The 108,597-nt window shown below is 40.0% G+C and overlaps 4 protein-coding genes and 1 long non-coding RNA gene across 9 annotated transcripts in view; 4 read left to right on the top strand and 1 right to left on the bottom strand.

The window, feature by feature from the left end:
- Positions 1-4,368, top strand: part of LOC146519610 (uncharacterized) — a 13,214-nt gene extending 8,846 nt beyond the window's left edge. The window contains exons 3-5 of the mRNA XM_085157559.1: positions 844-1,468; positions 1,561-1,680; positions 2,675-4,368. Coding sequence (XP_085013685.1) covers positions 844-1,468; positions 1,561-1,680; positions 2,675-3,668 — 1,739 coding nt within the window. The 3' untranslated portion in view covers positions 3,669-4,368. The remainder of the gene's footprint in view (positions 1-843; positions 1,469-1,560; positions 1,681-2,674) is intronic.
- A 14,589-nt stretch (positions 4,369-18,957) lies between these two features.
- On the bottom strand, positions 18,958-44,300 carry LOC146519609 (uncharacterized). Its single transcript, XR_014873771.1, has 3 exons — positions 42,690-44,300; positions 27,951-28,152; positions 18,958-27,820 (listed from the first exon to the last, which is right to left on the bottom strand). It is a non-coding gene; the product is annotated as an uncharacterized LOC146519609 (long non-coding RNA).
- Positions 44,301-48,868: 4,568 nt separating this feature from the next.
- ccdc47 (coiled-coil domain containing 47) lies at positions 48,869-58,407 on the top strand. The gene is made up of 13 exons (XM_085157261.1): positions 48,869-49,002; positions 51,670-51,968; positions 52,077-52,178; positions 55,071-55,245; positions 55,351-55,472; positions 55,557-55,622; positions 55,737-55,838; positions 56,009-56,119; positions 56,241-56,326; positions 56,400-56,458; positions 56,558-56,667; positions 56,743-56,910; positions 57,784-58,407. Exons 1-13 carry the CDS (start codon positions 48,951-48,953, stop codon positions 57,862-57,864), a joined length of 1,533 nt encoding a protein of 510 aa, XP_085013387.1. The 5' UTR covers positions 48,869-48,950; the 3' UTR covers positions 57,865-58,407.
- Positions 58,408-60,677: 2,270 nt separating this feature from the next.
- On the top strand, positions 60,678-82,311 carry setd1a (SET domain containing 1A, histone lysine methyltransferase). 4 transcript variants are annotated; one of them, XM_085157259.1, is made up of 21 exons: positions 60,678-60,782; positions 61,811-61,955; positions 62,028-62,126; positions 62,218-62,488; positions 62,802-62,932; positions 63,042-63,292; positions 64,350-66,027; positions 66,346-67,338; positions 67,668-67,835; positions 68,606-68,690; positions 68,782-68,924; positions 70,405-70,441; positions 70,527-70,719; positions 70,808-70,848; positions 70,943-72,234; positions 73,554-73,908; positions 74,103-74,284; positions 78,391-78,501; positions 79,492-79,611; positions 79,872-80,009; positions 80,125-82,311. In XM_085157259.1, exons 2-21 carry the CDS (start codon positions 61,818-61,820, stop codon positions 80,296-80,298), a joined length of 6,600 nt encoding a protein of 2,199 aa, XP_085013385.1. In that variant the 5' UTR covers positions 60,678-60,782; positions 61,811-61,817; the 3' UTR covers positions 80,299-82,311. The 4 variants fall into 4 exon arrangements, with proteins under 4 accessions (XP_085013385.1, XP_085013386.1, XP_085013384.1 ...); XM_085157260.1 differs by lacking the exon at positions 60,678-60,782 and adding an exon at positions 60,789-60,940; XM_085157258.1 differs by lacking the exon at positions 60,678-60,782 and adding an exon at positions 60,789-61,092.
- An 8,288-nt stretch (positions 82,312-90,599) lies between these two features.
- hsd3b7 (hydroxy-delta-5-steroid dehydrogenase, 3 beta- and steroid delta-isomerase) lies at positions 90,600-100,679 on the top strand. 2 transcript variants are annotated; one of them, XR_014873790.1, is made up of 7 exons: positions 90,600-90,808; positions 91,986-92,141; positions 95,049-95,157; positions 97,171-97,270; positions 97,764-97,926; positions 98,435-99,582; positions 99,638-100,679. XR_014873790.1 is itself a non-coding variant. In XM_085157593.1 (6 exons), exons 1-6 carry the CDS (start codon positions 90,649-90,651, stop codon positions 98,845-98,847), a joined length of 1,101 nt encoding a protein of 366 aa, XP_085013719.1. In that variant the 5' UTR covers positions 90,600-90,648; the 3' UTR covers positions 98,848-100,679. The 2 variants fall into 2 exon arrangements, 1 of the variants encoding a protein (XP_085013719.1); XM_085157593.1 differs by having other exon boundaries at positions 98,435-100,679.
- Positions 100,680-108,597: the final 7,918 nt, after the last annotated feature.

The raw sequence follows: 108,597 nt of genomic DNA, 5'->3' as shown, positions 1-108,597 counted from the left end.
AGGGTACATTAATACCAAATCTACATTTTTACCATCAGTCTTAAGAAGGAGTAGGACTGTCCTTTGGTGCCAAAGAGTGCTGACACTTGTTGTCATCTTTTGCTTTCCCCTGGGCACTCTTGTCACTTAAAAAAAAAAACCCCAAAAAAAACAACCCCGTTATCATTACTTCAAACTGACTATGAAGAAAATCTATATGATTATTTTGGATCCTGCATCAAATCCACAGTGAGACATCGGTGTAGGCTCTCAGTCATCCAGGTCATGGTAGTGGAAGGATTTTTTTTTTTGCCTGTCCCATTTGGTTCTTTAGCCGTCAGAATTGTTGTCTGAAGACCAACAAGGATACCCAATGGATTTACTTTGCCAAATGGTCATCACGGCCTTGCCGTATTGGTCCATTTGATCAACCTTTGTTGTTATTATTTACTTTATTTTATTTTCAGTTGTTACAGACGAGACAGACATGACTGAGGGATAGGAAAGGGAGACAGAAAGATGAAGGAAAAGAAAAACAGAAGGGAAGAGGGATAGTGCGAAAGGGAACTTAAAAAGAGAAAGACAATCCTGTGAGATGTTAGCCCAAGATTAAACAAAGATTCTTCCACAAATTGAATTTTTGGTACAAAATCTCTAATATTAGCTATTGTGGACCAAGTGCCTACCCACTTAGCACTACTAGCAAAATAAAATCTGAAGTATTTTTTGGTTTGTGTTGGACTCTGTGCTGTGCTGTACATTTTAAATAAAAGTGTTTAAACTATTAAAGTTGTTCTGTAGTGCACTTTTTACTGAGCTCTGCGACCGAGCTGTCATGTACAAGTTTTGTTTGAATTCCCCTAGAAACCTCACAAACAGATGATGCTTTGTGTTACAGAAAGGAGCTACAGGAGGCCTTATACCGCTACACCACAGACACCCTCACCTACATCCACACAGTCAGAGCATTCTGTGAGATCTTCTCTAAATGGATGCTCTGGAGAGACACCGAGGTAGAAATGATGAGCGATATCAAAGATAGACTTGACGCACTTGACCTAAACATCAACCATGTTACTAAATCAGAGGAAAAAGGTAAAGCCTTTGTGGAGTATATGAAGAGCAAGGTGACTGTGAATGTAGACAGCAAGTGTGCAGAGCTGGAGAATGAGCTGGTCGAAGTGTTGAAGGACACTGCAAGTGGCCTGGAGAGTCTCAGCAGCTTCCTGGATGCAGTGGAGAAGCTGGCAGTGACCTCGCTGCATGTGTTCACGGAGAACCAGGTGTTACACCTTCCAGAAGGGATCAGTCCTGAGTATGTTCAGGCTGTCATCTTGGCTGCACGAGGAATCTGTCCTCTGCTGCTGGAGTTTAAAAGAGACGACAACGCCTTCTTCCTTCCCAAACTCCAGAATATGGAAGTCCCATCATATCAGCTAGACAGATACATACAGACCTCCAAGACAATCTGTGAGAAGTTGGACAAAAGGTAAACAAATAAATAATATACAAAATATTAAGGAATTTTTCACATTAAGTATCATCTATTGTATAAAATAAGTTGACATGCGTTCTTCACAGCTGCTTCAGTGACTTTGGTCTGAAGATGGCTGTAGAAACTGTGGTTGATCTTGATGTGGATTTGTCTGAGGATGACATACAGAGAATGCTTGATCACGTAAATCAGCTTGATGAGATCAGGTAAGTTTTTCTGTTCCAAAATATGTGTCAGCACAGAGCTTGTTTTGTTTGTTTGTTTTTCATCTCAGGGGTCAGATACTGCTGGTGTCCTACAGGCCTGCATAAGATGTCCTTTGATGTTGGTGCTGTGACGTAGACATTGCCGCTGCAGTGAGACCAGTTTCACTCCTAGTGCATCAGGGGTCTTGGACTCCAGGCCTCGAGGGCCGGTGTCCTGCAGGTTTTAGATCTCACTTTGGGCCAACACACCTGAATCAAATGATTAGTTCATTAGCAGGCCTCCGGAGAACTTCAAGACAAGTTGAGGAGATAATTTTGCCATTTAAATCAGCTGTGTTGGATCAAGGACACATCTAAAACCTGCAAGACACTGCCCCTCGAGGCCTGGAGTTCGAGACCCCTGATAAACATGCTTGCCTGGACACTACACTATACAAAAAAAAATGATGTAGCTTCTGGATCTGAAAAGTGAAGCCAGTGTAGATGTTTCTTAACCTCCTAGGACCTGGCGTCCACATATGTGGAGATCACATTTTGGGTTGTCTAGACCAAAATACAAAATTTTGCTCTACAAAGTCCTAATATCCACTTACGAGGACATTATACTGCCACTGTTCTATCAAAATTTAAAACAAATGTCCTCATATGTGGATCTCATTTCTCTCAGAAACAAAAATCAGGTAAAAAAAAAAATCAGGTAATTCTTTGTTTTTACATTCATCAGGTCCCAATCAGCCCAAATAGCAAAGAGAAATTAAAAATGCATGACTTGAAAGAGTTTGGGTCGTAGGAGGTTAAACCTTTAGTCTTGTTCATGGGCTGCAGGGAGGACTTTTATCCCTGCAACCAAAAAAATGTTTTGCAGGACACATGACATGTTTTTGTTGGTCATGTAGCCTTAAAAGCTAAACCCAAATATTGTTAATATTGCAATAACATGCTGACATTTTAAAATGTGTCACCCCACTAATTCTTTTTAAATTTCTTCTCTCAGGATGAACGAGCAGTTCCGAATGGTGTTCTTGTTCCAGGAGGAACCGTGCCATGGGTTCATTAGCGAGTTTGACAAGCGACAGCCCACCATGCTGCAGTTTCTGGAGCTGGAGGAGACAGCTGTTCAGTTAGACAAAATGAATAAGGGGGCAAAGATTTCCAGTGTGGCAGGCAGCTCCGTGGGGGCAGTTGGAGGTGTGCTGTCCATTGTTGGTTTGGCATTAATTCCTTTCACAGCAAGAGTTTCTCTAGCTTTGACAATGACTGGAGTCGGGCTGGGAATCACCAGTGGAGTCAACAGCGTTGTGACCACTGCAACAGAGGTTGGAGTAAATGCTACACAACGAAAGAAAGCCTCTGAAGTCTTCAAGAACTTTATGGAGGATGTACAGAGTCTCCAGAGTTGTCTGGAGGAGGTTACCAGTCAAACCATCGCCAAACTGGACGCACTTGACATAAATATGGTTGTGGGAGTTGGCAAGATTGCAGCTAACGCTGGTACTATTGGAAAGGATATTGATGCACTTGTTGATGCCGCTTCTGCTGTTAAGGTGTTACAAACTGAAGAGCTGCTCACGAGTGCTGGGAAAGTTGTGGCTCAAGAAGGACAAGCGTTACGTAATGCACCCAGGGTGGCTTCAGATATCCCAGATATTGGTCAGGCAGCAGCCAAAGGGACCCTTGCATTCTCCAAGTCAGCAAGAGCAGGTCTCATTGCAGTTAATGCTCTCTTCCTCGGCATGGATATTTTCTTCATCTGTAAAGACAGCATCAGTCTGGCTAAAGGCAGCGAGACTGAAGTCTCACAATTCATCAGAGCCAGAGCTGCACTTTGGCGTTCAGAGATCGACTCATGGCAGAAGATGCATGACTCTCTGAATGAAGGTTTGCCAACATCAGAAAAAAAGAAGGCTGTCCTGGAGACTCCAATTTATCTGGAGATGGAGGTGAAGAAACAGAGTGAAGCAGAAAGGGTAGAACCATCTGCTGAATGATTAAAAAAACTGCAATGAAACAGTTGTAAATTACTGATCACTGAAGTGCTCGACTCATGCTAACTGAAAAATGATCAGATCATAGAGCCGTTTTATGTGGAAAATGTTTGAAAGCAATCATCAGACTGTAGGTCTTTTCAGTAACAGCACGCAGCGAGGCATCCTCATGCTGTAATTACATTAATTGCCAATAAGTCAACTGAAAAAAATGTATATTCTAGAGTTGTGATTACTGCAATATAAAGTATCAGAGAAAATATCTGTCAATGCAAAATTTGAATAATATATGTGATTTGTACATAATTCTGCTGAACATTTTATTTGTACAGTCAAATATAAAACCTTATTAATAACATTATTTAAGAATTACTTCCAGATATAGACATTTTTTCTGTAATATAGTTCTGTTATTACACAGTAATTACATGAAGTTCTGGTGCATAGATTTTAGAACAGATGAAATATTCTTGTACCAGTCTGACCAGTCTGCTGTGTGTGTACTGCACTGGTAATTTAACAGCAGCACTAATCACATGTAATGATCATAATGTAAATGTAGTCTGTTTCTTTTTGTATAAATACGTGTATCCTTAAATTTTCCCTCTGTTGATATATAAAGTTTTAACTTATCCAGTGAAATGTGTTAATATCCAGAATTGTTTTAGTGAATATAATTAAAAAGCTATGCCTGTGGTTGATGTGGTTGATTTAATACTAGATGAAAACTAAAACAAAAAAATAGATGTTGTAGTTTTTCTTGTTTAAGAATCAATATTTTACATAAAAATAGAATTTAAATTTTTTCAGAACATTTAGTCAGACTCTCTGATAATGTGATAAACATGGATACCTTTTCCAGTGGCCTCTTACACATTTGCAAGCTTCACTTATAAAACATGTGACAGCTGTAATTACAGTTTCAAAGGCAAATATATGATGATGATGATGATATCTTCCAGATGAAGCAAAACAGAATTCCCACAACTGTGATGCTCTTAATTTTATTGCTACAGTATTTAAAAAGGTCATTGTTGGTATATGTGCATATTGTCCTTAGAGTAAAACCTGTACGTTTATTTGTCACAGCTGCCCTGGGCTGTATGTATGTATATATATATATATATATATATATATATATATATATATATATATATATATATATATATATATATATATATATATATATATCAGCTTGTTAGTGTCGGTAATTGTGGCTGTAGGTATCGTCCGTAGTGCATTAGCATCATCTAGCAGACCTTCTGAGGGTACACGTAATCTTGGTAACCGGCTACGGGGGGGTCCAGGTTTCAAGCTTGGCCATGATCTTTCAGGTCAGTTTCTCTCGCACTCAACGATCCTTCCCGTATCGCACTTGGGGCTTGGTACCCAATCTTGGGGGGGGTGATGATATCTCCCCCCTGACCTGGCGTCCTGGCTCCCCCTTGCCGTAGCATTTATGTTGTACCTCATCAATCTCTAGCTGTGAGAGCAGTCCCTTCTTTCGAATGTTGTAACACTGAGCTACTAGTTGTTTTGCCGTCATTGTGGATGTTGGGTATCGAAGAATCCATAGGTCCCTCATCCTATTCATGTAACCCCTTCTGCCAGGGTTACTTGCGTAGTAGCATTCCAACAACGCCCTGTTTTCGTCTCTTGCCCACCGATGCCTTCTTGTTCCAGTAGCCCACTTCTCGTCAGGGTGCCCTGGTTCCTCAACACCTGACGTGGACCTTGTTGATCCGGGCAATATATATATATTTTAAGTAATAAAATATGTAAATTTTTTATTGTTATTCAGTTCTTTGTATTGCTCTTTGAAAGCTAAAACCATGTTTAAATGTACATACTTGACTAAAGTAATGTGTGGCTTACAAAACCTCTTTACTTTTTTACAAAAATTAAGGCAGTTTTGAAGGCAAGAGGGGTCCAACGTAGTAACAACAAGGTGTACCTGTGAGGTTATATCAGTAATAGTCATGTTAAACACTATGTGATAAAATAAAATTACTTTCACCATTGTTTGAATTTACTTTATCTTCAGCAGGATGTGCCTATATCAGATCTCTGCCTCTCGGGCTGTAACCACAGCTGTGGGAAGATTTTAATCTGAAGCTTGCAAACCAAACAAAAGTGTAACAGGTTGCTTTAGGTTTGAGAACAGATTTAAAAAGGTGTCTACTTCTATGATGTCAGCCAACTGTAAATCATCTAATCCCTGTTTGATCTGATTGTTTGATCTCCACTTGGTGTGTGTGTGCGTGCTTACCTTGAGAGTACTGTGTGCTTGCGTCTGTTAGAGCTTGCTTCGGCATCCTCCGTGGGCGATGTCTCTCTCCCTTCTAGGTGGCCCCGGTATTCCCCTGGTAGCCCCGGTATTCCCCTGGTAGCCCCGGTATTCCCCTGGTATCCCTTAGCTTGGTTCCCCCTAGCTGGCCGTTGCTTCCCCTTGGTTGGTCCCCCTTCCCCGGCATATCGCTTCGAAAAAAAAAAAAAAGAGGTTATGCGCCGGTCGGACCATGCTGTGCAGCTGCCGGCTAGCGAATAGCTCGGCTACAGTGAGGAAACACGGCAGGGACACGGCTTCAGCGTTCAAGCATACGCTGTCGCCTTGGCACTGTGCAGCTCGGCTGTGGGGAATTACAGTGGGGGAATTATGCTACGGTTCGTGCCAGCTAATTGGTGCTTCTTCCCAGGTTAAACCAAAACGAAACTAAAAGCTAAAACTAGTTGTGAAAAATAATGTTGTTTACTAAAATAAATATAAAAAAAATAGACTTTTGAGAAATAATTAAAACTGAAACGATTTTGTGAACGTGGAAAACAAACTAAAACACTAATCAAGTTGTCCAAGTTGAACCAGTGTTTGAAAATGCTGAAATACAACAAATATTTTCTCATTTTTCTTCCCAAAAATTTCCCGACAAACATACAATCCATCATCTCATCACAAATGCAATTTCATTTTTACATGCGGAAAAAGTCCGAGAATGTTAGTTACTTTGCCTTTCTGGGGACAGCAACAGTACGTCAATGAGTCTAAATCACCTATGAGTACATTGTCTTTAGTAATATCATATTCATACAGCTTACATCTATCAAATAATGTATGACATTTGCAACGATTGCTTTCTTCTCACTCGTGTGCTTTTGTTGTATAATGGCATAATAAGGACTACACTACGTGTTTCATAATGCTTAATCAGCATTCACACTGATTTGTTAATGTGTGATGTACTGCAGTGTTTTTTCTGCAGTTACTCTAAATATATGTTAAAATAGTATAAATGATTTACAGTTAATATATTTATTTAATGATTTTAACCAATGACTGTATAAAAGATGGACGACGCGACAGCGCCTCCTCCCATTGTGCAAAAATAAAGCAAAGTATTTAAAAATAAATTTCATTTCATTATGTATGATCTGAGCATGCGCAGAATGATCCACAGCGCTCTTTGATCCTTTTTTTAAAAATTATTATTAAACTTTATTGAGAAACAGTATACAGAACGTGTATACAACCAGGGCAAAATTAATATATCACAGGGGGTGTAGTCTTTCCAAAATGTTCTAGCGTATGAACAGATCCAGAAGAGGTGCTGCACAGTCTCAGGATGGCTTCCACAAAATCCACAGTTCACATTTATGTCCCTTTTGAACTTTGTCATATAATGATTAGCAGGATAAAATTTATGCAGTATTTTAAATTAGACTTAAATGAGACTTCCTTCACTTTATTTGTTACCAGATACTTGTTAGGAATTGTCCACTGTCACTGACAAAAGAATTCCAATAAGAGACCACATGTGGAATAGTTAGAGATTCTGTCTGGAACAAAGCATGAATATTCTTATTACTTTTACTATGGTTTGTTAGACAGATTCTTCCTATGTGTGAATCCAAAGGGTTGGGGGGAGAAACAGAAGATATGCAAGGTTGAATACCTTTAAAAAGCATTATAATACCCGTAGGTATTGCATCAAATAATATGGCATATTCTTTGGGTGTGGCTGGAAATTTATAGGTGTTTAAGAATTCTGAATAGGACATAAGCTGCCCATTAGGATTAAACAGCTGATTCACTAAAACAATCCGTTTCTCAACCCACATAGAAAAATAATAATGATTTATTTTTATGCACTATGTTCCTATTATTCCAAATTAAATACGTATGGGGTGTAAAGTTGAGTATATATATATATATGGGACCAAGCTAATAGAACTTGTTTGTGAAACATCGACAAGTTTTCTGGAAGCTTATCTATATTATAATCACAACCAAAGATAAAATTTAGACCACCAACTTAGAGAAAATGTGGTGAGGAATAAAATTCCAAATGGATATTGGATTTTTAGAAAATGTTTAGCCCAATTAATCTTAAATGTATTGTTTAGAGTAGTAAAATCCAAAACATTGAGACCACCGTGTTCATAGTCATTCATCACTACACTTTTTCTGATGTAATGTGTCCCGTTTTTCCAGAGGAAGTTGAAGAGCATTCGGTCAATATCCTTACAAGTTTTGCCGTCCACATGCAGAGAAATTGCTGCATAAGTCAGTCGAGACAGACCTTCTGCTTTTGAGAGCAATACCCTTCCTCTTAAACTTAAATCTCTCTGCAACCATTGATTTAAATTGGTTTGAGATTTTTTAATAATTGGGGGAAAATGTAGTGAAATTCTGTCTTTTGGATCTTTGCAGATAATCAGACCTAATATGTTGCTTCATTTTTAACTGTTATATTACAAATACTCTGAACATTACACTCTTTGACAGGTAATAATTGACATTTATTTAAGTTTAGCACCAATCCAGACCCTTTTGAGAAATCTTCTATTACATGTAAAGCAATTGGCACTTGGCTGGCATTTTTAAGAAAAATTGTGGTATCATCTGCCAATTGACTGATGACAATCTCTGTCTGCTATATTTATACCTTTCACAGTGCTATTCGAAATATGAGAGGCAAGAATTTGGGTGCAAAGTAAAAAAAGATAAGGGCTAATTGGGCAACCCTGGCGTACCCCTCGATTAAGACTAAAACGAGAAGTGGTGCCATTTTTCATTCTAATAGAACTATTAGCATTGGAATACAGAGTTTTGATATCTTAGCAGAAGATATCACCAAAACCAAATTTCTGTGTAAGAAAGTGTAAGAAATATAAATTCATGCTCAATTGAGTCAAAGGCTTTATAGAAGTCCAGGAGAAGGATAAATGAGTGATCAGATATTAATGCTGAGTAGTCCAGAATATCCAAGATGAGTCTAATATTATTGGAGATGTGTATGTTTGTCATAAATCCAGACTGTGTCTAATCTACAATATCATCCAAAATATATTTCATTCTTCTAGCTAGCAATAGAGCTAATATTTTATAATCATTATATAGGAGGCTTATTGGTCTCCAGTTGTCTATAAAAAGTAGGTCCTTCTTAGGTTTGGGAATTAAAGTAATAAGTCCTTGAGTAAGGCTGGGGGGAAGAGTGCCCCTTTCAATACTTTCATTATAAACCTGCAACAAAAAGGATGCAAGATGAGAAGAAAATGATTTATAGAATTCAGCCACCAGCCCATCTGTGCCTGGAGATTTGTTGTTTTTAAGAAATTCAATAGATGTCAATATCTCTTTTTCAGTAATTGGACTGTCACAAAAAAGCCTATCAGCACTTTTAATCATTTCAACATTATTTACAGAGTCAATAAATTGGGTAGCGACCTTTGCGTTATAATTGGATTCATACAACTTGAGTAGAAATTACAACAAAATCGAGAGATAATTTTTGCATCATCACTGACTGTACCATTTATATTCAATTTATGAATAGTATTGGCTTTAGATCTACTTTTTTCTATGCGGAAAAAATAAGCAAAATTCTGAAAATGGAGTGATTGTATTCTACTACCAGACAAATATAATGACCCAAAGAGTCACAATCTGAATGTAGAACAATACCTCCGAAGCTACCTTTGAGTGTTGTGACCCCAGCTGACCTCTCTGTGGCGTGCGAATACCAAACATCGTTACCCCACTGAGACTTCCAGAAGTTCACATCAGCAGATACAGAATGGCTTTCTTGGAAAAAACAAAAATCACTTTTATATTTCTTACCAAACAAAATAAGGCTTTACGTTTACAGATCTGTCTCAACCCCCTGGCATTAAGGGAAACAATAGAAAATGACAATTAAGAAAACACAAAATAAACCGCTAGAAATTTAAGGAACCAATATTGTGTGCTTAACAAAAAAATAAACCTCACTAAGGGACCGAGCATTGCAGGGATGAAAATAACTCGGCATAAATACAAGAAATATTTTTTAAGGTACAACTCAGGTGCTGAAACTTAAAGTGTCCTCGAAATATAAATGAAGCATAGACTTAATGATCCAAAACATCAGAAGGATCAATGAAAAACATTCAACCAAGTCCAAACAACTGTGCAACATTGTAGGGACTTTTCTATTCCTTAGCTCCCCCGTATTCACCTCTCATTCTGAAGACGGGAAAACCTCCGTCCCATTAACAAAACCCCGGCATCCGACGTAATAGGCCTTTTTATTTTCTCTGCGAGCCTTCTCAATAATAGGCCACATCTTGCTGCGGCGCTCCCTCTCTTCTCAGGAAAGGTCCTCAGCCAACTTCAGGTCCCGGTTCTCCTTTAAGAATGGAGATAGCCTGTGGAAAGCAGCCAAGACATCTCTGGTTCTGCGGGAGATGAACTGGATGATAATAGGTCTGGGACTGATGTTGTTTGGGCGTTTGGAGCCGACCCGATGTACAGTGTCAGAAAGTTGATTTTTACATTCAGGCAACAGGCCTGACAAATCTCAACAGCAACTCTCCATGTATCATCCTGTTGCTCTTCCTTGACACCAAACAGCCTGAGGTTTCACCGTCTGGAGTATCGCTCGTGATCTGTGATTCTTTGCTGGTCATACGCTCTTCCTCTTTGGAGATTTTCTGCTCCAAAGTGCCCACTCTGCATTTGACATCTTTTATCTCTTCACATGCAAAGTCCAGTTTTTCTGATCCAGGTCATCCATTCTTTCGTTAATTGACCCTGTGCACGAGAAAATGCTAACTTCCTGGTTTGAGACCGGATGTGGGGTTGTACATTTCCGGTAGCTTTACTTTGCGGTCAATCGCTACTGCAAAGATATACTCCAAAATTGATGTGAAAACTCGAAAACGGAACGATCGCGTTAAGTTACAAAGAGGAGAAGGTGGGAACACTCACCACTGTTGTGTCATAAAAATCTAATGATCAATTTTGACGTTTAAAAAGTTTAGATCGATCAGTTGTTTACATCACTAAACACAAGCAGAACTGCATCACTGCAGCAGAAGCACATCTCTGTATAGTGACTGGTCTCATGATTTAAACAGGCAAATGTTCAGCATTCAAACTACAGGTGAACAATAGTCAAACCAGATGTTTTCCGTTATGTCGATATCAGCTAGTCAAGTACACACCTACACAGCATGTTAACAAACCGTGAAAAAAAAGCCACACAAAAAATTAATGATTGCTGGTAACGGTTTCTATACATTAGTATTTACGAAGGGTATGTTGTGACTTACCTTCAAAATTACAGTGGTCCCTCGCTATAACGCGGTTCACCTTTCACCTCGCTGTTTCACAGATTTTTTAGTGCAAGTTTGCATGCTTTTTTACGTCCTGCGTCCTGATCGCTGTAGACGATCTCCTCCGTCTCTCCTGTACAATACAGAATCGCTGCATCTATCGCTAGCAGTGTGACTCTGAAGTGCAGTGCTGTATGTCCACGATGTACACGAAACGTTTTGCACCGTCAAAAAATAAAATTGGCTACTTGATTTCACCTATCACTGGTTATTTTTAGAACATAACACCTGCGATAAACGAGGGACAGCTGAGAAATATAACATTTGAATCCATTTTCTCTTTTCCCCTGAGGCGTGGGGGAAAAATATCGACAAGTCGATGAACATCATTTACAGATATATTGGGTAAATGCCCGAGACATCTATAGAAATGTAAATCGCCGCTTTATTTATTTATTTGCTTAACTTGTTTTGGACCGTAAACAGGGCGCGAATAGGACACCGGAAACAAAGCTCCCCACAGGAGTTTCCGCACCGGAAGTAGCATATGCTAACGTGCACATAGTCAATTAGCTTTGACAGAGTTTCAACAATATCCACGCTATCTACCTTTGAATGCAGGGCTTTCTTTGGCGCCGGAGACTGGCTGGGTGAGACGGGTAGAGGTGGAAACTCGTCCATTACGTCCACAGTTATTGGGAGAGGTAGTGAAAAAGCCGTGTAGTCATGACCGTAGTCAAGCAGTGGGTTTACCGACCCGGCTGTTTGGCTAGCATTAGCCTTTAGCAGTGCTTCGTTGTTGGAGCTAGCCGAGGGTCTTTTATTGTCACGCTGTGACAATAAAAGAGGAAAAAAAAAGAGGAAAACTATGGAAAATCATCAGCGCCTAGTGGAAGAAGCACAGTGTATAAAAAATAGCAATGAAAACGCAGAACTAAGGAAAACTATGAAAAATCATCAGCGCCTAGCGGAAGAAGCACGGCGTATAATAAATAGCAATGAAAAGGCAGAACTCAGGAAAACTGTGGAAAATCATCAGCGCCTAGCGGAAGAAGCACAGTGTACAATAAATAGCAATGCTCCTGAACCTGAGGAGGCTGAGACCCATGGTTCGTGGTGTCATGGTGCCAAACGCCTACTTAAAATAGGTTTAGGTCTTGCCACAGTGGCCATTGTTGTTCCTGCAGCTTGCTGGGCCATCGCAATGCTTTTCGGCTAAAGTGAATGTCCCGCTCTGTGGGGTCATGATAATAATCATGACCCCACAGAGCGGGGATTGCTACAATTGTGGCTTCTGGTCCACATCCACAATTACAGCCCTACTGTAATTGTGGATGTGGACCAGAAACCCCTTAAAAACAGTAATAATATTTTCCATCCACAGTCCACCTTCATCCTGGCGCTGTTCCCGCTGGTGCAGGGTCCGTTCTTCAGCAAAGGTTTCTCCATCTTCCTTGATTTTGTCCATCCACCGTTTCTTCGGTCTGCCTCAAGGCCGGCGCCCTTCTAAAATATGCTGTGCTCTCCTTTATGTTTGATTTTATTTTGCCCCTCACGCCCCCAACCAGTCATGGCAGAAGACTGCCCCTCCCTGAGCCTGGTTCTGCCAGAGGTTTCTTCCTGTTAAAAGGGAGTTTTTTCTCTCCACCGTTGCCAGAGTGCTTGCTCATAGGGGATCATTTGATTGTTGGGGTTGAATTTTTGGGTTTCATTTAATTGGCTTGAACTGAAAAGCCTAAAAATTCAGGTGAGGGTTTTACATAGTGGAGAGCACTGCTTTTGTTAACTGCACTTTTTTATTTGTAATTTTTGCAGTGCTTCCTACTACAAAAACTACAAATAAAATCCTTGCAGTTAGCAGCAAATCAAAATAAATAAACACATTTTTAAAATATCCACTACTGTTCTGTGTGTTTACTTCAATGAACAATTGTATGTTTTTGTGGTAGAAGATTATAGATTGTCCAAATATGTGAGAGTTTTAAAAGTAGCACTGCATGAGATTTACTGTGGCACAGATCGTTGAGCAGATCATGTGTTGATCTGAGTCCTGTGATTTCCAGTAGTGATTTATTCCCATAACAAAATCAAACTGTCCTCTGCTGCCGTGTTGTTGCACAATGAAAATGATGGAGGTTTCAGAAACAGTCCGGCCCTGGTTACTGTCTCAGATATGACACTAGTCTTATCCTGTCTGCTTCTGTGTGTATATATGTAATATGCATATCCACATAATTATGGATTATTATAATTATGACATTTAATAAACACACACCGTGTTTTAAAGAACATACATTAAGAAACTGATTGTATTAAATTTTTATTTCAAATATATTTCATTATATTTTTTGTCATCATTTTATTATAGATTAAGTGCAAGAGTTGTTAATTGTGGATAAATAAATAATAGTTTATTGCAATAGCAAATTGCACCTTGGAGTCCTTAGGTACTGTGCAGGGCAACTAGGAAGTGTGTTCCGGACTCACTGTTAGGATCCACTGATTTAGTCACTGATCAACCTTCAGTCACATAGAAGGTCAGAGCTTCATATTTATGGGATTAATGTGCAGTTTCATTGAATCTGTATTTATCTGTAAACAGGGTTCACATGGGTGCTTGAAATATGTGATGTTTGGTGCAGTTTTCCTGTTTTGTGGGAAAGAAAGGCTTTTTAAGTCAACCTAAGATGATTCGTTTTCATTTTCACATGGTCTTAGTGAGGTGATGCAAAGTGAAACATGCTTTCTGTGGGGTTTTTTTTGGCCATGTGCTGGGAAAGCTTGAACATGGACCTTGAAAGTGCTTAAAAAGTGCTTGAATTGGAGCCAGAAAAAGGCGTATGAACCCTTGATTGGGAGGTATATAATATTAAAATTTAAATATTATATAATATTAAAAACATTTTTTAAACATTCTTTTAATCAAATGTGTTATATAATGTTTGTCTTTGACTCCAAATATAAACAATTGAAGGGCAGCTCAACACTTTTGCACATTACTGTGTCCTGTTGAAGGAAATACTGACAGGTGTTTGCTTCATACATGGATTACAGAAGGAAAGAAAAGAGAGGAGACTTTTTAAAAATCTGTTTCAGGTTAGAGGGTAACCGCTGTGCTGTCTGGGCTCAAATTGTGCTCATCAATATTTTGTAGATCAGACTGCGTAGTTGTGAACTGAGTTTTGTAACTTTGTGTTTAGCATTAAGTGTTGTGGTGCTGATGAAAGTCCTGCTGGCAGAAATGACCTTCAGTCAGAAAGGTTGATGATCAGGATGAAGGATCACAAACACGTGATTGCAGCTCCTGCTGCAGAGGGTGGAACAACCAGTTATTAGGTTTAGGGGGCAGTTACTTTTGCAGATAGGGCAGGTTTGGAGAGTGTTTTTTCCCTTTATAAATGAAACCATAATTTAAACAATACTTTTTGTAATATCTTTATTATCTTTGTCTAAAATGCAAACAAGTTTTATAATCTAAAACATGTATCAAACAGACAAATATGCAACAATATCACACACAGACCTGTTTCAGGTGTAAATGTAGATAGATGATGTCAGCCCTGCAGTGTGATGTCAGCCCTGCAGTGTGTTCATACACTCACTGAAAATGTTTGTAGCAGAGGAGGACGGGGTAATACCTGGTGCTGCAGGTTACCCCAAACCAAGCTGATCCCTCCTCCCATGATTCACAGCTGGAAAGGGATCTTCTGGATCTTCCCGCCCACCTCATCTCGCTGAGCCCTCTGAGCCTGCATCTGCTTTTAATGAGTGGCGTGTGCGAGCCTACCCGCCCGCACGGAGGTGAGAACGGTGACACACACACACACACACACACACACACACACACACACAGAGGAAGTATTTTAGTGTTTTTGTTATTGCTTTTTCTTGCATATATTTCAGGATCACTGGCTCAGTGGCTTGAAATAAACTTTATTTTGGAGTTACATATTTTGATTTTGGGCAGTTTTCTGTACTGTTTGTTTGTATATGTGTCTTTTTGGCTGCTGTTACAACCAAATTTCCCCTTGTGGGACAATTAAAGGATTATTCTATTCTATTCTTATATTCTTATATTTAGGAAACAACTGTTTCTAGTCATTCACATTTATTTAATATGCTAAATTAAGTTTTGGGCATGTGTGGCATCATAGATGAATACATGAAAATTGCAGCCCCCCATTTTATTTATATGCTTCATGTCACTTCCTTTTGGGAAAAACTACTTCTAGTGTCTATTTTGCTGTAATATAAGTTCCGCCAGCAGAGGGCGCTCGGTGTCTTACACATCAGTAGCCGACACCTCGCTAGAAGAGTAGTGCAGAGCTGGCGCACCAGGTAGTTCCTGATACCTCCTGTTTCTCTGTTTTTACAGGTAAGCTGGGTTCCAAATAATACATATGCGATAGACAACAGTAGCAATCGATCATAAACGTAAAAGCTAGTGAGCCAATTCACGAGCTTGAGGGTTGATAACGGTGAATCGCCACCAGGTGTTGCAAAATTCACCTTTGTTAGAGGGAAGTCACCTTTGTTAAATAGCAAAGTATTTAAAAATGAATTTCATTTCATTATGTATGATCTGAGCATGCGCAGAATGATCCACAGCACTCTTTGATCCTTTTTTAAATTATTATTAAACTTTATTGAGAAACAGTATACAGAACGTGTATACAACCAGGGCAAAATTAATATATGCCAGGGGGTGTAATACAAAGAATTAAATACATTCAAATAATTTATAATTACTACAAATGGTAATAGTTTTCATAGCATTTTGTTAAGTAATCCACAAATCAATTATATGTAACATAAAACATCATTATAGTAATATTTAAAATTAGGTTTTTGGTTACTGTATTTGCATTTGTGAAAATAAAATTTAGCTAAGATAAAAAGTTTATTATAAAGTAAACATCTCTTTTTTTTTTGCCTTCAAAAGAAACAAAATACAACATTTTCCCATTTCACAGTAAAGTCTTTGTAGAGATGTCCAGCAATGAATCTACTGAAGTCTTTCCAAAATGTTCTAGTGTATGAACAGTAGGGCTGTTGATAGTCGACTAGTCACCGATTATTTTTGTGATTAGTCGACTAATCAGATCATGTATCCATTGGACATAAAACGTACAGCTTATTGCACCAGCATGCATCTGCTCTTATATAAGAGCACTTTATATACTTAAAGCTGCAAGCTAATGATAGTTATAACTATCATTAGTTATATGATAGCTTTGTTTCGGTGAAGTTGTTTCGGTGAAGTTTAATAAACTCCTTGCTATCTAAAATATAACAGGACACCGGAGTAAATTCTCGAGCATCTCACACTTCTGATAATCAGCTGTCTGCTTGATGTTTATTCAGCTGTGTAAAAACTATAACTTTAATCTCAGCCAAACCGATTTACTCAGGAACAAATAAATACTAAAAAAAGCCAAACAATAACATTTTTAAATTATCTAAGTGACTTATATATCATGTTTAACCTCAGTAGCGAAAGACAGCGGTGGGTTTGAAAACGATTTGCCGGGAATCTGGTGTTCTCACGGGCTCTAGTGAGCCTTGCTCCCGGCTAGCTATCGAGCTAGTGGGTAACAGAGGTCTCCGAAAACATAGGAGCGCTTTTGAAAATATGTGGTGTCTTGATAAACTGAGGAGATATTTGAGGTTTACACAGTTACATTCTCGCCTTAAAATATGTTAAATGTTTATTTTGTGACCCAGAAAGAATAATAAGAGTCATTTTAAAACTAACTAGCTGCCACCATTGTTGGAAACTGAGCTGGGATGCGCTATAAATTCCCCCCCCACACCACAACAGCATCTGGCTGCAGCAAGACCCTTCTCCTATTGGAACAGTACTTGGTCTCTGACTGATGACGTATCATGAGTACACGAGTTTTTTTTTTTTTTTTTATTTGCACAGAAATGTACAACAATTATGGCTACAAATTATTATCTCTACAAAGATTCTATTTTCCCAACATGAAATAGTATCAGAACAGGCTAAATTCCAGCATATAGAAGATAGATAATAAACAGGAAGTACAAACAACAACAAATAAATAAATAAAATCAAACCACAAACAGAATCAAAGCAAACAAACAAAACAAAACAACAACAACAAAAAAAAAAACAAAGAAAAAAAGACATTATACCTTAGGGGTTTTCTAGCAGATCTAGTTCAATAATCATATGATTCAGAACCAGAGCTTGTTTTTTGTCCATAAATTTAACAGGTGAGAGGAAGAGGCAGAGTTCTTTGTGAAAAGTAAAAAAGGACGGCTTTGTTTTCAGAAAACAACATTTGTGAATGAAGAATTTCCCCATAATAATTATTACATTTAAAACATTTTCAAGCTTCTTTTCTTTTCTTAGAGAACCAAAAATAATATCATTTTTAGAAAATTCAAGTAAGTTTGGAATCTTTGGAAAGAGCCAGTAGTGCACATCGTTCCACAGGGCTTTACAGAATATAAATGTTCTGTTGATTCAATATCCCCATCACAAAAAGAGCAAGAATTATTATCAATAGCAAAGCGACGTCTGAGAAATTCTTTGGAAGGGTAAATACCAGAAAGGATTTTGTAGTGGACCTCCTTAGCTTTGGGAGGAATGGGAAGTTTTAGGTAATTTTTTCTGATCTCTTTCTTTTGATCACCGGAGAACAGATGTGAGATTGTTGAATTCTCCCAGTTCTTTGAATCTTTGGGCTGAAGGAAGGACACTTACTCGGTGTATAAATGCTCAATCAACAATCCTTTATTTCCATACAATTTTCACACACTGAGCATAACAACCATCATGATGGGGAGAGATGCAGAGAGGGTCACAGCAAGTCTCAAAATGGCGATGTGTTACACAGCTTCTTATACTTTTCTACCGGCCCCCACCTGGTCGTAAACCTAAACATTCACACTCTCTTATCTGTCGTGGCGCCTAAGTTATGACCTCGGCTCCCTGTCTTTCTACCTCCTACAAGGGTGGGGGCACAGAATGTGGTCTGTTTCTGCTATCACTGGACCAAGGTCCTTCGCACGCAACCTTCTCAGAGAATGATTTAAGCAGTCTGACATGACAAGAAAACAGCGTAAAACATTCACAGCAGATAAATGGTGGCGCCCACTTGTCTAACAGAACCCAAAGGATGGTCACATTCTTTTAATCCCCAGAGATATACTTGAACTTTTGTCTATCCTACTAACAAAATATACTGAGACATTTGGTCTAATCATACTATAATAATATACTGCAAAAGGGGGTCATATTCTTTTAATCTAAAAGTATAAGGAAACTAAGTTACATATTTTGCACACATCCTAGACTAAGAAATACATTTATGTTCTACAGCTGTTTAACATAACTCATCTATCTTGACTATGGGTATAAGATAGCCTAATTTAAAATACTAATTTCACAATCCCCCTTTGATCTCTCTTTAGAGAGATCACTTACAACATACATTCTAGGGTTGCAATGTGGTGTCAACTATTTCCCAGTCTCCTAGTATTTGTGCTTCACACAGAAACACAATTCCATCGCTGGATTTCCTCTGCGCTGTCACTTTTAGAGCTTGGCACGCTCTCTCCATCCCTCGAGTTGTCACACGTCCAACGCTGCTGAAGATTTAAGGCAGAGCACGTCGTACACCTTAGTTGTCTTCCTCGTACACCTTAGTTGTCTTCCTCAATGTCAACGATGAATCTCTCATTTTATTTAAAATCCTGCTGTGGGAAGTCTCCTCTCAATCTCCTGGAAGCTCAGTAGCACAGCTCTCTGTGTGATGTCCGCTGTGCTGAAGATGATCTCTGATCCTCCTGAAGCCTCTCTCCTGGCCTCAGCTCCCATCCTGTGGACGATCCTCTCAGCCACTCCTTCTCGTCATGGCACCTCACAACATCTACAGATTAAAAATAACACTCCTTTCCCCACATGGCTTCCACCATGTGTCAACTCCCCAATGAGACATGTACAAGAATGTTGCACATTCTCTCTAAAACAATCTCCAGGGTTTCCCACTTGGAGCAGCCATACTCCAACCTGGAACCCTGTGTAAAAACATTAATCAGCAGTTACATGTTCAGCCTATTTAATTCCCAGCTCCACCTGGAGCCTGTATCCTGGAAGACAAATCTGTTAAATCAAACTTCACATTTGCAACCAACTGTAGATCATAAGAGTGATAAAGTATTCAGCATAAAAGACAAGTATCATGTGCAGGTTTTCTCCAATCATTAAATCACTATTATTACCATAATTTGTCCCAAATCATGAATCATCCAAATTTATTCCACAATTTAATCTGTGACTTCCCTTAAACAATGTCACTCCACCCATTTTATCACTATGAGCTCATATTCAACTATTCCATAAACACTGCATCTCTTATTTGTTTCCTCATGTCACTTGTCTGTTTTCTGCTAAATCCTCCACATCCACTCTTAGAAAAAACAAACATTAGAAGCACACATAGACAATCCTGGTGGTCAGGCGCAGGTCGATAGGTTCCAGAGGTGCCGTAAAAGGCCATAAAATGAAGCCTGCTGTAAAAGGAATGACACTGGTTTCAACACAGGAAATTTCTCACGTTATTCACATCGTCAAAGTAACCTTCAACGTTTTCCCAACAACACAGTGTAACAGCATCATCAATCCTGTAGTAGAGAAACAAACATCAACCAATTGTTCTGTTATAAATCACATCATCAAATCACATGAAGAACTGTAATGCTGTAGAAAAGAGAATGTAAATGTTAGCGCTGCGCAGATGTATACACACTTTCTCACAGTAATCTCTGTGAGCAACACAAGCCCATGAATAACACACCCCTGGTGGATTCACAAACACAGAAAGTGGCATTTAAAAAGTTAAATCATCAGGCAACCTCGAATGTTGCTGTCATCTTTCTGCTCCTGTAAAAAGAAACACAAATTCATCCACCCTTTTGGCCTTTCAAGGTGGAGGTTAACTTTGAGTCGTGGTCAAGTCTTGTCAGCTTTTACCAGTCAGTCAGTTTGTTTTTATTTCCATTCATTCATCCATTCTTTCTTTCTTTCTTTGCTGATAGTGGAAACCATCGCCGCATTTGATTTCCACCCTCAGCAGAATGACGTCATTTCAAAAAGAAAAAGAAGAACTTTAGGTCGGATTACCTCGCTGAATCCTTTTAGGCAGGGACTCTCATTTTCTAATTGTCCCCAATAAGTGGCTTTCTCCTGAGCCCATTTTAATGTGGAGAAACCCACTTTGCGACTGTTTTCAGTAAGAATGTTTTATAGCGCTTTAAAGTTCAATCTCTCAGGCCTGGATTAAAGAGCTGATTTGTTAAATCAGGAACTCACAAAATACCAAAATATCACCACCGGTGGATCACTCCTCTCAGATGTTCTTATTTCAGTGCACTGTAACAAAAGCAAAAACAAACGTAACCAATAAAATACTCATATAATAACAAATACTGGGGCCCGTTAGAAACCTGTCCAAGCATAAAACCACTTTTCTCTCTCTTAGAGAAAGAAAACAATCCAAACCTCACTGATAAAATCAACCTAGTGTTAAGCAAAACCCAAAATCAACCAAAACTTCACCAGAAAGTGATAGGTTACGAGGCAGGGTGCACCCCGAACCGGTCACCAGTCTATCACCTAGAAACAAACAACCATTTACACTTACATTCACAGATAATTTAGAATCATCAATTAACCTAGCTCTAACAGCTGCATGACTTTTCACTGTGGCAGGAAACCAGAATACCCAGAGAGAAACCACTGCAAACTAACCAGACAGTGTAGGAAATACAGGGAAGCTATGATTTCCTGTTGAATTTTGTACAGATCTTTAAAGCCTCAGGCAATTGTGTTAAATACACCTGGGATACTTACATAAATCCAAGGGCTGGCCCCCTTTTCTCTTTTTTAAATTTTTATTTTTTATTTTCAGTGTGTTCCTCCTTCAATTAAATCTCAATCACAAAAATGTGGTGCCCCGAAATAAGGTTCACACCGTTAATTCATCATTTTCACTCTGTACCACTGCTCTTTATCAGGCTGTGCGAAGCACAGTAAACAATTCAGTCGAGGCCTTGAGCCATAAACAGACATCACTCACAGACATTGTTTTCATAACCAAACTGCTTTAGACCCTGTCCCCTAAATCTGCACAAATGCCCTCTGGGTGACATGAAATGCATTTAACCAATTAACAATCAATGGCTTCTTGTTGTTGTAACAGATTCTGTATTTGGACGTTTGTGTGCAGCATTTTGCGTATCAGCATAGCATTTGTTAGTAAAGCATTCTTCATTGCATCAGCGTGTGTGTCACTCTTCCTTGCACAAACATGTGTATGTGTGTGTGTGTGTGTGTGTGTGTGTGTGTGGATCACTTCTCAGTGAATTGAATCAGCATTTCGATTTGTGTGCGTGTGTGTGTGTCATTTCTCAGTCAATCAACGAGTGCATATGTGTTCATATGTGTGTTTCTCTTGATTCTGAGTCAGTGTATGTAAATGTGTGTGTTTGTGTGTTTGTGTTCATCACTTTCCTGTTCTGGTGTTCTGGGTAAACCAGGGCCTGAAGCGCGCTCTGGGGTCCTGCCTCCCCCTTTCCAGTCCGTTTGCATCCCTTGATGCTGCTGCCCAAAGTTCTGTCCATACTGGTTCTGGCCCCAATTGAGGCAGTCCTTTTCTCCAGTGTCCTGCATCTTCTCCTTGTCCAGCTCCTCCTGAGCCCTGCTCAGTTTCTGCTCTGATGTCTCGAGTTCTCACTGAGGGCAGAAACCTCAGAGTCTTTTCTGTACACGTCAGATTGAAGTTTATTGATGTTTTCCTTGCTTTGCTCCACGGCCTTCTGCAGCTCTGCTGTTCGGCTCTTCTCAGAGGTCAGCTCCTGGCTGAGCCCCGACACCTGTGCCTTCAGTTTATGTTCTTCTGCTGCTTTTGTCCAATCTGAGGTGCCTTCTGACCTCAGTTACTCCTCGTGTCTCTGGCACGCCCTTTTTACTGCCCGATCATCCGTGTTGGTCCGTCACTGTCCTGCACAGTTTTAATGCAGAGTTGTTAAGGTCAGCATTCTTTTGCTCGGCCTCACCTTTCATCCGGGCTTAATAGGCGTCTCGTCACAGCTCTGTCAGCTGAAGCTGTCTGGAAATCTCCCCCGTGTAGTGAAACGGGCCTTGGATTTAACGTTCTCCGTCTCCGCTGCATGAGATCTTTTTCCTGCAGCACTGTTGACATTCTCAGGCTGTTGTTGTGGGTCCAGCTGCTGTAGCATTTGGTCAGGGTCACATCAAAGATGGTAGAAGGGAGAGCAAAGATGGTAGAGGGGAGAGCAGGAGTCCAGGTCAGCCTCGGCTTTCCGGGCCGACAAAGCAGCCTGTAATCAAGCATAAAGAGAAAAAACAAAAACAAAACAAAAACAGACGAACAGGAAAATGATGTTGTTTTGGCTGTGTTATTCAGAGAGGGGCCAGGCCCTGTGTCAGCCTTCTCCCCCCCTTTTTTTTGTTTTTTCTCACAATATAATCAACTCCTAACCCACCAAGTTGACAGGACAACACAGGTACACGTTAAAATTCTTTAATAATTCAAAAAAGTAATTTTATTTCATTCAATAATCACTTGTATTAATCAATCACAAGAAAACATGTCACAAGTCGACTCTTTTAACCACTAAATTTATTATTTCATCACTGGTTTGTGATTTACCAGTGTCTGTCTTTTTGAAGTCAAGTTGTTGTCCTGCAACCCAGAGAGTTTATTTGTTAGTAGTGGATAAACTTTATCATTTAACAACAGGTGTATGTTAAGTTTCGCTGCTTTAACCTTGCTGGAAAATCTTCAAATGTTCATGAATGTAAGCTGTTTCTTCATTGCGTGTGTGTGCGTTTGTGGGTGGGTTATTTTAACTTTTTTATTTATTTATTTTCTCCAACAAGGCATTTCTCTAATTGTGTGTGTTTTTAATTTTGTTTCCCAAATTTTGATTTCCCACCTTAAATAACAGCATTCCATGTCTTCAGCCAGGAATTAGAGCTTGCTTGTGAGATTCAGGGACACCTGGTGCCAAAAACAATTCAGTGAAAAACTTGCCTGAAAATTTCCAGTAATGGTAACCGATAACTGGAGGAGAAGATGTCCTTTAAGCTTCTTTTCAGGGTGAGGACAACGTGAGAGGTCAAGCTGTAAAATTTTGAGCCAGAGCTTGGCCTGTCTGTCGTCCCAATTTTGTTAGTCTATCCTTTTGCCGCTGTACTCAGGTTTCCAGGTTTAGAGAAATCCACCTGTATTAAGAGACTAAAACATTCATTTACTTATTTTTCTTAAAACATCCATTTGGTTCATCTGCCTAGATTTTACTCTCTCTCTCTCTTGGTGCATAGTTCACACAGTCAGGCAGTTGCCTTTTATGGGCATACAGATTTCCGGCCACCGACACTCACCCCCAGCAGCCGCCAAGCCATCTCTCCTATATCAAAACCCAGCCAAACATCAAACATTCACCGTAGTCATTCAAAACTGTATCTATAATATTATAATCAACAAAATCAGCGTTTTAATTACAGGCATGTATCATTGTTTGCAAATCATACTTATAAAACTCAATAACACGCTAAACAGGAAGTCCTCTGTGGGCTTCACAGCAGCCACCTCATTTGTATGTTCACACACCGTCTAAAATAGCTCGCAGCGCGCTATGGTCACACACAGCCTCGTTTCACACTCAACTCTCTATTATATTACAAAGACGTCTTATATTTACAATCACCCCTTCTTTATCACACAACTCCTTACTCTCCTTCGCCACAGCTGCAACCTCTAATTTTTTCTCTGGCGCACTCCCAGGTCGCATGACCTGCAGCGCCCTCAACAACTCTTCTCTCTGCTTCTCAAAATTTTCCACTCACCCTGCACACCCCCTTTTCTATGTTAGACTTAAAACCCAACATTTTTACCCCACTACACACCTTTAAATGTCACTATTAGTTTGATCAATTTATTTATCATTACTTTGACGCTAATCCACTTTTAATTCGCTTTATTTACTTTAGTTCATTTTCTCCTATTTGATCACTATGATTTCTTGACTATTATTATTATTTCACAGAAAATCAACTAATCTACTTTGTCTCCCTATTTGTCATCAAGGAATTCACACTAGTGATGATCGATTCGTGAACGAATCGTTCAATACTCGAGAATCACTTTACTGACTCGTGAATCATGATTCACAAGCCCAACTGACTCACTGACTCATCCCTGTTTCTGTTAGCAAACTAATTCGCTTAGTAGAAATATATCTAGCTTATAATTAAAATTGTGGGGGGGGGGGGGAACAACAGCCAGTTTCTTAACAAAAGCATTTCTGCTCTGAACTGGAAGAAAAAACCCTGAGTAGAAGCTCACATCAAGAAAATAGCTCCTCGGTTCACAGTAGCATCGCTCTGCTAACATGCTAACAGCACATTTGAGCTACTCACCCCCTCCCTTCCTGTGCTGAATCTTAAGCGTAAGCAAATCACTCAGGACTCGCTCACCCCCTCCCTCCTGTGCTGAATCGTAAGCATAAGCGAATCACTCAGGACTCGCTCACCCCCTCCCTCCTGTGCTGAATCATAGAGCGAGCGAACGAATCACTCACTCACCCCCTCCCTCCTGGCTCACAGCTTCTTCTTCTTCTTGGTTGGCAACCAATGTTAAGGTGCATTACCGCCCCCTGGCTCACAGCTCAGTGGACATTTAGATGAGAAAATATATATTTAACACATTTAAGGAAAATACTAATAAAATACAAATAAACAAAATAAATGTTTATTAAGCAATTTTGATAGGAAATTGCTTAATTTTAGAAATGTTTTTGCTCTTTTTTGCTCTATAAAATAGTTGTTGTTTTTTTAGAATCATTCATCTTAGCAGTGGGATTTACATGAAAAGAGAAACAAATTAAGTTTGAGTGAAAATGTAAATTTTTTGCACTCTCTGGTCAACTGACTCAGTGAATCAAATGACTCAAAAAACCCGATTCACTTTGGTGAGTGACTCATTAAAACTCGATTCAGTAAAAAGAATCAAATTTACCATCACTAATTCACACACACACTTGCAGGCCGGTCACTCGCCCCCACCTTTTCTTTCTCTCACACACACGCACATTTTACTCTTCGTTCGTTCCACCTGTGAACCCGCCCCTCGAGGCTGGCTCACACACACTTCATACTTCTCGCAGTCCCATACAAACTTTCTGCGAGACACTTCTTCTGATTCAGGACAACGCCCTAATCAAAACAAAGAGCGGGTGTCGTCTGCTCTTATACACCTCAACCTAACTAGGACAATTAGGCTCACGATCTTCAGATCGCGCCACATTTGCCTCACGATTTATTCAAACTGCGCCACGGACTGGATACCGCAGTTTCTCTTCCCCATAAAAATAAAACCAAATTAAACCCCCAATTGACTTCACAATTTGCAACAATTCCCGACACGGCCTTTTGCCGCAATTTCTGCACAACACAAACACTTTTAGGCACAAATTATTCTGTTACTTTAATTAACTCCCGTACTTCAGACGAGACGCCGACTCTAACGGCGCTTTCACACAAACTACACACCTCCAACTCTCTTTCTCTCTCTCTCTCTCTTTTTTTTAACACCACAGAGTAATACACCCAATTCAGCCCGTCTATCTCTATGTGGCTCCAAATACCCTCTTTATTTAATTTAACACTCGTCAGGGGACAGGCAAACAACAATTTCAACCACTGAAACGAGGAATACAACCTTTTTCAGCCTTTTAACCTTATTTAACCTTATATCTCTGACTATTCTTAGAACTCAACCTTTGTTCGCAAAATGTGTCTTGCTCTATGTTCTCATCCAGAATAAAACGTAAACCGTGATTACACAGACGTTTTCAATATTATTCTGTAGCTATGCGGGAGTCCTCAGTTCCCAAGTCACCACCTCAGACGCCGCTGGACCTGACTGCGCGTCCACAGGCAGGGGGGTTGCCACACCATGAACAAAACCAATTTCCACAGGTCCACTAGGCATCAACCTTTGATCCTAAAATGTGTCTTTGCTCTAATGTCCTCCCATTCACACATTAACCGTCACTGTTACCGTGTTTATATTTCACACAGAAACACAGCAAGCGCGTCTCATCAGCAGTAATACACAGAAACACAGCAAGCACGTCTCATCAACAGAAACACACACAGAAACCTCTGAGCTCACCTTTGAAAAATGCAAGCGCACCACAAGCCAGATTCTATTTCACCTCTATTTCAGATACTACACTTTGGCCGCTTTTTGAAAGTTTTTCCACATTTCTTGCAACAGAAGCCAGTCATAGACAAAATTAATTATGTAGGGTAAAAGTGGGCTGCACTCTAGTCTCAACGTAGAATATGATTAGTATCTTGCTAGAGCCAGTTCCTATAACACACTGGATTTCTAGTCTCAACGTAGAATATGATTAGTATCTTGCTAGAAAATTCCTATAACACTTGAATTCAGCCTCAACTTATGTTGTTAGTATCTTGCGCCGAAAACCAGACACCGACAATTTAATGTGAAAATGCGTGTAACCCAGCGAACAGATTAATTGGGAAAGCCCAATATGCACATTTGGTATTTATAATACAACAGGCTGTGCTTACCTTTTTATGTTTGGACCGTCCTCTGTTCGCCTCGCCCCACGATCTCACCACAGGCCAAATCTGCCCCTCCTCAGCACACCAAAAGATCCGGGTCACCGGCACCAAGTTGTTGAATTCTCCCAGTACTTTGAATCTTTGGGTTGAAGGAAGGACACTTACTCGGTGTATAAATGCTCAATCAACAATCCTTTATTTCCATACAATTTTCACATAATGAGCATAAACCATCATGATGGGGAGAGATGCAGAGAGGGTCACAGCAAGTCTCAAAATGGTGGTGTGTTACACAGCTTCTTATACTTTTCCACTGGCCCCCACCTGGTCGTAAACCTAAACATTCACACTCTCTTATCTGTCGTGGCGCCTAAGTTATGACCTCGGGCTCCCTGTCTTTCTACCTCCTACAAGGGTGGGGGCACAGAATGTTGTCTGTTTCTGCTATTATCGGCACAAGGTCTTTTGCACACAACATTCTCAGAAAATGATTTAAGCAGTCTGACATGACAAGAAAACAGTGTAAAACATTCACAGCAGATAAATGGTGGCACCCACTTGTCTAACAGAACCCAAAGGATGGGCACATTCTTTTAATCCCCAGAGATATACTTGAACTTTTGTCTATCCTACTAACAAAATATACTGAGACATTTTGTCTAACATACTATAAGAATATACTGCGAAGGGGGTCATGTTCTTTAACCTAATCTCACAGTTGCAGGGAGAGCTGATGTTGCAGATGCAGCCAAATCCTTCTCTGAGCTTTTAGCACCAAGTTGCTGCATTCACAATAAAAGAATCAACACGTAATGCATTTAGAAAAATGAATAACATTAAACGTTAAACAATAAAAAGTTAACTGTCTGGGTCAGCTCACCTTGTGTCGTTTACGTCTCGGGTTAATGGCAGCCTGCATCAAGGAGACAGTAACAACACCTTTATTTTTAAAAAGCCAGAGGAGTTTCATTATGCAGCTTAAAATATTTCACAAATGTTTTATTTCTAAATGATGCCAACAATTATCTATGATACACACAAACCTTCTTTTTCTGTGTGTTGTCAGTCGGTGTAAATATGGTGGGAACCGCATCTTCCCGAAGTGTCACACTTTTGCCCGTTTTGTCAATGTACTGCTCCTCAAAGTGATTGATGCACAGAACAGAAAAGCGAGTCGGCGTCCAGTCCTTCCACTTCATGTTCAGTACCCATTTTTTAAGTTTTCGGGGGTTGTACAGGGGAAACCTGCATGCACACACAGAAAACATTTTTTCCCCTGTGTGAAAAGTAACTCACTAAAAATCGTGTAGAGTTCAGTAAATTATACCTGTTGACTAACTCTGTTAAAACTGATTATGATATGCTATATGTAATATAACACTCAGTATTTCCAGCGTGATATACTGAATGTAAGCTAGATAATTCAACTTAAACAACAGAAAAACATAATAATAAGAGCATAATTTACTGTTAAAGGTCTTAATCTGGAGTATTTTTGTCTCATAGATGTAATTTAGAGGATCTTAAGTGGTCTTTTTTTCTTCTTCTTTTTTCCGTTGCTGCCTTTAGGGGTCGCCACAGCAGTTCATCTGCCTCAATCTCAACCTATGCTTAGCATCCTCCTCTGTCACAGCAACCCTCTGTATGTTCTCCTTTACCAAATCCACAGCTCCATGTTAAGCATCGTTTGTCCAATATATCCACTGTCCCTCCTCTGCATATGTCCAAACCATCTAAAAATGCAGCTCTCTAACTTTGTCTCCCAACACTCAACCTGAGCTGTCCCTCTGACATACTCATTTCTAATCCTGTCCATCCTGGTCATTCACAATAACAATCTTAACATCTCAAACTGCGCCTCCTGTCTTTTTGTTAGTGCCACCATTTTCAAACCATAAATGATAACAGGTCTCACTAGCATCTTGTAAACCTTCCCCTTTACCCTTCCTGCTATCCTGTCAAAACAAAATCACCCACACTCGTCTCCACCCACTCCACTCTGCCTGCACTCTCTTCTTCACCTCTCTTATGCACTGTCTATTGTTTTGAATGGTATGTAAACTCATCTATCTTCACTACCTCTACTTCTTGCAGTGTCACACCTGTATCCCTCTCATTTCTCTTCTCTCCGATGTCCACAGTTCACACCTGTTCCTTACTGTCAGTATAGGTCACAATGTTCCCTGCATCACAGTCCATGAAAACTATGGACTATTATGTTTGTTGGTGAAATAAGCACCTCAGAGCTGATCCCTGATACAATCCCACCAGCACCTTAAGTCACTCCTACAGCTCACAAGTGGTTCTCAAATGATTTGACTTAGAATTTAGTGTGAATAAAACCCCTCTATTGCAACTGCATAAAAAAATAATGCCGCAGCAAAATGTACAGTGATAAACTTTCTTTGTTTATGCACTTTTTGCTTAGTGAGCTTGTGTACACATCTCGGTAACTTTTCCAGGTGCACTCCGAACTGCACTCCCATGTATACAGAAAAAGATCTAATTATGTGGGCTTAAAATGTTGAGAAAAGGTGGAAAATTTGAGTCTTAACACTGATACAAGCCTACTTCTGTAAGCCACTGTTACTTTACAAACGTGCTTCTAGCTGTCTGTTGGTTTAGTTTAACCAAAAAGCAGCGCTATTATCGAAAACTTTACGTCTGGATCGCTCGAGGTGTCGCAGTTGTAGGCACACGTATATCTCCCCATTTATGGTCAAATTTCGGTCAAGTTGGGACCACAAAAACCGATTTTGTTGTTGCTAATGCTAAAGTTGTATGAGAAACGTCTCCAGCTAACAACAATTTGGACACTTCAACATCCGGAAGGACATTTCAAAATAAAGGTCGCATTTATGCTTCCTTCCTTCCCAAGATGAGAAGAAAATGATTTATAGAATTCAGCCACCAGCCCATCTGTGCCTGGAGATTTGTTGTTTTTAAGAAATTCAATAGATGTCAATATCTCTTTTTCAGTAATTGGACTGTCACAAAAAAGCCTATCAGCACTTTTAATCATTTCAACATTATTTTCAGAGTCAATAAATTGGGTAGCGACCTTTGCGTTATAATTGGATTCATACAACTTTGAGTAGAAATTACAACAAGATTGAGAGATCATTTTTGCATCATCACTGACCGTACCATTTATATTCAATTTATGAATAGTATTGGCTTTAGATCTACTTTTTTCTATGCGGAAAAAATAAGCAAAATTCTGCTCTCCCTCCTCTATCCATCTTTTTCTTGAACGAACAAAAGCTCCTTCAGCTTTCTGGCGGTAAAGCTCATCCAGTTTAGATTGAAAGGACCTAAGATGTAATCTATCCTCCTCCAAGACCTCGTCTGGTGGGAGTTGATATATTGCGGAAATTTGAACAATTAGATTTTCTTCTTCTGCTGCCCTTGACTTAGCTATTTTTGCCCCATACTGTCTTAACATTTTACTCGTCTCAAATTTCCCAGTTTATGCCATAGGAATTCTCAATATTAGCCTTGTGTATAAAATGTTTTAACAGTCGTGTGATTTCAGATTTCACAATTGTATGGCTCAAAAGCGAACTATTTAATTTCCAATATGAGGATCTATTAATTGCAATAGTTGGAAAGAGTTGCAGGTTAATATATATATATTGCTCTATGGCCCGTAAGTGGAGTTGCAAGGATATTGACCGTGACACTGTCCTTTGATAGACTACTTGATATTAACCAGAAATCAATACGCGATTTCCTTGAACCAGAATGGTTACTGCAGGTAAATGATATATCATCACTCACCATTTCTTGCGGTTGGCTGCACACAGTGGGGAGAAAAACTGCACTGCACAACGACAACTGTGAGCTCAGAGCAGCATCAGACAGCCACAGCTTTAACTCCACCATCCACCAGCTGAGGGCAGCGCGCACAGCGCCTTCACTCTGTGCATGCACAAACTACATTAAAATACAGCGTGTGTTTTTTAAAATATTATAATAATGCATAATTATGTGGACATGCATATTAGATCGTTTTTTAGTGAAATATAATCCCACCAGAAAGGCAGGAAAAGCCCGGAAACTTACTTTAAAACTAAATATGTTCCTTAAAACGGTGACAGAGCTACAGACCCATGACAGCCTTACACAGGTAGCCAGCAGCTATGACCAGCACTACTTGTGCAGTTAATAAAAGGACAGGTAATGTTTGTCGCGCTGTTGCACACACAGCACGCTCGTTTGTTTCAGTTCGTCAGTTGCCACAAGACAACTTACCAACGTGTACGTAATAAGCTAATACTCCTGTGTGCTATACACTACAGTGTACGCTGTACACCTACTTACTGGTTTTGTCGCATCAGTCTGTATGGAAGAAATATAGTAAGTCTGTGTCTCTGAGTTAACTTGTTTCTCCTACAGCTCCGGACCGCTAAAAATGCGCGTGCTCTTTGTGAGCTCGTTCCCGGCTCGTAACCAGCGCGTTCTGCCGTCAAGGGCGATCATTGGTTAAATGTGATCATGTGACTGATGCAAGCCAGATCCTTTTATTTAGCAAAACTGTGATTAATAGTTAAATATTATTGTTTAGGGGCACAGACAGGACTCCGCACGCACACACACATAAAAAAAATTATTATTATTTTTAAAACGTTGCCTCAACAAAAGGGCACTTTGGGCACCCATCAGGAAAGGGGCGGGTGCTCAAGCCCCTCTAGCCCCCCCCCTCTGCACGTGCCTGCTGGGGAGTAAGCGTGTACTTACTCGGCCATCTGGGAACGCCCCCTCGCTCTTTGATCCTTTGATCTTCACAAAGGACCATTCTGACGTCACGGTCGACGTCACGTTCTCTGCTAGTCCTTAAATAGGGAGCTCCTTTAACAGTTTACATTGGAGCATTTTCAGAAACAGATCGTTGTTTTAGACAAAGCTAATACGTATTTAACCCGTGACACCGTTCTTTAAACCTTTAAAAAATGCCACCGGCATCATTAAATATCTTACCTTCTGGAAGCGATAGTGGATCGGGATCACTCAAGCAGCGGCTTCAGGCTGCTAGTATGAGAGCGTCTCAGCTTAATAAAGTAGTACAGCTACATACTGAGTTCTGCTGTAGGATATCTGCTGAGCTGTCTGACGTTAGAAGGGAGAGAAATCAAATCAGAGAAGAGTATGAAGAAAGTGGGAGAGCTCACGGGGAAGAGATAAAAGAAATGTGGGAAGAAAACACAGAACTCACAACAAGGTACGAATATATAAAAAGAAAAACCGCAGAACTCGGGGAAGAAAACGCAGAACTCAGAAGAGGGTACGAAAATATTATAAAAGAAAACGCAGAACTCAGGAAATCTGTGGAAAATCATCAGCGCCTAGCGGAAGAAGCACGGCGTATAATAAATAGCAATGCTCCTGAACCTGAGGAGGCTGAGACCCATGGTTCGTGGTGTCATGGTGCCAAACGCCTACTTAAAATAGGTTTAGGTCTTGCCACAGTGGCCAGTGTTGTTCCTGCAGCTTGCTGGGCCATCGCAATGCTTTTCGGCTAAAGTGAATGTCCCGCTCTGTGGGGTCATGATAATAATCATGACCCCACAGAGCGGGGATTGCTACAATTGTGGCTTCTGGTCCACATCCACAATTACAGCCCTACTGTAATTGTGGATGTGGACCAGAAACCCCTTAAAAACAGTAATAATGTTTTCCATCCACAGTCCACCTTCATCCTGGCGCTGTTCCCGCTGGTGCAGGGTCCGTTCTTCGGCAAAGGTTTCTCCATCTTCCTTGATTTTGTCCATCCACCGTTTCTTCGGTCTGCCTCAAGGCCGGCGCCCTTCTAAAATATGCTGTGCTCTCCTTTATGTTTGATTTTATTTTGCCCCTCACACCCCCAACCAGTCACGGCAGAAGACTGCCCCTCCCTGAGCCTGGTTCTGCCAGAGGTTTCTTCCTGTTAAAAGGGAGTTTTTTCTCTCCACCGTTGCCAGAGTGCTTGCTCATAGGGGATCATTTGATTGTTGGGGTTGAATTTTTGGGTTTCATTTAATTGGCTTGAACTGAAAAACCTAAAAATTCAGGTGAGGGTTTTACATAGTGGAGAGCACTGCAGTTGTTAACTGCACTTTTTTATTTGTAGTTTTTGCAGTGCTTCCTACTACAAAAACTACAAATAAAATCCTTGCAGTTAGCAGCAAATCAAAATAAATAAACACATTTTAAAAATATCCACTACTGTTCTGTGTGTTTACTTCAATGAACAATTGTATGTTTTTGTGGTAGAAGATTATAGATTGTCCAAATATGTGAGAGTTTTAAAAGTAGCACTGCATGAGATTTACTGTGGCACAGATCGTTGAGCAGATCGTGTGTTGATCTGAGTCCTGTGATTTCCAGTAGTGATTTATTCCCATAACAAAATCAAATTGTCCTCTGCTGCCATGTTGTTGCACAATGAAAATGATGGAGGTTTCAGAAACAGTCCGGCCCTGGTTACTGTCTCAGATATGACACTAGTCTTATCCTGTCTGCTTCTGTGTGTATATATGTAATATGCATATCCACATAATTATGGATTATTATAATTATGACATTTAATAAACACACACCGTGTTTTAAAGAACATACATTAAGAAACTGATTGTATTAAATTTTTATTTCAAATATATTTCATTATATTTTTTGTCATCATTTTATTATAGATTAAGTGCAAGAGTTGTTAAGTGTGGATAAATAAATAATAGTTTATTGCAATAGTAAATTGCACCTTGGAGTCCTGAGGTACTGTGCAGGGCAACTAGGAAGTGTGTTCCGGACTCACTGTTAGGATCCACTGATTTAGTCACTGATCAACCTTCAGTCACGTAGAAGGTCAGAGCTTCATATTTATGGGATTAATGTGCAGTTTCATTGAATCTGTATTTATCTGTAAACAGGGTTCACACGGGTGCTTGAAATATGTGATGTTTGGTGCAGTTTTCCTGTTTTGTGGGAAAGAAAGGCTTTTTAAGTCAACCTAAGATGATTCGTTTTCATTTTCACATGGTCTTAGTGAGGTGATGCAAAGTGAAACATGCTTTCTGTGGGTTTTTTTGGCCATGTGCTGGGAAAGCTTGAACATGGACCTTGAAAGTGCTTAAAAAGTGCTTGAATTGGAGCCAGAAAAAGGCGTATGAACCCTTGATTGGGAGGTATATAATATTAAAATTTAAATATTATATAATATTAAAAACATTTTTTAAACATTCTTTTAATCAAATGTGTTATATAATGTTTGTCTTTGACTCCAAATATAAACAATTGAAGGGCAGCTCAACACTTTTGCACATTACTGTGTCCTGTTGAAGGAAATACTGACAGGTGTTTGCTTCATACATGGATTACAGAAGGAAAGAAAAGAGAAGAGACTTTTTAAAAATCTGTTTCAGGTTAGAGGGTAACCGCTGTGCTGTCTGGGCTCAAATTGTGCTCATCAATATTTTGTAGATCAGACTGCGTAGTTGTGAACTGAGTTTTGTAACTTTGTGTTTAGCATTAAGTGTTGTGGTGCTGATGAAAGTCCTGCTGGCAGAAATGACCTTCAGTCAGAAAGGTTGATGATCAGGATGAAGGATCACAAACACGTGATTGCAGCTCCTGCTGCAGAGGGTGGAACAACCAGTTATTAGGTTTAGGGGGCAGTTACTTTTGCAGATAGGGCAGGTTTGGAGAGTGTTTTTCCCTTTATAAATGAAACCATAATTTAAACAATACTTTTTGTAATATCTTTATTATCTTTGTCTAAAATGCAAACAAGTTTTATAATCTAAAACATGTATCAAACAGACAAATATGCAACAATATCACACACAGACCTGTTTCAGGTGTAAATGTAGATAGATGATGTCAGCCCTGCAGTGTGATGTCAGCCCTGCAGTGTGTTCATACACTCGCTGAAAATGTTTGTAGCAGAGGAGGACGGGGTAATACCTGGTGCTGCAGGTTACCCCAAACCAAGCTGATCCCTCCTCCCATGATTCACAGCTGGAAAGGGATCTTCTGGATCTTCCCGCCCACCTCATCTCGCTGAGCCCTCTGAGCCTGCATCTGCTTTTAATGAGTGGCGTGTGCGAGCCTACCCGCCCGCACGGAGGTGAGAACGGTGACACACACACACACACACACACACACACACACACACACACACACACACACACACACACACACACACACACACACACACACACACACACAGGAAGTATTTTAGTGTTTTTGTTATTGCGTTTTCTTGCATATATTTCAGGATCACTGGCTCAGTGGCTTGAAATAAACTTTATTTTGGAGTTACATATTTTGATTTTGGGCAGTTTTCTGTACTGTTTGTTTGTATATGTGTCTTTTTGGCTGCTGTTACAACCAAATTTCCCCTTGTGGGACAATTAAAGGATTATTCTATTCTATTCTTATATTCTTATATTTAGGAAACAACTGTTTCTAGTCATTCACATTTATTTAATATGCTAAATTAAGTTTTGGGCATGTGTGGCATCATAGATGAATACATGAAAATTGCAGCCCCTCATTTTATTTATATGCTTCATGTCACTTCCTTTTGGGAAAAACTACTGTTAGTGTCTATTTTGCTGTAATATAAGTTCCGCCAGCAGAGGGCGCTCGGTGTCTTACACATCAGTAGCCGACACCTCGCTAGAAGAGTAGTGCAGAGCTGGCGCACCAGGTAGTTCCTGATACCTCCTGTTTCTCTGTTTTTACAGGTAAGCTGGGTTCCAAATAATACATATGCGATAGACAACAGTAGCAATCGATCATAAACGTAAAAGCTAGTGAGCCAATTCACGAGCTTGAGGGTTGATAACGGTGAATCGCCACCAGGTGTTGCAAAATTCACCTTTGTTAGAGGGAAGTCACCTTTGTTAAATAGCAAAGTATTTAAAAATGAATTTCATTTCATTATGTATGATCTGAGCATGCGCAGAATGATCCACAGCACTCTTTGATCCTTTTTAAAATTATTATTAAACTTTATTGAGAAACAGTATACAGAACGTGTATACAACCAGGGCAAAATTAATATATGCCAGGGGGTGTAATACAAAGAATTAAATACATTCAAATAATTTATAATTACTACAAATGGTAATAGTTTTCATAGCATTTTGTTAAGTAATCCACAAATCAATTATATGTAACATAAAACATCATTATAGTAATATTTAAAATTAGGTTTTTGGTTACTGTATTTGCATTTGTGAAAATAAAATTTAGCTAAGATAAAAAGTTTATTATAAAGTAAACATCTCTTTTTTTTTTGCCTTCAAAAGAAACAAAATACAACATTTTCCCATTTCACAGTAAAGTCTTTGTAGAGATGTCCAGCAATGAATCTACTGAAGTCTTTCCAAAATGTTCTAGTGTATGAACAGTAGGGCTGTTGATAGTCGACTAGTCACCGATTATTTTTGTGATTAGTCGACTAATCAGATCATGTATCCATTGGACATAAAACGTACAGCTTATTGCACCAGCATGCATCTGCTCTTATATAAGAGCACTTTATACACTTAAAGCTGCAAGCTAATGATAGTTATAACTATCATTAGTTATATGATAGCTTTGTTTCGGTGAAGTTGTTTCGGTGAAGTTTAATAAACTCCTTGCTATCTAAAATATAACAGGACACCGGAGTAAATTCTCGAGCATCTCACACTTCTGATAATCAGCTGTCTGCTTGATGTTTATTCAGCTGTGTAAAAACTATAACTTTAATCTCAGCCAAACCGATTTACTCAGGAACAAATAAAATACTAAAAAAAGCCAAACAATAACATTTTTAAATTATCTAAGTGACTTATATATCATGTTTAACCTCAGTAGCGAAAGACAGCGGTGGGTTTGAAAACGATTTGCCGGGAGTCTGGTGTTCTCACGGGCTCTAGTGAGCCTTGCTCCCGGCTAGCTATCGAGCTAGTGGGTAACAGAGGTCTCCGAAAACATAGGAGCGCTTTTGAAAATATGTGGTGTCTTGATAAACTGAGGAGATATTTGAGGTTTACACAGTTACATTCTCGCCTTAAAATATGTTAAACGTTTATTTTGTGACCCAGAAAGAATAATAAGAGTCATTTTAAAACAAACTAGCTGCCACCATTGTTGGAAACTGAGCTGGGATGCGCTATAAATTCCCCCCCACACCACAACAGCATCTGGCTGCAGCAAGACCCTTCTCCTATTGGAACAGTACTTGGTCTCTGACTGATGACGTATCACGAGTACACGAGAACGCAAGTTTTTTTTTTTTTTTTTATTTGCACAGAAATGTACAACAATTATGGCTACAAATTATTATCTCTACAAAGATTCTATTTTCCCAACATGAAATAGTATCAGAACAGGCTAAATTCCAGCATATAGAAGATAGATAATGAACAGGAAGTACAAACAACAACAAATAAATAAATAAAATCAAACCCCAAACAGAATCAAAGCAAACAAACAAAACAAAACAACAACAAAAAAACAAACAAAGAAAAAAAAGACATTATACCTTAGGGGTTTTCTAGCAGATCTAGTTCAATAATCATATGATTCAGAACCAGAGCTTGTTTTTTGTCCATAAATTTAACAGGTGAGAGGAAGAGGCAGAGTTCTTTGTGAAAAGTAAAAAAGGACGGCTTTGTTTTCAGAAAACAACATTTGTGAATGAAGAATTTCCCCATAATAATTATTACATTTAAAACATTTTCAAGCTTCTTTTCTTTTCTTTTCTTTTCTTAGAGAACCAAAAATCATATCATTTTTAGAAAATTCAAGTAAGTTTGGAATCTTTGGAAAGAGCCAGTAGTGCACATCGTTCCACAGGGCTTTACAGAATATACAATCAGAAAATAAATGTTCTGTTGATTCAATATCCCCATCACAAAAAGAGCAAGAATTATTACCAATAGCAAAGCAACGTCTGAGAAATTCTTTGGAAGGGTAAATACCAGAAAGGATTTTGTAGTGGACCTCCTTAGCTTTGGGAGGAATGGGAAGTTTTAGGTAATTTTTTCTGATCTCTTTCTTTTGATCACCGGAGAACAGATGTGAGATGGAATTTGGATTGGATCTATAAGGGAAAAAAACATTAGTAAATAATTCCCTAATTTGGGAGTTTTTTAGACTGTTAGCTGTAATGTTATGCCCATTTACCAAGAGTTCAGGGAGGTCAGGGGATCTATAGTCAGGGTTTTGAAAAAGATTATATGCTGTACATAGAATGTTTTGAGGGATAGCCTTAGTAATTTTTTTGAAATTCTTTGTTATTTATTTGCAGATAATTGGTGGTGAAATCTTCTAATAAAATTTTACCTCTATCATTTAACAAATGCATCACTGACCAGATGCCCTTATCGTACCAAGTAGCACAAGTACACATATTGAGAAAGGCCCTTTGTTTTGATTCGTGGCCTGCCAATATGGTGCTGCGCTCCCACAATGCATTGCGGCGTTACGTCAACCCCAAAGCCCGTTGCGTGCAGGAGAGTATGCATGCGCATTGCCATGGTGATTTTAAAAATAAAGATAAAATGAAAAGTAATTAATAAAAAGTAAATATTTAAACATTCCCACAAATGTGCAATGAACGTGCAAAAATTCTGTTTAGTAGTTGTTGCTGTTTCTTTCTTTCTTTTGAAAAATAACGACGTCTCTGAGGCGCGAATTGAGAGGAACGGCCGGTGTCACTCTGTGCATGCACAAACTAATGCAACAGGAGAATATCTGTCTGAATGTCTTATTTATCTTCATAACTGCTTAAATTATCAGAGTTAATCGGAGCTCCCGTTTTATGAAGGATTGCGCCACGTTTTTCCCACATACTGAGACGTTTTGTTTTGCAAAAGTCAACACGTGAGCATTAATACTGAAACTCTGGGTTTAAATAAATGTGGAAAATTACAATTTAAAATAAAACAATGTTTTTGTTAATTCACAAAAAAGCAGAAATTTCCATAGTAAGCGGGGCGAAACAGGAACTTTCTGTCATTTAACGGTTTCTGTTACTTAATTACTTTGGTGTAGTATGAATGGGTGAGGCCCTTATCAGTATGAAAAGTTGTAAATCTTATAAAAGCACAGTGAAAAGCTTAAAATGAGAGCCCTGCTTGAATATTGTTCAAAGCTAACCTGTGGGCCGGGTTGGAGTCATTGCTGGCCAGATTTTGGTCCCTGGGCCTTGAGTTTGATACCCCTGCCATCAATGGTTAGCAGACAGATTAGCAGATGATTTTACCGCTGATAGTTTTAGCAGTGACTAGAGTTAAAAAGACTGTTTTTAGCAGGTGGGAATTGTGTTCAAATACAAAATTAATTTTATAAGTGCAAAGATTGTGTGTGTGTTTATCTATAATATAATATTTATAATTATTCTGGATATTTATAAATGAACTCATCTATTTTGTTGAGATCTGGGGTAGGTCAAGGAAATCTTAATTTTTTTTCAGATTTTTTCAGATCTCGCAAGAAGCTTCCTCCTTTTGGATTCAACACAAGTAAAGTTTTGTAACATCGACACCTTTTAAACTGTTTCATCACGCCTTCCTTCCCTCAGAGATGAGTGGGATGACTGACCTGACAACAGCTGAGGTTTGGTTTTCTGTCTTGACCCTCAGGAGTCAGCAGTGTCTAAAAATGTGTGACAGAAAAACACACACTTCTCTTTACTGTAAAATAAGAATAGCAGAAGTGAGTTGTAGGCTCGTCAATTGATTCTTGGAAGACTTGTAAATCAGCTGTTTGTGAGATTATTGTACAAAAAAAAAAAAAGTGTTTTTTAACTTTGTTTTTTTCCAGTCTGGGTCCTCTTACTCCAACAGTCTGAAGATAGGCATCGGGTAACTGGCGAGTCTAAATTGGCTGTAGGTGAGATTGTAAGTATGAATGGTTGTCCGTCTCTCTGTGTTATCATGTGATAGGCTGGCAACCAGGGTGTACCCCTCTCTCACCTTAAGGTAGCTGAGTTGGCCTCAAGAACCCCCAGATTGGATAAGAATAACATGGATAGTCAATATACAAAAACTATTCACTAGTGATTAAAAATTATATTTAAATAAAGTTTATTGGCATCTTTTACCTTTTTACAAACAGAAAACATCAACGATCAGCAGCCTAAACCGGTGGAGGTGGCTGAACTGCTTGAAGTCATAAAAATAATAATGCTATACTGATCAGTCTCCTATGGCTCAGAAAACTGTCTTGCCTTCCTAACCTACATTTACCTTGTTCCAGTCTCAACACTGCAGACACGCTGCTATATATTTTAAGCAAGACATTTTGCTGCAGTGCTACAGCAAAAAACTTAAATCTCTCTGCAACCATTGATTTAAATTGGTTTGAGATTTTTTAATAATTGGGGGAAAATGTAGTGAAATTCTGTCTTTTGGATCTTTGCAGATAATCAGACCTAAATATGTTGCTTCATTTTTAACTGTTATATTACAAATACTCTGAACATTACACTCTTTGACAGGTAATAATTGACATTTATTTAAGTTTAGCACCAATCCAGACCCTTTTGAGAAATCCTCTATTACATGTAAAGCAATTGGCACTTGGCTGGCATTTTTAAGAAAAATTGTGGTATCATCTGCCAATTGACTGATGACAATCTCTGTCTGCTATATTTATACCTTTCACAGTGCTATTCGAAATATGAGAGGCAAGAATTTGGGTGCAAAGTAAAAAAAAGATAAGGGCTAATTGGGCAACCCTGGCGTACCCCTCGATTAAGACTAAAACGAGAAGTGGTGCCATTTTTCATTCTAATAGAACTATTAGCATTGGAATACAGAGTTTTGATATCTTAGCAGAAGATATCACCAAAACCAAATTTCTGAAGTGTAAGAAATATAAATTCATGCTCAATTGAGTCAAAGGCTTTATAGAAGTCCAGGAGAAGGATAAATGAGTGATCAGATATTAATGCTGAGTAGTCCAGAATATCCAAGACGAGTCTAATATTATTGGAGATGTGTATGTTTGTCATAAATCCAGACTGTGTCTAATCTGCAATATCATCCAAAATATATTTCATTCTTCTAGCTAGCAATAGAGCTAATATTTTATAATCATTATATAGGAGGCTTATTGGTCTCCAGTTGTCTATAAAAAGTAGGTCCTTCTTAGGTTTGGGAATTAAAGTAATAAGTCCTTGAGTAAGGCTGGGGGGAAGAGTGCCCCTTTCAATACTTTCATTATAAACCTACAACAAAAAGGATGCAAGATGAGAAGAAAATGATTTATAGAATTCAGCCACCAGCCCATCTGTGCCTGGAGATTTGTTGTTTTTAAGAAATTCAATAGATGTCAATATCTCTTTTTCAGTAATTGGACTGTCACAAAAAAGCCTATCAGCACTTTTAATCATTTCAACATTATTTACAGAGTCAATAAATTGGGTAGCGACCTTTGCGTTATAATTGGATTCATACAACTTTGAGTAGAAATTACAACAAAATTGAGAGATAATTTTTGCATCATCACTGACCGCACCATTTATATTCAATTTATGAATAGTATTGGCTTTAGATCTACTTTTTTCTATGCGGAAAAAATAAGCAAAATTCTGCTCTCCCTCCTCTATCCATCTTTTTCTTGAACGAACAAAAGCTCCTTCAGCTTTCTGGCGGTAAAGCTCATCCAGTTTAGATTGAAAGGACCTAAGATGTAATCTATCCTCCTCCTAGACCTCGTCTGGTGGGAGTTGATATATTGCCGAAATTTGAACAATTAGATTTTCTTCTTCTGCTGCCCTTGACTTAGCTATTTTTGCCCCATACTGTCTTAACATTTTACTCGTCTCAAATTTCCCAGTTTATGCCATAGGAATTCTCAATATTAGCCTTGTGTATAAAATGTTTTAACAGTCGTGTGATTTCAGATTTCACAATTGTATGGCTCAAAAGCGAACTATTTAATTTTCAATATGAGGATCTATTAATTGCAATAGTTGGAAAGAGTTGCAGGTTAATATATATATATTGCTCTATGGCCCGTAAGTGGAGTTGCAAGGATATTGACCGTGACACTGTCCTTTGATAGACTACTTGATATTAACCAGAAATCAATACGCGATTTCCTTCAACCAGAATGGTTACTGCAGGTAAATGATATATCATCAGGAAATTTGTCTCTCCAAATATGTGTTACATTAAATTTATCCATAAATGTTTCCAATCTCAATTTTTTTCTAAAATGTTGTGCTGGGGGCCATCGATCTATAGTGTCATTTAGTGAAACATTAAAATCTCCTCTAATTATTAAATTCAAACTGGGATATTTAGAGAGCCAAAAACGAATCCTTGTATCTAAAGCAGGGGTGTCAAACTCAAATACACAGTGGGCCAAAATTCAAAACTGGAACAAAGTCGTGGGCTAACATTAATATTTATAGAAATATATTTATTCCTCCAGATATGAGAATGAATCTTTTCTTATGGACTCAAACACGTTTTGCTGAAAAACTGAATATGGAACAAGCAAAGCTTAATACTAAACAATATATATATTAGCTGTGTAATACCAGTAGGCCAGCTCTAATAGTAATTTGGTATGGCTTCGCGGGCCAAATGTAATTAGGCTGCGGGCCAAATCTGGCCCGCGGGCCAGGGTTTGACACCTATGATCTAAAGAGTCAATTAATTAGTCATTTTCAGGTTTGGTATTATAGCCATATAAATTGACAATTATGAAAATGGAGTGATTGTATTCTACTACCAGACAAATATAATGACCCAAAGAGTCACAATCTGAATGTAGAACAATACCTCCAAAGCTACCTTTGAGTGTTGTGACCCCAGCTGACCTCTCTGTGGCGTGCGAATACCAAACATTGTTACCCCACTGAGACTTCCAGAAGTTCACATCAGCAGATACAGAATGGCTTTCTTGGAAAAAACAAAAATCACTTTTATATTTCTTACCAAACAAAATAAGGCTTTAAGTTTACAGATCTGTCTCAACCCCCTGGCATTAAGGGAAACAATAGAAAATGACAATTAAGAAAACAAAAAATAAACCGCTAGAAATTTAAGGAACCAATATTGTGTGCTTAACAAAAAAATAAACCTCACTAAGGGACCAAGCATTGCAGGGATGAAAATAACTCGGCATAAATACAAGAAATATTTTTTAAGGTACAACTCAGGTGCTGAAACGTAAAGTGTCCTCGAAATATAAATGAAGCATAGACTTAATGATCCAAAACATCAGAAGGATCAATGAAAAACATTCAACCAAGTCCAAGCAACTGTGCAACATTGTAGGGACTTTTCTATTCCTTAGCTCCCCCGTATTCACCTCTCATTCTGAAGACGGGAAAACTTCCGTCCCATTAACAAAACCCCGGCATCCGACGTAATAGGCCTTTTTATTTTCTCTGCGAGCCTTCTCAATAATAGGCCACATCTTGCTGCGGCGCTCCCTCTCTTCTCAGGAAAGGTCCTCAGCAAACTTCAGGTCCCGGTTCTCCTTTAAGAATGGAGATGTCTTGGCTGCTTTCCACGGGCTCTCTCTGGTTCTGCGGGAGATGAACTGGATGATAATAGGTCTGGGACTGATGTTGTTTGGGCGTTTGGAGCCGACCCGATGTACGGTGTCAGAAAGTTGATTTTTACATTCAGGCAACAGGCCTGACAAATCTCAACAGCAACTCTCCATGTATCATCCTGTTGCTCTTCTTTGACACCAAACAGCCTGAGGTTTCACCGTCTGGAGTATCACTCGTGATCTGTGATTCTTTGCTGGTCATACGCTCTTCCTCTTTGGAGATTTCTGCTCCAAAGTGCCCACTCTGCATTTGACATCTTTTATCTCTTCACATGCAAAGTCCAGTTTTTCTGATCCAGGTCATCCATTCTTTCGTTTATTAGCTTTGACAGAGTTTCAACAATATCCACGCTATCTACCTTTGAATGCAGGGCTTTCTTTGGCGCCGGAGACTGGCTGGGTGAGACAGGTAGAGGTGGAAACTCGTCCATTACGTCCAGTTATTGGGAGAGGAAGTGAAAAAGCCGTGTAGTCATGACAGTAGTCAAGCAGTGGGTTTACCGACCCGGCTGTTTGGCTAGCATTAGCCTTTAGCAGTAGCTTCGTTGTTGGAGCTAGCGGAGGGTCTTTTATTGTCACGCTGTGACATTTTGTCGCTTTATTGATCAAAATTGGTCATTTTCTGGCTTAAATACCGAAAAAGCTTCTGAGGTCTGAGTTGACACAGTGTTCCTACAGTATTATAGCGTTACATTTGCTAAGCTCGGCAGTAAGCGTGTACTTACTCGGCCATCTTGGAACGCCCCCTCGCTCTTTGATCCTTTGATCTTCACAAAGGACCATTCTGACGTCACGGTCGACGTCACGTTCTCTGCTAGTCCTTAAATAGGGAGCTCCTTTAACAGTTCACATTGGAGCATTTTCAGAAACAGATCGTTGTTTTAGACAAAGCTAATACGTATTTAACCCGTGACACCGTTCTTTAAACCTTTAAAAAAAATGTCACAGGAATCATTAAATATCTTACCTTCTGGAAGCGATAGTGGATCGGGATCACTCAAGCAGCGGCTTCAGGCTACTAGTATGAGAGCGTCTCAGCTTAATAAATTAGTACAGCTACATACGGAGTTCTGCAGTAGGCTTGCTACTGAGCTGTCTGACGTTAGAAGGGAGAAAAATCAAATCAGAGAAGAGTATGAAGAAAGTGGGAGAGCTCACGGGGAAGAGATAGAAGAAATGTGGGGAGAAAACACAGAACTCACAACAAGGTACGAAAATCTAAAAAGAAAAACCGCAGAACTCGGGGAACAAAACGCAGAACTCAGAAGAGGGTACGAAAATATTATAAAAGAAAACGCAGAACTCAGGAAATCTGTGGAAAATCATCAGCGCCTAGTGGAAGAAGCACAGTGTATAATAAATAGCAATGAAAACGCAGAACTCAGGAAAACTGTGGAAAATCATCAGCGCCTAGTGGAAGAAGCACGGCGTATAATAAATAGCAATGAAAACGCAGAACTCAGGAAAACTGTGGAAAATCATCAGCGCCTAGCGCAAGAAGCACAGTGTATAATAAATAGCAATGCTCCTGAACCTGAGGAGGCTGAGACCCATGGTTCGTGGTGTCATGGTGCCAAACGCCTACTTAAAATAGGTTTAGGTCTTGCCACAGTGGCCATTGTTGTTCCTGCAGCTTGCTGGGCCATCGCAAGGCTTTTCGGCTAAAGTGAATGTCCCGCTCTGTGGGGTCATGATAATAATCATGACCCCACAGAGCGGGGATTGCTACAATTGTGGCTTCTGGTCCACATCCACAATTACAGCCCTACTGTAATTGTGGATGTGGACCAGAAACCCCTTAAAAACAGTAATAATGTTTTCCAGCCACAGTCCACCTTCATCCTGTCGCTGTTCCCGCTGGTGCAGGGTCTGTTCTTCGGCAAAGGTTTCTCCATCTTCCTTGATTTTGTCCATCCACCGTTTCTTCGGTCTGCCTCAAGGCCGGCGCCCTTCTAAAATATGCTGTGCTCTCCTTTATGTTTGATTTTATTTTGCCCCTCACACCCCCAACCAGTCACGGCAGAAGACTGCCCCTCCCTGAGCCTGGTTCTGCCAGAGGTTTCTTCCTGTTAAAAGGGAGTTTTTTCTCTCCACCGTTGCCAGAGTGCTTGCTCATAGGGGATCATTTGATTGTTGGGGTTGAATTTTTGGGTTTCATTTAATTGGCTTGAACTGAAAAACCTAAAAATTCAGGTGAGGGTTTTACATAGTGGAGAGCACTGCAGTTGTTAACTGCACTTTTTTATTTGTAGTTTTTGCAGTGCTTCCTACTACAAAAACTACAAATAAAATCCTTGCAGTTAGCAGCAAATCAAAATAAATAAACACATTTTTAAAATATCCACTACTGCTCTGTGTGTTTACTTCAATGAACAATTGTATGTTTTTGTGGTAGAAGATTACAGATTGTCCAAATATGTGAGAGTTTTAAAAGTAGCACTGCATGAGATTTACTGTGGCACAGATTGTTGAGCAGATCATGTGTTGATCTGAGTCCTGTGATTTCCAGTAGTGATTTATTCCCATAACAAAATCAAACTGTCCTCTGCTGCCGTGTTGTTGCACAATGAAAATGATGGAGGTTTCAGAAACAGTCCGGCCCTGGTTACTGTCTCAGATATGACACTAGTCTTATCCTGTCTGCTTCTGTGTGTATATATGTAATATGCATATCCACATAATTATGGATTGTTATAATTATGACATTTAATAAACACACACCGTGTTTTAAAGAACATACATTAAGAAACTGATTGTATTAAATTTTTATTTCAAATATATTTCATTATATTTTTTGTCATCATTTTATTATAGATTAAGTGCAAGAGCTGTTAAGTGTGGATAAATAAATAATAGTTTATTGCAATAGTAAATTGCACCTTGGAGTCCTGAGGTACTGTGCAGGGCAACTAGGAAGTGTGTTCCGGACTCACTGTTAGGATCCACTGATTTAGTCACTGATCAACCTTCAGTCACATAGAAGGTCAGAGCTTCATATTTATGGGATTAATGTGCAGTTTCATTGAATCTGTATTTATCTGTAAACAGGGTTCACACGGGTGCTTGAAAAATGTGATGTTTGGTGCAGTTTTCCTGTTTTGTGGGAAAGAAAGGCTTTTTAAGTCAACCTAAGATGATTCGTTTTCATTTTCACATGGTCTTAGTGAGGTGATGCAAAGTGAAACATGCTTTCTGTGGGGGTTTTTTCGGCCATGTGCTGGGAAAGCTTGAACATGGACCTTGAAAGTGCTTAAAAAGTGCTTAAATTGGAGCCAGAAAAAGGCGTATGAACCCTTGATTTGGAGGTGATGGAGTCTGAAACCATGTGATCACTGTAAGCGCTTTGATTTGTTACCTGATGGACCAGCAACACCTTCACTGTGTTTAAATGAGAATGAATCCAGCTTTACTTTAATATAGACGGCACTGTGCAAAAGTCTTGTGCCCTCGTTTCTTTACATTTTGCAGGAGAATTGGAAACGGGTGCAGCAATTCACTGAAACGTGCAAATATTCATTAAAAATACAGAATATGTGGCAAAAATCAAGTCTTTACAGTTGTAACGAGCTTGGACGTGAATGGTTGGTCTGACCTTCATCCTTCAGTTCACTCTGAACTCTCTGAGCAGCTCTGTGTCGTCTTTGTGAGGACCTGCAGGAATACTTCTCCAGATGTCTCCTTCTTGAAGGACATTCAAAGCTCTTCTGCCTTTTGTTGATGATGTTGATGATTCCACACTGTTTATGTCCTGCTGAGCTTTGTGCTCTGGGAATGCCAGACCATGACTGATATTTTGTAGATCAGACTGCGTAGTTGTGAACTGAGTTTTGTAACTTTGTAAACCGAAAGATCAGAAAATGATACCTTTGTGCATCTGTAGATGAGAATTTGTGTGTTTGTGTAAAGTACCCCTCTGACAGCCAAACCCATTATTATCCTTTCTGCTTCTGCTGCAGTTATTTTCAGTAATGAAAATAGAGTTTGTTGCGCTAATTTTACATGGGATTTTTCCAAGTGCTTTTAGACATTAAATTAGGTACATTTTAATGTGATTAAACAATGAAATTACCTATAAGCAAGGTCAATTAATGTGGCAATATGAATAATAATGCTTAAATTTACAGAAATATACAGTTAACAGTTGGGTTAAATAACATTATTTGATGTAAAAAAAAAAAAGTTGTATATTCAATTATATTTGATGTAATACTACATTATACAGCACAAAATAATTTGATTTATCTTTTAAAACGTGTCAAAAAACTAGATAATGGCTTCATAATTACAATTTACTGTTAATTTTACACAATATCACATGTTAATTTAGATTTTAAGTGTAATTTAACATAGATTTCCTGAATATTTACTGGACTTTCAGTTTGAATTAAGTGTGCTCCCTGTAAGATTGTGGGTTTTATCTGTCACAAAACACCCAAAGAACCCTTATTAAACAAAACCCCTGATTATAATTACATCAAGATTATGTTAATTCTTGATCATATGTTGTGTCTGAGCAGTTTGTAGATGTTTATTTTAATTATAAGACAAGAGACATTGTTTCAATAATTAACATGGATTTTATTGACAAAAAGATAACCCTTCCTGGAACAATCCAAGAACAACTAACACTTATGCATAAACAAAGGCACGTAGAAAAAAGAATGTAATGCAAACGCATATTTGAGCACATAAGAAGAGGATGATGCCACCTCGAACGTTCATCTGCCTCCCCACATCTGGAGCAACGAAAAGGGATATATTTGAGGCACAAAACCTGCAGGTTTAGAAGTAGCTCTAGCTTTCTGAAAGTCTCACATTCAGGGCTGCTGCTGGCCATTTGGGTTCCCTTGGAGAAATTTGCAAAGTAATCATGTGCAAAGAACAACTCGAGTAAAACAAAAGCCTCATTGTTATGTTGATTATACTTAACTGATAAGTATTGATATGTTGTAAGTTGTCACTTTAACACAAACTTTTACCAAAATAACTGAACAAATGGGACTGTGTTTCGACGACTGTAAATTAAATGAGTATTTTTTTAAATTAGTCTTTTTAGGTACAAAAGCCTGCATGCAAATATAAATTACGCTTGCCATATTATCTGAGGATCTGATGTTTTTATGTTTTATATTATGTATTTTATGTTTATATATCTATTTGTGTATTTGATTTAATTTTTTATCGTTTAGAAATAAGAGCATTTTATTGAATCGTTAAGATTGACGGTAAACGAGAAATATCGTTAAGATTAACGTGTAGTGTGTGACAACTCAGGTTTTAAGTGTAACTGTAGTTGCGCGCTGTGTCCGCCAGGGAGCGGCAGTGTCGATAGACCTTAATGTAGACAAGCAAACACTTCCGGTTTTAACAATCAAAATAAAAGTTTAATTTTGGAAATGTACTGAAACAAATCCACCACATCCGGTCGCGATACTTTAATTTTGAAAGGTTTTTCTTGATTTTCAGGTGTACCGTCACCACAAGGGCAGTTCATGCTATTTAATCTACACGAGCACTCCTTTTACCGTCACAGGTCGACTTCAGGTTAGCTGTTTATTCACTAGTTTATGACAAGTGGGCTTATTTTAAACGAAAAGGCAGTTTTGTTTTCCTCAAATCGTAAGCGGTGTTGTTAGAGACGTGCTGTCATGCTAGTTAGCTACTGTTAGCATGCTAATGTCAGATTTGCTAGCGGTTAATGAGTGAGTGAAAGCTGGGCGGGCGGGGGGGGATGGGTTGGGTGATATTAATACTGTTTATGCTTTAATTATATAGCCATTACTAGATAAGGCAGCATTTATAGTTTTAACACAAATGTCACTAAAAAAGTCAAAGGCTTAAATCTCTGTTTTAGTTGTTAGCGAGTGTTTAGCAGAGATTAGGTCGGTGGCTAAAAGTTACTTGAGCTAAAGAAAGCTCATAGGATTGAAGCTGCGTAAATTACTCGCGGCTGGCATGTGTGTCTACAGACGTCTGAAGGTGTAGTTTTATAAGTTTTCTTTAATGATAAAGCGGAGATGCGACAATTAAAGGTTCTTTTCTTCATTAGTCCTTTCTGGTTTCTGTCGCTATACTGGGAGCGCTTCCTCTTTGTCACCTTAATATCCCACTGTGTGACGAGATTAAACTTCCTTAGAGTTTAATCTCTAAGAAAGACCGCTTCTCTTTGCAAATGCTGGTCTGGTTTTAGATTAATACTTCAGTCTTTGGGTTAAAGATCTGGTAAACCTATGACACAATTGTAAGTTCCTGTGGTCAAGTGTTGCTGAATCCTAATAAGTTAGTGGATCTTTTTCTGCTTATCTTGTATTTTCTTTGTTGTTGGAGCTCTGTCTCTGACATCATTAACTTGATGAACTATACACTCGTTAATAATTACTTTACCACACCTGTCCAAAAATATTGTTCTTTATAATATGTTGTTATATGCAGTTATCAATTTTTAATGTACAGTACAACAACCACATAAATATTTAATGTCCGATCTCATCGATATAGTGCTCAAACACGCTGGTCATAAAGAATGACATTTCCATACCAGATTGGGGTGCCAGTGGAAACTGCGTTACTGTTGGCTGAAAACAAAGGAAGAGGAGAGAGGGAAGGAATATTAGGAGACTGTGCAAGAGAAGGAAAGGCAGGACTGTAGATGTGAGAGTAGGGACTTGACTGGTTCATAGATGTAGTGAAGGTGGCAGATGTCAACCCCTAAAGGGAGTAGCTAAAAGAAGTATGACCCTTGTCTCTTAGTGGGTGTGGATAGGAATGCTCCTAGTGTTATGGTTTTATTTTCTATGCTTAAGTGTGTCTGTCTTTATATATTAACTCTAAAGTTCTCAAGTAAGTGGCCTTATGTTCTTCTGTTGGGTGGAGTAAGAGAAAGAGAGAGTTAAACTTTAAAATTTTTAGTATCCGGTTGAGGATATGGTACACTTTGAGGTTGTAAAATTTCCCTAAAGCCACAGTTCAGTTTATTTCTCACAGAGAAAGAATTTAAAAAAAAAACAAAAACAAAATCTGGTTACCTCTTTTTTGTGTATATCATTCACGGCGGGCAGAACTGTGCAAATTACCTTTTTTTTGTTTTGTTGTTTGCTTGGAAACCTGCATATTTACATAGCAGTAGATATCAGGAGGAAGATTTCTTTCTCTGCATGTTTCCACATGAAAAAGACAAATCTGTCCTGAGAACCAGCTCCATGCATAACATCAAGCTATCCTTAAGAGTAAATCGGCATTATAACTTATAAGCATATCACTAATAAAGCTCTGACACTGCATGTTAAAAGCAGTTAAAAGTAAGTGTAGTTAGTGATGTATGGAGCTTACAGTTTTTGGGTTTTGGTGTTGATGCTAAACAGCCTTCTGCCTGAGTGGAGGGAAGGGTGTCATAACAGTTTATAGTCTGGGTCAGTGGGTGGGATCCCTCATAATACAGACCATGAAGGGGAGGGTGCTACAAATGATCTGGGTGGCTTCCACTATGCTCTGCAGTGGCTTCTTCTCAGCATACCAGGTGGTGATGGGGTGTTGAGGCCAACCTGCCTCAGCCTCTTGAGGAAATGAAGTCACTTGTAGGCGTTCCTAATGATGCTGCAGGTGCTACTGTTCCACGTCATGTCCCTGGAAATGTGTTCTCAGATGTATTTGAAGCTGTGGACTGTTTCTACAGCTCCTTCTCTGATGAACAGGGAGATGGAGTATTGCTCCTCTTCCTGAAGTCCAAGACCAACTTCTTTATCTTCCCCACATTGATGCAGAGGTTGTGCTTCCCACACCCATCTATTATATCTTTCACATCCTGCAGATATCATTCTTTTCTACATTAACAAAAGATTTTGCGTATAAAAGTTTGGGTTTTTCACCACAACTGGTTTTATAAAATGGACAATGATTAGAGAAAAATGCACAGATTTCTGTTAAATGAAGTTACACAATACTCTTTGAGTATTTAAAAATAAGGTGACATAAGTGGCTTTAATGTCAAAATTGACCACGGGTCTCATTTAATAAACAAAAAACTCTTTTTGTTGGCAGATGTCCTTGTTGATAAATTTATCTATTTTTATTTCTTAATTTTTGTCTTAAGATGGTTTGTAAAAGGTTTTTGTTTTGTTTTTTTTTCTTCCCTTGTCCAGGTTTTCTGCTCTGTCTATGATGTTGTTAACCCTTATTTTCCTTTTTGTCGCATCAACATTCTCTCTGATGCAGGTCCCACCATGCGAAGCCTCTATCTCCTCCTGATACCTGCTCTGCTGCTCCTCTTGGCCATCCCCGTCTCCAGGGGGCGTTACAATGATGATTTTGACGATGGAGAGGACCTAGCAGACTTCGATGACAATGACTTTGCCGAGTTTGAGGACATGACCGACGATTCAGCAGCTGAAGCAGAAACTGCCCCTCCGCCTCGGGCTTCACCATCCTTGCAGCCGGATGAAGATGAGGATGAAGATGAAGCCACAGTGGAGCTGGAGGATGGACAGGATGGTTTTGAAGACCCAGACACACAGGTTTATTACCTTCTAACTCTTCACGTCTCATTCACGTCTGTATTTGAACACAGTTTACATACTAAATCATGTTTGTTTTGATTTATTTTGTCTTTCGTATTTTACTAGGATCAAGATATATACAGCAAATATGACCAGGAGGAGTTTGAGGGGATTGGAGACATGGAGAAGACGGGACACTCCATGAAAGACCCCCTGATAATCCACACGGTAAGCCGGGCTTACTGCTGAAATCTCCTAAAAAGCAAGTCTGGCATAGTGAGTGGAGCATTCCTAGTCCTTAAATATACTTTGCATGTTTGTGAGTCCACTTACTCCTGAGTAATAGGACTGTGAGCGCAAGGGTCCATGCAGATCACTAATTTGACCACACATAAATTCTCCATTTATATGTGGAGAGTTTACATTATTGTGCAACAACTTGACATGCTCTCCAGTCTGTGGACTTCAAGCAGACTTCAAATAAGTAAAATGGGGATGATGACTTGGATATCTTGTCTCCAGCTGCCTGTCCGCACAACAGATCAAGAGTTTAGAAAACCCATAATTTTGTTCTGCACCTTTGACTGAAAATGAAACGAAGGCAAAACTAAAATGGTAAATGTAAATAATCACCAGCCCACCTATTGTCAAGCTTCACTTTCACCAATTTATACCACCAGCACAATAAACCTGCACTATATCAGACAATAATGCATATAGCAGTGTAAACATACACGGCAGACCCGGGTGCAAATTCATGCTTTGCAGCATACTTTGACTCTCACGGTTGCTGTTCACAATGCTCCCAGAGCTGCAGCTCTCCCGCTGCCCGCTCAACATTATCACCACAACAACCCCACCACAGGACCCAGTACAATATTTAATTCGGCGGGGCGTGATTGCGGATGCCGTACAGGTGCGCCCGCCTCCTCTGCACGGCACCGCAGGCCACGCCCCGCCACAAGCAGTTTTACCCTAAATCCCACGCTGCTAGTCATATAAGTGAAGTGTCCAAATGAATGCATAGATGAAAGATAGAACTCTGCCTAGATGTGGTGTAGCAAAACCTTCCACAGGGGAACTTGTTCTGCCGTCAATACTAATCAACGATCATTATCATATGTTAAAAAAAAACAAAACACTAAACATGCTGTCTTATAATACAGAAAGATCAGCAGTTCAGAAAAGGTTTATGCCAGTCATAAAACTCAGTCAATCCTAAAGACACAGACATCAACTTTATTAATCCCACACTGAGGGAATTTACATGATACAGCAGCACAAAGAAGAAGAAAAAATCAATATTATACGTTTAGAAATGGAAAGAAACGACTGTGTACAAATTAAAAAATAAAAAAATCCAAAATACTGCACAAGAGTAATTTGTACTGTATATTAAAGGTTGCTTTATCCAGTAAAATACACTCAGATTTTATTTTTATGTGTACATAAAGTGCAGTGGGAGTGATGGTGTATACACTCATACAGTCCCGATCAAAAGTTTAAGGCCACTTGAAAAATGTGGAAAAAAAACATATTTTGTATTGTTGGATCTTAACAAGGTTCCAAGTAGAGCTTCAGCATCCAACACGAAGAAATGGGAGTGAGACTAAACATGCAATTTATTGAAAACAACTCTTAAACTGAAGCAGGCTGTTTTACAGCTGGTCAAAAGTTTAGGACCACATGCCTTTAAAAGGCCAAATCTGTGCAAAAATGTGGATTCATTGTAATTTTCTGTCAGGTCGTCACTGTCATGACGTTCTGATGGCAAAGGCAAAAAAAACTTTACCTTTTGAATGTGGATTTTTTTTTTATTATTATTATTATTTTTTACATTTTTCAAGTTGGTCTTAAACTTTTGATCCGAACTGAGTTTTAGCACATGTAACACACCCTATTATGTGTGTGAATTGTACCATCTAACTGCTGTCAGGAGGAAGGAGCTATGATGCTTTGTCCTACACAATGGCTGTAACCGTCTAATGCTCAAGGAGCTGCTCAGGGCCTCCACATTCTCATGCAGGGGGAGAGAGAGGAGCTGTACATCGACCATAATCCTCCTCTCACCCACCTCTATGGAGTCTAGGGGACTGGCCAGGACAGAGCTTGCCCTCCTCATCAGTCTATTGAGTAAAATAGTCTCAGAGTTGCACTGATTTGAGCTAGATTACTAAGTTAGTTAAACTGATACCCTGGCTGTTATTCACCTGTTTCATACACAGTGGTGTCTGTGTATGTCTGCAATGCACCGATCTCAGAAATGTCAAACCAGGTTTGGGGTTATTTAGAAACAGTACAGTCATTCCAGAACAAAAGTAGCAACCTGTAATATCCCCCTGATGTTACAGTCAAAAAGAAATCAACCAAGTTTTCAACCTGAAGATTGTTTTTGTTTTCAGAACATCTTAAAAAAAAAAACAATAACAACACAAACTTCAGTAATTCAGGCCAAAAATCACATTTAATCATTATTTTAATAAACAAACCTCATGTAGTTATTGAACTAAAAAATTAATCTGTCCTTAAACTTTAAATTTAAGTTAAATAAAACATGAACGGCTGAACAAGTGGATGTGTTGGAAGACACGAGGTCATTCTGTAGTCATTAGGCTCAGACTAGCAAGTGTTTTGTGTTTTTTGACTGTAAACCAGTGTTTCCAGAGCTGCAGTCAGTCCCCGCTGACCCACAGCATGCCTGTGGGTGTAGATGGGGGCAACAAGAGCCCCAGGCAGCAATGAACTAATCCACCTAGGGAAGAACAGAGCAACAGGGAAACAAAAGCAACAACCAAATGGCACAATGTATTAGCAAACAGCTGCAGGCTAATAATGATCCTAAGGAAGGACCACCTGCAAAAACCTTTTTATGAATTTACTTCAAGATCAGTGAGGCTTCCAGGTAGTCATTTTGTAGTGAAGTGTAATAAACTTTTAATTTAAAATCTTCTAATTTTATTAAAGATGCTGTTAAATGTTTACATTAAAAACAAGGATAATAAAAACAGGCCTTAGAGTGAGAAATTATAAATTAATCTTTATTGACTTTTTTTTTTTCTTTAAATTTAATCTTCATTCCTGACTGAGCTGCCATACTCTTGGCTGTTTTCTTCTCTGCAGGTCCCTGCACATCTCCAGAACAGCTGGGAGAGTTACTACATGGAGATCCTGATGGTGACGGGCCTGCTGGCCTATATCATGAACTACATCATTGGAAAGAACAAAAACAGTCGCCTGGCTCAGGCCTGGTTTAACTCGCACAGGGAGCTTCTTGAAAGCAACTTTGCACTAGTGGGTGAGTTCTTTCCACACTGCCAGAAAGATTACTCAACAGGCTAGATCTGCTTCCTTGTATTTAGTGTCAATGGTTAGCATGAGGTTAACTGTTGACACTTTGTAGGTGATGATGGCACCAGTAAAGAAGCGGTAAGCACTGGGAAGCTGAACCAGGAAAATGAGCACATCTACAACCTCTGGTGCTCTGGACGTGTGTGCTGTGAAGGCATGCTGATCCAACTCAAGGTGGGCAATGTGTTCTGATATACAAGTATGAGTATTAGATATATGTATGCTACATGTATCTCATGTTTTTATTGTCTTTTTAAGTTTCTTAAGAGGCAGGACCTGCTTAACGTTTTGGCCAGGATGATGAGGCCCGCCTGTGACCAAGTGGTACGTTTTCACTTTTTCCTTTTCTCTCCGCTGTATATTGCTGCAGATACACTTTCTAACCAGCCGCGTCTGTGGGTTGTTTTTTTTGTTTTGTTTTGTTTTGTTTTTTTGCAGCAAGTCAAAGTGACTCTTAATGATGAGGACATGGATACTTTTGTATTTGCTGTGGGCACCAAGAAGGCCATGGCCCGGCTTCAGAAGGAGATGCAGGACTTGGTGAGTTTCCTCCTCAAATTGGACATGCAATTTTGAAACTCACTGTTATGCAAATACTGACTTGTGTAGTCTGAATTCTTTGAATTTTTACCAGCTATGCATTAATATTAAAATAAAAGCCTTGTTTTTATGTAGTCATTTATTTATTTTTTTAATCTCTTTTTCCTCAGAGTGAGTTCTGTGGTGATAAGCCAAAGTCTGGAGCCAAGTATGGGCTCCCAGACTCCCTGGCTATTCTTAGTGAGATGGGCGAGGTTACGGATGGTGTGATGGACAACAAGGTGAAGTCTGGCTCTCATATCAAAGCAGTGTTATAAAAAAGACTGAATATTCTGAGAATACTCTCTTTAAATCTGTTGCTGTCATTAAAACGCTGTTGCCTCCCTTTTTTTGTCATTCAAGATGGTACATTATATCACCAATCATGCTGATAAGATTGAGTCCATCCATTTCTCGGACCAATTTTCTGGTCCAAAAGTTATGCAAGAGTAAGTAATCATTTACTTTTTTAGATTATAGTTAAGAATTTCTGTCTACTGATGGATTTATTTGATGCTTCAGGGAGGGTCAGCCCTTAAAGCTGCCTGAGACCAAGAAGACACTGCTGTTTACATTTAATGGTGAGCATGTCATTTCTGCTACTGTCTTGGACATCGTCATTAAACCTAATTTGATTTCACTGGTGTTTATTTTAATATATTTGATGTTTTTATATTCAGTGCCTGGCATGGGCAACACCTCTCCCAAAGACATGGACGCTCTGCTTCCTCTCATGAACATGGTGATCTACAGCATCGATAAAGTCAAGAAGCTTCGTCTGAACAGAGAGGTGTGTACAGTGCACCCACTATTGCAGTGTTTTAATGTTTTAGCTTCTTTTTTTTAATCATTCTTGTATGTTTAGGGCAAACAGAAAGCTGATAAAAACCGTGCCCGTGTGGAAGAGAACTTCCTGAAGCAGACTCACGCTCAGCGTCAGGAGGCAGCCCAGACACGGCGGGAGGAGAAGAAGAGAGCAGAGAAGGAGAGGATCATGAATGAAGAGGACCCTGAGAGACAACGTCGTCTGGAGGTCTGCAACAAGAACATTTCAGACTGAATACACTCAAAATGATACGCAGCAGTATGCAGTAAATGTGCAGATGGCTTTAGCTAATTAGATTAGAAAGAAAAACTGACCAAACGTGGTAAAACCCACTAGTAAGTGAGTAGCTAAAATATTTATATACCACTTTTCATAGACAAAAAACGCACAAAGTGCCAGACACAATTAAATAACAATATCAACAGAGAACCATGTTTACAAAAAAAAACTTTTAAAAAAACATAAATAAATGAAGACTGTGAGAAGAAGACTCCACAGAGTCAGATAAGAGTCGCTCTGGAGTGGTAATCTGCTCCAAAGCCTTGGTGGCACAGACGGAAAAAGCTCTGTACGAGGGAAAACTAATAGATTTTGTGCTTGGGAGCAAAGACAACAAGCAGCAGTGTGACAAGAAGTCTGGACCTTGTCCATTTGGTGTTCTGGTATGCAAGGGTGATAAAAAGCAGGACCTAATGACTGGTTCAAACTAACTGTCTGTTATTGTAAATCAGATTGGTGAAAGTTTGGAAATAACTGCAATCTGTCTGAGTGATTGCAGTTAGCCTGAGTTTGAGATGGGTTGCCTCCCATCAGGCAACAACTGCACTCATCTTGCAATCAAAAGTGGCCAGAGGTTGAGGGAGTTTCATGATCAGCAATTGACTGCTGCAAGTCCATCTCTGAATGCAATCGGCTTTGAATATCTTTTAGATATCTTCAGTTCAAGTGACTAATATCTTATCAGTTATAATGTACATTGATGGTGTTGGGGTGTCACAACACTTTAAGACTCTTATACCTTAGCAAGACAGCAAGTGTGCAAAATCTGCAAAATTCAACTCTCTCATGTGACATTTTCAGGAAGCTGCCCAGCGGCGTGAGCAGAAGAAGATTGAGAAGAAGCAGATGAAGATGAAGCAGATCAAAGTCAAAGCCATGTGAAAGATCACCACAGCGATGAGGATACAAGCACACATAAAAGCAGTGCTCAGCTCAGACCGTTTTCTTCCAGCTTGTCTCACCACGTCCACAGCTCTTCCTTACAAGTCGCTCAAAGCTTCAAACAGACGTCCTGCACCTCTGGATGTGTCGAGCTTAGCTGTTTGTATCACCACCTGCTCCATGTCAGTGGCTAAATCTTAAAGACTGTGAGTGAATACGAGGACTTTTTTTCACCATTGAACCTGTCATCACTTCTCACGCCAAGATTTTTCCCTGAATTTCATGAACGTTGCGTAGCTCAGTGAGCTTTTTAACCTTAATTTGCAGGGAAGGAATACGCTATTTGGTAATACTCAGACACATTTTTTTTAAAGGAATAAAAGGATTGCTGTGGTTTCATTGGATATATATTAGCATTAATATAATAAATGATACTGTCAAGGACGTTTTAATTTATATATGCAATGTGGTTGATTTCTTGCAAGTTGTTTCTAATCTTTATCTGAGCAAACATAATAAAATGTACTGGAGTGTGTTGGAAAACTTTGTTTTTAATGGTAAATGACAAGGCAGTTGGTTATGGGTGTTAGTGTGGTGTGTGGGTAATAAAATAGTCTCTCACTATTAAATTGATATACTTCTTTGGGTGGTAGTTGTTGAAAGAGTGAAGGGATAAAATGGGCACCAGAATACGGGTGGGGCTTAGTGCTAAATTTAACTAGTAGACTCCGTCAGCAGTCTGAGCTACATTTGGTAACATCGGCATGGTCGTGTCTTAACAGGCTGAAATATTATAGTCCTGTGAGGCTGGAAGTCATTTGTAATCATGAAGGTGTTTAATAGTTTACTGAATCTGGAGAAATGAAGTGCAGAAATGGACTTGTCATTTTGTCAGCTAAAATAATTTAATCCTTGTCTTTGGTAAAATGTTAGTTCCTTTTTCTTTTTAAGTGTGACAGTCCCAGATGTTTGTTTAATGAACTCCCCTCTCTGGTTAAAGTAACAGAAAGCACTTGTTAGTATTATTGGCAGTTTATTGCTGCCCTGCTTTTAAAGGTGAACTAGAACTACATCAATTTACTAAATATACAATTCAGCAGCACAAACCAGTTCTTACATATTTTGACAGGTAAGTTCTTTTTCATCTCGAATAAATCAGAGAGATAATAGATACTCGTTACACTCTAACACAAAGTCGGTTAAACTTCAGGCAATTGATCTGTCCAGTTAGAAAGCTAGAACCAATATGAATCCATTTCACCTGCTTTGGGACATTAAAAGTGACAACTGATGCAATGGAGAGTCAACAACCTTTGTGTGACTCTGCCAGGTTGGCAGAGTCACACAAAGGTTCTGGTTCTTGTAGCAGTCTTAAGAGGTTAGAGGGGCATCAGCCCAGCAGCAGGAATAATATCTGCTCCTTTTTCCATAGAGAATCAGAGGGATCCCTACCAGAACTCTGGAAAATGCCCTCCAGCCTGGTTCATGTTTGTGACTGGACTCTGAACCTGGCTCCATGGTGGTGACATGAGGTCCTGGTATCTTTTATTAAGATCTGCAATCACAGTTGTGCCCCATGCAGCTTGATAGGTCCACCACTGGCACCCTGTTCTTTACACAGATGAGAACAAGCTCATGCTGAGCACCTTGGTGTGTTCAAGTGACGGAGTCTAGGGACACCATAACAAATGTTATGCTGCCCCCAACAACATGGATTTGCAACAGTTTATTCTTCATAACTGGACAGATTGATATCCCTGCAGTGTAACCAACTTGGTGTTAATCACCTTATTTAATAAATTATGGAATTTCCTATCCAAAATGTCTAAGACCAACTTTATTTTCACACTATTCAACATTACAAGGCAGGTACTCCAGAAGGAGCTTATAAGCATATTTTACATCTGATTGATTATTGAACTGGGGACAAAAATCTTGAGTGCCCACCTTGAAGCTTTGGAGATTGTTTAGATCTTCTGTGCCTAAGGTCAGTCTGAATTATTTGAATTTCATGGTTTATAGCTTATTTGCAGCAAGTTGCAGCCTCAATATTAAAAGTTGTGCCCACTGGCTGCTGTTCTATCAGAGAGGATTTTATGATAAGGAAATCCCATCATTGCTTCTCCTACTTTAGATAACGAAAAAGGACTTCAAACTCCTGGCTGGGATGCTCAGGGACTTCTACTCTTACACTATAGAAAACATCCTTAGTCGATGTTGATGGTGGCCCTCAGGAGTGTAGTTACTTCAGTCAAGAGAATGAGGCAGAACTTTTACCTTCAAGCCGCGAGACTGCTAAATGAGACTGCAACTCACACACTGCCTATCTGATACTCGGCTACTCAACTGATAGCTGTTAACCAGCTATCTAACACAATGGGGGTGGGGGTGGGTGATTGGAATACTTCTCTATTTCTCTTTCTTTTGTACAGCCAGTCTGGCACTTAAGCATTTCACTACACATTATAGATGTGTAATTGTGTATGTGGCAAGTAATTAAATTCTTCAAGGTGTAGCGGCATAAATACACTTAATATGTTGAAATAAATGCCTTTAAAGTGCTCACTACAAGTATAATATGATCCCTAACCCTTGAAAGATTTTAATATACAATAAATTACATTTGACAGTAATTTTGAGGTAGGTTTGCTTATCAGCCGCTAGAGGGACCTTTGGCCATTTTTTATACTTGCGAATGTAGGAGCAGATTCAAACCAATTTTTAAAAATGCGTAAATTTCACGCTGAATAAAACAAGTGACTTTATTTACATTAACAATTTTTAATGCTGTTGTGTGTACAGTGTTATGTGTCAATGTGAAAGTTCCCTGTATTTAGTTTCAGCTTTGACGAAAGTGCCGGTGAGTAATCGCAGGTTGCATTTTGAACACACTGATGGAGAACAGGCGAGGCTTTCAGGTTAGTTACGCGATGGCCGCTCTCTCAACAATGTCAGGATTTCGAAGCGAAAACAATGGCTCCGTTGCTCGAACAGGCGTGTTGCTGTTTTGACTAACTGTCGGAATGGTAGCGGTATCGTTTTAGCTCATCGGTTTTGCGTTAAAGCCGGGCCGGAGGTGAGCCGTTTCTGTTAGGAACTCAGTGTTTTTCTTGTTCGTCTCCCGGGCCTGGCTGGAGCTGCCTACACTGTAGCGGCGGGTTGCTACTTTCGGATGAGCGGGCAGTAGGTGTCGAAGAGGAGAGGGGTCTGAATTTAATCAAACTGAAGGTGAAACGAGTCTACAGATCCTCGTAGTGAGGCACGTAACTGGTAAAATTTTATCGCTGTGGGTTGAGGGACACGAAGAGCATAGTTTTTAACTCCTAACGTGATGTTCTTGCTAACTAGCATTAGCTTACCGTACCGTTGACTTGCCCTAGCTAAAGCGAGAAGGCATAACTAATTTACAATCACATCGCTCTGATCTGAGGTGAGAGAAACGGATAGGTGGGCGTTATACTGAGTGTTTCGGAAACCCGATTCAATGCGTGGAACGTGAAATTTGTCATGATGCCGGAAAGCAGCAGTTTGCATATTCTAGGTTAGCCGTTGCTAACAGCAGGTGGCTAGCTGAAGTATATGGTCAGTGACGTAACGGTGATCATTGTTTTGACAGCACACGGCATCATATCCGCGGCTAAGACCGTCCCATTTGCTAGTCTGTTTAATTTACTTATTTTACCCATGCAAGAAGAACTACAACTGAAATATAGATGTCCGAAAAGTTGATCGTTAGCAGCTGATGTGACGCAGCTCGCTAGCCTGACAGGTTGCCATACAGAGTGCTCATAGTCTGTAATTACTGCAGCACTTTGCATCTGTTTGGCTTAATTCCGCAGGGATTTTTTTAAAGCTTACTTCCCTGTGCTGATGCCCGGTCATTTTTTTTCTTCTATCAGTAGCTTCTGCACTGTGTGTGTAATGGTGGTCTTTCTTTGTGTGACAGTTGTAGGATGGATCCAGACGGTGGGGCAGATTCACAAAAAGCTGTCAGTTTGCAGTGGAAAAGCTACAAACTCGTCCAGGACCCAGCCATTAGGCGTGTCACCCAGAAGATCTACAGATATGATGGAGTGCATTTCAGTGTGCCAGTGAGTTAATGTTCACTTTTATTTATTTATTTTTATCTTCAATCATTTCGACTGTTTATTTTTTGTCCCCAGGACTCTGGATTTCCACCTGTGGGAGAACTGCGAGATCCAAGACCCCGGAGACTGTGGTCCAGATATACAGAGCTGTCTCTGCCAGTGCCAAAGTTTAAGGTGAGAATACTTGGATTAGTGTTCATTTGACACGTCTCGGGAGCTTTCTGTTTGATTATCTTTTCACTGATCCTTTAATTTGTTACCGCAGCTTGATGAGTTCTACGTGGGTCCCATACCTCTCAAGGAGGTGACCTTTGCTCGACTCAATGACAACATCAAGGAACCCTTCTTGGCAGAAATGTGTGCCAAGTTTGGTGAGGTGGAGGAGATGGAGATTCTGTTTCACCCCAAGACTAGAAAGCACCTAGGCCTGGCCCGAGTATTGTTCACCAGCACCAGAGGAGCCAAGGACACAGTCAAGCACCTGCACAACACCTCTGTCATGGGGAACATCATTCATGCTCAGTTGGATATAAAAGGTAAGTTGAAATGTCTCCTCTTTGCCATCTGATGCACATTGTTACAGTGATGCTTTGGGCAGTTTCGTTATATGCAGTTTGCAATTTTAAATCAAAAGACAAAGAGAGTCACTTTTTCATGTAATCTTTTGAGCAGTTCCTCAAAGGAAGAAGACTTGCTAACAAAACACAGTCAAATGACACAGAAAAAAACTTAAGCTGCAGTTAAATCTAAAGTTTTTCATACAAACCATGTTAGATATAAATTGTTTGTGTCTGTTGATTCGGTTTGAGAGCTTGCATTTAAATAGCTGTGACTTTTATTTTTATACAGGTCAACAGAGGCAGAAATATTATGACCTGATAGTAAATGGGTCCTACACTCCTCAGACAGTGCCTCTAGGAGGCAAGGCTTTGACAGACAGGCTTCAGCCTCAGGCTACAACACAGCCACAGCCTGACACGGTATTGTGACTGCACAAACATCTCTTCACTTATTTAGTGATGTCATGCTTGAGTGGTAATCTGAATGAAGATGCATTTAATTTGATATATTTTTACTCTGTTTCCATAGCCATCAGAAATGAGGCGAAGGCTTTCCAGTGAGCTTGCAGTTTTGGCAGCAGGGGTCCAGGCCCTCACATCGGGAAATGTCACACCTTCTGTAGAGGCTGGCTATGATCAGCGTCTAGACACGCCCCCCTCCTCCATGGCAGGTCCTTACACCCCAGGCTCCTCTGCGTCATCTCAGGGTGGGGGAGGAACACCTTACAGCTCAAGATCTGGGACCCCTTTTTCACAAGACTCGGGCTATGCTGGTGGAAGGTTAGTTTCTGATAATTAACTGGAACAAAGCATCTCGAATAAAATTTACCTTAAGTGGTCTTACTGTTGTGGTTTGGTTCAAAGTACTGTGGAAAAGACTGAGGCACCCCTTGTTTCGATATATTTTGCTAGGAAAATGAGAAATGGATGCAGCGATTTATTGAAACATGCAGTCATACATGAAAATACAGTATATGAGGCAAAAAAACAAGATTTGTACAATTCTAACAAGTTCGATAGTCTTGAAATATTTGTTTTGACAACCTTTTATTTTTCCACATAGCCTGAACCTTCTGAGGCAAGCTTTCTTGTAATTTACTTCAGAAATAGTTCTCCAGACTTTTTGAAGGTCATATCTAAGCTCTTATTTGGATGTTGGCTGTCATTTGTTCCTTCTCTGTTTCCTCAGTAATGTTGAGGTTTAGGCATTGGAAAGACCAGTCCATGACTGATGGTGTCCATTTTTTGTTATTGCTTTTATTGTGTTTCTATGCTTTTACTGGATTGGCAGTATGCTTGGGATCATTGTCATGCTGAAAAATGAAGCTATTGCCAGACACTTTCTAGATGGTACTAAGTGGTGGATCAAAATCTGATGCTACTTTTCTGCATTAATAATTATAAATACGGTCCCAAACCATAACCGAGCCTCCACCTTATTTTACCATGTACTTCTTTCCTGAACTTGTCGGTGCATATGATATGAAGGGAAATTTTTGGTACAAAAGACCTGGTCTGGTCTTATCATCTTTCATCATTTTGTTGTGTTTATTGTGTCCTTTGTTAGCTTGGCTTGCACAGAGGAGGGAAATACTCTCAGGTTGTTTGTTTCAGTTGTGCGACATTGAGTTTCCAATAGTATTCGCCACAATTAGATTTCACTGTATGTATGTATTGTATGTCAACCTCAAAATCCTTCTCATGTCATCCCTTTTAAAACAAAAACATTTAAATGACGTTACAACACAAACCACATTTTACCTTTTCACATAAAGTCAAAAAGCATCATTGTCTGACTTAGTGGTTCATATATAAATTCTTCATTTCTGCATTTTAGGCATCCTGGTTACAATACTGGCACAATGGGCAGCGGCTACCCTCCCCAGGACATGTTACCTTCCTCATCTTCGTCTTCTGCAGTCTCCTCGACGGTTGGAGGATACAAAGTGTCACGCTACTCTGATGAAGCACAGGAACCTTCAGTGTATCACCGGGGTCGTCCTATGTACCCCCCAACCGCATCATACCGTCCCAATGAGCCACCATGCTACCCCCCTTACCCTAATGTTGGAGGACCTGGGCCACACATGGCACACCACTCCTCAATGCCCCCACCACCTCTTGCCAACCAATATGATCAGCCCCTAATGTCAGAAAGGGAGAGGGAGCGTGAAAGAGACTCAGGGGGACGGTATGGGCCAGCAGGGATTGGTTCCAGGAGGTCATCTTATCATCACCAGCAAGACACAAACTCTTCCTCAAAGTACCATTCCCATCATTCCCACCACCATTCAGATCGCAGGGATGACAGGGGGTACAGGCGAGACAGCCTGGGCTCTCGGTCAGGTGACCACGGCCACCAGAGACACCGCAACCACCACCATTCTCACAACCACCATGGCAGCAGCAGCCGCAGAAGAAGCAGCCATGACCGGGACAGGGACAGAGACAGAGATCGAGATAGAGACAGGGACAGTGACTACTCTAACAGTTCGGATCCCAGGTACAATTCCAACTCGTACCGCTCTTCATCTAACAGCATGTCTCCTCCCCCATCGTCTTACTCTACATACTCCTCCAAAGAGCCTGCCCCAGCCCCTCCTCAGGGATTGGACGTTTCCACTCGCCTAGGGAGCACAAGTGTCACAGAGAGGGGTTCTCTGCCTTCATTAGGTGCTGAAAAAGACTACCATGGTCACCACAGTGCTCTCCCTCCACCTCCCCCACCTCCTCTCCCACCAGCTTCTGTTATTGCAGCAGCTGTAGCAGAAACACTTGGAACACTGGACTTCAACCAGGATAGTCCTGCCGGTGAAGAACAATGGACAAAACCCAAACGTCGTCCCAGCACCCCACCTGCCCCACCCAAGACACCCCCGCCTTCTTCTCCGCCCCACCCCACCATTGCTTCCTCTTCTAATTCTCCTTCTTCTACTTCCCTTCCCCACCATCTTTCATCTTCTTCTAGCTCCCCTCCACCCCCTCAAAGGGACTCGTCCTCCCCAGAGCCAGATTCCACCAATGAGAGTTTACCGTTTGTCTACCACAGCAGCAGTCTGGACTCTCGTATTGAGATGCTTTTGAAGGAACAAAAAGCTAAATTCTCTTTTCTTGCCTCTGATGAAGAAGATGAGGAGGATAGGAAAGAGGAGAAGCATGGGGGCGGAAGTGGAGATGGAACAAAACGTGGGTCAAGTGATGCGAAAGGGGAGCGGGAACAGGTGGGGGACAATGGCGAGAAAGACCACAGGAGGAAAGGGGAAAGAGACAGAGATGGCCACAGAGGAAGAAAAAGGGGGAAAGGGGGAGAAGGCAGGAAGAGCCCCACAGTACTTACAGCATCTACACCACCCGTTTCTACTTATTCTCCCCACATCCCACCCCCAGAGGAAACTCAGGCCCAAGTCGGCCCAGCTGGTCCTGGAGCATTGCAGGAAGAGTCTTCACAGGCTGGATCTGCTGATGCACAGAGCCGGACAGGAGCGCACACACCACCTTTTAATGGACAGAGTCAGGTATGATCGGTCCTGATTCCATTTATTTTTATAAATAGAATCAGTTGTTTTGATAGTCACCCAGAAATACCTGTCTGTGGGCAGAGAAATAAATATTTGGTGGAAATGAATAAAAACATCCTCAGTACCAACACAGTGATTAACATCCTGAGTGCTGTCAAACGTAATGTTCATGTTTTGGTTTCTTGCTTTTAATGTGCCCGTTTCTATGTTAGAAAAGTGGGACAGAAAAATAATTCAGTAAGTGTTATTTTGAGAATTTGCTTCAATATGTGGGTGGTTACTCAACTTAAGACAGTAAATTCTGCTTTCTTTCAGGCCTCTCCTCATTCCTCAGGAGAAGACATGGAGATCTCAGATGAGGAGGAGGAGACTACGACCATAACAACCGTGACCACCCACCAGCCATCAGTCACCTCAGGATCCTCACCTTCTTCATCTCAGGCTGCCATGACTTCACAAACAACAGACCCCTCATCTTCACCCCCACCCATCTCTGACTCTGCACAGCACTTTGGCACCTCCATGCACCCTCCCATACCATCCTACCCCCCTCATCTGCCCCCTCCACCACCCCCTGGTTACTCCCTACAACCCCCACCTCCACCAGGGATTCCTCCCCTTCCTCACATGGAGCTGCACCCTGAGTATCCTCCCCCCATGCCTCACCACATGTATGACTATGCCAGCTCCATGGAGCTGATGAACCAGTACAGTGGTGGAACCCCTATGTCTTTCCAAATGCAGACCCACATGTTAAGTCGCCTACACCAGCTGCGCATGTCATCATCCAATGGCACCACAGGCCCGGGTGAGGCAGCTACTGCAGACTACAATTCCTACCATCTCCACTCTATTCCACAACATCACACACACCACCCCTACATGGACCAAGAGGGCAATGGGGCAGGCACTCATTATGACCAAGACCACCGATACATGCCACCCCACATGACCTATCCCTACCCTGATCCCCACAGCACTCAAATACCACCCCATCCACACCATGGTATCCCGCCTCCACACACTGGCTGGCCTCCACATGTCTTACCGCCACACTACCCATCTTATATGCCCCCACCTGGCTATGGCACGATGCTGCCTGGGGATGGAGATGAGTACAGGGCTCCAGGGGAGGAGATGTCCATGCTGGCAGAGAATCCTCATGAAGCCACAGTGCAGATGGTCTTGGCCACTCTTATCCAAGAAATGAAGAACATCATGCAAAGGGACCTGAACCGCAAGATGGTGGAGAATGTAGCCTTTGCCACCTTTGACGAGTGGTGGGAGCGGAAAGAGACCAAGGCCAAGGTAAGGAAGCCCAGCCTCAACAATAATGAAGGTCATCTTTCTAAGGTTGCAGTTAATTTTTGTGTATGTAAAATAAATAGGCCCACCCTGTTACTTAATAATTTTACTAGTTTATGTATGTGCTTCCTCCATTTAAGTGTAATTGATTTTTTTTATAATTAGCATGTTTTTTTTGTTTGTTTTTTTTTTTTAATGAAAGATGTCATTCCTGTTACTATTTCATCTCAGTTTAATGATGCTTTTATTAGTCAGTTAACTATATAAAAGAAAGACTGTTGTTACAAGGCCAGAAAAAAGTAATATCTTCTGTAAATGTCTACTTTTTGTAGCCATTCCAGACGATGGTTAGGGGGGTTTCTGCATTACGGGATGAAGAGAAAAAAGAGGAAAAGGTCAACCGTCCACGGGAGCCTCTCATGTCTCTTGTGGATTGGGCAAAGAGTGGTGGCATGGAGGGATTTTCTCTCCGTGGAGCACTACGACTGCCTTCTTTCAAGGTAACGGTACTTTATTGCTGCAGATTTTGGTTTCATCTCCATGTTACTGTATGGAATCTATACTGCCTTCATATTTTATGTTTGTTTGTTGGAGTGTCTCATTTGCCATTACACCACCAAAACACTAGGTGGCAGTGGTGCTTGTATGCCACCTTGTTGAGGCACTTTGTTGATGTCACTAAATGGTAACTGAAACTGTTCTCCATGTTGGACCTAATAAATACAGAATTTATTTAGTTGTACTGAAGACCTGTCCAGTGTCAGGAGTTAGAAAAGACAGTAATTTCGTTCATACATGGACTGAATGTGACATGAACATAATAAAACAGCATAAGTTTCACTGCATTATCATCATGCTGTTTTCCTGCTTATTGTTTCTCAGTCAATAGTGCAGTATTTACAGTGCATGTTAGTACCAAATGGACCAATAATAATGATTGTGTTGGGGCATTGTGTAGTTAGGTTTCTTATTAGATACTCTTCAAGCTATATTTAAGGCTCTCACAGGTAAACCATACTGTATAAATGTTTAGCACAGTATATGTCAAGCTTAAGTCAATAAATGGTGTCACGAGTGTAGTTTAAAATAGCTGATATTGTCATTCTAATATTTTGAATTTTTATGTGGTACCACAATATTCAAAAAGTGCACAAGTGTTTGGTGTTGTCAGTTTGTGGTACTTCCTCTAGTTCTGAAAAATAGTCAGACTTTGTAAAGTCAATTTGTGTTTTTTTGTTTTCATTCTTAAAAAATACTTTGAACTATGCAGGTGAAACGGAAAGAACCTCAAGAGTTTGAAGAGGGCGACATGAAACGGCCACGACCCTCAACACCACCGGACGAAGATGATGAAGGTTTGCTCAGCTGTAATTCAGACTTTAAAAAAAAATATGGGTTGGATTACTTGATCTGCTCCATGTAAGTCTTAAATTAACCTGTTTTCAGCTGCTGACGAGAGAATACCAGAGGCAGACAGGCATGGAGCTGAAAGGGACAACAAGAGGAGGAAAAAGAAGCCAAGAAATCGGAAACCCTGGGAGCTTGACAGCGAGGGAGAAGAAACATCTGATGGTTCTTCTACTGAAAAGGTTTGTCTGTTTGTTTTAAAATTGTGATTCAAGATTAAAACACAATTTTTAAAAAATGACTTTAGATTATTAAAAAATATGAATGTGATAACATGAGTTTATAATTCATGTTGTCATTTCTTTTAGTTAGCTACAGATAAGAACAAAATTATTAGCCTTGTATGAAAATTAAAGTTGTTTTCAAAACTTTCCAAAGTAGTTTCTACCTCTCAGCTGTAAAAGGCTGATGGGATGTTGCTGTCACCCCACTGGGCAGGCAGGCGGGCATCCCAAGTTTGCAACGTCAACAAGGCGGCATAGGATTTTGAAATTCATACCACTGGTGCATCAACTAAAAATCTCACATGAGTTTGACTCCCGGTGACCTTGACCTTCTGAAAATCCTGTGAATACAATAACTCAAGAAGGAAGTCGCCTAGGATTTTCAAATTTATGCTATATGTGTATCTATTAGGAGGCTGAGGGGTAGCACTGGTGATCACCAGTATTTTAAAACGTACAAGGGATTTTTAACATAGCACTTTTAAGAATACTATTTATTTAAACATTTTTTAGAAACCATAAGTTAGTTGTTTCTTGATTTGTTTTTACACACAATAACAATTTTTTGAGAAAACAAAAATTACCAGTGTCACCTTTATAAGTCGCCAGAAAATGTGACCTTTTTATTGAGCCATAGCACAAACCACTGATGTGCCATGATGTGCTTTGACTTTGTGAAGGTTCAAACTGAAGGTTATTTTCCAATTTGCATGCAGTACTAAAACAAACAAGGGTTTGAGGTGTCTAAAGAGCCCATTAACAGCTGCCAAGACACTAGTGAATGACTAAGCAAAGTTGGAACCAAAGAAATGTTTCCTTTGGTCAGATGAGACAAAAGTAGAGTTCTTTGGCCATGGAGAACAAAGCTTATGTTTGTAGAACATAAGCTTTGTTCTCCAACTCAACAACACCAAAGCATGGGTTGTTCCTGGTACAGAAAGCCAAGTTAACATTGAGCCCACTGAGGTCTGTGCCAAAAGACCCATTAAATCTCTGGAGGAGCTTGAGAGATTTGCCAAAGAAGAATGGGCTGCGATTGCTCAGGAGATGTGTGTGTGTGCACGTGTGTGTGTGTGTGTGTGTGTGACTTGATGAAAACTATAACAAACAACTGCAGGCTGTTATCCAGGAAAAGGATACGCAATTGGTTATTAATATCAAGGGGGGTAATAACCCTGGTAGTTTTTATGAAATCTGTGTGCAAAGTAAAATAATGTAAGCATCCAAAAAAAACCAATATGTTTGGAAAAGCTGTGTTTAAAAATTCCATGCTCTCTTTAACACCACTTAGGAAATAGTTCTGTAGTGAATTGAATGCAATAAAAAGAAATTTTCATAGCAGGGTTACAAATTCTGTCCTCACCTGTAGATGGCAGGATGTCACTGTGATTATATTGTGATGACAACTTCTTTTTTTTTTTCTCCCCCCCATGTTTAGGAGGATGAGGAAGACGAAAGTGGAAAAGAGTCTGATGGTAAATCACAAACAGGAATCTCATAACTTTATGTTCTTATTTTCAGCTATCATGACTGTTTACATTGACTTTTTAATTTTTTTAGATGATGTCCTCAGTGCAGACAGTGACGACGAGAGCCTCTCATCCTCTTCTGAAGGCTCTTCATCTTCAGGATCTTCATCTTCATCCTCAGAAGAGGATGAAGATGAAGAGGAAGGAGAGCGGGCAGAGAGTGAAGGACCAGACAGCATGGATGAGTCAACTATGGATAGCACAACTGAGAAAGACAATGAGAGGTACATCACTTGTACTGCTGTAATCAGAATTATATAACAACGAATGTTGTACTTTTCAACATTCAAATGCTTGTTTTGTTTTTCTCAGGGAAAATAATGCAGCTGTTCCAAAGGCAGAGGTCAAAACAGGTTAGTCAGAAGTTGTTATAAATCACCAAAAAGCACCAGTAACATAATAGCTTCAGTTCGAGTTCAATCTTTGAAAACTTGTATCTTTTCTCAGGTGATACAAAAGATGGCAAGGCAGACACAACGGCGCCTACCAAACATCCCCCCTCACCACAATACCCACGCCCTACATCCCCTATCGTTCTTGTGCCCCCTCTCAAGAAGCGCAAAAAGACAGTCTCCTTCTCTACAGACGAGAACGAAAGCAAAATGCAATTGCCAGCTGCACCACCATCTCCGTCGCAAGTTTCGGGTGAATCTCCCCTCCTCTCAGGCAGGCTTCCAGACTCACCCATCACTGCAACCTCACCCAATTCATCTCGTCCCAGTCAGGGCATCCAGCTGCTTCCCTTTGCCTCTAAACCAGGCGAAGGGAATGCTCTCATTGTGCCCCCATCTGGACGAACCCAAGATACAGAGGAGTCTAAGAGAGGACCCCTCATTTCTCCCCAGACTACCCCAGTCAAATCCCCTAGCAAACGCGGTGCAGGCAAAGAGTCTCCCAAATCTTCTGCTCCTCCTGTTATGGTGTGCCGCACTGTGCAGAACCTGCCTTTGGACCATGCTTCTATGTGTAGGATGGCCTTTGAGGAGGCCCCAGCACCACCATCTGTCAACAAAAGGTCCAGAGGCAGACCACGGACATCTAGCCTGTCTACTTCTTCCTGTCACTCTCTCAGAGAGGAAGATGAGGATGAGGAAGAAAGTGAGCAGAGGTTAAGACTAAGAGAACAGGTTGGGGCCTCCAGCCTCCTGCAGCTGGCCTCTGCTTCAACAACTGACCTTTCTGTGTTAGCTGATGTGGCTTTGAAAATGGACCCTGATCCTGGAGACTCGGAGGAGACAGAAACATCTGATGAAGCAGAGGAGCACAAGATGGAAGGAAATTACTTCGCCCCAGAGTCACTGGCCCTCCTTATGAGTCCAGGGGCTGTAATCGTCCTTATGGAGCACAACTACTGCAAACCCCCTGTTGTCCCAGTACCAACTGGTGCCAAAAGGACTTCCTCCAGACAAGATTCTTCTGTTTTGCTCCCAGCTGACCTCAACTCTATTTCTGGGGTGCTTGAAGCACCAGAGGAAGTCATTGGAGATCCACTTACATCACGGGGAGATACAGGGGAATTCTTTTCTGCAGTGGGAGAGATGTGTGACTCTGAGGTTACGGGCCATGTTACGCCGGTGTCTCCATCACCAAAGAAGAAGAACCTAATTGGCAAGGGTTTTGAAATTGAAGAGGAAAAGAGCAAAAAGAGGAAGAGGAAAGATAAAGAAAACCTTGAGGTTCATCACACAAAAAAGCAGAAGGAGCAGCCAGGCAAGAAACAGAGGAAGCGGAAATTAGAGGTATATTTGTCACGTTTGTTCCTGTAAATGTTTGAGATTGTCATAACCGTAAACATGCCACAGGCAACAATAGCACTGACTCATTACCAGTAAGCCCAAAGTTGGAATTTTGAAATTGGTACAGTTGAAGAGTTTTACACGTCTCGAAAGAATTTCCGCTGGTAAACCTTTGGACATTTCCAGTGTTGACAGAAATGGAGTTTTTGTGCATGTGGGGTTTTTTTGCATTTACAGGACTGTGTGATACAGTTTGTTTTTTTTTTTTAATTCTTGGGTGTGTTCTGGCTGAAAACAGATGGGGTAACAACAGGGTGTACCCCCAGCGCTCTGCTCTCAGTCTTACTGGTGCAATCACACTAGAATTACTGACATTTCTTTAGCATTGCTTAAAGCTAACATCATCCAGGTGCTTTGCATCATAAAAAACTTCTTTTACTTGCGCAGATGAGTTTTCATTAACCATAAACATGCCACCTGCCAGTGGCATGTCTAATGTCCGATGGCGCTCTTTGCAAATACAGCAGGTAACAGTCCAGAGACTTCGTCTGAATCAAACTGTCTCAACTTGTGCACTATATATGAAAAAGTACCAATTTGGATGAGTTTCTGACTTGTTTTTGCTATTTTCACCCCCTGAACTTAGTCAGACGGATTCTGAGGCATCTCCTCTCATAGTTATTTGAAATACCAGATGGTGCTCCAAACAATAGGTTACCTCAGGTTCATCTTTGATCTTTGCAAAAATTTCTGGCACAACTTCACCTGCTTCAAAAGTGCGTGGAGAGAATGAAACAAATCACAATGCAGGGACTCCAGCAACACTTAAAGGGAAGATGAACAACTTTATTGACTGACCAACGCGTTTCGGCTTGTGGCCTTCATCAGGGTCATAGTAACACATAGTAGAAATGTGCTTCAATAAAAGGCAGGAAACAGAAAAAAATTCAAATTAACCAATCACATCTTCATAGGTCAAGTCACGCCCAAGTAAACACTGGACTAGATAATTAATTTAATTTATTTTATCAACAAAAGAAAGAGAAGCTTTCTAGACATCTCGTTTTAAGACATAATTGTTAAGTATTGCTGGAGTCCCTGCATTGTAATCTTTGATCTTTACCGCGTCTTGGCACAGCACCTGTGCCTTTTTTCTAAGAACACTTGTGTTCATGAAAAATGTCAATGACATTCAGTCACTGAATATAGTTATGAATATTGTTATGACTTTAACTGGCCAGAGAAATGTCCAATGTGTCAGTCTGTATTAGTGTAAACACCGCATAGACTAGAAACTAAAAGACAGTTTTTCTTACCTGCAGGACTCAGATTTGGACGAAGATGTGGATGTGGAGGAGCTTGAATCTGGGGAGCTGTCCAGCTCAGACATGGAGGAAGAGTTGGTTGAAGAAGTGAGGAAGAGTGAGCGGCTCTTTTTGCAAGAAGCAGGAGTAACAACATCCCAGAACTGGTCGAAACCTGTCCCAGCGCCTGAGCCACCAGCTGTGAAGTTTGACAACCGCAGTGAATTTGAGCAGATGACCATCTTGTATGACATCTGGAACTCTGGTCTGGATGGTGAAGACTTGTTGTTTTTGAAGAAGACTTATGAGAAGCTGCTACAGGATGACCATAGCTCTGACTGGCTCAATGACACTCATTGGGTCAACCATACAAATATCCTTTTCAGTCATTATCTTTCACCTCAAACCTGTATGGGCACTAGGTTTGATTTACATGGAAGTGACACAATATCCAAAAAGTCTGACTGTTATGAATTTACTAAATTGTCTGCATAACGTGACGTTTTTAAATTCAGGAATGCTTTTATATTTGGTTCCCTGTTGTCAGCCTTGACCTTTGGGCTGCACTAACCAATTTGCCAAATCCTCGCCGCAAAAAGAAGAACATAGATGGGCAGCTTCGTGAGCATGTGACCGGTTGTGCCAGGAGCGAGGGGTACTACGCCATCAGCCGCAAGGAGAAGGATGTCTACCTGGACCTTGACCTACCCGAGCAGGTCATACGGGAGGTGGAGAATGTCGACACCTCGGTAGGCAGATTCCAAATCTTTTTGGATGCATCTTCTTTTATTTCTTTTCCATTTATTGAATCTGTTGCTCTAACATCAGTTTGATTTTGTCTGTTAAAGGAGTTGAGAAGCTTTGCTGAAATACTTGAGATATCTTGCAAAACTTGTTTAGGCTTTTCCTTAAAAATGAGTCAGCATCGGGTAACAGGCCGACGCACTTGGACAGTTCAATGTTCATGTTCACTCGCTCACAGATAACGTTCACTCTCCTAATCGAATGTTTGTGAGATTGGAGATTCTGTTATGCCTGATCCTTCATTTGTTGTTGAAAGAACAGGATAAAATGCCCGTGAGGTGAATCTGTGCATGCAGCACAACCTAAAGTCAGTAAATCTGATTGGCAGTGGAGATGTTGGTGTGGACGTGCTTTCGATTGTGTGGAAAGTTGAAGCCGGGTTTAAATGGAATTTTAATGTGATATCCAGTTGAACCTTTTTTTCCAGGAAAAATATTTTGCTGGTCTCCACTGCCTCAGTAATCAATTATTAGGGGTTTGTAGCTGTTTCAGGGTATTATTATAAAGTCAACATTTGGCTAGATAGTGCCTCTCAAGCATTTGGAATGGAGGTGATTCATATTTGGCTTAGTCGAAGTGGTAATTTTAGGATTTGAGATGAAAAAGGTTTTCAAATGACAGAGAAGTAAGATGATGAGTATGTGGACATTTACAATACAGAGGTTTTAGGCATTAAATTTGTGCTGTCTGGTGGTTGAGACAGACTCATGCAGGGGAAACAAATCATATTTAATTTCAGTCACATACATCACTGCTCATATGTTTAAAGCATGGCATGTATTCTTTGTCAGTAAAAAGAACATTAAATTCAACAAAACAACAACAGTGCTATAAGGGCTGATAATAATGAGTAAAGTATTGATTTATAATCATGCTAAAAAAGGACAATACAAACTGAAAAACTGTGTGAAAATAAGAGTCATGGAGAAACGTGCGAGATGCGTGTCGTTTCTAGTCGGGCTTCCTGATTATCAGGCTTGTATGAGTCAGAATGTGGTCGTTCACAGGAATAATGTGATGTCTGAAAACATCAGGCTTTTGTTTTTCCTTGCAAGACTACTTGAAACAAAAATATTTCTTTCTGACTGACATTTTTTTCTTTTTTTTCCTCATCATCTTTGCTGTTAGAAGTGGGTTTAGAGTGAAAGGGTGTGATGAATTTAACAACAGACGAAACAAGTGCGCCAACCTTGAATGTAAACATGTAGTTTTCCCTTTGTTTTCCTGTTTTGTTGGCAGCCATAATTGTAACATTCTTGAAATTCCAACTTCAAGTTGTGTCCACTGCTTTTGAGTTTAATGTTCATATCACGTATCTTATCGTCAGTATTCAAAAGCAGTACAAATGTTATTGCATTTCGAGAATGTTGAAGAGTGAATTCTTCCTCTGGGCCAGTGGCAGGATGTTTCAGTCCAGGCGTTATTTCACGTAAAGCACAGTGATCATTCCTGTTTGTGACACAGGAAATCCATAATTCTTTTTTTCCTGATGTAGATCCGGATTTGTCACATGTGAATTACCCCTTCCTGAACAAAAGATGATGAATTTAATTTACGTCAAAGGATCCTAATGATCACATAAATTCTTATGAAGTTCCCTGAAAAGTTTCATCATAGTGAGTGTCACACCTTTAAAGTAAATGGCCTGTATTTATATAGCGCTTTTATTAGTCCCTAAGGACCCCAAAGCGCTTCACATATGCAGTCATCCACCCATTCACACACACATTCACACACTGAGTGTTTTGGAAAGAATAATCAGAGCAACTCCAACTCCAACTTTCCTCAAGCATGGTTGAACAGCTCTAGAAATTTGCACAGCACATGTATTCCCAATCAGGAATTAAACCAATTCTCCTTTATTAAAAATAAAGGAGAAAATCTCACATATTCAAAAATTGGAGGATTCGAATACATGTTTTATGTGTTTTTCATTAAAAAGACTGGGTTCAGTCTGTAACTTCCATGAAATACTGCTAAATTGGGTGCCTCTTAGCTGGAAATACAAACAGGAAACATGAGCGCAGCGTTTATTTACACAAACACACTAACCACTATGTCTTCATTAGAATTTAGTTAGAAAAAACAATAATACATGTAGTAAGGCTAGACCGGTTGTGCACTTATCACTTTGTATTCCAAGGCACGATTTGCTCAAGTATAGACATCTCCCAGCCTAAAGCAAACAGAGACATGCAAATATTAATATAAAAAAAACAAAAAACAGTTTTTTTATTTACAGCCAATTAATTTCAAAGACCTGGGGCATGAAGCCACTGAAGGAGTTGTGTGGACAGAGGAAATAAAAATGTTTGAATGAATTTAGGGAAAATAAGTTGGAATTGCTGATTGTATTGCGCTAACCTTTAAATGGAGTTCGGCTTGGATGCTTTTTTATTTATTTGTAATGGCTGATTAAAAATAATGTGTGAGAACCATTTCCTGTGTGCCAGGAGTAATTACAGTTGCACTACATGCTTATAGTCATACTGCATATATGTTCGTGTGGTCAGCTTTAACCTACAGAGCTATGGTTGCCCGGTGCATAATGCTGGGCACTAACATAGTATGTGTCCTGAATGCATCACAGTATTTTTAACAGTTACGTGGGTCTTTCAGCTCTTTGTGAGTATTACTTTGGTGTAAGTGCAGGGAAAGCTTTCTGATAAGTCTGCCTAGAGTCAAAAGCAGAAAAAAAGGAGTAAGAGGTCACAGATCCCCACACATTTATCATAGGCCTAAATTTGGCTATTATTGTGATGATTCTATGATTTCATCATGCAACGTTCCTCTTTTATAATGCCCGCAAATAAGGTTTGGGTCACTTGAGGGTGATGATCTTGATGCTCGTCAGACACTCATATGATGCACCATCATTGGTCCCACGTGCAGCCAGTTATCCTCCACACAATGCCAGATTGTCATGGAACGTAGGAACATTTGAAAAATCAGCTCATTTAGTGTTTGTGTGAGTTAGAGTGGAAAATCCACGTTATCGTGTTGCTGTGCAAGGTTTATTCCTCCGTAATGTATTTCCCATTTAGCCGTTGTGCTTTCCCTTACTGCTTCCATGGACACAAGCGTAGTTCCTTATAATAATACACACAAATTATTATATTTTACTGTGGCATGTTTTATGCAGTCTTGCTGTTTCTAGAGTTACAGACTAATTCAGACTTTGCACAGAATGAGATGTAACTGGGGCACCACATCAGTCTGAGTCTTTTGTCTCTGCTGCTTCGAGGTTTTTATGTGCTTATATCAGGAACAAAGAGATAATAATAATATAATCCCTGTTTATGTTTTCAAACCAAAGATTTGTGGCAGGCAGCAGAGTTACTGATACTCAGGGGGATCTCTCCCCCCTCCCCCGCACACAGAGCAACACAGACACACACATGATTTAACTTCATGATGATACATTAAAACAGCTGTTTCACTTAGCTTTATAGGTGAAACATGAAATGTAATCTCATGGATTATTATCTTGATTGTAATATTGATCTTTTTAGTACTGAAAGCAAAGCATTAATTGGTTGTAAAAACACAGAAGTTGCATAGTCTGACAAAATCTAAAATGATGTTTGAGGCGTAGCATGAGAACATGTCAGTTCATTTTGTTTCTGAGGAAGTTTCAGCTGATTCATTTTTTCCATAGATTCCTTTTCCTTGTTTTTGGAAATTTGTGCTGCAGTTACACTGCTGGGCTCCCTTTAACACTCAAGTTTTTTTCACAGTAGTTATGAGAGTAATTTTTGATATGTATAAGGAACGCAAGTTAACATCTGAAGAATTTAATTATTAAACCGTAATAGAGGGAAGGCAGTGGTTGGGACTGAAGTATTCGAGGGCAGACTTGCTTCTATTCTTGCGTAATAACTTTTCCAGTCATATCTCTTTCGCAAATGAACCTCTGCTACAAGAGCAGGGGTATTGGAAATTGAGGTCAGGGGTGTTTTTCAGGTTCATGCTGTGTCCCGTCAAGGCCATCTGATGAAGGCTTGGTGTAACCGTTGCACTCTCTGAAGCTCTTCTGTTTGTTTCCTGGCAGGGTGCTAACCGAGTGCTATCAGAGAGACGTTCAGAGCAGCGACGCCTCCTCACTGTCATTGGCACCACTGCCGTCATGGACTCTGACCTGCTTAAACTCAACCAGCTTAAGGTACGAGCAGCACTATATTCATGTGGTCACTTATTTACAAGCTAAAGGACAAAGTTAAACTGCAACCTGCGACTTGTCAACAGATTTAACTTTAAAAAAAATAATCTTTGCTTAAAAACAAAAACACTGTAAGTTATGCCACCTGACACAATAAATTAGAGGGTTTGCAGTTCACGGGTGTAATCAAAAGGTCATCTAAGGAATAAATTTCCAGAGCCTGAAACTAATTCCATGCTTTTAGAAGCGCATAGCTGAATTTAGTAGGATATATACCAACATGTTTTACAGTCTAAACACAAACAAGACGTCTGTGAAGGTTCTCAGTCATCCAGGTCATCGTAGCTTGGAAAGAAAAGCATCTGGAATTCTTTAAGTCCAGACTTAGACTACAAACAAGACCAATTTTGATACGAACTCTGTGGTTTATTAAGCAAAAGGTTTTTCCCAAACCTCACAAGATGAAACTCAGGGCTGAATGCAGAAGTTTTACCTTCGCAATGGTGGTTTTATCTTTTGGTTTCAAGAGGAATTTGTTTATTTGTTAATGTGATGTCTGAATAGGAGTTTTTTGGAAGGTGGCTCTGCTCTCGTTTTTTGTGTGCGTGTGTGTTTGGTTTTGAAAGAGGCTGTATCTCTGGATTTCATTGTTACACAAATCCGGGGTCGGAGTCACAGATCTGCCTTTGTGCTAAACATGCAGAAAATCTGCTCACTACAGTAGGTCAGTGGTCAAACATTTGGGTGTGGGCCTTTTTTGCATGTTCTTATTCTAGTCAACAATTTTTTTTATTTTTTTTTTTTCTGGTTTTCACACCAAATTATCAACTTGAATTACTTTACGTTTTTGAATTGTTGAAGATCCAATTATAAAACAAAGATATAGCCTGTAAGTACTTAAAACTATTTGTTAATTCAGGACAGGTTAGTTTATAAAAATATGTATTGCTAGTAAGGCTCCTCTTAAATTACATCCGCTCTGTCCTGATGCAGTTCCGAAAGAAGAGGCTTCGTTTCGGACGCAGCCGAATCCACGAATGGGGCCTGTTTGCCATGGAGCCCATTGCTGCTGATGAGATGGTCATTGAGTATGTGGGTCAAAACATAAGACAGGTATGACTTATAAGGAGTTTTGTGTTTAACCAGTGATGGTTTTTGAAACTTTCCAGCCATCTTGACATCTAAATGTTTTCATTATCCAGTGTTGCCACTAAACAAATCTGTAAAATACTTATACAAATAATAAATCTCTAATAGTCCTGCTGTGTTGGACCCTTACTCTTGCATTGTAATTTTGATATGACGGTATGTGAATTGCAGTTTTTCAGACACTTTGAGGGTGTGGTCAGCCAGAAAATGTTCTTTGTGCGCAGATGGTGGCTGACAATCGAGAGAAGCGTTACGCACAGCAGGGCATCGGGAGCAGCTACTTGTTCAGAGTGGACCACGATACGATTATAGATGCCACCAAGTGTGGGAACCTGGCACGATTCATCAACCACTGCTGCACTGTAAGTCTGAAAACACTCAACAATGATCTGCCTCTTACATGCTTTAGATATGGACTGATGTTAAGTTCTGCAGCTGTCGCCCATCAGTCTGTCTATGCTTTTTCCCCCCTTGCAGCCAAACTGCTACGCCAAGGTCATCACCATAGAGTCCCAGAAAAAGATTGTGATCTACTCAAAGCAACCCATTGCCGTCAACGAAGAGATCACGTACGATTACAAGTTCCCACTGGAGGAGAACAAGATCCCTTGTCTGTGCGGAACGGAGAACTGTCGCGGGACGCTCAACTAGACAACGCACTTCTCTACCGCACTTACCAATGGCCAATGGCTAGCCCATACCCGTAAACACCTCCCTTTCCCCATGAGTTCGCTCTCCTAAATGTGTAACTTGAACCACCCCAGTACCCTATGCTGCCCCCTCCTCATGGCCTCATAGCCAGCCTCACAGTACCTAGGACGTAGACACGCACACACTTGGCACTTTTCACACGCAGTTTTCATTCTCTAGGCAGTTCCACAAGCTAATGGGTGATGGATTGGCGTCATCTGGCTCTCGATGCGTGACAAGGCCTTTAGCATCAGCTCGTTAGTGGCAGTATTACTGGACAAAACCGGGTGCTCCAAGGAAGTTGTTGCGTCAGTCAGGGCACGAAGGATTTGTCTGATTCCATGCCAACATCCGTTTGAAAGGAGACAATGTGGAAAAAAAAAATAGAAAAGGACAAACTTTTATTGGCACTCTCTCAGACATGGCTTCATTACTCTTTTAAAGTGACGGCATCAGTCAGACATGGGTCATTTTTATGTTCCTCATGACTTACTTTCAAAAGGATTATAGTTTTGTAAATAACTATTGTTAGTATCGACTTTAGTGAAGTGAAACTACAATTTCGGTGTTTATTTCCTTTGCCATTATCTCTAAGAGCAGCACTTGTTCACGTGTTTGCATGCTGCTGTGGAAGTAGTATTGTGCGTCTCATAACCAGCCTCTGAAATATTGTTTTTTCTTTATTGGGTGTAGCTGAAACAAATCGGTGAGGGACGCTTTGATCTTTAATAAAAGCAGTAGGTAGGAAAAATGTCGTCCAGAAGTTACTGCTGATTAGGGCACTTAATAATTCACAAACATGCACAAGACGTGCAAAACTAATATTGTGGGAAACTATCTGTAAACTTGGCAGCATGCAGAGTTGTGCCAGGCTCCTACTCTCTAAGATTTTCTTTGTGACAGTTACAGAAGCCAGGGTGTTTATCCAGATGTGAAGCAGATGCATTTGGATGCCGTCACGTTAATGATAAGGAGTTCATGTCTGAAAGGGGCTTTCTTTTGTCGGCGTCGTCCAGGAGTCACTCCTCTAGTGTCGAATTCCTTCTGTAACCACGCACCCGTACAAATCCGCACAGAGACGCACACGAATACCAGAAAAATTCAGGGTTTTTAGACTCGCTCACTAAGGGCGTAACTTTTAAGATAAATCACTTCAATCAATTTGGTCTTCAGTTATGCAAGATTTCCAAGCGTGAGGGTTGTTTTGGAGCTTTTTTTAAAATTTCATTTCATAGTATTATATTATATTACTATTGCTGTTATTAATGGTATTGTTACTTATTTGCATTAGCTGTAAGTATATTACAGTGAAATGAGCTTCAGTGTACCCATCCACTGTCCTCAGTGGCTTTGTGATCCACCAGCCCTATAAATCCTTTCTCCTCTCTCCACTGTGTGTTACTCTCCTGTTTTGCAACAGTCTGTATGAGAGTAAAGCCGTTTTAACCCACTGTGAAAATGTGTAATTTAGGTTTCAGCTTACAGTGTGCGTGTTTTTTGTTTTGTTTTGTTTGTTTGTTTTTTTAAAATGCCACTGCTAAACTTTTATATTCCCCTGTTTGTTTTTTTTCTTCTCCAAACTTATGGATACTGACATATAGGTGCTTTTAACAAATTATTTGTGCGCTCTTTGTGGGTTCTTTATTCATCTACAATAATTAGGGCTGTGCTTGTGAAATGCAGTTGAGCACATGTCCAGTGGGGGTGGGATCAGAAATTGTCAATGACTGTTTCTATCACCAACACAATGGAGGGGGAGTGTATACGTTCATAACTCGCATCGCTTGTTCGTCAGCGATGATTTGGCACGCTATCTGCTGTGTTAACAGAGAAGTCGCAAAAGTATGTTCTGTTGTCGACAAGGTCACATGTGAATTCTAAAGATTTACAAAGGACACGCAATCCTATTAGCAATGACGCTGGTTTCACAGCCGTTGCGTTTGTTGGTTAAAAGCATGTATGTCAGTGACGTAAGTCAAGAAAAGGTTTTGTTGCTGCTTACAATATATCATCCTGTTTCGTTTCAACACGCGCACAAATTCGTGTTTAAACAATTGACAAAAGCGTTTTCTGCAAATCCTTCTCCCTAGTTGCTTTGTTAGGTTCTGAATTACATAAGTGAGTTTGTGAACAATGCTGCTGGCTTTGCAGCCATTTGCTACAAGTTTGCATTTCTAGCAGAGCCCCGAGTAAAATAAAGTTATAATAATAATAAGAATTCCTTCGAGGTAACCTTGGCAGATCTTTTTGTAAGGCACATTTATTTGATTTGGTTGTTTCTGTTCAAAGACTTAAAGTTTTTGTTTTCCCCTTGTGTTGCAGATCTTTGCAGAATTCATGAGAATGCATTATATTTTACTTCAGTCATCCCTTCTGAAAGATCGTAACTCAAAAAAAAAAAAATCCTGCTTACAGTCTGTTTGCATTGTAGATAGGTGAAAGTGTCCGTGTCCCTGCGAGGTTAACAATCCTAGGCAGTTTCTGATAGGTTGCAGACGGGGATTTCAGTGACCTTTTGTGTTGTATTTTTTTATTTTTCATGGCTATGGCCGTCCAAAGTTTAACTTTGATGTTGAACTTTTAACTAAACTCCTGTTTATTTGTTCTTTCCCAAACAGGAAAATGTGTAAGATATTTCTTGTTGCAATGAAAGCCTTTCAGTACAAACCAACCCTCTTTAATAAAGGAGAAAAAGATGAAAGGAAAAAACAAAAGCAAAAACAAAAAAACAAAGAAGTACATGTAAATATTGTAGAGGTGTTTGTTTCTTGTAGAAACACACTGATTCCAAGCTGTAAATATGTTGTTCCGTTTCCTTACTCAATGAGGAGGAAACATGTACATACCTTCCATTCATTTATTTTTTATTGTTTTTCCTTTTAATTTGATGATTATTTTAATATTATTTGCAATATTTCTCTTGTATTAATGCGTTGGACCCTTTATTAATGGTGCATTAAAATATTTTTTAAATAAATGAAAATCTTGTGTTTTTCTTTACCAAGTCAGTGTCCTGCTGGATATGGATGTTCAGATTGGAAACAAGCGTGAGAGTCTGAGTGACTTCTAGTTGATCTCTTATGCCACTTTAAAGGCATGTTGGTTGAGCAGGAAGTTGTGTGCCGGAAATGAATGCATCTGCAACTGTCATAGACTGTAAGAGGAAGCAGTGAAATCTGATGAGAACAGATGGTGACCTGAGTTGACGAGGCTACAGCTGGCTAACATGTGCCCTTATATGCATTTCCATCTCCCATCTTTTTAGTGCTCTCCCTATAAGGCCAACTTTCTTCTGATCCACTGTTCCTCACAGTGAAAAGCAGGTGAGTGTGTTCAAGAGGCAAACATCAGCAGAAAAACATGGACCATTTTGTGTAAGGGGTTACTTTTACATTCACAGGTCTCCTGATCCACTTTACTATAACAATATATTCATGACAGAAGGAAAGTAAAGGAAGCAAGATGAGGCCCCCGTAGCTCCCCTGATCACTTCTGAAGCCATTGGCTGCTGGTTAAAAGTTATTGAGGGCAATAAAGGCACCAGGTTCAGGTTTGTTATTCTCAGAACAAGTTGGCTAGAGCCCGTCAAATATTTGTAAGTTCAAAATTAAAAGCATTACAGCTGCTAGCATGGCTGAAGACTCCTAGCCCTGTAACTAATCTGGAAGCAGTAAAAAAAAAAAGTTCTTAACCTTTAACCATCAAGTCATTCTTATCCGCTTCCTTTTGAAATGACACTATAGAAATGTGACCAGTTTTCTTCCCTTTTTTCTAATGACGTCCTCTGTTTAAGTATGGTGCATAAAGTGTGGTCTTAAAACTGTTAATACATTTTATGGTTCATGGTTGGGATCAATCCTAGCTCACCTCAGGCACAAGGATGGGTATGCGGTGTTCCTTAGTCTATCACAACAGATCATTTTTATGTTCTTAAACATTAAACATCATTGGTCACCTTAAAATCATCAGTTAACCAAACAGGCATGCCTACAGACTACTGGATTTATTAGTACACAGTGGGTTCGAACACCCAGGTTGAAGAAGAGGGCCGTAACAGTGCTAACCACTTCAAAAGCATTTTTTTAGTAAACTTGAGAAGCAGTTGTGCACTTAAAGGTAGATGTAATCAAGCAATGCAACATGCTAAAACAATTACAGAGCAGAAGATTTTTCAAAGTTTACAAAGATCCTTTGTAACATTTAATGAAGCATGGTGAACACAAGAAGGACCAGTTTCTGTTATAATGCAGCATAAATGCCTCTTTTCTCTTTTCTATCAAACTAGAAGTTGTTGACCCAAATTACCCTCACTAATGGTTGCCAACCAGCAAAAAAACTAAAATAAAATAAATCTATGGTTTGCAATATTGTATAATATAAACTAATATTTGTTTCCAAAACATAGTGAAATAGAAGCAAAATGTAGCATAATTCTTATATTTATTTTATAAACAACATAGATATGGAACTGACTCCATGTTTATTTAAAGCAACATGTATTTATATCTATGTATATCAATACATGTGACCTGGTGTGAGGTCACAATATATCACATAACATAGTATTTGAAATTGTTATTTTAGGCTTGCATTTTACTGTAGTTAAAATGACACAGGGTATTATTATTGAAAATATTACAGGCAGAGGTAGAGAGTAACGAAGTAGAAATACTTTGTTACTGTATTTAAGTAGAATTTTCAGGTATCTGTAATCCAGTAGTTTTTTTTCTGACAACTTTTTACTTTTACTCGCTACATTTTTACACAAATATCTGTACTTTTCACTGCTTACATTTTCAAAACAGACTCAGCCATTCAACATCAAACAGATTTAACACATGAAAGTCAGTCCTGTTCGTGTATTAACCATCTGGAGACTTGACATGAAAACGGATGAAAATCAAAAAAACATGTGCGATAGTCAGAGATTAAAGTGGGCACAACAACAATAATAATACAGTCCCAATCAAAAGTTTAAGACCACTTAAAAATGGCAAAAATTCATATTTTGCATGGTTGGATCTAAACAAGGTTCCAAGTCGAGCTTCAACATGCAACAAGAAGAAATGAGAGTGAGGCAAAACATTTTTTGAGCATGCAGTTTATTGAAAACAATGCTTAAACTGAAACAAGCTGTTTTACAGCTGATCAAAAGTGTAGGAACACATGCCTTTAAAGGACACAGTAAACGTGGTCACCGTGACCCCCGAAGTTGGGAGGTCGCCTTGTGATCAAAAGGTTGCCGGTTCGAGCCCCGGCTTGGACAGTCTCATCGTTGTGTCCTTGGGCAAGACACAAGTTTGAACCGAGACACTTGACACACAAATCTGGAGTCTGTGGCTGTAGCTCAGGTGGCAGAGCAGGTCAGCCACTAATCAGAAGATCGATCCTATGCTGCCTCCTGCAAATATCCTTGGGCAAGATACTAACCCCATGTTTGCGTCAGAGGGCCCGGTGGCGCCAGTGTCTGGCAGCCTCGCCTGGCTGTGGCTACAATGTAGCTTGCCATCACCAGTGTGTGAAAGGGTGGATGACTGGATGTGTAAAGTGGCACAGGTTAAAGTCCAAAATAAAGGTTTTTTCTTTTTATTTAACCCAAAAACAAAGTTGGTTACATTACACAAAAAAATCAAAATCTTGGGTCAAAGTAACAGAACTCTACTCAAAGTTGACAAACAGTACTTATAACTCAAACAAACTGACCTACCTACATTGTAAAATCGAATTAGTTCCCAGAACTCAAAAAAATTGAGAAAACTCATTGCCTAAAAAAAAAAATTGAGTAAAGCTTAGCTAAAAATGACTAAATTAGGACAACTTATTTATTTTGAGTACTCTGTACAAGCTCATTTGTTCCCAGAACTCAACAAAATTGGATCAAGTTTACTTAAGATGACCAAGTTAGGGCAACTTACTCATTTTGAGTACACTGTACGGCCTTGTTACTTCCCAGAACTCAAAAAAATTAAGGAAACTCGTTGCCTCAAAAAAACTAAGGAAAGCTTACTTAAGATGACTGTTAGGACAACTTATACAGTGCAAGTCTGCAGTATTAAGAATAACTTGATATTTCTGACTGTACAATACTAATTGTTTACCTACTGACAAACATTTCAAGTTCAACTAAATGAAAAAATAATTTGTGGTAACCTGAATATGATTAAAAATAATTAACAACACTTTTTGTAATGATGTTAAAATTAGCCCAACTTTTATTTTCAAACACAAAGTATAACAGCCAACATACTGGACACTGTTCTGCTGAACAACAAACAATTATATTGCCATCACTGTTATAATCAGTGTTGGGAAGGTTACTTTTAAAATGTATTCCATTACAGAATACAGAATACATGCCCCAAAATGTATTCTGTAACGTATTCCGTTACGTTACTCAATATGAGTAACGTATTCTGAATACTTTGGATTACTTAATATATTATCATGCTGTTTACAACTACATGAATGTACTATTGCTGTGATTTATTACTGTTACTGAAGGTCCGCGGCTCCGAACCGTAGTAAAGGGACCTCTGACTAATACGGTGGGTTCTGTGTCGGGCTGTAGCCGAAAACTAGCTTTACTTTGTTGTCTGGGTCAACTTTGCTAGCGAGAGACAGAGAGAGGCGTTGAAAGGCTGCTCCAACGGAACTTATTGTTTTTGGAGGAAAACACGAACACGGTGTACAGTCGAGTCTTAATAGCTTACTTACAACTGGGCTTGTCAGGCACTATTCTTGGCTGCAGTGGTTATTATTATATTTACATGCTTCCAGCTCCCGTTTTTGCTCGATGACAGCTCGTACTTTTCCTTTTTCTCCCTCCCTCGCTCACAGACACATAACGGGTATGGCAGTCCATTCTCCCTGCAGCACGGACTACACTGCCTATGATGCTACATTCTTTAGAGCTATACTTGTAGCATTCTGCCTATTAGCTTAGCACAACAACAACAGGCGCTCTCTCACCCAGGAAACACGCAGAGAGAGAGCGTCACCCTGTAACCATGGCAACCATAACGCTGCCGCCTGGAACAACAGAACGTAGCTATCAAACAAAACCCAAACAGTCCTGACCCGCCACAATATGAAACAGGGAAGTACCGCAGTGTAATCCATTTATTTCAACAAAGTAACTGTATTCTAATTACCACCTTTTTAAACGGTAACTGTAACGGAATACAGTTACTCATATTTTGTATTTTAAATACGTAACGGCGGTACATGTATTCCGTTACTCCCCAACACTGGTTATAATCTTACAAAAGTCTCAGATGTAATTATTCTGAAAATAAGTTTAGGCCTACCACAAGTTTGTTTTGTACTTATATTACTTAAAATATATTTACTTAAAATAAAATATCCGTTGTTCTGTCACAAGTGCAGTCTCTGATTTAAACAACACATTTGTTTTTCATTCCAACACAGGAGCTGGAATGTTGTAATATTTTAAGGATGGCTTGTTTCCAGTCCAGGCATTACTGCCTGAATGACTGTCATGGATCGAGGTGATCCAAATGTAGGTGCAGAAGAAAGTCTTTAACTTCCCTTAAGTACAGTGGCAGTGGATGTGGGTTGGAGATGCAATAAGCTTGAACCTGCAGGCGACCATCTTCACTGACCACACCATCTCTGACGGAGGACTCATCTCTCCTGGTGTCCTGCAAGCAAACAATCATATTTTTTGGTACATGAACTTAATTGCTTTCTTAAAACATTTTTTTCTGCATTTGGTATAAAACAGACTCCAATTTAGACTCTCAATCTCAGGCTCCCTCCCCACCAGAGAGGTGACACAGAGCCGTGACCACCACCCAACATACAATAATGTCATGAAAGCATCATTTTAAAAAGGGCTATGCAAACATGGCCAATAACTTTCATTCTAATGATGTGCAAAATGATTTGGGCACAAAACAAATTTTGCTGTTAGAAAACTTGCAGACTTCACTATTTACAGTGTAGACCCTCTAAACTAAGTTTGGGGGATGTGATCTTTCAAGAAATGCAGACCAAACTGTTGTTGGTTTACTTACACAGCATGTCTTGTAGAATTAACTGGAGTCACCAGCAACAGCATAGTGCAGTCATATCTCTTTGTCAATTATTTCCACTCTTTAAACGATATTTTCTCCATGTGTGGAGCTAACTGTGAGCTGCCGCATGCAGACACCGTGTGCGCTAGCAAAAGAAAAAGTGGCTGGGTGGAGACCCAAACAGCAAAGCTGTACCCTACACAGTTCACCACCAGAGGGCGCAAAGGAACAAAATCCAGACATACAGCTTAACAAATATCAAATGCAACAAACATCAAATGCAAAAGACCATTACACTTACTGATAAATAAAGGAATGATTTCCTGTGTCGTGCAGTGGTGCTTTTTGATCTCAGTCTCTCACTGAACATGCTCCTGTGGCTAGCCAGCATGTCATGGAGTGGGTAGGAGGAATTATCCAACATTGTCTTTATCTTGGACAACATTCGCTTCTCCGACACCAAATTAAGAGTCAAGCTTCATCCCTAAAACAATGCTGGCCTTGCGGATCAGTTTATTGAGTCTGTTAGCATCAGCAACCCTCAGGCTATGTCCACAGGTACACCGGTATTTTTGAAAATGGAGATTTTCCGTTTTCGTTTTAAAAAATAATCCGTCCACACGTAAAGGCAGAAATGAAGGAAAACGCTGCTAGGAACATGCCAAAGCAACAGGTGGCAATATATTCCTAACCTTGTAGAAATGTTGGCCAATCAGAAGTCTAGAAGCCTCGTGGGAAAAAGTAAACAAAGCTGGGGCATAGAAGCAGAACCCAGTCGTATGTAAGCATTTAAACACTGCAGAGAGTACAATTAACAGTAATAGTATTGTAGAAATTCATTTCACCGAAGCAATAACGTGGCGCACAGTGTGACGTCAAAAAATGCGCACACCTTTGACACTGCGTTTTCTCCATTTTTCTTGTCCACACGTAAACGCAAAAACTGAGTTTTTAAAAATATCCACCCTGGCCGGAGTTTTTAAAAATCTCCGTTTTCAGTGACCAAAAACGCCGTGTGGACGAAAGGTGCAAACGCATAGAAAAATCTACATTTTCAAAAATACCCGGGTACGTGTGGACATAGCCTCAGTCTGCTCCCTCAGCATGCAACAGCTTAGAGGATTGCACTGGCCACAACAGACTCTAGAAAATCCTGAGCATTGTCCTGCAGATGCTGAAGGACCTCAGTCGCCTCAAAAATGTATACTCCGGGGTATTTATAGTCAATGGTGTCAAGGTGTGGCATGGGTTGGCAACTCCAGGCCTCGAGTGACATGTGTTGTGCCAAAGTAGGTATCCCCGACAGAATTTGTTTCCCCTGTGCTGGGAGCACGCAAGAAGTACTGATGTTTTAATTTTGTGAAAAAGTGAAAAATTACCATTCAGTTTGAGGGTTACAACAGAAAATTATATATTTATTGCTCACGGGTATCAGATGGGATTATTTTTAACAAACCATTAACGTTTTGGCTGATAACTATTTTTATATTTTTATTCTCCTATAACTTTACTATATAAAGAGCTAAATCCTCCAAAGTTTCAGGAGTAATGCGTCATAATAAGAAGTGTTTGTGAACGAAAAATCAGTAATGTGGGATACTGTTTGTCCGTGATTTACACAGGGGGAACAAATTGTGGCAGGGTCTGCCTGACATTATTTGTATCCCACTATAACTTCGTTGTATAAAGAGATAACATCTCAAAAATGTCAGGAGTAGTTAGTCATTATAAGAAGTAGATAAGACAATATAAGATAACTCTTTATTGTCATTGCACAGTTATACATAGTACAATAGTACAATGAAATTGGAAAACTGTCCTACGTCGGCACTACATATAACACAACACGACACGATATGACACATCACAACGCAACGCAAGTGTTTGTAAACTAAAAATCAACAATGCGGGATACTGTTTGTCCGTGATTTGGACAGTCCAGCCTGTGCTCCCGACGCAGGGGAAACAAATTCTGTCGGGGACACCTAATTTGGCACGACACCTGTCTTGCAGGTTTTAGATATCACGCTGGGCTGAGTCAATACACCTGGATCAAATGATTAGTTTATTACCAGACCTCTGGAAAACTTCAAGACATGTCGAGGAGGTAGTTTAGCCATTTAAATCAGCTGTGTTGAATCAAGGACACATCTAAAAGTTGCCTACACACTACAGGCTCGTCATCTCTGTGGGCAGGAAGGGGGGGGGGGGGCTGACAGTATAAAAAAAGCTCCAGCTTGCCGCTGCAGAGCACAGCGATCACTAGCGTAACACGATGTCGGAAAACCAGCGGGGTCTTGTGTATCTGCTCACCGGTGCCTGTGGGTTTCTCGGCCGGCATTTACTGAGAATTCTCCTGGAAAAGGAGGACAGACTAGAGGAGATACGGGTGTTTGACAAACGCGTAGATCCGACCTTGAATGATCTCAGCACAGGTAAGACGAGCAGAAGCGCTTCGTGACTGTTCGTGACTTATGTCATGCAATGCTGTTTCTGTTTATAACGCGGAACTTCGTTAGCTAATATACCGATTTGACGTTAAATCTTTTACCGGCAAACAGACATACGCGCAGATATATTGTCGTAAATCACTCGAGCTGTTTGGTTTATTCGGCAGCCTTTTCCTTTTCATGGTAATTCTCCAGAGAAAACAAAACGGTCTTCATCACTTCGCCACCGCGTTCCTGATAAGAATCCTGACTCAAACCTTTAGCGTGCCAGCTTTATGTCATCTTAATTAGTCTGTTTGAACGAAATACCCCGAGCAGGTACAGCATTGACTTATAAGGAAAAAAATAGCGTACCCTGATGTTTGTGTCCCAGATGTGCTTTTAATCACCTTGGCAACATAAAGAAAGCTGTGTTTTGAGCGCACCCTAATTTACCTGTCGTGTCTTGTTGTTGCACCTGCCGTGACTTTCAGCACCTTCTGAATAATTTGAATGCTAACCTGTTGGTTTACATAGAACCAGGAGTCGTGACCAAAGGTGGTTCATGTTTGTTTTTGTTCCCTGCTTCCTGGGAAACATTACTCAAATCCTTTGGAAGCCAAGATATGTTTTGTTTCCTTGATTACTGGTCTGCTTACAGTAAAATACAGTAAGTTAAGCAAGACCAGACCCTCAAAGCTGTGACTAATGCCCCAACAAAAAGACTAGTGATCTATCTAAGAATCAAAACCCATAAAACAGAGTTTGAATTTCAGCAGAATCTGTCCAGGTGCGGAGCTATCAGTGTTTCAAGGACAAATGGTAGATGATTTATAGGTTCAAGGCCTTCATAATAGTTTTGCCATGTCAGCTCAACAGTGGAGACTTCTCTTATATTGTTTTAAACTTCTGTGGAATTTAAAAATAAGACATTATCACTTTGGATAAAATTGGACTTGCCTTGATGATTCGGAAAGATGCAAATCACACCTGGAAATAACACTGCTATTACAAAATCAGGGCGGGCTGGGAAAATGAGGTTGTTTTGAAGTTTCTTGGTAAACAAACTGTTTGTCCCTCAGTGTCTTTGTAACATTCTTGTGGAATTCTCAGGAAAATTTGGACATTTATTTTCAGGTTTATTTGTTTGTTTTAACTTTTGTGTTTCCTGTTTTCTACCCAGAGCGGACAAGAGTGGTTGTCATTCAGGGAGATATCACGGATTATAAATCTGTGTTGGAGGCCTCCCGTGGAACCGATGTTGTCATCCACACAGCCAGCTTGGTTGATGTTTGGTACAAAGTCCCAGAGCCCCTCATCTACTCTGTCAACGTAACAGGTGAGGCTTGGAAAGATCAAAGTGATAACAAGGAAAAGGGATGGGGTGGAAACATCAATCGACAGTTAAAGTTGAAAAACATTTTACCGCAGAAAGATATTTAGAGGAAAACCTTGGCTGCATTTACTTTGGATGACTTCCAAGGCTGAACTTTTCCCTTCAACCAAAAAAATGAAAAATAGTTGTAGTTCACAAATTCACATTTCTGGTCTGAGGTGTGGTTTCCTCCTGCCTCAGTCAAGTGCTCATTTTGTGTGTTCAAAGTGTTTCGTCTTTATGAAGGGATACTTTGTTTAAACACCAGAGGTCTCAATTCTCTTAAACTTCAAGTTCAACTCTAATTGGCTGATTCTGTTAGTGTGGAATTTAGCGGTGAGTTTAAGTGTTACATGATGCTGAAGTTGTTATTGGAGATGGGTTTCCTTTGTGCAGACGAGAAGCGAACTGCTGGGGAAACCCATTTTGTTCCCCTCTACTTTTTTGGAACATGATGAGAGTAGTGTCACTATTCACTGACTGAAACTATGACTAAATGGAGTCGGTTGAATTATACATTCAGGTCAAGGTTTAACTGATCATATGTCACTGTAGAGCTCTATTTGCACATGAGAGCATCAGAGACAGACTCCAGATTTGTGTGTCAAGTGTCTCGGTTAAATAAAAACACCTTGTTAAAACCTGGAAAGTTGGTTACTCATAAATGTATTGGATTGCCAAAAGCAATCCAAGAATCCATTGTATTCTTGACTGGAATACAATTTTAAATGGTTCCCAAAGGTAGCGTTTCTTCGGGTCTGTGGAATCTACTGGGTTTATTTTACTATTGTTTCTAGGGTTTATTTTTGAAGGTGGGCAGGTTGTATTTTTTAAAATCTGTAGCAAAATGGCTCTCAAGAGATGAATTTGGCTCAAACACTGATGAAGCTTTTGCTATCATTAATCTTAATTTAATAATCTTAATTTTGGTATTTGGACATCTAAAACAGTAGGTTGGCATCATGTTAGACAAACTCAAAAATAACTGATATTCAGCTAACTAAACCTTAAATCAAATGGTGTGTGGAAAACAGTGGAGCTCTGTGACAAAGGGGAATAAGCTATTCAGCCTTCTATATACTAAAGAGGTATTTGTTTTCAGTGGACTTGTTGACTACAATTGTCAGCCAGGAAATACTGCAGCCTATTTTTCCTGAGTTCCCGAAATGTCTCTGGCGCTGACTATTAAGTGACTAAAGAATTTTATTGACGGCAGCATGCCAGATGTGCTGCGATGAAGGAAAACAAAAACATTTAATCGATCTGAATCTAGAACCAGATTGAAGACACTGATCACAGTAATAAAGAAGGGATGAAAATGTTGCTGGTGAGGCTTTGCTTTTAATATCCGTACCCCAAAAACAATCGCTGCAGATTAAAGGCATTCTTGTCTGTAGGCTCCCAAAAAGATCTTGTGCAGAGGTCGGCTTTTTTCCATCTGGATGTTAATTATTTGGTTTGTTAAAGTGTATATAAACAAACCACTACAGTTAGTTTTTCTTCTGTAAAAAAAAATCTGTGATAAGATCCAGTGGTTGCAGCTGATTGTCTGTTTTACTCTGTCCAAGGAGATTGTCCAATTTGGCTTCACAGACCTGAAAAATATTTCAAGAATTTTAATATTTTCCCTGTGTTGGCGTCAAGGGGTTTTCTTCAACGCATTCTTGTTAGTTCCTCCTCCTTTAGTGTCCGGTTAAAATCTCTTTCTTCTCAGACTAGCATTTTAAATTTATACCAGTTATAACAGCACTGTATTGTAAACACTTATAGCCTGTGTATTTTAGGCTGTAGCTGCAATGTTTAACCACCTCTCGGACCACATGCAACCATGTTGGCACCAAAGCTAGACAGCAGAGCTTGCAGAGAGTAACCATTACTGCATCAGGAAAAGCACAGATCAAACAAATTTAGTGTTTCCTGTATTTAATTGGGCGTCCTAGAAATCATGCCAGTGAGCCACTATGCATAGAAGACTGTGGAACTGGTTTACCTAAATTGAATCTTAAATTATGGTCTGTTCCTGTCTTATTTGTGTCCTGTTTGATGTATTTTTGCCTTAAAGTGAGATTAGTTTTAACTGCGCTAGCAGCACAGCTGTCAGTATGACAGTGCTGGTAATTTCAGTTCATCACTTTTGCCAAGAATAGAGTATCACAACACGTATTCAGCAAATTTACTGTTAGATTTTGTTTTTGGTCTGGCTTTTTCACTTTTTCTGTAGCAAGTGAAACCTTTCAAACCTCTCGCTCTGTTCTAGTGAAATATGTCATACGTTCCTGGTATTCTACTACCACATTGGTGCTGATAAGGCTGTCACTCTACAGGGAGTGGTATGGTTGTCGGTTGTCTGTGCAGCTGTGCATGGTATTTGTGAACTCTGTGGGTTTCTTCGTTTTTGTTTTTATTTTGCTCAGATGGCAAATTAAACACATCAACACTTCTTTTTCTCATCAGCACTTGAACACATGTTAACTGCTTGTCAAGTGTTTACTCCATAGATTTTTGTTTTTAACTTTCAGATACGTAAACAATAGCCTCAATAGTGGAAGCCAGAAAGATGCAGGAAAAACTAAAGACCCCACTTTACATAATGTTCACCGTTTATAATGGAGGCCATGTTGTTTAGGAGCAGAAATATTTGTGGCGTCCTCTCATACAAACAGAACACACATGGGTACAATTTAAATTATTCACATGGAGATGTTTCATATAGTTATTTGAAGCAATACATTAAAAAAAAAGCAGATTTCTTCAAATCTGCACTGATAGAATAAACTATTTCTGTGTCACAGTGTCCTTTGAGCTACAGTCTGATCTATCAACACAAAAGTGAGCAGACTTGCTAAAAACAATGTTTTCTTTTCCTCTTAGGAACAAAGAATGTCGTCAAAGCCTGCGTGGAGTGCGGCATCGAGTGCCTCCTCTATACCAGCAGCATGGAAGTGGTCGGTCCCAACATCAATGGAGATCACTTTAAGAGGTGAAATTCAAAAACTATAACATTGTTAGTTTAAAATGTTGTTGTTGTTGTTGTTGTTTGTTTGTTTTTTATGCTGACTGAGCCAACATAGTAGACATCTAAACCCCATTTGAAGAAGTGCTTTAGCTTATCTACTTCCTTTTCTGTAGTTGCTGCCTTGTAACCACTCTTATCTTAAAAGCACCATTTAAAACGCATAACTTGTGCAGATATGATGGTATGGAGTCAAACGTCAAGGACAAATGCAGTATTTAGTGTTTTCTGTGTCTTATTCAACAGAGTGATCAAGGTAGTTTATTCTGATTAAAAGACATTAAATGGGAGCTACTGTCTGAGCTTTCTTTTGCCAGTGCTTTAATATTTTAGTATTTTCCAGTCTTTTATGTCACGCAATTGTTATGTAATGTTGCTGCAGTTATCCAGCTTTTAAATCTGGAGCTTAAAGTTCAAACTGTTTTGTCACCATTTGCTTTAGCATGGTATTGACAGTTATGTCACTCAAGGTTGGTTAATACCAGAGGAATATTTCTGAATTATTTAATGACAAATAAAAAATGTTATGTAATGTACATTTTCCAGGTTTTTTGTCTGTCATGAGAGGAAAAGTCAACACAATGTGATTTCTAAATATGGGCTGTCTCTGGGTATTTCAGTGTATTCATCATTTTCAGTGACATCATTTGAGTGGCATGTCCATACCTGTGTAGCTATGGAATATTTTGGGTAGAAATGAGCAGAAACCAAAATAGAAATGAGTCTTGAATCAAAACTGATGACAAATGGAAAGTTCAGTCCTAAAGCCATGAGTCAGATCCAGGTGTATAGTTCACCGTCATATTGTTTGAGTATAGGAATAGGAGCCACAGACAATTTACTGGCATATGTGGGTTAGAGGGAACAGTTTTTGTGCTTTGGCTGAAAGCATTTCAAGGTAGGGTTTTTCCCATTGTCACCCATGACCGAAATGAACAACCCTGGTGTGCAACGCTTGTATGCACTAAGGTTAAGGTGACAGTGCACAAGTGGGCATTCTTCAATATTTAAGTGTCTGGTTGGAACTTCCACCCAGTTCCTGAGGTTTATGGTTAATCTATTCTGGTCAACCACTACCAAGGGTTTAAAAAAAAGAGTTTGCACTGCAGAAACTCTGACCTAATATTTAGCATGTGCACCCTTTACCCTCCAACCTGTACCAGTAAAATTCTGAGTGCTGCCTGCTAATCTCAGACTGGCTCCATGATCTTGAGATTAGGGCTTTACAGAGGCCAGCGTCTGAGGCTGGACTCGTTCTTTTTGTCTCTTTTGATGATTCTTTGGGCTGTTTGTGATGCTACAGAAGGATCTGGGACCAATCAGGCACCTTCTTGTTGATGTGTGATGTAGAACATGTGCAAAGCTTTTTCACAGTATGTTCTCAGATTGTTAGATGAAGATTCAAAAGAAAAAATATACATATCATTCCAAGTGGATGCCCTCTTTTATCTACTGAGATTTTTCTACGTCAGCCCATCTCCAGCCAAACAGATTAGCTTTCTGGTATTTCCTAGTAGAATTAAAGTCACAGCATATTACTATCAATATCAAAAATGGATTTACAGTAACAAATAGATTTAAAGAATTCCACATAATGCCCTTGTCACATGAGGAAGAGCACGTCCAGCAAACGTCTGCCTTCCAGATGGTGTGCACTCTTTGCACGTACACAGGCACCTTGGCAGCTGTTGTAGTTCTGACGTTACCCTATAAGAATGAACCTTTGCCTTCTCTTGTTACAAATATTTGTTCTATTTAGACAGTAGATTTGGGAAAAAGATAAGAACAAACTTTGAAAAACTTTAAATAAACATGGATATCAAGTTTGTTCTTTCCTCCTTTGCCAAGGTTTATTTCAACACTCCTGTTGAGTACGCCTTGTTTAAGCACATTCCTAACACACACAGCAAGGTCAAGAAAATACTAGGTGATTATCTTCTCCTGAGCACTTCTCTGAATGTTTAACTTCTTTCTTTGTAGGGGCAATGAAGACACACCTTATACAGTGAAGCACAGCATGGCCTACCCCAAGAGCAAGTCAGAGGCAGAGAAAATTGTGCTTGATGCTAATGGCACCAAGGTAAGATATATTTCACAAATTAATGGTATGTGTACTTTGTGTAAAGAAAAGTGGTAAACTGTTTGAACTACATCACAATGAAGCAGATTTAGTAAGTGTACATTTGAACTGAACTATGATGATGCAGTGAAACTAGTAAAAGGATTAGTTTTCTAAAAAAAGGCTTAACCTGGATAAACTGAAACTGGGCAGAGGCTCGAGATATGCAGATGTTTTTGTTTTTAAGTCTCTTGCTGAGCTGGACTGGAGCCTTTAAAAAAAACAAACAAAAAAAAACAAAGTCATTGTTTGTGTGTGTGTGTGTGTGTGTGTGTGTGTGTGTGTGTGGGGGGGGGGGTTGTTTCTTGTGCAACTTTGCCACAGAATGTGAGAATTTCCCTTGTGGCTATGCGGTGATACAGTGGTGTAATTTCTGCTGTTTACAATTTTATCTAAATCTTATTTTATCTGCCTCCGGCCTGAAAACTAAAAGTTGTTTTTATTTCCTGTCCAGGTTAAGGGTGGTAAGCACTTATACACATGCTCGCTGAGGCCAACGGGGATCTATGGCGAGGGGCACCAGCTAATAAAGGACTTCTATAAGCAGGGTGTTCAAAGGAGAGGCTTGATTGTTGGAGGCGTCCCGGAGCACATTGAACACGGTCGAGTTTATGCAGGTAAAATGACCACTTCTGTGATGTTTCCTATGTGGCACTGAAAACTTGGTTAAAGGCGGCGTCATTTTTAAAGCAGATGTAGCATGTAGAAACACTTCCTCTGCACTTCGCAGGAAGTTTAAAGTTTTACACCTAACGCAATTCATGACATTAGAATTTCAGATGATGATATAAGAAACCCTGATGCTCTTAAGCAGGCTCTTGAACAACTTTTAATCAGTTTATAATAAATTCAATACCAGATGGTCATTATCAGTGAACATGTATACATGCATGCCAATTCACACCACAAATCCTCTGATCTAACAGAATATTGTTGCATTTATGATATTAATACATTTTACAAATGCATTCATGTAAGGCATGCAGTATCAACCACAACTTGATAGAAAGGATGTCACTTGGATGCAGATTAAATGACTAAAGTAGTATCTACAATTGCTGTATTTGCACTCTTTACCATCACCATAATTAAATCTGTTACTTATCCACTTGTTTGTCTACCTAGGCAATGTTGCCTGGATGCATCTCCTTGCAGCCCAAGCTTTGAGAGAGCGCCCGGAGAAAGTTGGAGGAGAAGCGTTCTACTGCTACGATGACTCACCCTACAAAAGCTACGAAGATTTCAACATGGTGTTGTTTTCTGAGTTTAACTTTCGAAAGGCGCAGATACCCATAATGGTGTTATGGTTTCTGGCCATGTTTAATGATTTGATGCACTGGTTACTAAAACCCATATACAACTACACGCCGCTGCTGAACAGTTACACCTTGGCCGTTGTTAGCACCACCTTCACAGTGCGCACCGACAAAGCTAAACGTTATTTCGATTACTGCCCCTTGTACAGCTGGGATGAATGTCTGGCCCGCACAAAGAAATGGATAAGCACATTTCCTTCAGAAAACTCCAAAGACTGTTGAACTGAGCTCAACCACAGCAACATTTATTAGAAGCTGCTACGTAGACAGACAGGATCGCAATATGTAAATAATGCCTGTTGTCTATTAATGTTGTAGAGAAACAAGCAGTACTGTGCCTTACAGTAGGGACAGTGTAACAGAGCTTTTATACAGAGCATGTAAACATAGTTTTACAAAAGATGTCTCAATAATTCTCATCGTAGTGATTAAAAAGTGCTTTCATAGCATTTTTGAAACGGCATTCATTTCGACATTCAAGCTTTAAAAACTATGCAGTACCGATAAAGCAGTATTGTTCATGGTCTGTTTTGAGTGTTGGTGTTTTCAGTTCTGCCAACATCCACAGAATGCCTTAATTCAAAGTTAAAATAAGCTTCATTATAAAATGATGACCACTGATTCCATCAGAACCGTTAACTACTTCATTTGTTAATGAACTAGTTCTAGATGGGGCAAACAGTGAAGACGACGTAATTATTACATTGTTGTTCTATCCATTTCTGTGGAGAGTATTAATTTTAGATATGCATTTCACATTATACTGTGCATATTGATAATATTTAAATAGTGACAATGTAAACTCAATTTACATGCATTTACTACTCAGGTTACTAATATTTTATTGATTTAGCAGAGTTTATCAAATGTTTGAAGAAATGTGAAACAATTGGAATGTTTAATTTTTTTGTCATTACAAATAAAGATTTATTTAATCCTTTCTACAAGGCCTCTTGTGTTGTGCTTGGGCAGTGCCCTGGTCTCATTGCCTATCATCCCAGTCTTGTCCCAGTGGTTGCATAACAACTCTCATACACATCACTACATCCCATCCCTGGAAACCACTTGCATAACTTTAAATCATTGTTTTTGTTTCAGTATGCATATTTGCCCACACCATATCCCCATGGTTACATTGTGTTCCCCGGTTTCTATGTATCAAAGTGTTTACCCATTGGGGTAGGTAGAGCGAATCACTCCTTGAAGTCATGTGGAAACTTGTACTCATGCTATACTAAAACCAGCTGGATTTGAACTTCTATGACTCAGAAGGAAAAGGGAGTTCCTTTAGAGTTAAACGGTCCTTTAGAGTTTGCTAAACAGTGTTCCTGTAGCCCTGGGTGTCCCCCGTTTTGCGGTTTTGCATAGCAATCTCCAAAACACTACCATGCATGGCGCTAGGAAATACAAAGCAAAGACTAACAGTTTCCAAACCAACTCATAAATCATTTTTCGCAAACAAAACCAAAAGATGTGGAAATGAGTGGAAAAGTTTTGTTTTTACATTTCCAGCAGATTTTAATATGGTCTGACACAAAGGCTAGTCTTTCTTATAAAATGTTTCTCTCTGATGTAAGAGAAAGCATGTCTGTGGGAATACAGCAAAATATCTGTACGAGTTTAACTGATGTGTTCACAACTGGAGTCTCTAGGTGTGTCAAACCTGTTTGAGTTCACGAGCCAACCAGGAGCTATATATAACAAATGGGGTGAACCAGTAAAACATAACTGTATAACATAGCAACCTACATGAAAACAAACACCTATATCTTTCATGAGAAGTGAATAGATATTCTGAACACTTTTATATTTACAAAAACATGAACTGCCTGAGATGTCTTAAAGTTTAATTTGAATTCTGTCTGAGAGTCTGCTGTCATAACAATCGACAGATCACATTGATTCTATAAAGAAAAAGACTTTACATGGTTAGTTTTTGGAAGAAAACAATATTATTATGCATCTTTGTGATTGAAACACCATTGTTATATTGTTGTAATGCGGCATCACATCATTACTGCAGGAATAGCAGAAGACAAAAAAGAATACAAATTTTTAAAAAAATTACAATCTTTTGTCAGAAAAGCCACTCTGTGGCCCTGTGGCAGGTGGGGGTCCTGTTCCATGAGGCAGGAACTATAGAGACAGAGGGTCAGCCAGCTTCCTTGCACTGCAACATTTATTGTAGGTCACTGTAGCAATCATTGTTTAAATAAAAGACATCTGTTCTTTGTTTTGCAATCAGTCACACTAATGGAAACATTTTGTGTTACAGATGGAACCTTGGATATGATGTGGATATTTGGGTAAGGAACAGAAATGAAACAGAAATGATTTTTAAGACTCTAAGACTAAAGGAATTTAAAGGGGTGTTTTAAAAAAAAAAAAAAAAAAAGCGTACAAGAGAAGGATCGAAGACCACTTCAGCACCAACAACTCACGACAGGTATGGCAGGGAGTTCAGCACTTAACCAACTACAAACCTTGCAATACCACGTTGACTGAGGGTAACACGGAGCTTGCGGAGGAGCTGAACCACTTCTTCGCACGCTTTGAGGTGAAGGGACCAGAGGCAGCAGCAGCAAAAACATCGGACAGCAGCAGCAGCCCAAGCCTCATAGTGCAGGAATATGAGGTGAGGCGCACACTGAGGGCAGTGAAACCCAGGAAGGCCGCCGGACCAGATGGGGTAACAGCAAAGGTCCTAAAAGAGTGTGCAGACCAGCTGGCTGGGGTCTTCACTAAGATCTTCAACACTTCACTGTCCCAGTCCTGCATCCCGCCGTGCCTAAAGTCAGCCACAATTGTCCCACTGCCAAAGCGTACTAACATTAGCAGCCTCAACGACTACCGACCAGTTGCTCTAACACCTGTTATAATGAAGTGCTTTGAGAAACTGGTCCGACGTCACATCATGTCCTGGCTGCCACCCACACTCGACCCGCTCCAGTTTGCATACAGAGCTAACAGATCAACTGAAGATGCCATTGCTACAACGCTCCACACCACCATCTCTCACCTGGAAGTGCAGGGTCGTTACGCCAGGCTGCACTTTGTTGACTTTAGCTCTGCTTTCAACACGATACTCCCGGACAGACTAATAGTTAAACTGCTGGAAATCGGACTTCCTTCTACCACCTGCCGCTGGATCAGAGACTTCCTCTCAGACCGTGTACAGAGAGTTAGAGTGGGGCCTCATCTTTCCTCAGCCCTCAGCCTCAACACCGGCTCTCCACAAGGCTGCGTACTGAGTCCCCTACTGTACACTCTGTACACACATGACTGTGTTAGTTCCCACCCAGACAACACGGTCATCAAGTTTGCAGATGATACCACCGTGGTGGGGCTCATCTCAGGGGGAGATGAGACGGCGTACAGAGCTGAAGTTCAGAGGCTGTCAGATTGGTGTGTAGATAACAACCTGGACCTTAATACCACCAAGACAAAAGAACTGGTAGTTGACTTCAGAAGGACGAAGTCCGAGCTGCAGCCTGTCAGCATCAACGGGGAGTGCGTGGAAAGGGTCTCCAGTTTCAAGTTTCTGGGAGTGCACATAGACACAGACCTCCAATGGAGCTCTAACACCTCTGCGGTCTTAAAGAAGGCCCAACAGCGTCTCCACTTTCTGAGAATCCTCAGAAAAATGGACCTGAAGAAGGAGCTGCTGACCGTCTTCTTTTTTTTTTTTTTTTTTTTTTTTTTTTTTTTTTGCCTGTCCCGTTTGGTTCTTTTGCCATCAGAATTATTGTCTAAAGGCGAAGAAAGATGCCCAACGGATTTTCTTTACCAAATTGACCATCCCAGCTTTGCCGTAATGGTCCATTTGATTCACCTTTTATTCTTTATTTTATTTTCACTTGCTGAATACGGGACAGACTTGACTGGGGGAAAGAAAAGGGAGAAAGAAAGAGGGGAAGAAAAACAGTTGAGAAGAGGGACGGGGGAGAAGGGCAAAAAACAAAAACCAACAGAATAAGCAGAAGAAAAAAAAAAAAAAAATACATATATCGATCACCTGGATCACCTGTTGAGAAAGAAAAAAGAAAACAAGCAGAAGAAAACGAGAGTAATACAATAAACCACATCACAATGATATATGGGAATATGACAGTAAATACTAAATATTAAACATTATTGTGCAGCACGTAAGATCGACAGCACAGTGTGCATTGAGGTAGGAGCCAAAAAGGGTGTAGTTTGTGTGTGTGATCACCCGTGTGTACACCTGTGAGCATGGACGCGCTTGTTTTCTTAAAAGGTTCCCTCATGTAATGATCTGCTAGAGGGTGTGGGGGGCCACTGCCCCGTCCTCCAGGGCATGAAGCAGGTATGGAGGAGATCAAAACCCCAGACATCCAGAGGCCCCCAGAACACAAGAGACCAAGGAAGACCAACAGAGGGGCAGCCGCGCCACTGTCCCAGAAAGAGCTGAGGAGAGTCCCAGATGAGGGGTCACCCAGCAGCCACGGAGCAGAAGCCAGGGGGGGCTGCAGTGACGTGCCCGTGAGCTCCGCCGGCAGCCAGCTGTGCCTGAGTGACCGAGCCCCAGGCCGAGAGGCCGGGGGCACCCCACCTCCGAAGTGGCCCAAGCGAGCCCCAGGCTCCAGGCCCCGATAAGCAGCCGCCAAGGAGTGAGCCGGTGTGTACCCGGACGCCCACCCCCGGACACAAAGAACCACCAACGCACCGACGTCTGAGGGAGTCCGCCCCCGGCAGGGGAAGTGGAGGGGGGAGATAGGCCTCCAAACCTTGGAGGGCCTGAGCTGTCCTCAGAGAGGTGGCATCTGATACCCAACCTGACATACAGACACAGACATACAGGCACACACAGATACAAACATCCATTCCCACCCTCATGCTCTCATATGCACTTACTCCACACTCAACCAACGTGGAGACAGACATAAAGAGACGCTGTACACACAATCACACTCCCCAAGCGTACTCTACGAACCGGGTCTAGGTACCCTTGCCCCTGGAGGGGGGAACTGCACCCAGACCCAGGTTGTGTTACCCTTTTCCCTGCAGTGGGGAGAAGCAGACCGCCCCGACTCCGCAGCAGCAGGGAGGCCCCACACTCCGGACCCCAGTCGGACGGCCAACTCCTCCTCCTAGCCCCCCTGCTCCAGCAGAAAGCAGAGAACGAGGGTGAGAGAAGACTCCTAACCTCCCTCCACCCGCTCATTGTAGTGTTGATGTATGTGTGTTCTAAGGTGCGTTTAAAACCCAGGAGGGCATGGAGCTGACCGTCTTCTACCGCTGCTCCATTGAAAGTGTGCTGACATATTGCATCGGTATGTGGTTCTCCAGCTGCACCACAGCACACAGAAAGGCACTCCAGAGGGTCATCAATATGGCCCAAAAAATCATTGGACATCCTCTTCCCTCCCTGAAGAACCTGTACAGCACTCGCTGTCTCAAGAGGGCACGCAGCATCCTGGTACACACCCAGGACACCGGGTGTTTAAGCTGCTGCCGTCCGGCAGGAGGTTCTGGCTGCTGAGGTCCCAAACAAATAGACTCAAGGACAGCTTTTACAACAGGGCAATAGCCCTGATCGATGCAAACAGCTGACCTGATTGGCTACCTCCCTGGACTTTTTTAGGGGGGAGGTAACAATGTTTAAAACAACAATAACAATAATAATATTTATATTTATAACAAGGTGCAATAATAATTAATGTGCAATAATAACAGTGTGCAATACAAATACACTTATTCTTCTTTTTTTATTACTAAGTTATTATATTGTGTTGTGTTGTTTGTGTTGCGTTGTGATGTGTCATATCGTGTCGTGTTGTGTTATATGTAGTGCCGACGTAGGACAGTTTTCCAATTTCATTGTACTATTGTACTATGTATGACTGTGCAATGGCAATAAAGATTTATCTTATCTTATCTTGTTGTCATGGTCCTGGGTCATTTTGACCCAGTGTTCTCAGTTTTCCTGTGGTTTTGTATTTTGTTCCTTATGTTCATTGGATTGTTTGGTTTGGTATTTGGATTCCCCCCGTGTCCATGCTTTTATTGTGATGTTTGTTCTGGTACCGTGTTCCCGTCCTTTGTGTTCTGTGTTCTCCTCATCCCCTCGTGTATTCATCCTTGTTCTCTGCCTCTCTCTGTCTGTGCTCATATCTGTGTACTGTGTTGTGTTTAAGGTCCACATCTCGGTGTCAGTATTTTCAGTTTCGTGTCCTCCCCGCTCGGTCATGAGTAATTGTCCTCAGCTGTGTTCCCCGTGTGTTCCCACTTCCCTCATTACCTTCTGTGTATTTATGTCAGAGTGTCCCTTTGTTCCATGTTGCGTCGTCCCTCTAGGTTGTGTGCATTTCCCGTGTCTTCCCAGCGCCTCAGCTTTAGTTTCTCCCAGTATAGTTTTGTATGTCTTCTTGTGTTCCTGTTAATAAAGACCTGCCCTTGAGTTCACCCCCGTGTGTCTAGAGCCGTGCATTTGGGTCCTCTCTTGCCTTCACACAGCCGCTCCATGACACTTGTCTTATCTAAAAGCAGACAGACTGTCTGAATGTAATCTGATTACATGTAATGTTTGTCTTTGTTCAAAGATTGAGATTCACTTATGTCAAACAGCATTTGAAAGGTACAGTGTCTGTACCACTGAAAATCACATAAAGCAGACTCTGTGGGTCTGCCCAGAACTGGATCCAGCTGAAGGTATTAGAGGCTCCATAATGGATCAGCAAACCATGTCCTACAGAAAAAGATCAAGGACTCAAGGATCAGGTTCAGCATGGCCATTTTGCAGCTCATCCTGTCTAGACCGAATTTTTATCTTCATATTTCATTTATTTTGTTTGTATTCTGTTCCCCGGTCCTTATCTAAAATGGCTCATAACATGTTTGCCTTTACAGATAAAACTTACATTCAATAAAGACCTGTAAAGCTGCCCTGCATTTTTTTCAGTTAAATAGGAAACCATTACTATGATCTAACTATGACTATTAACAATAACTCGATAAAACATCTCTCCTACAGCTACAAGAGAGCAAACAGTGAAGGCTGACATTAGATTAGATTAGATTAGAAATTACAAATTGCCACACTGGGGAACATTACAGCAGAGTTTTTCTGTAACTCTCATTAAGAAATACAATCCATCCATCCTTTTTCAGCCCCTTGGAGGCAGAAGTCTAACACAAAAGGGAGGACCTCCCTCTGCAGCCACCTCCTCCAGCTCATCTGGAGGAAATCCTAGGCGTTTCCAGACCAGCTGTAAAGATGTCATTTTTCCAGGCATGAGCAGCAAAATAAGGTTGTTAAATCCATCAGGGTTGTGGATTTCTCTATTACTATGGGTGTGACGATCACAGGTTCATAAATAAACTATGTCCCCATATGTTTTTATGGTCAGTTTCTTTCACATGCAAATTGTTATTCTACGATGTTGACAGAGTGGTCCAAGCTAATCAAAATGACTTTCTCCACCTCCCCTCCTGCTTTCTAAGACAGTAATCCTTACTTCAGTGCTCTGAGACAGGCGGTCATCACTGACACGCACATTCCTGGGCCCACTGGGTTAAAGAGGAGACGCTCCTCTTTATTTTCCCGTTGCCATGGTGAAATCTGCATCTAGAAACTCAGACTTAATCAACTCGTCGCAATAAAATGCAACTGCGCCATCTAGTGGCGCAACACACCAACAAAGTAAAAAAAATAAATAAATAATAGATTGATTTCATTGACCTAACTTCCCATCATTATTTTGATGTGGGAAATCTTGTGGCCTACTCCTTTTGATATGACCTATTTGTTTGAAACTTCCCTTTAGTTCCTTACAAAGTATAAATAAATACAGTAACTGACACTAATAACCAGAGATGGGTAATCCGATTACTTTTTTCAAGTAACGAGTAAAGTAAGGGATTACTATTGCAAAAACTGTAATTAGATTACCGTTACTTTCCCGTAGGAACGCTGCGTTACTGCGGTACTAAATCCGTGATTTTTTTGCAAGAATGTCTCATGACAGTGACGTGACAAAAACATTAGTGTCCGTTGTGCGTGGGAAGAAAACTTCTTTTTACAGCGAAAAAAAACCCTAAACTTCCAAGCAAACACAGAGTCCGCTATGACATAATGGGAAATTCACAGAGAAACTGGCGGATTCTTCCACTGACCGCTGCGGCTCACCTGCACCAAGGTAAACCTCCGCCTACCCTACTCCTGCTTTACAGGTGAAAATAGAGCAAAAGGACCGCTAGTCTTTAACTTTATTTATTTTCTGCTGTGTTTTACTTGCATCTATTTGAAAGACTGAGTGTAAACACAAAAAAAATTATTTTATGTGCTGGAATGTGCAGAAAATAGGTTTAAATATTAAACAAATTTCTTCCAGTCAGAGAATGTTGCATATAATTAAATTTTTGCTTGATGCATAAAGTTAAAAGATTAAAACTAATAAAACAAGTTTTAAAAAGAGACTTTTCCATTTTATTACATTTTGTATGATGATTATTACTTGACCAACACTGCTAATAACTGAAAACAGCTAAGCAAATGAACAGCGGAAGACATCTGTGTTTATCTATGCATTTGGAGGTATGGAGATGTCTGGGAGAGAGGGTGGTGGGCTTTTAATCAGATTGTTTAACACAGTCCTCGAGAGTGAGAGGATGTCTGATGAATTAACTGATTGGTATTTATTTTAGAAAACAAGGATGGTGTTCTTTTAAAGTTTTCAAAAATGGTGTGGCAAGAGGTTCACAAGAGCTGTAGTCTCTCCCCATACTTTCAAAAATATGCACCCCTGTGGCACAACCCAAAAATAAAAATAGGTAAACAAACAATTTATTGGCCACAGTGGCACAAAAAAGGCATAAGATTAATAAGTGATTTATATGAAGATAACATGTTTATGTCCTTCAATGATTTGACAGTAAAGTTTTTTGGAAGGACCATTTTTGGCGATATTTACAAATGAGAGACTGTCTGAAAGATAAAATAAAATTGTCTCAGGAAAAAAATGTCATAGAGAATTTCTTTGTACTTCCAACCTTAACTGCAAAGGCATCAAAATGGTATCATTTATGTCATTGGGTTAAAAACAACATATGTAAAAGTCTTAAAGGGGCTTGGGGAAAAGATCTGGATTGTTCCTTCAATGAGAGAACATGGGATTCAATTATTTCTGAAAATGGGTTCTACATTAGGGAAGCTAGTAAATGTATTCAATATAAAATTCTCAATAGGTACTATTATACACCAACGAGACTTTATAAAATGGGAATCAGTAAAGACGACCTGTGCTGGAAGTGCCAAGAAGGAAAAAGGTACGTTCGTACATGCTTTATGGGAATGTCCACTGGTCTCCCCAATATGGGAAAATGTTTTAAAATATATGGAGGGTTGGGTGAAACTTAAATTACCTAGATCACCAAGACTGTGCCTATTGGGGGACAGAGGTGAGGTGCCAAAGTTAGACAAAGCAGGCTTTAGAGTGTTAAACACTGGGATTGTGACGTGTGTTCGTCTCATTTTAACACTTTGGAAAGACCCTCGGACTCCAACCCTAAAAAAGTGGAAGGAGAAAATGACTGAAAATGCCGCATGTGAGAAAATGCTGGGAAGACTGAGCAGTAAGACAGAGACTCTAACAGAACAATGGGACAGTTTTTGTGTTTATATGGGCCTATAACATGAAGACAATGTGAGATACAGTATGAATTAAGAATTAACTGTGTGTGCAACAGTTTATCTATTTATTTATTTATTTTATATATTTATTTATTTTTCTTCACTGAGTGTGGGTTTTTTTTTGTTGTTGTTGTTTTGGGTTGTTATGTTATGGTTTTCTTAATTGTTCAAAATAATAATAATAAAAAAAAATTAATTATAAAAAAAAAAGAAAACAAGGATGATGTGCAGACCTGTAATAATTACAGAGGGACAAAAGTGATGAGCCATACCATGAAGATATAGGAAAGAGTTGTTGAAGCTAGGTGGAGGACAGAGGT

The sequence above is a fragment of the Neolamprologus multifasciatus genome, chromosome 4, assembly GCF_963576455.1.
Source record: "Neolamprologus multifasciatus chromosome 4, fNeoMul1.2, whole genome shotgun sequence".
NCBI classification, from domain to species: domain Eukaryota; kingdom Metazoa; phylum Chordata; class Actinopteri; order Cichliformes; family Cichlidae; genus Neolamprologus; species Neolamprologus multifasciatus.
The sequence above is the reverse complement of the archived record's forward strand: the minus strand, read 5'-3'. Positions and strand labels throughout refer to the sequence as shown.

What these genes read in the sequence shown, in the direction of transcription:
- ccdc47 (XM_085157261.1), top strand. Translation starts at nt 48,951, where the DNA reads ATGCTATTTAATCTACACGAGCACTCCTTTTACCGTCACAGGTCGACT. An exon ending in GCATGCTGATCCAACTCAAG is followed by an intron (nt 55,473 to 55,556) that starts GTGGGCAATGTG and finishes TGTCTTTTTAAG; the next exon opens with TTTCTTAAGAGGCAGGACCT. An exon ending in ATGGTGTGATGGACAACAAG is followed by an intron (nt 56,120 to 56,240) that starts GTGAAGTCTGGC and finishes TTGTCATTCAAG; the next exon opens with ATGGTACATTATATCACCAA.
- setd1a (XM_085157259.1), top strand. Translation starts at nt 61,818, where the DNA reads ATGGATCCAGACGGTGGGGCAGATTCACAAAAAGCTGTCAGTTTGCAG. An exon ending in TGGAGAATGTCGACACCTCG is followed by an intron (nt 74,285 to 78,390) that starts GTAGGCAGATTC and finishes GTTTCCTGGCAG; the next exon opens with GGTGCTAACCGAGTGCTATC. An exon ending in TGGGTCAAAACATAAGACAG is followed by an intron (nt 79,612 to 79,871) that starts GTATGACTTATA and finishes CTTTGTGCGCAG; the next exon opens with ATGGTGGCTGACAATCGAGA.
- hsd3b7 (XM_085157593.1), top strand. Translation starts at nt 90,649, where the DNA reads ATGTCGGAAAACCAGCGGGGTCTTGTGTATCTGCTCACCGGTGCCTGT. An exon ending in CTTGAATGATCTCAGCACAG is followed by an intron (nt 90,809 to 91,985) that starts GTAAGACGAGCA and finishes TTTTCTACCCAG; the next exon opens with AGCGGACAAGAGTGGTTGTC. An exon ending in ACACGGTCGAGTTTATGCAG is followed by an intron (nt 97,927 to 98,434) that starts GTAAAATGACCA and finishes TTGTCTACCTAG; the next exon opens with GCAATGTTGCCTGGATGCAT.